This window comes from Salvelinus sp. IW2-2015, linkage group LG8, assembly GCF_002910315.2.
Source record: "Salvelinus sp. IW2-2015 linkage group LG8, ASM291031v2, whole genome shotgun sequence".
Taxonomy (NCBI): domain Eukaryota; kingdom Metazoa; phylum Chordata; class Actinopteri; order Salmoniformes; family Salmonidae; genus Salvelinus; species Salvelinus sp. IW2-2015.
In genome coordinates, this window is record NC_036848.1 from 39,102,404 (window position 1) to 39,209,522 (window position 107,119).

A 107,119-nucleotide genomic window follows, 5' to 3' on the forward strand; every position below is an offset into this window, starting at 1 on the left:
TCAGCGTGCACGCACGCACGCACGCACACACACACACACACACACACACACACACACACACAGTAGCAAATCCCCTTTGGTGACAGAGCCGGAGAAGGAACACTCAGACATCACAGAGGAGGAAGATAAACAGAGAGATGGAGAGAATAAGAAAGAGAGCGACTGCAGCTGTGTGTTTGGGTCCAGTGACACCTATGATCTGAAAGACCCGATGATGACTGTGACACTCAGACACAAACTGCACTCAGCAGAGGGACATAGCTAATGATGAATTGATATGGGTCCTATATGATAGGGTGAGAAACCAAGTCTTTCTCTTACTCCGACCAGTGTATTGTTTAATGAGAGGGTAATGTGGAGTATTTTCTGTGAGTATGATAATGACAATGAGTTATACCTTGTGGTAGAAATACACCATTCAACAGATTCAGCACTCACCTCATTGCACCCATCTGGCCCTGCAATGAAACATATGGGCAGACAACACAGACATGCATGCATGCACTGCAGCCAATGCAGGATTGTTTCAGGCACCTGAGATATTACCCTTTCCATAAAATAGAAAGAGTGATCCCCTCAGTGTTATTGGTTGGACCATAGACAGAGAGGCCTGGGCAGCGGGTGATGGTGTGTGCCGAGACATTCTAGTCATTTAGCAGACACGCTTATCCAGAGCGACTTACGGTAGTGAGTGCATTCATTTTCATACTGGTCCCCCGTGGGAATCGAACCCACAACCCTGGCGTTGCAAGCGTCATGGGGCCAAGGCCAAGCCAACCTCCCCTAGAGACACCAGCTGGCTCATTACATAACCGCTACACCCTGAGAGAGCAGGGAAGCAGGGAGAGGGAGGTGTGTATGTTCTACTGATATGGGTGGTGTAAATGTGTGGGCCAGGGGGGCAGCGCAGCAGGCCAGGCATGCGTGACCATTACTATCACTCCCTCCATGTGTCCTGTCCAAAGTCACCATCCATCCTCACACCCTAATACGCACTAACAGAAATGTTATGACATCCTTATTGTCTAGCGGCTAAGTGAAACAATTGTGGCTTTTGCGATAGAGGCACCAAATTTCACACATGGCTATAGTGCCATCGCAGATTTTGTACATTATTGGGATGGAATGGAACATTAAATCCATGAATAGAACAGTTAAAAGCCAATTAGAGCAAAGGGAGAGGTGTTTCTATTGGCTTCTAGTAATGTCCCCTTCCAGACGCCACCAGACTGTGGGGCAACACTGACACCTGGTGGCAAGGAAGAAAATTGAATGTGTTTTCTTCAGTGAAGGATTATCTCTTTTCAGGAGTTCAAATAGATTCTGTCCTATTTTGACCTTTATTTAAATAGGCAAGTCAGTTAAGAACAAATTCTTATTTTCAACGACAGCCTAGGAACAGGGGTAAAACGACAGATTTGTACCATGTCAGCTCGGAGATCCAACCTTTTGGTTACTAGTCCAACGCTCTAACCACTAGGCTACCTGCCACCCCTCTATTGCAGTAGGCTAGGCTACAGGTGAGATATTATGGTATGATGCTATATGTAAAAAGTCAATAGTTAAACACTGCATTGAAATCAAGGTGTTTCATTGATTACAGGCGCTCTGTCTGGCCTTGCAAGGTTATCATCTATCCAGTTAATGTAGACACACATACAGCAGAGAGATACTATTTCAGGGCAACATGAGACAGCGTTGTGCTAAATGTTGGTTTCTGCCTATCCAAAAGCAATCGATACTGTGGCAGAGCATTAGAGAGAAGAGAGAGCGAAATAGAGAGGGAGAGCGAGCGAGAACGAGAGAGGGTGTCTACCTTCACCAGGCAGCGCTCCACAGCCATAAAAGAAAACCAACCCTCTATCTCCCTGCAGAGTTAACCTCTGGTCAGTCATTCTCCAGGGTGCTGGCTACTGCTGAACATGGACAGCCATTGTGTTTGGTTTACACATATGTACGCTGAATGTTTGCTTATCTTTTAAGAGGTTGATTTTAAGTGCACCTCATGTATTGGAAAGAGCCATGTCTGGTAAAGTCAAGAGCACCTAGGAATGATTTCAATAAGTTGGAAAAAGCCAAATAACGAGAGGACACAAGAGTTTCCCCAAAAAAGTCAGTTTAATTGAATGCTAAAAGAACAAGGCTGAGACGCTGTATCAGTACATAGGTGATGCTTCACAGCAACACAAGTTTTTTATGGGGGGGGGGGGGGGGAGACACACGACTGTGACCTGTTCATCAACCTCCAGGTTAGAGAAAAAAGAAGCTGATCTTAGGCACTGATCTGTTTTACACATTTCACCTTAGCCGTAATGAAGGATTTTGTAAGGATAAGCTGTTGCTAGATCACTGCCCAATGACAACTCCTACCCAGAACACTCAACCTTCCCCTGTGGATGTAGTGCATAGCTCAGTAGTTTCTCTCTCTATTTCAACCACTCATGTATTGACCATTCCAATAACAATCCTTGTCAAAATAATATCTAATGTAAAAAACACCATTTCAAATTTGGCTACATAAGACCGAATCAAGTCGGTCGCTCACATATATGGTGATATTTCATATTGTACAAAGTTACATTCTGAACTGCAAATGCTCTTTCATAGAAATAAATACTGAAATGGCTAAACTGCAATATGAGGGATCTTCTCCTGGAGAGAAACACACACACACACACACACACACTTTCACCCCTCAGGACAGACACCAGCTAAATCTGTTGATGCACAGACCAGAGACACATGAAACCTTACCCCCTTTTTAGTGCACTTCTTTCAACTAGCCTGGCCAAAATAGTGTACTAGATGGGGAATCAATGTGTCATTTTAGATGCAACCAGAGTCTTAAAAGACAAAATGTACAAAAAGTTAATCAAAATAGGCTTAGAGTCTGAAAACTTCAGTATCATAGCAACCTATGGGGGGGAGCCACCTTGCCCTCTAGTGTACAAAAGGTAGGAGAAAGAAGTTGTTCCTAGACGCTGATCTAAGGTCAGTGTTGAGTTGTTCCCCTTAATGTTTCATGTTGGGATTTAGAGAAYATAAACTAATCCTAGATCTGTGCCTATGGGTAACATCTACTCTCAGCGTACAAAAGATTTCAGAAGCAGAGAAGCCGGCTATTATACACCAACATCTCTGCTCTCGGAGAGTGCTCTTAGTTTATTTGCAGAGATGACAGCTTAAAAATATATCTCTATTCTATACACCATGATCATTTTAACAAAGACGGTCTGGCAAAATGTTATTGTATTTACAGAGAGACGGGGCTGAACATGCTGCTACAAGGCCACACATTACACATTTTCTTTATTTGGTAACCGGCCATGTAACATTCTTTCACATAGGAATAAATAAATCTGTCACACTTAAAGTCCATAATGTAGTTTTCAATATATTTTTTCTCAACTTTCAAACATAAGGCAGCCGTTGATTTRCGTAAAGTGTCTGCAAGCTCTAGCTGGTGGGAGGGAGGGAAGGCGGGAGAGCAGCGGCCCAGAAACTAAAGACGGAAGCCCTGTTCCAACACTCTTGCAATGCAACACTGCCTTCCTTCCGTGAGGTAATAAATGATTAATCTATATGTATCCATCCTATTTAAATCCTGTCAATCATCACCCCTAGAAAGAAAAGGTGCATTTCGAAAGTATTGAAACAAGGCGATTCTCTGCCCCAGCAGCTACGGACATGATTGATCAGAGATCTATTAGGTTAGCCTAAACATAAGCCCAGTAATGGAGGACAACACTGATCCCAGGTCCAGAAAACTCTTACAATTGATTAAAAACTGTCTTTCATACAATCAAGAGCCATGTTCTCACAAAATAAAATCGATCACGCAAGAGTACGTCTGTGTCATTCAGGACACACAGGATTGGCTCACTTGCTGGATTGTCCTGTAATCCCTTCTTTCTTATTGGACGATGTGAGACATCATGGGGTTGATTTGGTTTTGCATTTCAAAACACATCATAACCAATAAACCATCATTATTCTCCTGTGAGCAGGTCTCTTATACAGTATTGTCTCCTCTCCGTCTATCTGAAAGAAAGCACAGAGGGGAGGCCAAAGACACACCCTGACCCTGCATTGATTCCACCAATCACCACACAGTATTTGGACAGAGGGGTTGGACCCTAATCATCCAATAGAAAATCAGGTGCAAAATATGATCTAAGAAAATTAAAATCAAAAAAAAAAAATTCACTAATAATCATTCTAGTAATAATAATAATAATAATAGTAGAAGCGCGACAGGCTTGTATCAGATTTAAAATACAATACAATCAGTAAAATAAAACATTTAATTAAAAAAATGTAAAACAAAACAAAGATACAAAACCAAAATTAGAAGAAAATAAATAAACAAAAATAAACATGCAAAAGAGTGAATCTGACTGGACAGCTTGTTCCTGCTTTAAATAGGCTCCTCATCGCCGTGGCATGGTCAGAGGTTAAAGTTCAGTCCTGGCTGTCCATGACCTGCCAGACGATCAGGTGACTCCTCTCAGCTTTGGCCAGGAACGGCTGCAGCTTCAGAGTGGGCTCGTCCAGTGGCTCTTCAGTCTCATCACCTACACACGCACAAAGACACGCGCACGCACACACACGCACAAAGACACGCACACACACNNNATTATTCTCCTGTGTGCAGGTGTCTCGTACAGTTTCATACAGTATTGTCTCCTCTGTCCAATCGGTCCTTTACTGAAAGGAAGCAAAGATGAGGACAGGGGTGTGGCCAAAGACACACCCTGAACCTACATTGATTCCAACCAATCACCACGCAGTATTTGGACAGAGGGGTTGGACACTAGGCATACAATATAAAACCAAGTGCGAAACATGACCTAAGAAAATTAAATAAAACAGAAATAATTTTGTTTTCAATAATAATAATAATAATAATAATAAAAGAGCAACAGGCTTGTATCAGATTTAAAATTCAATACAATCAATACAATTACAAATTAAATAAAAAATAACCGTAAAACAAAAAGAAACATGCAGAAGAGTGAATCTGATTGGCCAGCTTTGTTCCTGCTTCGAGCAGGCTCCTCCCATTCTTCATCTCTGTGGCAGGGTTAGAGATCAAGGGTTAAAAGTTCATGCCTGACTGCCCATGACCTGCCAGACGATCAGGTGACTCCTCTCAGCTTTGGCCAGGAACGGCTGCAGCTTCAGAGTGTGCTCATCCAGTGCCTCCTCAGTCTCCCCAGCCTCGTCACCTACACACAGACAAACATTAAGCCACTTCAATTTATACAAATCTGTATGTTTTCATGCCCTGCCATATACGGACAGTACTTGTCAATTGATTGTCTGATATGACGGTCCTAGCCAACTCACCCATCCTGAAGTCGATGTATCCCTCTCCTCCACTCATCACCAGAACAGACTTGCCCAACTGCTTTTGAGGGTTCTCCTCTGCCCCGTTGTCACCCCCCGCCTCCGCTGCTCCGCCTGCACCTGACGGGATCACCTGACCTGGGGGGACCTTCATCAGTTAAAAGGCAGGACGAGGAGTAGAAGAAGAGAGGGAAGAGAAGTYAAGTTACCTGGGACAGCGGTGAAGAACTTCACTGCGTCTCGGTGACCATGGAAACAGAGCTGAGCGTGCACCATGGAGCAGAAGGGTACGAAGGTTCCAGCCGTCACCTTGTCACTGTTCTCATCACCATACACACGGATCACTCCGCCAGGTTTACCTGGCCCTGCCATCACCTTATTGGCTAGAGAGAGAGATGAATCGTTAAATAGAGAGAGGGTGGATAGATGGAAGGATGGAGAGAGATTTTCATTAAATAGAGAATGGGAGGGGAAAGAGAAGGATGGAGAGAGAGATCTATCATTAAATAGAGATTGGGAGGGGAGAGAGAAGGATGGAGAGAGATGCATCATTAAATAGAGATTTGGGGAGAGAGTTGAGGGCATAGAGAGGGGGATGGAGAGTGGGAGAGATACATAACTTCCCCTTACTGTCAGTGAGAGGTATAGAGATGATGACTCCATTGCCAGTGCCGACCCAAAGACGGTTACAGGACACCGTGAGAGCTGTGATCCTGACAAAGGAGAAGCCCAGCTTCCCCGTACCTGAGGGAGACCAACATGACACATTAAGAAAAGAGGAATAATGGGTCTGTATTTCTTGTATGTCACTTGGGCTTGCTAATGCTGTGAACCCCTGTCCCATATCAGTCAAAACTAGCTAACAACGAGGACACAAACACCACAATCAAGTTGCGTTAGAAGCATAGAACGTAGAACACACAATAACTACATCAACTGCAACAGGTGTAAATGGCCTTGGTTCCTCACCCAGCATCTTGCTGACGTAGGGCTCTATGTCAACGTCCTGCAGGTGTTGGTGTGTGTGGGAATGGAACAGTCTCAGAGTAGAGTCCAGTCGGATGGACACCCAGATACCATCTCCTTCCCCTGCCAGCTGTCTCACCTGGCTCTCTTTYCGGGGGTGGGCATCAAATGACTTCTACAGTGGAGGAGAGGGGGAGGGATGGAAAAGGAGAGGAGGATTACAACTATAATCTGTGGACTGAGCCTGTGTGAGTCCGTGTGTGTGTGTGTGGGTTCTTGTGCGTGCGTGCATCCATGAACGGGTCAGACGTACCTCTATCTTCATGGCTTTGGGCTGGACCACGTAGATCTTGTTCCTGTAGCCACACCAGACCTTGTCGTGAACCACGGTCATACAGCGGACAGAGTGGTGGGGTCTGCCCAGGTCTAGTAGGTGGTAGTTAGTCAGGTCCCACTGACCATCTGGAGAGAGGGAGTGTAAGAGCGGTGTGTAAGCACCAATGTAGGAATCCTTTAATGGACACAGTCACATAAGAAACTAAGAAAACCAATTAAAAGTCACACAAACGTGTAAGAAAACATATCAGCCTTACCCACTCCTCTGTGGAAGATAGCCAGTGTTCCATCAGCCAGAGCCACCAACACTCTCCCCTTCACATGGACAATGCCCAGGACAGAGTCCTTCAGCTTTATAGAGTGGAGACACTTCCTCCACTGGGCCACTGACGAGTGCACGTACACACTGGAACACACACACATTTGACTGATGAGGTCAATATGAGATTGATAAACTGATCTGATTGATTGATTAAATCGATCGGCGTCTCACCATCCGTTCTGTGCCCCAAGCCACATGGTTGGTAAAACACTGCTCATCTTCTGGGCTTCTTCTCTCATCAGGTCCTGTTCCTCTGGGTTAGGGTTGGAGCTAACTCCATCCTTCACCAGATCAGACTCCCTGAGAACAGAAACAGGATGTTAGTGTATGTGTGTGTGTGTGTGTGTGTGTGTGGTGTGTGTGCATCCCTGTATCCCATACCTCTGTGTGTAGTTGGCTGGCGTCTCCCCAGGACTAGTGCTCTGTACTCCCAGAGGGTCAGTGAAGACATGTTCAGTGTAGACTCCCCTCTGACTTAAGTCATGCTCCGGGCCTGCAGGACCCGCACTGGCCTCTGTAGCTTCAGTAGCCTCCTCTGCAGCCTTGGCATCTACACAGAGAGGAGTGAAGGAGAAACTGTAGGTGTAAGATCAGAGAATTCAATAGATAATCACTTTTGACTTAGGGAAGGACAGGAGAAGCAAATATTATWGCTTTTTTGCCATAATCACTGATCTGGTCTATGAAACCACCCTTTTTGTTACACACTTAACCAGAACCATGCAAAATGCRCATTCACTAATAAATGACTAACTTCTGGTAGCAGGCGTTAACAATCTCTCAAGCACAGGCCCACCTGCTAGTGAGTAGCCAGCTAATCTTTATATTTAAAGTCTAGCTTTACATGGATCTAGTTGCTTGCTAACAAGGTAGAACAGTCGATCTGTTATGAATGCACCCTCCTGTCCGTCTCCAACTGTTTGAACAGTTCACTTTGTTTAGGATGTTGAAATCCAGTGGCCTACCTGGATAAGAAGATGCTTATTTCGCAGAATGAGAACGAGTTGCCAATTCCGTATTTAAATGCGTATTTTTATGCTCTTTGCACATTTATAAAACACAGGCTAGACAGCTAGCATACAGTCTGGATAATATGCTGCTAGCTGTACATGGTGCCGCGCACGACAGAAACTGAGCATTCATTTTCCACAATCACTTTAATGGATACTCCCATCTTAGTAGGGTCTGCTCTGTTCTACATTTTGGGAGTTGAGACATAAAAGGGCATCGTTGCAAAGGTTACGTTCTCCTCTATTACAGTAAAATAATGTCTCAATGTGTTTCGGTGTCATATGAGTTGACTGCTTGTTGTAAGAGGGAGATGATCTTTCCTCGTTGTGGTGGTGAGTGGCAGGGGGAGGGGCTTGGTGTCTGGAGCGAAGGATACGAGACCAAAAATACAAACACACAAACAAACAAAAGGATACATGTGTGTATGTATGTACAGTTGAAGTCAGAGGTTTACATACACCTTAGCCAAATATATTTAAACTCAGTTTCACAATTCCCGACATTTAATCCWAGTAAAKATTCCCTGTCTTAGGATCACCACTTTATTTAAAAAATTTGAAATGTCAGAATAATAACAGAGAGAATGATTTATTTCAGCTTTTATTTCTTTCCTCACATTGCCAGTGGGTCAGAAGTTTACATACACTCAATAAGTATTTGCTAGCATTGCCATTAAATTGTTTAACTTGGGTCAAACATTTTGGGTAGTCTTCCACAAGCTTCCCACAATAAGTTGGGTGAATTCTGGCCCATTGCTCCTGACAGAGCTGGTGTAACTGAGTCAGGTTTGTAGGCCTCCTTGCTCACACACGCTTTTTCAGTTCTGCCCACACATTTTCTATAGGACTGAGGTCAGGGCTTTGTGATGGCCACTCCAATACCTTGACTTTGTCCTTAAGCCATTTTGCCACAACTTTGGAAGAATGCTTGGGGTCATTGTCCATTTAAAAGACCCATTTGCTTCCAAGCTTTAACTTCCTGACTGATGTCTTGAGATGTTGCTTCAATATATCCACATACATTTTCCTACCTCATGATGCCATCTATTTTGTGAAGTGCACCAGTCCCTCCTGCAGCAAAGCACCCCCACAACATGATGCTGCCACCACCGTGCTTCACGGTTGAGATGGTGTTCTTCGGCTTGCAAGCATCCCCCTTTTTCCTCCAAACATAACGATGGTCATTATGGCCAAGCAGTTCTATTTGTGTTTCATCAGACCAGAGGACATTTCTCCAAAAAGTACGATCTTGTCCCCATGTGCAGTTGCAAAACGTAATCTGGCTTTTTAAAGGCGGTTTGGAGCAGTGGCTTCTTCCTTGCAGAGCGGCCTTTAAGGTTACGTCGATATAGGACTCGTTTTACTGTGGATATAGATACTTTTGTACCGTTTCCCCAGCATCTTCACAAGTCCTTTGCTGTTATTCTGGGATTGATTTGCACATTTCGCACCAAAGTACGCTCATCTCTAGGAGACAGAACGCGCTCTCCTTCCTGAGCGGTATGACGGCTGCGTGGTCCCATGTGTTTATACTTGTGTACTATTGTGTTGTACAGATGAACGTGGTACCTTCAGGCATTGGAAATTGCTCCAAGGATGAGCCAGACTTGTGGAGGTCTTGGCTGATCTCTTTTGATTTTCCCATGATGTCAAGCAAAGAGGCACTGAATTTGAAGGTAGGCCTTGAAATGCATCCACAGGTACACCTCCAATGACTCAAATGATGTCAATTAGCCTATCAGAAGCTTCTAAAGCCATGACATCATTTTCAGGAATTTTCCAAGCTGGTAACGGCACAGTCAACTTAGTGTATGTAAACTTCTGACCCACTGGAATTGCTGATACAGTGAATTATAAGTGAAATAATCTGTAATCTTGTTGGAAAAATTACTTGTGTCATGCACAAAGTAGATGTCCAAACCGACTTGCCAAAACTATAGTCTGTTAACAAGAAATTTGTGGAGTGGTTGAAAAACGAGTTTTAATGACTTCAACCTAAGTGTATGTAAACTTCCGACTTAGTTTACTTGTATGTAAACTTCCAACTGTATGCCTGCATGGGTGTACTAATCTTACCTGTGTACTAATCTTACCTGTGTCGGTGTCATTCTCTGCTCCTGCTGTCTGGGGGGTAGCCACTGCCCCCTCTGTAGAGCAGCCAACCACATTGATCCCTGCCAGCACTCCAGCTTCYCCCATTGAGCAACTACTGGTTGTGCTGGCTTGCAAAGTCCCGCCCTCAGCACCCGACCCCGACTCCGCGTCATGGGGCACCTCCTCCCCTGCCGGATAGTCTGTCTCTCTGGCACCTGACACACACACATGTCATATATAAACATGTATAAACAAACATGGTATGATTAGCTGCAATCAAAACAAAAACATTTTGCCTTGTCTTCAGTTTACATCACACAAACGAACACACGCAGACCTGGCACACTGGCGATGCAGAGAACATGGGAGTTGCAGACAAAGAAATTCTCCAGGACGTTCCCAGGCTGGTTGGCATCGATGACGATGACCTTAGTGGTGGCCTGAGTACTGGTACAGATCCACACCAGAGAGGACAGCTCCTCCTGGTGGAGCAGCTCCTTCTCCTGCTCCTACACACACACAACGGAAAAGGATGTATGAGTGTGTGTGTGTCTTTACTGTACYTACACACGTGTCTTATGAGCCCGTCTGTCTGTCTATTGTATGAGTGCAAGCATGTGTGTGCTGTATGACCATGTGACTGTGTGTGATGTATATGTACCTTTAGGTCCTGGTCCAGTTTGTCCAGACTGCTCTGTGATCCTGTCTTCCTGAGAGGGCTCTCAGGACCAGTGCTGGTCAGGTCATTGTAGAACACACTGGCACCTACTATAGACCCGCCGTCACGAGTCTTACCCCCCGACAGGTTCACACCCGCAGCACACCACAACTACAGGAGATAAATACACACAGTTACCAATACGCAACATATACAGTGCATTCAGAAAGTAGTCAGACCCCTTGACCTTTTCCACATTTTGTTACGTTACAACCTTATTCTAAAATTGATTAAATATGTTTTTTTCCTCAATCTACACACAATACCCTATAATGACAAAGCAAAAACAGGTTTAGAAATTTTGGCTAATTTATAAAAAATTAAATAAATGAAATATCAAAATGTACATATGTATTCAGACCCTCTACTCAGTACTTTGTTGAAGCACCTTTGGCAGAAATTACAGCCTTGAACCTTCTTGGGTATTTTTCTCATTCTTGGGTTTCTCCCATTATTTTCTGCAGATCCTGTCAAGCTCTGTCAGGTTACATGGGGAACATCGCTGCACGGCTATTTTCAGGTCTCTCCAGAGATGTTTGATCTGGTTCAAGTCTGGGCTCTGGCTGGGACACAAGGACATTCAGAGACTTGTCCCGAAGCCACTCCTGCGTTGTCTTGGCTGTGTGCTTAGGGTCGTTGTCCTTTTGGAAGGTGAACCTTTGCCCCAGTCTGAGGTGCTGAGCACTCTGGAGCAGGTTTTCATCAAGGATCTCTCTGTACTTTGCGCCATTCATCTTTCCCTCGATCCTGACTAGTCTTCCAGTCCCTGCCGCTGAAAAACATCCCCACAGCATGATGCTGCCACCCCCATACTTCACTGCAGGGATGGTGCCAGGTTTCCTCCAGACGTGAGGCTTGCCATTCAGGCAAAGGAGTTAAAGCTTGGTTTCATCAGACCAGAGAATCTTGTTTCTCATGGTCTGAGAGTCCTTTAGGTGCCTTTCGGCAAACTCCAAGTGGGCTGTCATGTGCATTTTACTGAGGAGTGGCTTCTGTCTGGCCACTCTACCATAAAGGCCTGATTGGTGGAGTGCTGCAGAATTGTTGTTCTTCTGGAAGGTCTCCCATCTTCACAGAGGAACTCTGGAGCTCTGTCAGAGTGACCATCGGGTTCTTGGTCACCTCCCTGACCAAGGCCCTTCTCCCACCGTTTGCTCAGTTTGGCCGGGCGGCCAGCTCTAGGAAGAGTCTTGGTGATTCCTAACTTCTTCCATTTAAGAATGATGTAGGCCACTGTGTTCTTGGGGACCTTCAAAGCTGCAGAAATGTTTGGGTACCCTTCCCCAGATCTGTGCCTCAACACAATCCTGTCTCGGAGCTCTACGGACAATTCCTTCAACCTCATGGCTTGGTTTTTGCTCCGACATGCACTGTCAACTGTGGGACCTTATATAGACAGGTGTGTGCCTTTCCAAATCATGTCCAATCAATTGAATTTACCACAGGTGGACTCTAATGAAGTTGTAGAAACATCTCAAGGATGATCAATGGAAACAGGATGCACCTGAGCTCAATTTTGAGTCTCATAGCAAAGGTTCTGAATACTTATGTAAATAAGGTATCTGTTTTATATACGTCAAGGGGTCTGAATACTTTCCGAATGTACTGCATGGAGAGAAATACAAGGTAAGGAAAGGTACACACACACACACACACACACACACACACACACACACACACACACACACACACACACACCTGTCTCTTATACACATCTAGATGTGTATAAGAGACAGGGTATACACACCTTCATGGTAGCATCATTCTCATCCAGTGGTCGGAGGTAGACCGGTACAGGTAGATTCTTCATCTTGTTCTCTGACGTCTGACCACCATTGGCCACCTGTAATATAACACAGTGGTCAGCATACCTGGAGTCACTGAACCTAACTTAACACGCAGCCCTCGTCTAGAAAAAGTCTAGTATAAAGTAATGCACTAAGACACTTGTCCTACCTTGAATTTCTGCGGCAGGCTCCACCCGTAGGCCTGTACCCTGCCGTCGTCCTCCTTCTGAACGTGGGCTTTCACCTGTCTGTACTGGGCTCTCTTCTGCTCCCTGCGAGACACCATGTTGCCTGACTCAGACCTGAATTGGGGGAGAAAAAAACCATCTAATCTATTTTGGACATACTGTCCAGTGTAGATGGGTAAATGAATTGAAGAATGGATGGTGGCATGGAGGTGGGGCCAAAGGACGATTGAATCCTTGATGTGTGAAAGACTGGTTGGATCATGAGTGAAATGGACAGATGGGTAGACGTCTCCAACACTCACTCCTCATTGAGGAAGTCGAAAGCCTTGCTCTTGTCGCTGGGTAGCTGTTGCAGAGCTGCGCTCCTCTTCTTCACAGAGGGCTGGACCTGGGAGGAGGGGGCGTTGTACTTCACATTCACTGGCGCAGCCTCCGCAGGCTTCTTAGCCGCTCCTCCACTCGAACTGAACAACCGACTGAAACTGGAGGACGGAGGGAGGGATGGAGGGAGAAGGAAGGAGGGAGAAGGATGGAGGGAGAAGGAAGGAGGAGGTGGAAAGAAAGAACACACAGACACATATAGAGGGGCAGACAAAGCAGCAGCAGCAGGGTTTAAGGGATAAATAATCTAATTAAAGGTTTGATTACCCCCCCGCCCCCCCAAATCACACCTTCAGTACCCATTTCAGTTCCAAAATCACGGCAAAAATCAGAACCATACAGAGCTTGGCAAACTTTCAAAAAGGTCAGAACAATGTTTGTTGTTCCAGTGCCATGATGCAAAGAGACCTTTCTCAATCAGATTGGTTAGATCACACTACACCGACCAAAAGCAGCGAGCGAGTCTCCACTCTGTGATTTTACAGGGGATGGGAGAGCAGGGAATGCATTGGTTAGTACTGTAACACGAACCAGGCAGTTAGTAATTCAACACAGAACACAACACAGTTACAAACTATTGCTGCTTATTCCGGCTCTAGAGACGATGCTTGTTTAGTAACAGAGTGAGATGAAAAGACTAGGTCCATAAATATCAGGATTCTTTCAGTTGAAGATCAAATAGCTACAGACCATCAGGTCAAAACGTATAGATGACTGTATGACCCTCTCCATATAGCAGAAAGTAGCCTCAAGACTAAACTCAGTGTATCAGTTTAGAAATCTGTCCAACCACAGATGACATTCTGATTACAGTATCTGACTCTAGAATACAACTATCCTTTCCACTAGTTATACCCTCTTTCTCCACGCCCATCACCCATCCCAACCACTCCCAACACACCTCCTGCATACAGATAGGACAACAACAACATCAGGCAGGATACAACAGAGAGAGGGACCAAAGGAGCAGAGGGTAACAGGAGACAGAGGATTTCTTCATAAATAAACATGCATTCAATACACACAACCCCTCTCCAACAGCTTAATGCTTTAACCCCTGCCCCAAATAAAAATTCAGCATTAGTCAGATGCATTACACACCATAACCATTCCTGCTGAAACCCAACAGGGGAGCCTAGATCAGGAAATGGCAATTTATAAGACATTTCAGTAAAATAGATGTAATATGTGTACTAAGCTGAAGCACACTGATACGCGTGCACGCTCACAAACACACTTCTGTCTTCCATTTGTAGGTGAATAGTTTTTGAAACGTTTTAAAGCAGATGAAAAGTGTTGGTTTCCCTTGGGAGATTTCACTCAATTTGAACTCACTCCGACTTACAACAAAAACAAAATGACACTTCAACTAAAAAGCCATTCCCTGATCAGGCAGACACTCCCTGGTTTGTTGATTTGTTTGTTAAGAACCAAAATCAAAAAGACCCATTAGCCTATCAAAGGTTTACCTACACACTGGAGATCAAAACGTGAAAAAAAATGAAAAAAAAGAGGGGAAATCAGATTAAATGATCATCAACAATCTTACAGTGGTTTTAGCTATAAGTGTGGTATGACAGCTCCTAGATGTGGAGTGTAAAGAGAAAAGGAGAGCACGCAAAAAAGGAGAGATGTGTGGTAAAGGGGAAGGATTGCATTGAAGGAGTGAAGAAAAGGAGTGATAAAAGGAGTGACTGTAGGAAAGGAGTGACGGTAGGAAAGGAGAGACGGTAGGAAAGGAGAGACGGTAGGAAAGGAGAGACGGTAGCAAAGGAGAGACGGTAGCAAAGGAGAGATGGTAGGAAAGGAGAGACGGTAGGAAAGGAGTGACGGTAGGTAGGAAAGGAGTGACGGTAGGAAAGGAGTGAAGCTTACAACTGCCAGATGCTGGATTTCTTCTTGTCTGCGGTGGCTGGATTCTCTCTCGATGCTCTGAGGGGAAGATTACAACACATTTAATGACTTATCACTATTCAGCTGAGACAAAAACGATCTTGTTACTCAACTAGCTAGAATCGCCCAGGAGAGAAAACACAAAAACACAAACTAGAAGGGGTGCATGTTTATCAGTAAGCACATTGTGTGGTTGGAATACAAAAAGACAAAAACTCTTCAATATGCATAATTTTGTTTTGGACTAGCTGAGCTTGTCACATGATTCCTCTCCCTACCGTATCATCTCTGTCCATCMTACAGCTTCCTGTAGCTCCATCAGTCTCTCTTTGTACTGGTTCCTCTCCATCAGGACTCTGGCCATCTCTACCCTGGTGAACCTCTTCCTCTGGGCCGTGGGAACATCCGCCTGCAAGAAATGGTATCAGCAACCTCAGACACACACACACACACACCTCAGAAAACACACACACCTACATACAGTTGAAGTCGGAAGTTTACATACACCTTAGCCAAATACATTTAAACTCAGTTTTCACAATTTAATCCTAGTAGAAATAACCCGTTTTAGGTCAGTTAGGATCACCACTTTATTTTAAGAATGTGAAATGTCAGAATAATAGTAGAGAAAATGAATTATTTCAGCTTTTATTCTTTCATCACATTCCCAGTGGGTCAGAAGTTTGCATACACATCAATTGTATTTGCTAGCATTCTTTAAATTGTTTAACTTGGGTCAAACATTTTGGGTAGCCTTCCACAAGCTTCCCACAATAAGTTGGGTGAATTGTGGTCGCATTCCTCCTGACAGGGCTGGTGTAACTGAGTCAGGTTTGGTAGGCCTCCTTGCTCACACACGTTTTTCAGTTCTGCCCACAAATTTTCTATGGGATTGAGGTCAGGGCTTTGTGATGGCCACTCCAAAACCTTGACTTTGTTGTCCTTAGCCATAACTTTGGAAGTATGCTTGGGTCATTGTCCATTTGGAAGACCCATTTGCATCCAAGCTTTTTAACTTCCTGACTGATGTCTTGAGATGTTGCTTCAATTTATCCACATAATTTTCCTACCTCATGATGCCATCTATTTGTGAAGTCACAGTCCCTCCTGCAGCAAAGCACCCCCACACATGATGCTTCCACCCCCGTGCTACAGGGTTGGGATGGTGTTCTTCGGCTTGCAAGCGTTCCCTTTTTCCTCCAAACATAACGATGGTCATTATGGCCAAGCAGTTCCATTTTTGTTTCATCAGACCAAGAGGACATTTCTCCAAAAAGTACGCATCTTTGTCCCATTGCAAGTTTCAAACCATAGTCTGGCTTTTTAATGGCAGGTTTTGGAGCAGTGGCTTCTTCCTGCTGAACGGCCTTTCAGGTTATGTCGATATAGGAACTCATTACTGTGGATATAGATACTTTTGTACCCGTTTCCTCAGCATCTTCACAAGTCCTTTGCTGTTGTTCTGGTATTGATTTGCACTTTTCGACCAAAGTAGTCATCATCTAGGAGACAGAATGCGTCTCTTTCCTGAGCGGTTATGACGACTGCGTGGTCCATGGTTGTATATACTGCGTATTATTGTTTGTACAGGAATGAACGTGGTACTTCAGGCGTTGGAATTGCGCCAAGGATGAACAGACTTGTGGAGGTCTACAATTGTTTTCTGGGCTCTTGGCTGATTTCTTTTAGATTTTCCCATGATGTCAAGCAAAGAGGCACTGAGTTTGAAGTAGGCATTGAAATGCATCCACAGGTACACCCCACATTGACTCAAATTATGTCCAATTAGCCTATCAGAAGCTTCTAAAGCCATGACATCAATTCAGGAATTTTCCAAGCTGTTTAACGCAGAGTCAACTTAGTGTATGTAAACTTCTGACCCACGGAATTTGTGATAGATCTATTCATTTATAAATTCAATGTTGTCTGTAAACAATTGTTGGAAAAATGACTTGTGTCATGCACAAAGTAGATGTCCTAACCGACTTGCCAAAACTATAGTTTGTTAACAAGAAATTTGTTGAGTGGTTGAAAAATTWGTTTATGACTCGAACCTAAGTGTATGTAAACTTCCGACTTCAACTGTATATCTCAGCAAACACATACACACACATACCTCAGCAAACACATGCACACACMCACAGAACTCACATCTTCCTCATTGTTCTCACTCTTCGTCTTTGTTTTGGCCTCCTCCGCCTCAGCCCGAACCCTACGAGAAACACAGACACACTAGAGATGCCTGGGGATCCTATATTCATCTAAACAGGGAAAGAAAACAGACAGAAGGGTAGAGTAGAGACTGACTTCTTGAGTTCCTCCTCCAGTTCCTTGCTCTTCTCCTCCAGTCTGGTCTTGGCCTGAGTCACAGCCTCCAGCTCTCCCTGCAGCACCTCCTTCTCACACGACAGCTCATCCACACGCGCCATCAGGTCATTCTTCACCAGGTTCAATGCATTTCTGACGAGACGGAGGACAAAGATTAGACGGCGTGATCATCAGGCCCTACACATACTTCCTCTGGGACCTGGGTGAACTCTCTCTGATGAAAGCTAAACCCCTCCGTGAACAACAGGTGGCAGTAGTGTGCTGTCTACTGCACAACGTGGAACATTGTTGCGCTTGATAAATTCATGTTTCGTTGATTTCGTGAGCATGGACGCAGGTGATTTGAAAACACAACTTACTTGGTCTCCAGCAGCTGAGTGTTCTCGTGGATGAGATGCTCCACTTCACGGCCCATACCTTAGGAGGAGAAAGGAGGGATGAAAAGGAAAAAGGAAAAAAAGAGAAGAAATGGAAATTCCTCCTGTCTAAAATGGAATGATATGACACACACACACTCCTTCAGTCTTACCCAGGAAGTTAAGGTCTGAGACCCATGCTGGCAATGTGAGGTGGAAAACAAAACAGATTATCTTGACGATCACCTAACAGTTTAGTTGATTTCGTGAGCATGGACGCATGCTCARAGAATCGCGGGGACTCCAACAGGTCTATACGCAGCCTAAAGAACACTGAACCTACAACCTCACCAAGAGGGAGATCCCACTGTATATTTTAGACATCATTTGGGAGTTTGGGAGCTAAAAGGGGAGAACTAGAGGGAGGGTGGGAGTGTCTTACCCAGCAGGTCAGCCCCCTCGTCCATGTCTGCTATGTCTATTTCCATGTCGGGTCCTGCCGAGGACAGCTCCGCAAACAGAGACTCAGTGTTCCTGTCGAACGCCATGTTCTCTATACCTACTCCTTCAGTAGGAGTACTGGAGAGGGATGTGAGGAGGGAGAAAGGGATGGGGGAGGAGGGGGGGAAGAGATGGATGTGAGGAGGGAGAAAGGGATGGGGGAGGAGGGGGGGAAGGAGAGAGGTCATCTGAGTGAACACAGCTACAATACATTCCATCATAAAATACAATTTGTATAGATTTTTTTTATATCCGGCTCAAAAGGAACCAAGCTGGAAGGGATTTTCTGTACAGTTTGACACAAATGGAGATTGAGTGTTCAGGATAGAGATGCAGAGATCGAGATAGAAACACTACTTCCTGTTGACCCTACCTGGCGTCTRTGTAGCCYCTYAGGTCCATGTCCAGTTCAGGAGTGGACTCTATGATGGCCTGCACCTCCAATGACTCAGTGTTATCATCTGCTGCGTGTGGAGAGGAAAGAGAACATGTTAGATTACTGTTCTTGTGGGATGCCAAACACATTTTTMGTAGGTTTTACAATACAACTAATCCAAGTCCCCAACATAGCCAATCCCCATGTTATCCCAGTTTATGCCCTGGAGCTGCAGTACTGACCTGTGCGAGGTCCTGACCCTCCTCTCAGTTCTAAGTTTTGTCTTTCTGGACCCTCCTGATCCTCTGGTACTGTGGTGTTCTTACTGCCGATGTTCTCTGGCTTCCTGTTGCTTCTGTCCAGGTTCCTGTTCTTGCCCACTTTCTCAAACTCTTCCTGGAGTGGCGTGCTCACCGATGCCATGGCAACGTCAGACTCGGAAGTAGACATGGGACTGGCCGACATAGACCCGCCCCCTTGAGAAGACAGTGGAATGACCAAATTAGAGCCACCGTTTTGCGTGGACAATGGGGTAAGCGACTTTGAGTCCCCTCCTTGAGATGATATGGGGGTACCCGATTTGGACCCTCGTTGAGAAGACATGGGGGTGCCTGATTTAGAGCCACCTTGTTGTGAGGACATTTTGGAACCTCCTTGAGCGGGAGCCCCAAATGAGGTCCCCGACTTGGAGCCCCCTTTAGGAGACATGGGCGTGTTGGACTTGGAGCCCCCTATAAAAGACATGGGGGTCCCCGACTTGGAGCCCCCTTTAGGAGACATGGGCATGTTGGACTTGGAGCCTCCACGGTTCGCATTAGACATCTCATCCTACAGAAGAGAAAGAAGAGGAAGAGGAAGAGGAGGAATATAAATGAGATCCTGACAGATGGTCAAGGACACAAGGGCCATATTCTAACAGTCTTAGCATCTTTCCCTCAAAAAGGAACAAGGATGTTTGAAAAAAGGTTAGCCAATCCAACACAACCATTAATACCCAGTCAAAATCATCCCTGAACACTCAAACATTCACAAGGCAATGGTATAAAGTGCATAAAACAAAATCAACAAAAACACAAAGTCCCCCCCAAACTCAGTAAATACAATATCTTCCACTGAAACAAAAGGCGAAGTGAAAACCAACCGGAAAAACCACCTCAATTCACATCAAAGTTGTTAGAGCACACAACAAATCAGTTTTAGTCAATTCTACAGCTAAGGTATTGTTTAGGTTGAGTTAGGGACTTCTACAGTAGGCTGTTTGATTTAGGTTGACGTAGAAGGCAATTCATAAGCTAAGGCTAGTTGTTTAGTTGACGTAGCGAGAATCTACAGGCCATAGCTGTTTGATTAGGTTGCTAATAGAGAGATTCTAAGTAGCAGTGATGAACATAGAGCTCCAGTATGATTAGGTTGAATAGAGAGAACCTCTATTGCGCTTTAGGATCCTAGCACCGACTAACCTCTGAAAGGCTAGGTGTCTGAATGGGCACTGCTCCTTTTGTGTATTTAGGTCGGCCAGGGCGAAGGTTGCACTTCTTGGAATAGGGGTCATATTTAGATTCAGCCCCACTCACGGTCGACAATTGGCCGTTCAGTGAGTAAGCGCTCTGGACAGTGGTGCATCAAGTGGCAGTGATGTGCTTCTTAATGGTAACAAAGGCAATGAATATTTTATGAGGACACATGGACAACCAGAACCCTACAGCGCTTCAACCAACACGCGGTTAGTTGGACCTGGTTCTGTTCACGCTGTGTATTGGCCGAAGAGCCTCTGCCCGTCTGCTCGCGTGGGAGTCGTGACGCCCGGGCCAAGTGGTTAGAGAAATTACGTGATGCGTTTAGCCGGTTCCACTTGGAAGAGGGGAGGAGGCGAGGGGGGCGTGGGGTGGGGCTGGGTGTAGGATTTTATGTGGTAAACTTATTAATAATGAATAAGTTATTAAGCATTGTCAAGTGAAAGGGCCGGTGGAGTCAGACGTGTTGGACTGAAGGTGACAAACGGGTTAGACGTTCTGATGAGCAGCCACTTCCAGAGGTCGTCTACCCAGGCTTTCTACTGCAGTCAACCATTCAACTGATTGCATTACATACTTTATATGGCTTTTTAGAATAGCCTCGGACAAGAGCATTGGCAAAACACTGGCTGACATCCACTACACCAGAGTTTCTCATGTTCTGTCCTTCACTCTCCCCGCCTCTCTTTTCCCTTCTACTTCTTCCTTTACCCTTGGGTGTACTCCCCCGCTTTCCCTCGCTGGCGTTATCCTCTCTGCCGTTGCCATAGTATCACCTGTCAGCCATTCAGAGCCTAGCTTCTCTTCTGTCCATCAGACTGATAAAGCTGACGCTTTCCATGACAAAAAACTCTAAGCTCTGCTGACACAGTGTGTGTCTGTATACAAACCTGAGATAGAGAGAGATATAATTGGCGGGGGTGAGAGAGAAAGAGAGAGAAAGTGGGAGGGGGGACTGTAACCGAAAACTATAAATCTTTGGGAAATGTCGAGTCAGAGGCTGTAACAAAGGCGTGCCTGTGAGTCTGAACTGTGTGTGTGTGTGTGTGTGTGTGTGTGTGTGTGTGTGTGTGTGTGTGTGTGTGTGTGTGTGTGTGTGTGTGTGTGTGTGTAAAAGTCAGCTTAAGAGATCCACCGTGAAAGTGAGAAAGGGATGGTTTAGTGGGATATGGGATAGAGAAAGAAAAGAGGTTTGATAGAGATGAGGATTAAGTAAAAAGATGATTTAGTAGTAGCCAGGGCTGAGCTGAAACGTCGGCAGTTGAGTTTCATCTACTGGTCTCATATCTTATGTCAAATGTTGTCTTGTAACTTCTGACATGAAGCCCCCTCTTCCTGGTATCTGAATCCTTTCTATCTGACCACGAGGAGTAAAATATCACAACAAATGAATACTTAAATCAGCRGATCACTCATTAATATTCATGACGGAACCTTGCTCGCGGCAACCATGGTGAGGTTCTCGTGTGGCCCCAGCAGAAAGCGTCCCTTTGGTCTGCTCAGACACTATGTCCTGTTCCTCTGTTCTCTCCTCTGTTCCCCTCTTCCCCTGCTCCCGGKCCCGAATGGTACCACTTCCATGGGCCCTCAGACAGACACACAAGCCCCCCTGCCCTCCCTCGATGCCTTCTTAGGCATTCTGGGCACACTGATCCAAGTTAACCTCTCAATCGTGCTTTGGTACACACTGAATCAAACTTCCTTCTCAATAAGCCTTCCCGTCCTCTGGCAGAGTGAACGGTTGAAAGTGTCTGTTTCCACACAAGACTATCTCCTCTGGGCCAAATGACCCATCTTATGTCGCCCTTCAGATTCCTGGGAAAAGCTAAGAGGCATGGGGGGTGGGGTCCAGATTCAAACCACCGAGTTCACTTTGTACTCACACAGTGAATTCCTGAAAAGTATGTCCAAAACAGTCAGCGAATGTTAGAATAACGTCTGCATCCGTTTAAAGTGACTGGCAGGTGAGGAGCATATTGATACCTTGAGGCTGGTGTTGGAGCGAGGGTGGCTCAGGTCCTTACATCTCCAGGCTTCAGACGGCGTTTCAACAGCTTCCCTCTGCGAGTCACTGGTCAAATCATATCCTGGTAATGGGAATAACCCCATTGAGATGGGACGCTCCTTCCTGGATTCAGAAAGATAAAAAGAGTGTGAGGTGAAATCCACAGAGAAAGGTGTGACAGTGTTGGATAGTGTAAGAGGGTGAGGTGAAATCCACAGAGAAAGGTGTGACAGTGTTGGATAGNGAGAAAGGTGTGACAGTGTTGGATAGTGTAAGAGGGTGAGGTGAAATCCACAGAGAAAGGTGTGACAGTGTTGGATAGTGTAAGAGGGTGAGGTGTGCCCTGTAATAAAGGAGTCACTGAGCTGATTTATAAGCCTTACAGAGGCTGGTCAATGTGTTGTGAGTCAATACTTCTGCTGCAGGCATGAAAGCTGAACATCATGAAGAAATTTCACACCCAAAACATGGCAACAAAAAACAAGACATTAATCATTTGAGACTTTGCAAGGAGGGACTACAGCCGTTTCTATTTGGTGCTTTAGTACGAGGGGTGACATCCCTCTGATCCATTGGTCTCTCAGTAACCTCTGCGTCTCTATATCAGGCCAGTGACTGAAGAGCTGGTAGATTCCCACAGTGGTGGTTCTTCTTTTCCACACATTGCGTCCTCTCTCTAGCTCCCCTCTAATGACAAAACTAATCCTTCATGCACAGCGTACACACTCACCTGCTAGCTTCCACACTTCCATGCTCTCTCTCAGCACCCACAGTTCTCTGATGACCCAATACATCACACACTTTCAAGGATTTTCAAAGTCACATGTTCCATAGACCRTATAGGTCTCTGAAGTGAACAAATATTCCCTTGCTTTAAGCATCAAACATGATCAGCCTCTGAACATCAATGGAAGTGGAGCACAATATCACCCCACCCACATCAATGAGGATCTATCAAAAAGGTACAGTAGGCAGAAACAAAGGCTTCCATGTTGAAAAGAGCAGGCTGTATGGAATGGTAGCAGTCCATAGACAACACACACCACTATAGGCTGATTCCCAAAGAGAGAGAATCAGAGAGTTTCCCATGCCAATAAAGCCCCTTAAATTTAACTGAGAGAAAGAGAGAATAACATTTTTGTTTATTTCACTTCTGTTTATTATCTACTTCACTTGCTTTGGCAATGTTAACATATGTTTCCCATGCCAATAAAGCCCTTAAATTGAAATTGAGGGACAGACAGAGAGCGAGAGAGGGACAGACAGTGAGCGAGATCAGCGAGCGGGACAGAGCACGCGTGAGCGAGACAGAGAGCGAGCGAGATCGAGCGGGACAGACAGCGAGCGGGACAGAGTGCGCGAGAGCGAGACAGAGAGCGAGCGAGATCGAGCGGGACAGACAGCGAGCGGGACAGAGTGCGCGAGAGCGGGACAGAGCACGTGTGAGCGGGACAGACAGCAAGCGCGACTCGAGTGGGACAGACAGCGAGCGCGAGACAGAGATGCCGCGAGCGGGACAAGACAGTGAGCGGAAGACGCAGGGATGAGAGCGCAGCGACCGAGAGCGCAGGACCGAGAGCGGCAGGACGCAGAGGGGGACAGAGAGCGGGGACAGAGAGCGAAGCAGAGAGCGCGGGACAGAGAGCGCGAGACAGAGAGTGGGGACGAGAGCGCGGGACAGACCGAGGACCGACAGGAGCGCAACAGACCAAGGGACCGACGCGAGCGACAGACAGACGGACCGAGCGAAACGACAGACGGACGAGAGCCAGACAGACGGACGAGCGGACCGAGGCGAGGCAGACAGGCAGCGACAAGCGACGGACGAAGGCTCAGCAGGCAGAGACAGACAGACCGAGCAGACAGACCGAAGCGACAGACAAGACAGACGAGCGAGCGACAGACGGGAGAGGACCGGGGAGAGAGACGAGAGCACAGACTGCGACAAGAGGGACAGTCAAACTTAGGCAACAATGTTCACTGTCAATGCCTGCCTTTTGACAAATTGGAGGGTAGCGGAACTAAAGTCAACTATTTTTTTTCAACTCTCAAAAAATATCCAACAATAATCAAAAAATAGCATACAACTTTGACAGGTCCCTCTGTATAGATATTTTCCCCTCATTGGGAACAACTGCATAAATAAAGGATAAATTAAAGAAAGTGAGATGTCATGTTATCATGGATATTGAGTATTGCTGTGATTTACTGGCTGAGAAGGCTCTTTCTCCTGACCTACTTTCAGCCGTGCAGAACCATACTGCCTGGCTGTTTATCTCCAACACAGCAACAGCATGGTAACCACATGTTAAAAGCCTGGCAACTGGGCTTTACCCCACCGGCAAGTAAACAAGCAAGGGAAGAGGGATGAGACGGAGTCAATCGGAGGGGTAAGCAACCATATAAAATAACAAGTGATTGAAGCAGAGATTGGAAAGTGAAGAAAGGAGGAAATGAGAGATGTAGGAGGAGAGAGAGAAAGAGAGAGACTGGAGAAGAGGACAGGACATGTAGGAGAGAGAAAGAGAAGAGACTGGAGAAGAGGACATGAGAAGAGAGAAGAAAGAGAGACTGGAGAAGAGGACATGGAGAAGAAAGAAAGAGAAGAGACTGGAGAAGAGACAAGACATGTAGGAGAGAGAAAGAGAAGAGACTGGAGAGAGGACAGGACATGTAGGAGAGAGAAAGAGAAGAGACTGGAAGAAGAGAAGGACAGTAGGAGAGAGAAAGAGAAAGAGACTGGAGAAGAGGACATGGAGAAGAGAGAAAGAGAAGAGACTGGAGAAGAGGACATGGAGAGAGAGAAAGAGAAGAGACTGGAGAAGAGGACATGGAAGAAGAGAGAAAGAGAAGAGACTGGAGAAGAGACAATAGGAGAGAGAAAGAGAAGAGACTGGAGAAGAGGACATGGAGAAGAGAGAAAGAGAAGAGACTGGAGAAAGAAAGGACATGTAGGAGAGAGAGAAAGAGAAGAGACTGGAGAAGAGACATGAGAGAGAGAAAGAGAAGAGACTGGAGAAGAGGACATTAGGAGAGAGAAAGAGAAGAGACTGGAGAAGAGGACAATGGAGAAGAGAGAAAGAGAAGAGACTGGAGAAGAGGACATGTGGAGAGAGAAAGAGAAGAGACTGGAGAAGAGGACAGACATGAGGAGAGAGAAAGAGAAAGACTGGAGAAGACAATAGGAGAGAGAAAGAGAAAGACTGGAGAAGAGGACATAGGAAGAGAAAGAGAAGAGACTGGAGAAGAGGACATGTAGGAGAGAGGAAAGAGAAGAAGACTGGAAAAGAGGACATATAGGAGAGAGAAAGAGAAGAGGACTGGAGAAGAGGACATGGAGAGAGAGAAAAGAAGAGACTGGAAAAGAGACATTAGGAGAGAGGAAAGAAAGAGACATGGAGAAGAGAACAGGAGAAGAGAGAAAGAGAAGAGACTGCGAGAACGAGGACATGACAGGAGAGAGAGAAAGAGAAGAGACTGGAGAAGAGGACATGGAGAAGAAGAGAAAGAGAGAGACTGGAGAAGAGGACATGATAGGAGAGAGAAGAGAAGAGACTGGAGAAGGGACATGTAGGAGAGAGAAAGAGAAGAAGACTGGAAAGAGGACATGGAGAAGAGAGAAAGAGAAGAGACTGGAGAAGAGGACAGGAGAAGAGAGAAAGAGAAGAGACTGGAGAAGAGACATGGAGAAGAGAGAAAGAAAAGACTGGAGAGAGACAATAGCGGAGAGAGAAAGAGATGAGACTGAAGAGGACATGCAAGAGGAGTAGAAGAAAGAGCAAGAGACTGGAGAAGAGGACATATAGCGAGAAGAGAGAAAGAGAAAGACTGGAGAAATGAGGAACATGAGAGGAGAAGAAAGAGAAGAGACTAGGTAAAAGAACATATAGGAGAAGAAGAAAGAAAGACTGAGAGAAGAGGGACATGGAGAAGAGAGAAAGAGAAGAGACTGAGAAGAGGACATGAGAGAGAGAGAGAAAGAGAGAAAGAGACTGAGAGAAGAAGAACTGAGGAGGAATAGGAGAGAAAAGAGAAAGACTGGAGAGGAGGACATTGAATGTAGGAAGAAGAAAGAGAAGAGACTGAAAAAAGAGGACATTTAGGAGAGAGGAAAGAGAAGAGACTGGAAAAGAGACATATAGAAGAGAGAGAAAGAGAAGAGATGAGAAGAGACAGACATGTAGGAGAGAGAAAGAGAAGAGACTGGAGAAGAGGACATGGCAGTAGGAGAGAGAAAGAGAAGAACTGGAGAAAGGACATGAGAGGAGAGAGAAAAGAGAAGAGGACATGGAGAGAGGAGACATGAGGAAAGAAAGAGAAGAGACTGGGAAAGAGACATGGAGTAGAGAGAGAAAGAGAAGAGGACTGGAGAAGAGGACATATAGGAGAGAGAAAGAAGAAGAGACTGGAGAAGAGACATGTAGGAGAGAGAAAGAGAAGAGACTGGAATAGAGGACATTAGGAGAGAGAAAGGAGGGTAAACAAACACACCCCATCCCTTTTCACAGAGAGTTACCTGCAGAAGTGGGGGTGACTTACAGTAGGCTGTTTTTCATTCTCTCTCACACACACACACACACACTACCTGCTGGGCCGTGGCAGGGTGGGCAGGGCAGGGAGGCCAGTGGAGACAGAGTAGTGCACCAGCAGCAGGACAGACAGAGAGACCAGCACGGCAGAGTTAATAACAACGGCTCCCCCAACGAAGCCAAAGACAAACAGCAGCATACACCTCGGGCTCATGACCCCCCCTGAACATGGCCCAGCGCCTCTCACTGCCGGGACCAGGGGAGGGGGGCGACCGCCAGGGGGCTAAAACACACGCCTCTGGGGCTTTTACAAACTGTCCCTTGGATGACGACGCGAACTAGAGTATACTCCTTCTCCCTCTGTCGTCAAAGTACTCCTCACATACACACTCTGTTGCCGTGTGTTGAAGAGAAGAATGCTCAGGTACAGGAGATCTGGAACTCAGGCTGGAGAGTAGAGTGTGTGGCGCGGTGTGTGTTCAGACCAGCGGGCCAACGAGCGACGYCCACAGAAACAACAACAGCAGTAATCCCATGAGCAGTAGCAGCYGAGGCAGAGAGAGACAGAGCAGCAGCTGCTACTGTAGAGTGTGGCCGGCTTGAGTTCAACACTGCTGTGACATCATCCAGTGAGAGAGAGAGAAAGAGGGTGGACACTGGCCTTGCAGCAGCCTTCTCCTCGCCTCACTTTTCTTGATGTATTTGTATCCTCTTTCTGGCAGACGATGCTCTTTCTTTACTAAACTGCGACACTGATGTCGCTGAGCAGTCTAGAATTGTCGCCGTCACTCTCACCCTCCCTTTCTCTCCCCTCCCCCTCGCCCTCTCTCCCCTCCCCCTATCGGATGCTGAGGCAGCATCAGAGCTGGTAACATATGCCTCCCCTCAGCTCGATGCTGATTGGCTGAGCCATGGAGAGACTGGGAGGAGGAAAACCCTGTGGGAACTGACAGCGTCTGCTGCTACTGAGAGACTGTAGAGGGCTGCTGACTGACACACACACACACACACACAGCTAATAATTTTACACACTTCTGTTAGGAAAAACACAGAAATCACTAATTAGTTCCTTGTGAACACAAACATAAATGCTGTTAAAATCTAAAAAGCTACACAAACTGCTTTGGTCTGATGTACTAGTCAAACTAACACCACTCTCTGATCTGCTCAACATGAAGGTTTGCCCAGCAGGAGACCATGGCCTCTTCTTACTGCTGTTTCATTAATCTGATCAGCTGACTAAAACACTACAGCTCTGAATCACTCATCTCCATCACACTGTGGGATTACTGCAGCTGACCAGCTGKCAAAACCTCTGCTTTATATTCAGCTGATTCCATGGCATAATCCCACTCAATATCTATCCCAATCTCCTCTTCATCCTCCTCCCCCCACTTCATCACATATCCCCTAAAAGTTCATCCCCTCCACCTACCACCGTCCCCTCTTTTTTCCATCCCTTTTGCCTCTCCTCCCATCCCCTCCTCCCCCCTTTCCCTTCCTTCTGCCCAGCCCCTCATGCCTACCTCACATCTCTCATCTTCTGTCAGGTTCTGACCTAAAAGGAAATCGTGCCCATGGAGAGCAGAGAGCGCAGTAGTGGCGCCTGCAGTGATGAAGCACGTCACAGCAACGTACTCTCTCACAAACACACTGAGTCAGGGTGAGGAGCCAACTAAGCCAATGAATGTTAGTGTGCAATACTGTATAATAAAATACAAAACACCTACACACGAGCCACTATTAATACACTATTAACACTGTTATATGAGAGTGTTTGTGTACAACTTCAGATACTGTCCACGCAGTGATCTCCGTATGGGACTTAGTTTTATGAATAATTGTAGAATAGTTGTATGATCTTACCGTGATCTGCTTGTGCTTGTGTCTGTAGGCGCCTCTTGCACCGCCACGTGCTGCTGGTGTTTGGTACGTTCCAAGTGCTCCATGTAGCTGTGGATCATCTGCATGGGACATACCACATAGGGAGATTAGGGGGTTAGCGTGGACAGGGAGTGGTCCTATTCAAATAATTATTTGAACATGGCCATGATGCCTGCTGTTTCTTAGATGAGTTTTTTTGTGTTGATGTACAGCTGGAACAGACAGCCTCCCAGCCTGTGGAGTATTTKGCTGTCACTGTGCGTTTGTGTGAGSTTCTAAAATCACGTTTCCGTCCATATTTAAAATGTCATGGTCTCTACGCAGGCTTGTTTGTTTTGGCGTCTGGGCCAATGTGTTAGTAATAGATTGGAGAACAGACTTTAGGCAGACTGAGTTGAGGCAACTTGACAACATACTTAATACTGGGAAAATTGCTCCAATCTCCTTAAACTGACCCAATTCTAACTCCCTCTTTCTCCTTCCCGCTCTCCTGCATCTTGCATCCTCCATCCCTCACCATCCTCATCCCTCCCTCCCCCTCCCTCCGTCCTCTGTTGTAGTGTGAATTCCCTGAATGCTGGAAATAGCATCTTGTCTTGGTTCACTGTCGGTTAAACATCAATGGGATCCACTAGTCTGCCGACCTATGTCTAAAACATATTATACATACATTCTAGCCATTTAGCAGACCCAACTCTCTTAACCGCTAGGCTACCTGCTGCATAGGCAACCTGCCATCCAGGTGCGTGTGTGTGTGTGTGTGTGTGTGTGTGTGTGTGTGTGTGTGTGTGTGTGTGTGTGTGTGTGTGTGTGTGTGTGTGTCTTCAAATCCCTGTTCACCCACGAATGCGTGGCAGCGCATGCCTCCAACAGCATCATTATGTTTGACAGATGTCAAACACTTACCAATACTAGAGTTTCACTTGTCTTTTTTACCTCCAATTTTGTGATATCCAATTGCGATCTTGTCTCATCACTGCAATTCCCCAACGGGCTCGGGAGGCGAAGGCCGAGTCATGATTCCTCTGAAACATGACTCCTCTGAACATGACTCGACAAACCGCGCTTCTTAACACCCGCCCGCTTAACCCAGAAGCCAGCTGCACCAATGTGTCGGAGGAAACAGCGTTCAACTGACGATCGAAGTCAGCCTGCAGGCGCCCGGTCCGCCACAAGGAGTCCGCCCGGGTCTGTAGTGACGCCTCAAGCACTGACCGCCTTAGACCGCTGCCCCACTCGGGAAGCCCTGAGTTTTACATGATTTCTACTAAACAAAAATATAAATGCAACATGAAACAATTTACTGAGTTACAGTGCATTTAAGGAAATCGGTCAATTGAAATATATTCATTAGGGCCTAATCTATGGATTTCACATGTCTGGTCAGGGGCACAGGTGCAGAAGCTGGATGTGGAGGTCCTGGGCTGGCGTGGTTACACGTGTTTCTGCGGTTGGACCTACTGTCAAATTCTCTAAAACAACGTTGGAGGTGGCTTATGGTAGAGAAATTAACATTAAATTCTCTGTCAACAGCTGTGGTGGACATTGATGCAGTTAGCATACCAATTGCACTCTCCCTCAAAACATCTGTGGCGTTGTGTTGTGTGACAACACAGCACATTTTAGAGAGGCCTTTTATTGTCCCCAGCACAAGTGTAATGATCATGCCGTTTAATCAGCTTCTTGATATGCCACACCTGTCAGGTGGATGGATTATCTTTACAAAGGAGAAATGATCACTAACAGAATTGTAAACAAATTTGTGCCCAGAATTTGATAGAAATAAGATTTTTGTGCGTATGGAACATTTCTGGGATTTTTTGTTTCAGCTCATGAAACCAATACTTTACATYTTGCGTTTATATTTTTGTTCAGTATAGTTTGCCCAGTAGACCTACAAAGGAACAGTCCCAACACGCACTTAAATAGACAAAACACTATCTTCCCCTCCCCCATACCTCTGTGTGTCTCTGGTGGAGGGCATTGTACTCTTTCTTCAGCTCGGCTTCTCGTTCCTCCAATCTGCCAACTGAAAGAGAAAACGGTTAGATGTGTGATCTCAGTCAAACAGAACTACATGGTTAATGAGGGAAAAGAACCCTAAAAAACTGTTATAGGGTCATTCCAAGGGTTGCAAAGCAACCGGTAATTTGGGTAATAAACAGAAAATCTATGGCAATCTATGGTAATTTAGGTCATTTATACTTTGAATAACTTTTTTTTAAATTATTTTCTTTTTTATCTCCATGTCCACGAATTTCTAGTAGATAGACTATATGGTTCAAGAGAAATTGCCTAATTAATGAAAAAAAGCATCTAAAATCAACAATGGCATTATTTTCACCTCAACTCATCCAACTATTGAATTTTGTTTCCACAACTGCCACCTGTTTAGACATAGACATAGTCAAATAAATTGTAATTTTGGTGGGGGAAATTTGATATTTCATGCTGAAAACCCTCATTAAAAACACCAATTGGTATTCACTAGGTTTATGGTTTATATTTAGGATAATGTTTTACAGCTTTGTCATTCAAATGTTTTTATTTTGAAATAATCTTATTTAATGATTTCAGATATTTTAAATGTGGTAAGGCCACATAGGGCCAGAGAACTGCAGACACCTGTGATCATCTGAAGTACCCAAATTTGGGTAGTTTACTGGTAAAATTTCCAGTAATATACCCTCCTTTTGCAACCCTAGTCATTCCATTTTGTTTCAACCACTTTTTGAGCGCACCCCTTTTTATTTGAACAAATACTTTTCATACATACAGTGGGGAGAACAAGTATTTGATACACTGCCGATTTTGCAGGTTTTCCTACTTACAAAGCATGTAGAGGTCTGTAATTTCTATCATGGGTACACTTCAAKTATGAGAGACGGAATCTAAAACAAAAATCCAGAAAATCACATTGTATGATTTTTAAGTAATTAATTTGCATTTTATTGCATGACATAAGTATTTGATACATCAGAAAAGCAGATCTTAATATTTGGTACAGAAACCTTTGTTTGCAATTACAGAGATCATACGTTTCTGTAGTTCTTGACCAGGTTTGCACACACTGCAGCAGGGATTTTGGCCCACTCCTCCATACAGATCTTCTCCAGATCCTTCAGGTTTCGGGGCTGTCGCTGGGCAATACGGACTTTCAGCTCCCTCCAAAGATTTTCTATTGGGTTCAGGTCTGGAGACTGGCTAGGCCACTCCAGGACCTTGAGAGCTTCTTACGGCGCCACTCCTTAGTTGCCCTGGCTGTGTGTTTCGGGTCGTTGTCATGCTGGAAGACCCAGCCACGACCCATCTTCAATGCTCTTACTGAGGAAGGAGGTTGTTGGCCAAGATCTCGCGATACATGGCCCCATCCATCCTCCCCTCAATACGGTGCAGTCATCCTGTACCCTTTGCAGAAAAGCATCCCCACAAGAATGATGTTTCCACCTCCATGCTTCACGGTTGGGTGGTGTTCTTGGGGTTGTACTCATCCTTCTTCTTCCTCCAAACACGGCGAGTGGAGTTTAGACAAAAAGCTCTATTTTTGTCTCATCAGACCACATGACCTTCTCCCATTCCTCCTCTGGATCATCCAGATGGTCATTGGCAAACTTCAGACGGGCCTGGACATGCGCTGGCTTGAGCAGGTGGACCTTGCGTGCGCTGCAGGATTTTAATCCATGACGGTGTAGTGTGTTACTAATGGTTTTCTTTGAGACTGTGGTCCCAGCTCTCCCAGGTCATTGACCAGGTCCTGCCGTGTAGTTCTGGGCTGATAACTCACCTTCCTCATGATCATTGATGCCCCACGAGGTGAGATCTTGCATGGAGCCCCAGACCGAGGGAGATTGACCGTCATCTTGAACTTCTTCATTTTCTTAATAATTGCGCCAAACAGTTGTTGCCTTCTCACCAAGCTGCTTGCCTATTGTCCTGTAGCCCACCAGCCTGTGCATGTCACAATTGTATCCCTGATGTCCTTATACAGCTCTCTGGTCTGGCCATTGTGGAGAGGTTGGAGTCTGTTTGATTGAGTGTGTGGACAGGTGTCTTTTATACAGGTAACGAGTTCAAACAGGTGCAGTTAATACAGGTAATGAGTGGAGAACAGGAGGGCTTCTTAAAGAAAAACTAACAGGTCTGTGAGAGCCGGAATCTTACTGGGTGGTAGGTGATCAAATACTTATGTCATGCAATAAATGCAAATTAATTACTTAAAAATCATACAATGTGATTTCTGTGGATTTTTGTTTTAGATTCCGTCTCTCACAGTTGAAGTGCTTACCTATGATAAAAATTACAGACCTCTACATGCTTTGTAAGTAGGAAAACCTGCAAAATCGGCAGTGTATCAAATACTTGTTCTCCCCACTGTACATACAGTGCCTTCAGAAAGTGGAGGCAGATAGCCTAGCAGTTCAAACCCCCCTATGGTCGATGTCCGTGCTCCAGCGTGAATCTAATTAGCATCATTTAAAAAATATCCATTAAAAACAAATGTCAGTTTAAGAGAGATGTTTTTATTTTATTTTTTCAATTGGATGCATCTCAATCCACCGCATCCACCTATGCAACACTTCCGCACCTGCGGTGAAAGGTGACAGAGCTAGAGCGGTGTTTGTCAGACCATGAGACATCCCGAAAATCAGTCTTCTCACAAAATCGRCTTTTGCGTCTGAACGGTTTGGCCTACAAAACTATGATGACCGCTCTGGAAAGATGAGACTCACGCACACGCTGGTGTTCTCCGACTCCCACATGCTTATTGGGATTCGTCTGAAGTCGGTACAGCAGATCTGCCAACTTCTGTCTGTAGTCTTCTGTGTAAAGGTGAGACTCTCACGAACATGTCGGTTGTTGTGCTCTCTAGGAATGCTCACAGGCCTTACAAGACTCGTCTGAAGGTCCCCAGTCAATCTGTTTTATGGAAGTATGTATATGGAGACTGTTTAGTGACAAAAATAAGGTGTTTAATACAAGTTTTAAAAAATGAGTATCTCAAATATAGGATAGAAACTTCAGAACAGACAGACTGTTGTTCCATATAGTGACTCTGTTATTCAATGTGTTTGTATGGGCTAATAGCAGTAAGGCCAAATATATATATATTTTTATACTTCAAGAGTCTTAACATTTCAAATCAAATAGCAACATGATCCTTGGTATGACCTTCTTAAAACAATTCCATWTYGCTTAGTAGAACCCCCCCCCTGGATGCAGAGACATACAAATGGTATCCATGAGTTCATCTGACTCTGGGGAAGTAGATGAAGGGCTTCATTGCCAAAATCCTGAAGTAATCCTTTAATGCAATCTGGGAACATTACTAATATCTGTCAGTGACCAAGTTTCAAGTTTTATTAGTCATATGTACGGGATACATCGTACAACGAAATGCTTACTTGCAGGTTCCTTTGACAAAGCAATAACAATACGAACAAAGCAAATAGCTCAGTAGAATAAACCTTTTTAGCATAACTAACACAGGATGGCACAATTTATAGGCCAATATTTATTTACAAGTGTATTGGGGAAGGGGGGGGGCAGTGTATAAACTGAGCAGTATAATAAGAGTCTGGTAGCAGCAGTTGTGGTGTGTGTAGCATGAATGTATATATGTATGTGTGTGTGTGCGCTAAGGTGCGGAGAATCAGAGCAGGTGATCACTCCAGTTCAACTGTTCAGCAGTCTGATGGCTTGTAGATAGAAACGGTCTCTGAGCCTTTTGGTATCAGACCTCATGCTCTGATATCGTCTGCTAGACGGTACGGGAGAGAACAGCTCGTGGCTGGGTTGTGTGGGGTCCTTGATGCTGCGTTCCTTCCTCAGGCACCGTTTCGAATATATGTCCTGGATGGGTGGCCGCACGGTCCAATTACTGATGCCAATCAGTAATATCTGTCCCAAACCAGGGCCATGTTTAGCAGGACACAACATTTGCCAACATTCAGATAGAAATGTATGATGTAGAACAGACATACCTCTTTGGTATTTGGAATAAGGAATCACGTCAGCTCTATTTTTAACAGTTCTTGCTTTGAATATTGAGGTTACAAAGGGTCTCTCTATAACTGTGATTGGCTGTTATAGATCCCCCTCTGCTCTTGGTGATGCATTGTCTTCTCTGATGCACCTTACTGCTAAACTTCTTTACAGTGAAATGATCTTGATTGGTGATCTCAACTGGTGTTGGTTAAAGCCGGTGTCTGATGATTTAAAAATGTTTTGTAATTCTATGAATCTTACCCTGTTGATTAACTAACCCACTCGCRCAAATCTCAAATGTCCAGAGGAATCTACTAAATAAATCATTACAAAAAAACAACAACCATAGAATATTTAAGAGACCYTTGTGCTGTTGTTGCTGTTAGAAATACTAAGACAAAACCACGCTTTACTCGTAAGAGAAATTTGAAGAGTTTTGATGAGCAGGCTCTCTTTCATGATTTGTTTTATTTTGACTGGAGCAAGATTGATCTTATTCCTGATGTGGAAACTGCCTGGAAATTCTTTCATTATGTTTTTTCCCAAATAGTAAACAAACATGCTCCATTCCACAGGTTCAGAGTTAAAGGGAGGGATAATCCATGGTTTTCTGAGCTGTCTTGTATTATTCACAACCGTAATCTATCCTGGGCTAAGGCAAAGAAATCATGTTATGATGCTGATTGGCAAATTTTTAGGCAGTTACGAAACAAGTGTTCTTTTCTTCTCAGGAAGGCCAAGTCTGAATATTTTATTTCTGTTATGACTGATAACCTGTATGACCCTAGAAAGTTTTAGAAGAATATTAAGTCTATGTCTGGTAACAGTAATGTTAATGAATTACCGTCATCTGTATTGAAGGACTTTGTTGCTGTATATGACAAAACTGAAATGTTGAATTGTTTCAATGAGCACTTTGTATCATCTGGTAGGCTGTTTGATTCAGTGTCCTCTGTCTCTGTACAACCCTGTGTGGATGAAGCAGTGAGAGCTGGTCAAACATTTAGCAGTTTGCCATTCTCAGTGAAGGAGATACATAAAGCCCTGAAATCCTTAGATCTGAGAAAGCCTGCAGGTCCTGATTTTCTTGATGCCTGCTTTTTAAATCTGGCAGCTGATTTCATAGCTGAACCACTTACATATTTTCTATCTAACTCTGGAATGTAATGAAATTCCAAAGATCTAGAAATCACCATTTGTCTACCACTTTTAAAAAGGGGGAGATCAAACTCTTAAATAATTATAGGTCCATCTCAAAGCTGTCACCCCTGGTGAAAATACTTGAAACCCGTGAGTGAACAGCTAAAAAAAAAGTTTTTATATACTAACTCTATTTTATCAATGTACGAATTGGGCTTCAGGAAGAAGCATACCACAATTACAGCAGCCATGAAGGTTTTAAATGATATCACTGAAGCCCTTGACAAAAAACAGCACTGTGTCTCACTTTTTATTGATCTCGCTAAGGCTTTTGATACAGTTGTTCATGCTATTCTGGAGGCAGAGATTGTTGAGTGTAGGTCCTGCGGAGCATGCAGTTGCATGGTTTGCTAACTATCTGTCTGATAGAACTCAGTGCACTCAATTTGATGGGCTTATGTCTGTTAAATTGTCTGTCTGTAATGGTATACCRCAGGGCTCTGTACTTGGTCCCCTCTTATTCACTCTTTATATTAAAAATGTAGACAAAAATGTGCAAAATGCACAACTTCACTTTTATGCTGATGATACTGTTATTTACTGTTGTACCTCGTCTCTCACAAAAGATTTCCAGAACTTGCTAACTGCTTTTTATACTGTTCAACATACCTTGTCAATTGAAGCTTATCCTCAATACTGACAAAACTAAACTAATGGTGTTTTCTAAAGCAAGAAATAGACCTCTGAACCTTTCACCTATTACTACCGGTCAGGGTAATGAGATTGAGATTGTAACCTCATAAAAATCTTGGAATTTTAATTGATGATGGCCTCTTTTAAAATGGCATATTCAACAACTTASAAAGAAATTGAAGCTGAAGTTATTTTAGGAATAAGGCCCATTTTTCTTTTGAAGCCAGAAGGAGGCTAGTATCAGCTACATTTATGCCCTTACTAGACTATGGGGATATTTTATATATGAACACTTCAGCTCAGTGTTTGAGATCAATTGACACCCTTTACCATTGCGTATTGAGATGTATTTTAAACTGCAAAACCCTTATGCACCACTGCACTTTATATACCAGGGTTGGTTGGTCTTCTCTAGTCACTCGTAGGCTCAGTCACTGGTACACTTTGATTTATAAAGCCATTTTGGGTTTACTACCATTTTATTTGGGCATTTTTATTGTTCATAAATGTGGTGGGTACTCTCTTCGTTCGCTGGACTTTATCCTGCTAACTGTTCCAAATGTCCGAACTGAATTTGGTAAAAGGGCTTTTATGTACTCTGCGCCATCGTCTTGGAACGCCTTACAAAATACTTTTAAACTGGAAGAACTTGTCCCGATTGGTGTTTTTAAATCACTGATGAAGGATTTTGAGGCTGATTCCCTGACCTGTCAATGTTTTTAAATTTGCTGTTTTATGATTTTGTTATACTCTTGTGAATCCTATGGTTTTTACTAGATTACTTGTAGTTTTTCATGTCTGTCTGAAATTGTGTAACGACTTGGTGCTGCCCATCTTGACCAGGACGCTCTTAAAAAAGAGATTTTAAATCTCAATGAGCCCTTCCTGGTTAAATAAAGGTTCAATTTAAAAAACATCTCTAGTCATGGTATTTCTATCCACAACATTCAAGGTTTTCCAACTGAACATGGCCGAGGCTTCAGATGAGAAACCAAGTAAGGTTTTAAACTGCTGTCAGTTGTAGTAGCAACGCATGACCACCAGGTGTCATTAGCACACTAGTAAAATACACTGGCTGGCTCAAACGCTCAAATATTTTGGGTTAAGGGTCACTGAGTAACCATAATCCTATGGAAAACATTAGGAATTCTAAGCCATTTCGTCCAGTCATCACACACACACACACACACTCGGAAGCCATGTTTAAACTTTAAGACTAAAAAGCACACGCAGGAAGCCAAACATACTAGAAACAGACTTAGAATCCACTCTATTTGAGTAAAGGATAGGGTCTTGAGCCATGTTACTTATTCCACTTTGTTGGCAACTTGGCTGGCATGGACTGTTTATAGTGAAAACACCCTGACAACGTTCTGTGTGTACGCGCAGATGATTGCCCAGCCTAACAATATCCTCTCACAAAGGCAGTGTGTGTGAGACTGAGACACTAACCCAAGCAGGCCTACCATCTGGTCATTGACAATGACCCRCCCAACACAGCATCAGGAGTTAATGTCACTAACTGCCAACACAGTTATCTAATATAATCTGCTACCTCCACACATCTCTATGGTAGCCTGGCTAACAACACCAGACTGTTGTCATTGGATTTTTGGAGTTGGCTTTTAGTAGAATGAGACATACGACAGGGATTTGATTCAGAACAACAGAAAAGAGACTTGTTAGGTCAGGCTTTTAACTCAGACCGTCGTAGGTGGTTAGGAGAATGCCTAGGAATTAGCTCAGCTGGCTATGTGATTTGTAAGTTATTTGTTACCATGACTAATGACTATCAGTAGACAATGAGGAACCAACTAGAGAATGTACAGACAGAAATAACCCTTTAGGAAACCACCTGATGTGTGTGTGTGGGCTTTTATTACTATCCTCGTTGGTACTATGCTAGAAAATTCTCCCTCGTGGGGACACTTCCCAGGACCTCATGAGGACAAAGGTTATTATTAGCTTAGGGAAAATAGGGTTTTGAATGGAAATTWATTTTAGGTCCCCACAAGGATAGTAAAACATATGTGTATTGGGAAGTGGAAGTACTGTATGTTTACGGCTTGCGGTCTATTATATGTCCAGTTCATCATCTACAGTCTACACACACATGCTGAGCAATCTGGACTATGAGCTAGCCTAGATTTCACATCTAAATGACTCAAGAGTATTACTGCTCTGCCTCTCCCTATCTAGTTTAAGGAGAGAGAAGTCCGAGAGTGAAAATTGTTCAAGTAGGAAAGAACTGAAAGTGAAAAAAAAAGAAAGATGTAGTGACAGTGGAAGAGAGAGAAAAACTGAATAGGAAAGAACAAGAACTATGGACTTGGCTGTGAGCACTAGTGAATATCAAGTCAGGTGATGCGTGCGTGTACTCAGTCAGGGTCAGCTGGCAGACACCCATAAAGTAGCTACTTAACCCAAACAGAGTCCTGATGGTTCACACCAACTCAGCAGATCAGAATAAACTGAGTTGAGATGTGATGCAAGGATTTAAAAACAAAATTAAAATCTCCAATCAAGACTCGCTTAGACTGCACTTACACAGACACCTCCAAACTGTCACCTCTTGAGTTTATTCCTTATGTAATGACCTTCCCACGGTTCGTGAGGGTGTGTTTGGCAGCATCGTGTGGGTTGTTTGTTTCTATGGCCTGCAGATACAGTATAACCCAGTAAACATATTGGTCTTRCAGCCCCAAGTGATGCGCACATTCCTGAGCCCTTCACTTGTAATGTCTTTCTCAGTATTCCTTCCATTAGGGTTCACCCCTCCAGTCCTAGAAGCCATAATGATTGACTCACTCTGGTCCGAGTAGTTCCTGGTCTTGAGCTCCATTTGACGTGTTTGTGACTCCAGCATGACCAGTCGACTCTGAAGGTCCTTCTTCTCTGTCTCCTGACTGTCCTCAAACACCATGTACCTCTACAGAGACAGAAACAGAAAGATATTAAAACACTGAATAACACAACGGCATGTGTCTGTGTGCGTTAAAGGCCCAGTCCTGTCAAAAATGTGATTGTCCTGTGTTTCATGTATAGGTAACTGCCAAAATAAATGGAAACACTTGAGTAAATGAGGGATACAAAGTATATTGAAAGCAGGTGCTTCCACACAGGTGTGGTTCCTGAGCTAATTAAGCAAATCACATCCCATCATGCATAGGGTCATGTATAAAAAATACTGGGCAGCTCATTATTGACTACCATGGCCCCATAAGATGACAATACCCCACCATCCACAGGGTACAAGTGGTCACTGAATGGTTTGATGAGAATGAAAACAATACAAACTATATGGCATGACCGTCTCAGGGACCAGACCTCAACCCAATACAACACTTATGGGAGATTCTAGAACGGCTCCTGAGACAGCATTTTCCACCACCATCAACAAAACCAGATAGTGAGACTAAGCGGAAACCAGATGGGATGGCGTATCGCTGTAGAATGCGGTGGTAACCATGCTGGTTAAGTGTGCCTTGAATTATAAATAAGTCACTGACAGTGTCACCAGCAAAGCACCCCTACACCATCACACCTTCTCCTCCATGCTTCACGGTGGGAATCACACATGCAGAGATCATCCATTCACCTACTCCGCGTCTCACAAAGACACAGTGGTTGGAACCAAAAATCTGAACTTTGGACCTCATCAGAGCAAAAGACAGATTTCCACCGGTCTAATGTCCATTGCTCGTGTTTCTTGGCCCAAGCAAGTGTCTTCTTATTGGTGTTCTTTAGTAGTGGTTTCTTTGCAACAATTCAACCGCGAAGGCCTGATTCCCGCAGTCTTCTCTGAACAGTTGATGTTGAGATGTGTCTGTTACTTGAACTCTGTGAGGTGCAATCTGAGGTGCAGTTCATTGCCGATTTCTGAGGCTGGTAAGTAATGAAATTATCCTCTGCAACAGTGGTAAGTCTGGGTTTTTCTTTCCTGTGGCAGTCCTCATGAGACAGTCTCATCATATCGCATGATGGTTTTAGCTACTGCACTTGAAGAAAATGTCAAAGTTCTTGAAATTTTCCGTATTGACTGACCTTCATGTCTTAAAGTTATGATGGACTGTAGTTTCTCTCTGTTTACACCATTCCATCAGGTTTGGGAATAGTGGGACCACCATCTGTTTTTCAACAGGACAATGACCCAAAACACACCTCCAGGCTGTGTAAGTGCTATTTGACCAAGGAGAGTGATGGAATGCTGCATCAGATGACCTGGTCTCCACAATCACCCAACCTCAACCCAATTGAGATGGTTTGGGATGAGTTGGACCGCAGAGTGAAGGGAAAGCTGTCAAGGCAAAAAGGTGGCTACTTTGAAGAATCAAAAATATTAAATATTGGTTACTACATGATTCCATATGTTAATTCATAGTGTATGTCTTAAATATTATTCTACACTGTAGAAAATAGTAAAAATAAAGAAAGACCTTGGAATGAGTAGGTGTCCAAACTTTGGACTGGGACTAATATACATATATATACACACACACACAGTTGAAGATGGAAGTTTCAATACATTTAGGTTGGAGTCATTAAAACTCGTTTTTCAACCACTCCACAAATTTCTTTTAAACCTTTTGTCAATATGGGGGCGCTGTTTTCACTTTGTAAAAAATCGTTCCCAAATTAAACTGCCTCGTACTCAATTCTTGCTTGTACAATATGCATATTATTATTACTATTGGATAGAAAACACTCTCTAGTTTCTAAAACCGTTTGAATTATATCTGTGAGTAAAACAGAACTCATTTTGCAGCAAACTTCCTGTCAGGAAGTGAAAAATCTGAAATCGAGGCTCTGTTCCAGGGCCATCCTATTAATTTGCCTGAAATCTATGGATCTACATGCACTGCATACGCCTTCCACTAGATGTCAATAGGCTGTGAGAGGTGGAATGGGGTGTATAGCTTGATCTGAGGTCAAATGAGAGCTCTTGGAATGACATGACCCCAAGTTTCCTTTGTTCAGCAAGGCGCYGGAAGGACCCCTGGATTGCATTCTGAAAAGCTTTCGTTATAGACGTTAGATATCTCCGGCTCTGATTTTATTTGATATATGTGTTAAAAACATCATAAAGTAGTTATTTTAAACCGAGTTATATCAGTTTATTGCGATTTTTGGCATTTTCTTTGTTTTGCGTTATGGTGAATTTGGACACTCCTGCGCCACATGGCTAGCTTTGGTTGCTAATTCGACAGATGAAGAGGACATTCTACAACCGAACAACGATTATTCTGGACAAAGGACACCTTGTACAAGATTCTGATGGAAGCTCATCAAATAGTAGGAACCATTTATGATTTTATTTCGTATTTCTGTCGAAAATGTGTAGTCGTATTTTCGCCCTGATTTTGGGCGCTGTCTCGCTAAACGTAAGCTGTATGTCGTACTAAAGTTATTTTTTTAAATCTAACACAGCGGTTGCATTAAGAACTAGTGTATCTTTCATTTGCTGTCCAACATGTATTTTTTAGTAAAGTTTATGATTAGTTATTTGATTAGATTAGGTGCCTCTCCAAGATTTCTCCGGACAATATTTTTGCATTTTGACTACGTATTCACATTGTAAAACCACGATTTGTGCCGCTAAATATGCACATTTTCGAACAAACCATATATGTATTGTGTAATATGATGTTATAGGACTGTCATCTGATGAAGATTGTGAAGGTTAGTGAATAAATGTATATATTTTGCTGGTTTTTTCGCTATCGCTACCGTTGCGTTGAATGAATGCGGTGTGTGGTTGGCTATTGTAGTAAGCTAATATAATGCTATATTGTGTTTTCGCTGTAAAACACTTAAAAATCTGAAATATTGTCTGGATTCACAAGATGTTTGTCTTTCATTTGCTGTACACCATGTATTTATCATAAATGTTTTATGATGAGTATTTAGGTATTCACGTTGGTCTCTGTAGTTATTCTAGCTGCTTTGGTGAGATTTGTGATGGTGGCTGCAATGTAAAACTATGATTTATACCTGAAATATGCAAATTTTTCGAACAAAACATATGCTATACAATAATCTGTTATAAGACTGTCATCTGATGAAGTGTTTCTTGGTTAGTGACTATTTTATATCTTTATTGGTCGATTTGTGATAAGCTTACCTATGCGGTAAACAATTGTGAAAATATGCGGTTGAGTTTTGCTATCGTGGTTAGCTAATAGAAATACATAGTGTTTTCGCTGTAAAACATTTTTAAAAATCGGAAATGATGGCTGGATTCACAAGATGTGTATCTTTCATCTGGTGTTTTGGACTTGTGATTTCATGATATTTAGATGCTAGTATTTACTTGTGGCGCTATGCTAGGCTATGCTAGTCAGCTTTTACTGTGAGGGTGCTCCCGGATCCGGGATGGTGACTCGTGAGAGTTATCAAACTATAGTTTTGGACGTCGGTTAGGACATCTACTTTGTGCATGACACAAGTAATTTTTTCAACAATTGTTAACAGACAGATATTTCACTGTATCACAATTCCAGTGGGTGAGAAGTTTACATAGACTAAGTTGACTGCCTTTAACCTTTCAGTGATACCCATCCCGGATCCGGGACATCCTCATCAAAAAGCTGACTAGCATAGCCTAGCCTAACGGGACAGGGATATCATATAATATAATTTTCATGAAATCACAAGTCCAATACAGCAAATGAAAGATAAACATCTAGTGAATCCAGCCATCATTTCCGATTTTTAAATGTTTTACAGCGAAACACAATATGTATTTATATTAGCTAACCACAATAGCCAAACACACAACGGCATATTTTCACCATGTTTCCACCGCATAGGTAGCCTTCACAAAACCCACAAATAGAGATAAAATTAATCACTAACCTTGAACAACTTCATCAGATGACAGTCTTATAACATCATGTTATACAATACATTTATGTTTTGTTCAAAAATGTGCATATTTATAGCTACAAATCCTGGTTTTACATTGCAGCCACCATCACAAATAGCACCAAAGCAGCCAGAATAATTACAGAGAGCAACGTGAAATACATAAATACTCATCATAAAACATTTATGAAAAATACATGGTGTACAGCAAATGAAAGATAAACATCTTGTGAATCAGGCCAATATTTCCGATTTTTTTAAGTGTTTTACAGCGAAAACACAATATAGAATTATATTAGCTCACTACAATAGGCAAACACATAACGCCATTTACTCCCCACCAAAATAGCTTTCACAAAACTGACAAATAGAGATAAAATTAATCACTAACCTTGAACAACTTCATCAGATGACAGTCTTATAACATCATGTTATACAATACATTTATGTTTTGTTCGAAAATGTGCATATTTAGAGCTGCAAATCGTGGTTATACATTGTGAATACGTAGCAACAATTCACCAGAATGTCCGGAGATATTTTGGACACTCACCTAATCTGACCAAAGAACTCATCATAAACTTTACATAAAAATACTTGTTGTATGGCAAATGAAAGATACACTGGTTCTTAATGCAACTGCTGTGTTAGATTTTTTAAAATAACTTTACCACAACGCTCACCTATTCTCCGCGGTGTTGGAGTCAACATATTACACAGAAAAACGAAATAACATCATAAATGTTGTCTTACTTTTGCTGTTCTTCCATCAGAATGTTGTGCAAGGAGTKCTAGGTCCAGAATAAATCGTTGTTTGGTTTTAGAATGTCCATTTCTTCTGTCGAATTAGCAACTTTGGCTAGCCATGTGGCYCGAACATGCCCATCATCTCTTGGCGCTTGGAACGAAAAATTCCCAAATTCCCAATAAACTTAGAATAAACTGGTCAAACTCGGTTGAAAATCCTACTTTATGATGTTCTTCTCATATGTATCCAATAAAATGAGAGCCGGAGCAATTGGTGGTGTATACCAAACGCTTTTCAGAAGACAATGTGGAGCTCCCTCGCGCGCCGTTGAAAACAGACAAAAGGGCAGACCTGTCACTACAAAAGCTCTTATTCGGCCTCAGATCAAGCTAGACACCCCATTCAACCTTCCACTGCCTGTTGACATCTAGTGGAAGGCGTATGAAGTGCATACATATCGATAAATAAAAGCCAATTGAATAGGCAAGCCCTGACACAGAGCCTCGTTTTCAGATTTTTCACTTCCTCTATGGAAGTTTGCTGCCAAATGAGTTCTGTTTTACTCACAGATATAATTCAAACAGTTTTAGAAACTTCTGAGTGTTTTCTATCCAATAGTAATAATAATATGCATATTGTATGATCTAGAACAGAGTACGAGGCCGTTTAATTTGGGCACGATTTTTTCCAAAGTGAAAACAGCGTCCCCCTATTCACAAGAAGTTTTAAACAGCTTGGAAAATTCCAGAAAATGATGTCATGGCTTTAGAAGCTTCTGATAAAATTATGGCAATTAGCCTGAGTCAGTTGGAGGTGTACCTGTGGATGTATTTCAAGGCCTACCTTCAAACTCAGTGCCTCCTCGCTTGACATCCATGGGAAAATCAAAAGACATCAGCCAAGACCTCAAAAAAAAATAGTAGACCTCCACAAGTCTGTTTCATCCTTGGGAGCAATTTCCAAATGCCTGAAGATACCACGTTCATTTGTACAAACAATAGCACGCAAGTATAAACACCATGAGACCACCCAGCCGTCATACTGCTCAGGAAGGAAACGCGTTCTGTCTCCTAGAGATGAACGTAATTTGGTACAAAAAGTGCAAATCAATCCCAGAACACCAGCAAAGGACCTTGTGAAAATGCTGGAGGAAACAGGTACAAAAGTATCTATATCCACAGCAAAAACTAGTCATATATCGACGTAACCTGAAAGGCCGTTCAGCAAGGAAGAAGCCACTGCTCCAAAACCGCCATAAAAAAGCCAGACTACGGTTTGCAACTGCACATGGGGACAAAGATCGCACTTTTTGGAGAAATGTCCTCTGGTGTGATCAAACAAAAATAGAACTCTTTGGCCATAATGACCATCGTTATGTTTGGAGGAAAAAGGGGGAGGCTTGCAAGCCGAAGAACACCATCCCAACCGTTAAGCATGGGGCTGGCAGCATCATGTTGTGGGGGTGCTTTGCTACAGGAGGGACTGGTGCTCTTCACAAAATAGATGGCATCATGAGGTAGGAAAATTATGTGGATATATTGAAGCAKCATCTCAAGACATCAGTCAGGAAGTTAAAGCTTGGTCGCAAATGGGTCTTCCAAATGGACAATGACCCCAAGCATACTTCCAAAGTTGTGGCCAAATGGCTTAAGGAAAACGAAGTCAAGGTATTGGAGTGGCCATCACAAAGCCCTGACCTCAGTCCTATAGAAAATGTGTGGGCAGAACTGAAAAAGCGTGTGCGAGCAAGGAGGCCTACAAACCTGACTCAGTTACANTGTGGGCAGAACTGAAAAAGCGTGTGCGAGCAAGGAGGCCTACAAACCTGACTCAGTTACACCAGCTCTGTCAGGAGGAATGGGCCAAAATTCACCCAACTTATTGTGGGAAGCTTGTGGAAGGCTACCCGAAACGTTTGACCCAAGTTAAACAATTTAAAGGCAATGCTACCAAATACTAATTGAGTGTATGTAAACTTCTGACCCACTGGGAATGTGATGAAAGAAAGAAATGCTGAAATAAATAATTATACTGACATTTCACATCCTTAAAATAAAGTGGTGATCCTAACTGACCTAAGATAGGGATTTTTTTTATATATTTTTTTAAACAGACAATTATTTATTTATTTATTTAAAAACAAGGACATTTCTAAGTGACCCCAAACTTATATATCTATATATATATAAATACATACTTTATGTTGCTCTTTCCTTTATTTAGGCAGTTACTTGTATATTTCCACACTATGAGGTTGGAATAATACTGTGAAATTGTAAAATTATGATAATGTCCTTTTTGTGAAAGAGCTGTTTGAAAATACCGCCTGAAATTTCAGCCTGTTTTGGTAGGATGGCATTTTGGCCTGCCTGGTGACATCACCAGGTGGTAAATGAGTTAATATACCAATAAGAAAGCGTTTCAAACATCTCTCCCAATACCAGCTAGTTTTCACCTCACCACTGAGACAGTCCTAGCAAAATTATTGCTTGATTTTTGACCATTTTAATTGAAAATGGTCACAGTAAGGTACTTGTTACCCAGAAATGATTTGATATCGAGATTAAAAGACCTGCATTGGACCTTTAAGTACATGTAAGAAAAGGTCATTGACCACTAGCCAACAGACAGGAGGGTGAGCTGTTTGCATCATGTTCATGTGAGATTCCTCCTGTCACCACTTCCTGCGATCCTTAGTGTCACTCACTACTACACAGTGCAAGAACGAGAGAAGAGACTAATGGGGAGAGACTCTAGGGATAGCTCTAAGGTCTCGCTAACTCATAAATATGGACTGAGATCAATGGGACAAAACCCACCCGTCTGCCTGTGTGGCTTTCTGCTGCTCCATTGAGCGTGTGTGTATCAGGTCTGAGATCATCATGACGAGTCAGTCGGTCTTCAGTTCCATTCACTGGGTGTCAGACAACAGGTGCAGAGCGCTAACCCCTTGGCGCACATGTGCACACACCCACAGCTTTTGAGTGCGTTTATGCGTTATACCGACATATCAGTGTCAGGCAGTGAGTCTTATTCTTGTTGTCCGTTAGATCTCAGTAACTTCTTTCAGATCAAAACTCACAACAATTTTCCATGGGAATGAGAGAGAAACACACACACAGACAGAACTGCATATCACCTAGCTTATTAGCAACATACAGTAAGAGCTGAACCAGCAGCTTTGGCTGAACCAGCCTGTGACTGTTAATAGAGACCTGTTAGAGCAGTGTTGCAGGCTTTCGTCCTAGCCCGGCACTAACACACATGACACTAGACTGAGTTGAATCTTGTGTTATAACACTAGGCTGGAACTAAAGTTTGCGCTCATTAGTCCGACACACGTAAAACAGTCTTGAGTCTTGTGATCATGGAGCTCAGCCAGCCCATCGGCTGGGATGAACAGTCATCTGCTGGTGGAGACCATCACCCGAGACCCTTGCTCTGCCGGAGGCCTACTGGAACTAATAGGCTCTTCTCTACATGAACGCCACTTTGTGTCAAAGAGCAGACGTAAGCTAGGCCAAATGCGCTCGGAGAATGTCTGTGACCTGCTTAATTGCCTACACTGATATAAAGCAACTCGTTTTGGCTGTAGGCGTAGTCAAGGCCCTGTTCAAATGGTTCTGAAAGCATAAGCCTAGCGAGCGAGAGAGAGAAAGGGATAAAAAAAACTATGTGGGAATGTGGGAAGGTATGAGAAAGGGTCTGAAAGGCAGTAAGGCACAGACTTCACAGTAAATCTAATAAGAGCATTAGGCTACATGAAGCCTGGACTGAACAAGGGTCTGGGAGAGGGAGGGAGGGGGTATTGGGACTTAAATCTGTCAACAGCACTAAACACAAGGCTGCAAGTCACACAGAAATATACTATCARAAAAGCATAATGCCCAACATCCCTCCATAGAACCTAACCGCCTTCTCCTATTGACTTACACACACACACACACACTTTCTCCGTGCTGCTGATCATGACCCATAGTTGGGTGTTCATATGATAACGAGTCGAACTCTTTCTCTGCTGTGCTATCTGCCTCTTTCTCTTCCCTCTCTCCTCTCCTCCTGAACACGCATAATGCTCCCTTTGTCCCTTCACACACACAGTGCCCCAGTGTATGAACATTCTATTGCCAGGGAGTTTTATTAAGTGCACTGCGTCTTCTTTGGGTCTCGCCTGGGCATAACTGGGCCGCTGGGATAGCAAGATGGTTCTGACAAAAAGGGTAGGAGATTGATTGGCCAAGATCAGATATCACATACTGAAAGTCACTAAAAAAAGGGCCATGCATCTGTGGTTAGCAAGATCGTAAGGTTGTCAGTCAGGGTTAGATTTCAAATCAAATGATACAGTGGTGCAAAAAAGTATTTAGTCAMGACAGAGGAGCCTCTTAAAGAAGAAGTTACAGGTCTGTGAGAGCCAGAAATCTTGCTTGTTTGTAGGTGACCAAATACTTATTCTCCACCATAATTTGCAAATTAATTCATTTAAAATTCTTTCAATGTGAATTTCTGGATTTTTTTCCCTAATTTTGTCTGTCATAGTTGAAGTGTACCTATGATGAAAATTACAGGCCTCTCTCATCTTTTTAAGTGGGAGAACTTGCACAATTGGTGGCTGACTAAATACTTTTTTGCCCCACTGTATTTGTCACGGGCCGAATACAACAGGTGTAGACTTTACCGTGAAAAGCTTACTTACAAGGCCTTAACCAACAATGCAGTTCAATAAATAAATCAACTAAAGTTTTCAAAAATGTAATCAATCAAAAAGTAACAATACATTTACGAGGCTATATACAGGGGGTACCGGTACCAAGTGAATGTGCGGGGGTACAGGTTAATCAAGGTAATTGGTAAAGTGACTATGCATAGATAATAAACAGCAAGTAGCAGCAGTGTAAAAACAAAGGGGGGGTATTCAACCAGAGAAAGGCAGAAAAGTTTGTGTGTGTGTGTCTTCAAATCCCAAATCCCTGTTCACTCACGACTGCATGGCTGTGCACGACTCCAGCACCATCATTATGTTTACAGACYACACAAAGGTGGTAGGCCTGATCACAGACGACGATGAGACAGCCTATAGGGAGGAGGTCAGAGACCTGGGAGTGTAGTGCCAGGACAACAACCTCTCCCTCAACGTCCACAAGACAAAGGAGCTGATCCTGGACTACAGAAAATAGAGGGCCGAGCACACCCCCATCCTCATCAATGGGGCTGTAGTGGAGCGGGTCGAGAGCTTCAAGTTCCTCAGTATCCACATCACTAAGGAATTATCATAGTCCACACACACACACACACACACAGAGTCGTGAAGAGGGTACGACAATGCCTCTTCTCCCTCAGGAGGCTGAAAAGATTTTCCAATGGCCCGCAGATCCTCAAAAAGTTCTACAGCTGCACCATTGAGAGCATGTTGACTGCCTGCATCACCACTTGGTATGGCAAATGCTTGGCAGCCAACTGCAAGGCGCTGCAGACATTAATACGTGCAGCCCAGTACGTCACTGGGGCCGATCTCTGTGCCATCCAGGACCTCTGTGCCAGGTGGTGTCAGAGGAAGGCCCTAAAAATTGTCAAAGACTTGAGCCACCCAAATCAGACTGTTCGCGCTGCTACTGCAGGGCAAGCGGTACCGGTGCAACAAGCCTGAAGTCTGGAACCAACAGGACCCTGAACAGCTTCTACCCCCAAGCCATAAGACTGCTAAATAGTTAGTTAAACAGTTAACTACCAGCTACCCGGACTATGTGCATTGACCCATTTTGCACTAACTGTTTTAACTCATCACATACGCTGCAGTTACTGTTTATTAGGGATGCACAATATATCGGAAGATATTAGCTAAAAATGCCAACATCGGCTCTATGTATAGTTTAAACACCGATGTGCAAAACCGAAGTCAAAGCTGACGTGCATACCTGTATAACGTAGGTAGATGACGCAATGACGCCACGAAAAATACAGCGCTACACGTGCAACACAGCATTCCTAACCTAGCCCACAATGTCTTCTGTGTGGATCTATTTTGATGTTTCAAAGGAAGATGACAYAAAGGCCATATGCAACGTTCGTGCTGCTATTATTTCCAGAGGGGAGAAAGTGAAATCTTTCAATACCACAAACCTAATTACTAATTTGAAACTTCATCACCCCCAGACGTTCAGCGACTAAAACTAAGCTCACACTTCCAACAACTAAACAAGTTCAAGTCGAGCAGTCATTTGAAAGAGTAAGACCATTTCAGCGAGACAACTCAAAAGGCAAAATGCATTAACGSCAAGATAATGGAATTCATTGCCCTTGACAATCAACCGTTCTCTGTCGTGGATGATGTTGGCTTTTGCCGACTGGTCGAGCACCTCGAGCCCCGGCACACACTACCAAGTAGGCGCTATTTTTCAGATGTTGCCCTACCGGAGTTACACAGAATTGTTGAAACGCACATCCATGAGCTACTTGCTATGGGCGTCACAGCTATTAGCTTCACGACTGACATTTGGACCAGCGATGTCAGCCCCATGAGCATGCTGAGTCTGACAACACAGTGGGTCGACAAAGACTTCGTACTGAGGAAAGATGTATTGCACGCTCAAGAATGTGCTGCTTGTCATACCGCCTGCTGCCACTTCAATGGCTTTTGAGAACATGTTTGAAACTTGGAAAATCCCCAAGAACAAAGTACACGCTGTGCTAAGTGATAATCCACAGAACATGACAAAGGCTTTGGAAGAATGCGGAGTCGCCAGTTTGCCATGCATGGCACACACGCTGCAACTGGCTGTGAACGAAGGTGTTTTGACCCAACGCAGCATATCTGACACAGTGGCAACAGGTAGGAAGATAGTGGGTCATTTGAAACACTCACWGCTAGCATACAGCCACTTTCAAGCAATACAGGGGCAGCTTGGAGTGAAAACAAAAAGGCTTAAGCTAGACGTTTCCACCAGATGGAATAGTACTTTTTACATGACGGAGAGCCTGCTGGAACAAAAACGAATGCTTGGCGTGTACGCAACCGACTATGAGTTACCTGCAACAATCACTACAAATCAGTGGACTCTCATTGAAAACATGAACACATATTCCTAGCTCCGTTTCAACAACTGACTGGAGAAATAAGCTCATCAACTGTGCCTGCAGAAGACGTGATAACCTGTCATGGCATTGAAACGCCTGCTCAACAAAACTGCCGACAGAACGTGGGGTTAAAACTTACAAAAGTACTCTACTAGAGGCTGTGAACAAGTAATCCGGTGGCATTCTCTCTGAGCCTCTTTACGGTGTCGCCACCATGCTCGATGCTAGGTACAAGGACAGCTACTTCGATGCAGACAAGAAACAGGGTTTACATGAAATGTTAGACACAGCTGGACAAGATGGAAACGGACACAGCGACAGTCCACACCGAGAAAGAGGACCCACGACAGAAAAGGCCACAGARAGAGCTGAAACATCACTGCTTGACATGTATGATGAAAACCTGGTTGAGAATGAAACGACTGAACAAATGAACAACGAAACAGCAGAGCAAGTAAGTGAAAGAAATAGGTTTTGATTATGTTTTACTGGTAATGGGGACATACGTAAATGCCAACAAAATTACTTTTTGGTCAGTGTGTGTGTGTGTGTGTGTCAACTATTTAAACTGTACTAGAATAGTTGAAAGGCCTCTAAAATTGTAAATATCGGTCATCGGTATTTGTTTTTTTGGCGAGGAAAAGATCGGTATCGGCCAAAAATGTCATATCGGTGCATCCCTACTATTTATTATCCATCCTGTTGCCTAGTCACTTTATCCCTACATATGTAAATATCTACCGCAATGCCCTTGTTTACCTACACATTGACCCGGTACTGGTACCACATGTACACAGACAAGATATGCTTACTCATTGTTTATTTAGTCCTTGTGTTATTATTTTTTCGATTATTTGTCTTTGCATTGTTAGGAAAGGCCCGTATGTAACCATTTCACTGTTAGTCTACACCTGTTGTTTACGAAGCATGTGACAAATAAACATTTGATTGATTTAATATTAAATCATAACTTAGATCAACATCAAACATCCGGATAAATTGTCCTAATCAACAAACCATACAAATGGTCTGGGCCGTGACATCCAATTATGGGGCTAACAGGTTCGGTCTTGATTTAAAATAATGAACCGGGTTCAATAGAGGGCTGTGACAATACCAGTATCGCAATATTTTTTCCTTGGCGAAAATGAAAACATGAAGCAYACTGTACTCTTTGTTCCTTTAAAAACCTGCTGTATGTAAAATATTGTGTGCTATAGCTTTGAAAATAAATCAAGAGGCGCTTTGTTTTCTGGGACAAGGAATGGGGATGTAGCCTATTACAGTTGACTCTTGAACCATGCACTTTAGATAAACACCCCCGACCTCTGTTTTCCAGCCCCAAATCAATGACATGCTTTTACGCTTTCAAATTGCTCCTGATAAATGCTGTGTGATAACAGATACCTGGCACAAGAAACAGGGGCTTTTTGGTTAGAGCCTGACTGACATTGGCAGGAATGACACGACTCTCTGACGTCGCCTTCTAAGTTCTGACATCACCCTGTGACATTATCATTATGAACCGTGACCCTATGATGTCAGGGGTCAGGGGGAATGGGTGGGAGGAGCATCCTGGCCGCAGAGAGGGACTCACTAAGTCTTGTTTTCCCAGCAATTTCCTGCCTGGCCCTGCCCTCTTCCTGTCTTTAGTGTAGAGTCACAGTCCGTCTAGGAAGAGTTACACTGGACTTACTAGGACTGTTTGTGTCTGGCAGTTGAGTCACAACAGCATTGAATGGGTTGTCCCAAGAAGTACTTGGGGCGTCTGTCTGCAGTGTTGTTCACTGGCTGAGAAATATTGTCTTTACTTATAGTCTAGTAGGCAGGTGTTTGGGTTTTTACAGCCATGAGCATGTGGATTGGATAGTTTTCTAGAGCCTAATGACCAACATGACTGATGTCATTGAGTTAGCCAGGCGTGTGTAAAGCCAATTAAGCATAGTGTTTTTCAACCTCATGGTAAACACCTAGGCCTAACACTGGTGAAGAATCTAACACAGGACAACTGGTTTCTCAACTCTTCTGAACTGTAGAGTGTAGAAAATCATTGTACCATCTAAACCGCTGTGAAATATATTTTCCAGAATCAAAAATCTAGTATTTTCAGCTGTTTGAAGCTGGTGTACACAAAAAAAGCAACAAAAAAAACAAACCTTAATAATGGGAAGCATAGAAAGTGCATATAGAACAGATCAACCGCTTCTTGTACTTGTTTTCAATGAGAATGACAGATCTAACACATTTCTATGTGAATTTTGTCAGGTCGTCTAAAAAGTGACATATATATTGCAGCTTTAAACTACTTATGAAGCTTTATGACCAGACTCTGAGCTCGTCTTTCCAAACTCCACTGAACTGCAGCTCTGAGGAGAAAGTCAAGCCTGAGCAGTGCAAAGCAAATTACTTCAGGGAGACACAAACGCGTTAATCAGTCCCCACCCAGCCCCACCCTAGTTTTCAAATCATGACATGTCGAATCAAAACTAGGCCTTGTACTCAATGTACTACATAAGCTCTCATTCTGGTGGCAAGGAAAGCAGTTAGCGCTAGCAATGCCCTTTGACAGGACAAAGTGAAGGATCAGACAGATTTGTAACATTACCACTGTGACCTTCAATTGTTGTCTAAGTGGTGTTATAATGTCCTAGTTAACACTAATCCATTATTTTTTTTAATGCACACCTCGCTGATGTAAAGGAAGTTGAAAGGGCAGACCACCTGACACACACAAGCCATAACCAACACTACAACAGAGGTCTCCTAAACCGTGTTCATGTACAGTACTGTCTGGCAGGCTGAGAGAAAGCTAAACATGGCTAAATTACAGCTTAAAAACACAGATGCAGGACAAGCCTACAGCACTGCTGCTGCTAACAAAGGATCACTTGACCTGTTAACCCATCTTTAGGAGAGGATAGGAGCTTTCACTTTGGCAGTTATGGGAATAAAGAGATTAACGACATGGGGGGGGGGGCGAATCACAACAGCACTAGAAAAGTGTGATGAGACAGAGAGACAGACATGCAGATAGCCTAGTGCAGCCAAACTCAACGGGCGGAAAGCGGGTCAATACGGACCAGACAACACATTTTGTTACATAAAAAAAATATTTAAATTATTTTCGGACAGCTTTATAAAAAATAAAAAATAAATCAACCGGGCGCTGCGGCTTCTCTAACTCAGCAACCTCTCTCTCTCTCGAAGCAACGCCCACATTTACTAGTGCCACGTCTAATCCAAACATGTGGTTATATGCAAATAAAAGAGGACACTTCTTACCCAATCACATCAATCCAAATATCCTCTGCAGAAGCTTGGGACAAGCAAGCAGAAAGAAACAGAAAGATTTGACTGAGTCCACAGCCCTCATGAAAAGTGCCAATGTTAAGCGCCATTATGACAGCAGGCATAGTAATTTCGATCAAACGTATCCCCTGAACACGGAAGTGAGAACAAACAAGATTAACCAACTCCAATATGAGAGGTCCACCAAAGTCCTTGTCAATTCCCTGACAGTCCAACAACGTGCAATGAGTGTTTACTGAGGATAGCTTGGGTTTTGGGAAAACATTTTCAGACACTGAGATGGTAAAATAATATTTGTGAAGGTGCTGACACCTTGCTTGAAGGTAAACAAAAAGATGAGCTCTGGGAAAAGATCAAACAGATCCCACTGTCAGATTCCACAGCAATGAGGAGAAGTGAAATACTAGCTGAATATTTAACTTCACAACGTTCAGGCCATTCAGAAATTCAGCATGCATTTCATTAGCTGTGGACAAACAGATAACACTGACAAACAAACACTGACAATAACCAGCTTCTGGTGTTTGTCAGATTTTATAACAAAACAAAGAAGGAATTCTGTGAGGAGCTGTTGGGCTTAACAAATCTAGAAGCACACACATGGGGAGAGGATATCCATGATGCCATCAAAGGGATGCCGACAAAAAGGTGGATAGATCTGAAGTCAGTGGTCCCATCACCACAGATGGAGCTCCAGCCATGATAGGAAGAGGGWGGGGACTGGTTGCACGTTTGAAAGAGGACCACCCTGACCTGACATCATAACACTGCATTATCCATCAATCTGTCCTGTGTGCCAGTCTGGGAAAAGAGTATTCTGAAGTCATGACAACGATGATGAAACTGATCAACTTTTTGAGAGCTACAGCATCCCAACCAAACTGCCTGATACGAGGCATTCTGAGAGYCCAATGCCAGTTGATGACTTACTACTGCACAACAATATCAAATGGCTCAGCAAAGGCAGGGTTTTGGAATGCTTTTGGGCCATTAGGGAGGGAATCAAAGCTTTCTTATCAGAGCAAAAGAGTGACAAGGCAACTCAGTTTTTGGAAGATGAGAAGACGAAAACAGTTGCATTTTTGACAGACATTACATCACACCTTAATCAACTGAATGTTAAGCTGCAGGAACAGGACAACACCGTGCGTGATATGATAACAGCAGTCCGGACTTTCCAGAAGAAATTTGAGCTTTTCAAGAATGATCTCTAGGGAACATTTGTCCACTTCCCAATCTTCTCGTATAAATGCAGGGAGACAAAGACGTTACCAACCATGTTGATTTCATCCAGAAGCTGATGGATAACTTCAAGGCTCGCTTTGATGACATCACTGTTGGACGAGAGCTGCTGCTGCTCATCCCCAGAACCCTTTATTGGTCACAAATGTGACAAAGTTATCAGAAGAAACAAAAACAGATCTTCAGATGGGTAGATGCTGCATCACTGCAAAAGGGAGTTGATTGAGTTGCAAGAAAATGTGTCTTTGAAGGAGTAGGCTGGTGATTGTGACCCTGTCACTTTCTGGGAAATGATGGTGCCTGCAGCCGATGTCCCTGTTCTCAAGAAACTGGCACTATACATCCTGACCATGTTTGGCTCCACATACAGCTGTGAATCAGCCTTCCCCACAATTGTTTTAATTTAACTAGGCAAGTTAGTTAAGAACAAATTCTTATTTACAATGACGGCCTACCCCGGCCAAGCCCTAACGGCGCTGGGCCAATTGTGCGCTGCCCTATGGGACTCCCAATCACGGCCGGTTGTGATACAGCCTGGAATCAAACCAGGGTCTGTAGTGACACCTCTAGCACTGAGATGCAGGGCCTTAGACCGCTGTGCCTAACTTTTTGAACTTTATTCAAAACAAATACCGCACCAGGCTCACCAATGAACACCTGCACCAGTGTCTCAGAGTTGCTTTCACACCATTTGTGGCAAAGTTCAAAGTATTGGCAAGAGACAAAGTGTAATTTCTCTCATTGATGCAAGGGCAAGGCTCAGAGTGACACATGAATATTGCATGGCCCACAGTGACATTTTGTGCATTCAGATTATTATTTTCGGTTGAACTCTCCTTTGTTCTCCAGAAAACATGCACTTTATTTAATTTATATATATTTTTATTCAAGGYCCATGTGCAATGGTTCACAGTGAACTTTTTGCATAGACAATTATGCATCCGCCTTTATTCTTCAGCAATGTTGCACATGTTTACATTCAAAATAAAGTTGTAATAAATTCAAATTCTTAGTCTCATTTAATATACATTTTATATAACAACATGTTCGCTAAGTCGTAGACGACTACGTTTGTTACTACGTSGTAACACAGCGCCAATAACGGATGAAATTCATCCGGACTTTTGCCACCTAGGAAATGTCACTGGACCTTCTCAAATAGTAGTTGAGTACCCCTGGCCTAGTGGGTGAAAGGCAGGGGGATGGGGGAGAAAGAGAGAGGGGGGAGCGAGAGAGAACGAAAGAGAGGGACAGAAAGAGAGTAGTCTCATTGTCTGGAGTGACTGCAGTGTGTGGTGGCAGAACAAACAAACAGGAGAGAGAGAGAAAAGAGACAAGGTGGCGCTCAAACTTCCAATGACACTCCTGTTTTGGATTTGGACGTTATGGCCAAATCTCATTTGGCAACTGCTCTTATGGTCGATCTGACTCTACCAAGTCAACCAGAAATGTTTTTAGCCAGAAAGCTGTACGGCTAGGTTCAAACTATCTAGAGCAGTGACCTAAAGGGACCCACCACTGGGTCCTGACCCATCATCTGAGAAACACTGACAGGTTTGGAATATACTGTCAGCGTAATTCCCTTTGGGTGTAGCTCCATGTGTATGCTGACTAGTGCATGGCTGCAAGAGTTTGCATCCAGTTTGGACCGCGGGCATGAAATTAAGCAAATTAGTCTACAAAAAGAAATGTGCATACAAAACCACCCATGAAGCAAATTACTTTAGTGTCACCAGCCACAATATTAGCAACAGTGTCAAATGAGTAATATGTAACCTTGTCATCAGCTGTTGCTACCAGATGACATATCCTGCTAGCTTCAGAATGCTATAGCTTTATAAGATTAGCCTGTGCAGCTTACCAACATTGACTTTCGGGGTTTAAAGCTAGCAAGCAATCTAGTCCATACATAACTGTTTGCAAGTTCTCACAGGCAATAGGCCCTGCTATGTGCAAATTAACCTCATGGGAATAGTAGCTACAGTATTGGGTACAGTCTGTGCTTGTTGTTGAACATTACTTGCGCTTGAACTGTCAAAGCTATCTTGAGTGGCCTAGCAGTAGCAAGCAGTTTTTCGATCAGTTTCGTGGTCTGTCTGCGAAAGTTGTCTTTCTCTCCCCCTTTCTTTGACAGTCGAAGACTCAAACCCACCTCTTCTGCAGATTTTCTGAGCGATTTCTCCCGTTCATACTGGGTAACAAGTTGTTCGTTGTCTTCTTTTAGGAGCTCCAACTCAACTTCGTGCTCCTGGTTCTCCGCGAACACCGCGTCCAAGTTCTCCAACACCGCGACGACGAGCGGCATGAGTTCTTTCACAACGTCCTCGTCGTACTGACCGATCAACCGTTCAAACTCCCGGTAAATGGAGCTCGCCAGACCAGACACCCGTTCGGACATCATCGCCGAACTACCAGCGTCGTCCTGGTAGAGAACTCCATCGTCCAACTCCATGTTCTTGCCTCCTTTTCTTCTCGCAAACTAAGGTTAGCAGGTTAGCCGAGGAAAAAGCTACTTGAGAAAGCCTGCCAGCAGCAACCTGCCTTATCCTTATTTGTGAAGCGAGACCAAATAGTGTCCCTTAAATATAGCTAACTGAGCTACCGTTGGCTACTTTTTTTAAAGAGAAAAGGAAACGACGTTAAACAAGTTGCAGTCCCTATCTCCTATGGACGGTTGACTTATAAGGGGGTTAAATAGAAAAGTCTCTACTTGGCTCCGGGTTTCTACAGTTAGTTCTCCTCCCGACTTCCCAACAGATGAGCTTCTGTGTTCTTGTTGACGACTGGCTCGTCACGCTGACGTCACATGCTKTAAGAGGGCTGGGAGGGATCTAGGGAAGAAAATGTACCGGTAATCCGTTTGAAGTGTTTTTCATTCAATAGCACTGTCCACATCAATATTGTTAACTCTAATTTGCCAACTTTATTCAATGTGCCTCATCACTGTACTGTTGCTTTATTAACTCAACAGGTAGTCTCTAAGCAAGTCTCTTGCTTGGGGACTTTGCAAATGTTTCGTAAATAATGTACACTACCAGTCAAAAGTTTTAGGACACCTACTCATTCAAGGGTTTTCCTTTATTTTTTACAATTTTCTACATTGTAGAATAATAGTGAATACATTTAAACTATGAAATTACACATATGGAATCATGTAGTAGCCAAAAGTGTTCAACAAATCAAAATATATTTTATATTTGAGTTTCTTCAAAGAGCCACCCTTTGCCTTGATGACAGCTTTGCACACTCTTGGCATTCTTAACCAGCTTCATGAGGTAGTCACCTGGAATGTATTTCAATTAACAGGTGTGCCTTCTTAAAAGTTAATTTGTGGAATTTCTTTCCTTCTTAATGCGTTTGAGCCAATCAATTGTGTTGTGACAAGGTGGGGGGTGGGTATACAGAAGATAGAGCTATTTGGTAAAAGACCAAGTCCATATTATGGCAAGAACAACTCAAATAAGCAACGAGAAACGACAGTCCATCATAACTTTAAGACATGAAGGTCAATCAATAAGGAGAATTAAGAACTTTGAATGTTTCTTCAAGTGCAGTTGCAAAAACCATCAAGCGCAATGATGAAACTGGCTCTGATGAGGACCGCCACAGGAATGGAAGACCCAGAGTTACCTCTGCTGCAGAAGATAAGTTCATTAGTTACCAGCCTCAGAAATTGCGGCCCAAATGCTTTACAGAGTTCAAGTAACAGACGCATCTAAACATCAACTGTTCAGAGGAGACTGTGTGAATCAGGCCGTCATGGTCGGTGTGTTGCAAAGAAACCACTACTAAAGGACACCAATAAGAAGATACTTGCTTGGACCAAGAAACACGACCAATGGACATTAGACCGGTGGAAATTTGTCCTTTGGTCTGATGAGTCCAAATTTGTGATTTTTGGTTCTAACCGCCGTGTCTTTGTGAGACACGGTGTGGGTGAAGGTGATCTCCGCATGTGTATTTCCCACCGTAAAGCATGGCAGAGGTGTTATGGTGTGGGGYTGCTTTGCTGGTGATACTGTCAGCATGGCTACCACAGCATTCTGCAGCGATACGCCATCCCATTTGGTTTGGGCTTAGTGGGACTATCATTTGTTTTTCAACAGGACATTGAACCAACACACCTCCAGGCTGTGTAAGGGCTATTTGACCAATGAGAGTGATGGTGTGCTGCATCAGATGACCTGGCCTCCACAATCCCCTGACCTCAACCAAATTGAGACGGTTTGGAATGAGTTGGACCGCAGAGTGAAGGAAAAGCAGCCAGCAAGTGCTCAGCATATGTGGGAACTCCTTCAAGACTGTTGGAAAAGCATTCCAGGTGAAGCTGGTTGAGAGAATGCCAAGAGTGTGCAAAGCTGTCATCAAGGCAAAGGGTGGCTATTTGAAGAATCTGAAATATAAAATATTTTGATTTGTTTAACACTTTTTGGTTACAACATGATTCCATGTGTTATTTCATAGTTGTCTTCACTATTATTCTACAATGTAGAAAATAGTAAAAAAAATAAAGAAAAACCCTTGAATGAGTAGGTGTGTACAAACTTTTGACTGGTAGTGTAAGTAAACCAGCCTCCAAATACACAAATAACTGCAGTGACTATTGACAAGTTTATTTGTATGATGAGTCTCATCACAAATACAGGATTCAAGACGTAAACCATTACTTTGACTTTCGTTTTTCAATGTTTAATTACCTTATAAAGTATGRATATGGCATGTTAACAGAACATGTGTCATGAAACTGGAGTCATTTAGGCTACCTGATATCACCTAGAAGTTGTTTTCATGCCAATTAACTCATTTGTTTGCATATATGGGGCAAAACAAACTGGTCAAGCATTGGTGAGACTTGTTGATCTGCGATGCATAGGCCAATAAGGCCCTGATTTTTGAGTAGCTAGAAATGTCCCCTTAACACTGATACAAGGTCAGATATTGCTCTTCACCCACCCTAAGGAGTGTGGGGGGGGGTCATCTGATCTTAGATCTGTGGTCCAGGACAACTTCTACCTCAAGCAATTTCAAAGTCTTAGACATTCAACACAAGACAAAGCACAGTTACATAATCAAAAAATAATCTCAAAACCAGCAGCCAAAAAAACCAACTAAATAAAATAAAATCTGAATGTACACTTTTGAAATTACAGTAACACTGCAATGCTATCTAAGTATGTGCACAGAGCACAATGGATGATAAGGACAGTTCATGGAATTACTCAAAAGATAGCAATAACCAATGAAATGGCAACAAATGTTTACTACATAAATAAATAATCAAATAACAACCCCCTTTCCAAAGGCCTAATGAGAAAGACAGTCCTGCACAGTCCTTTAATCGAGGAGTCCAATTGTCTTGTTCCTTTGTCTTCGCTGTTGAGTATCCTGGTCATGGACTAGGGACAAAACAGGGACAGAAACTGTGGGGGGGGGGGAATTGAGACGGGGTGGGAAGAGATGAAACTGGAACCAAAGGACTGGGGACAGCCTTGCAACAGACAGTCAGGCTCGCCCTGTCCAGGTGTGTGTATGTGTGTAGCAGTGTGACTCAGATGACGTTGAGGTGGCTGTTYCTAAGCGACGAGGGGCAGAGGTTGAAGGGCCTGTCCTGTGTCATACTGTGGAGAGATCGGAGTACAGCATCAGGCATGTGGTCGGCGATCATCCTAGGACTGATGAGAACACTCCGGAACGCTGTCTCACTGGACCACTCCGCCCGGTAACGCACCTGGGAAAAACAGGACCTGGAGAAGCGATGAAGGAGGGAAGGGAAAGAAAAAGTGGAAAACAAAAACTTTGGTCAATGACAAAGGCAGACATGGGTGTAATGTATTTTGTGTGTGTGTGTGTGTGTGTGTGTGTCTGTGTCGTCTGTGTGTGTGTGTGCCATACACACCTCCGTGATGGGCCGTCCTCTGTAATGTGCAGTATACGTCCCGGTAAATAAAGTGGCAGGTGGGCGCAGTGTACCGGAGAGTCCTCGGAAGCCAGGCTGTGATAGGATGAGGAGCCACGAATCAGTGTCTCCTCCCCCAGGAGCGGCTGGCTTAGTTCCTCCTCCCTTCTGTCCATCTCAGTAGGGAAGTCATCAGGATCTCCCCCAAACAACTCATACCAACAGCCCTGGAGTAGGATACGGTACTGAGGGAGAGGGAGAGAAAGAGAAGTCATCAGGGTCCCTCTCCAAAGTTAGGATTCTGCCCAACTTATTTGATTCATAAACTCAATTTTGGATTAGAATTTTAWTGTTCTCACCTTGGGCTTATTGCAATTAGAAACCATTTTTAATATTCTCCTTTTCAAGTCCTCCATGTTGGGATAACTCAACCTGAGAGATGGAAGTGGAGGAGAGAAAGGAAAAATGAATGAAATCTGTGCTTTCAACAAAACACAGAACAAGCACTTGAACTCCAACTCAGAGAGGAGAGCGAGAGGGAGAGAGAAAAGAGTGAGAGGGCGGGAGAGTTGCTCTCATTTTSTATGTGCCTGTAATAAGGGGGCAGATCCTAAATATAGCGTCTCCATCGTTCAGAGTCAGGAATAGCCTCTACACCACAGCACTTTCACATTCAGACTCAGAAACCAGGACTTTCCACTTGAGTTGACACACTGACACATGAATATAACGAGAGTTTCCGAATCCCTATCCTGGTCCACTGTGTGTACTAGTATAATAATGTGTAATAGTGAGAAACTCATTAATAGAACACAGTTTGTTTCGGGGGAACCTTTTGTCTGAGATAAACATGGGAGTACAGAGCACATGACAGGAGGAGGGGGGCATCTCAGTCTAAAGTGGCTCCTCACCTTGGCACCAAGTCCTTGCCCAACACCACAGACACCACAAAGTCTTTGGAATATTCCGCCAGGGCTTTACTGCAGAGGGAGCACAAAGGGAAATTAATTTGAATAATACTAAGTACATTACACAAACTTAAATCCTCACTTGATGTAATGCCAGGCATTAATTATTTGAATGTGTGTGTTGGTACCTCATAAGTCCCCCTGGTGGAGAGAAAGCATAACACTGTAGGGTGGGGAAGGAGCTACGTAATAGTATGGCCAGGAGAGAGGCTGTACCCCCTCCAAGACTGTGGCCTGTGATGACTAGCTTGTACTCCTGAAAACACACACACAGTTAGGGCTTCTAAGGTTACAAGAAATGTACTTTTTCGGAGAGAGGACAGGTAAGGAGACTTACAGGTGCGATGGTGAAAGCCTGGTTTAGAATGCCATCGTTGAGGAGCTTCTTATAGATGTAGCCGGCTGCCTGAGACATGCCCTGTGAAACACAGAGGTTACAACTCCTATCTACAAATAAATAATGCTCTGATAGAAATTCATAGAAATGTAAATTCAATAGATGAAGTAATGTGACTATTCTATCCACCTTGTGAGCATAGCATGTTCCTGACACTCCCTCTACTGGGAGGTTCTCACAGTCTGCAGACAGGTCAGTCAGCAAATCCTACARAGAAATGTACAAGAGTGAGAGAGAGAGAGCAATAGATAGATAGGTGGAACGGAGTGATGGAGGAGTCTCACCCGGAGTGACAGTGTTCCTCTGATAGCCACCAATACTGCCTCTCTCTTATGYTCCAGAGCCACAAAGAATGGAATTTCATAGATCTGGAACACACAGGGTTACATTTCATCAGTAGAGAATTCAGTACTGGCCAAAGGTAGCAAACTAATTTGGGAATAGGATCTCACTTGAGATTTGCCCTGAGTCGAAGTACCTGGTTGTGAAAGCTAACGTAGATGAAGTCTCTGTACTGTAGGCCGGTGCTGTGGAGGATGGAGGAGAAATGGCAGCCCATGTTGTCTCCTCCGACAATGTCATACTCAGCAGACTGGGTCTTACAGCTGAAACACACAGTAGACGGGCATATAAGTATTTACAGTGCCTATGTAGGTATGCTTGTGTTTTTGTTTATGTAGTTATTTAATACACTGGTGTCCACTCCTCTAGATATTGCTGTTAACAAATAGAGGCCAAATTAGTTTCACTCCCCAGCTCAAAAATCGAGAAGGATGAGCACGTTAAATTAGAGGTGTAACAGTCTTACCAGTTCCCACTGAGTTTGCAGGCTCCAGTGAGTGGGTTGGAGTAGACATACATGGGCCAGCCATACGCTGCTATAGCAAATTGCATACAGTGGGCTGCCTTCTCCAGCTCTGCCTCAAGATCCTCCGCCTGCAGAGCACACACACAAATAGTAATTGATTAATTTAATGACTCACTGATTATTTTTGGACGGATTGACAGACTTATTGACTGACTCCAGTACTTACGATAGGTGATGAGGGGCTGTGAGGCAGGACTTCGTCTAGATCCCTACACTGCTCCTTCTTATCCTGCTCCTGATGTAGCAGAGCCAGACCCACTGCGATGTCACTGGGAACCAGGTCTGTATCCTAACACAATGAAAACATGATTAGTTAAAAAAAACTTTAGTCTCACACTGACCGACAAGATGTACACAGACACACCCTGTTTCCCTTACTCACCGAGAAGAATCCGCTGACTAGCTGAGCTATGCTGGAGAAGGCAGCTCTGTGGCTCTCATCCTGAGGCAGGCAGCAGCAGAGGAGCCTCAGCCTGCTCTCCCACACCCTGACAGCCAGGGAGCGGGCGGTGGACAGGAGCTGGGAGCCCTCACTGCTCTCCAGGTCCCTTACCCCTAGCTGCTCCTGGGACGGAGGCCCAGGAAGGCGGCTGCCCAGCGGGTCGAACACAAACAGCACTCCCACCCCTGTGGACAGCAGCAGGATCCAACTGCCAGGGAGGGAGATGAATGTTTCACACAATGTAAACTGCCAATGTACTGTATATTCAGGTAGGATGTAGGCCTATATGGGCGATTCCTCACGAAACTAGAACAAAACAGGACCGTGATGTTTTGGATTTTCACAAAATGTAATCTATAGAAGGGTCCTTTGGAGGAAGGATTGTTGACATACACTGAGTGTTCTTTCCATGACAAAGACTGACCAGGTGAATCCAGGTGAAAGCAGTGCTTGTAGTCCATGCCCGGACGAATTCAGACTGTTCTGGAGGGCAAAAGGACGTGCAACTAAATATTAGGAAGTGTATTAGAGCGGCTCACAATAGGCTCAGCGTCGTCCGGTCTAGATTAAAGTTTGGCCGGGGTAGGCCGTCATTCTAAAATAATAATTTGTTCTTAACTGACTTGCCTAATTAAATAAAGGTTAAATAAAAAAAATATTTAGAGAAGTCAAATTAATAGGCTGCTGCACAGTCACTATGGGAGCTCTTTCTAGAGCGCCAGGTTAAGTTGTGCATAAAATACTCGTTCAACCATTTAGAGATTTTAAAAAGTAAGAAATCTGTGATTATTGAACAAATCTGTGAGTTTTCATTTGAATTATCTTGCCATATCTAATTAATGTATACAACGCTACTTTCCATGATGTGTTACTATACTGAACAAAAATTAGAAARGCAACCATTTCAAATATTTTACTGTGTTACAGTTCATATAAGGAAATCAGTCAAGTGAAATAAAATCATTATGTCCTAATCTATGGATTGAACATGACTGGGAATACAGACATGCATCCGTTGGCCACAGATAACAGATACGGTAGGGGCGTGGATCAGAAAACCAGTCAGTATCTGGTGTGACCACCATTTGCCTTATTTATCTCCTTCACATAGAGTTTATCAGGCTGTTGATTGTGGCCTGTGGAATGTTGTTCCACTCCTCTTCAATGGCTGTGAGAAGTTGCTGGATATTTGTGGAAACTCGAACATGCAGTTATACACGCCAATCCAGAGCATCCCAAACATGCTCAATGAGTGACATGTCTGGTGAGTATGCAGGCCACGGAAGAACAGACTTTTTCAGCTTCCAGGAAGTGTGTACAGATCCTTCCGACATGGGGCCCGTGCATTATCATGCTGAAACATGAGGTGATGGCGGCGGATGAATGGCACGACAATGGGTCTCGTCACGGTATCACTGTGCATTCAAATTGCCATCGATAAAATGCAATTGTGTTCGTTGTACATAGCTTAAGCCTGCCCACACCATAACCCCATCGCCACCATGGGTCACTCTGTTCACAACCTTGACATCAGCAAAGTGCTCGCCCCCACACGACACAATACATGTGGTCTGCGGTTGTGAGGTCGGTTGGACGTACTGCCAAATTCTCAAAAACAACATTGGAGGCAGTTTATGGTAGAGAAACGAACATTACACTCCTGCAGTCAGCATGCCAATTGCACAATCAATCAAAACTGGAGACATTGTGGCATTGTGTTGTGTGACAAAACTGCACATTTTAAAGTGATCTTTTATTGTCCCCAGCAGTAGGTGCACCTCTGTAATCTTCATGCTGTTTAATCAGCTCATTGATATGCCACACCTGTCAGGTGGATGGATAATCTTGGCAAAGGAGAAATGCTCACTAACAGGGATGTAAACAAATTTGTGCACAATATTTGAGAGAAATACACTTTTTGTTTGTATGGAAAATGTCAGGGATATTTTAATTCAGCTCATGAAACATGGGACCAACACTTTACATGATGTGTTTGTATTTTGTTTCAGTGTACACAAGCTGACGTTTGGACCACATCGAATTGGGGCGAATTACACATCCCTTAAACCTCAGATTGGTGATGTTAGTGTAAAAGTTTATAGTCAACATGGTGACACCAGATCGATTGCTTAAAACAGATCAATATCTTTGGTTTTGTACTGTTGATTTTGTCATATGCACTGGGGGTCGCAGGATATAGAACGCAGATATCAATTTATTTCTCAAATGGCACGAATAACTCAGGGCGGTCTCTTTATAAAAGCTGCTGGTCACACACACCAATAAACAAATGTAACAGTCCAACTATCCCTTAAATAACAGCCAACCGTTGTCACTGTTGATATACTATGGCGGGTCGTGATTCGTTGAAGTTAACAGAAGTGGTTTGTTCCCTTTTCAGTGATGGCAGCCTCCCGAAATCAACATCCTCCATTCCAAAATATAAATAGAAGCCTTCTACAAATTCTAATCTAACCAAACATGTATAGGTTACTCCGTGTGGCCTTTGAATAGTGTTAGTTTAAACAGCGCTACACCAAACGATTGCCTGATTTCAGAGTGATATCGATGGAAGTGATTCACTTTTATTTTTAAGTGTAACACCAAAAATTATCCTCTAACCAGTGATGTACAAATTATTCCCAGATTCTGTGTGTGTTTTTCAGCTGTGTTAGTTAACAGGACGTGCAACCTCATATCCCCCCTCTCGCACAATTGATTTCAAAGTGATAATGGATAGGATTAATTGACAAAACAGTGTTGCGTTTCCCTTTCTGTTTTGGTGACCCCGTATCCAGAGGTGGAATTTATTTATTTAACTAGGCAAGTCAGTTAAGAACAAATTCTTATTTACAATGACGGCCTAGGAACAGTGGGTTAAACTGTCTTGTTCAAGAGCAGAACGACAGATTTTAACCGTGTCAGCTTGGGGATTCAATCTAGCAACCTTTCGGTTACTGGCCCAACGCTCTAACCAAAAGCAGAAAGAGTACCCAATTGTCATACTTGAGTAAAAGTAATGATAGCTTAATAAAAAATTACTCAAGTAAAAGTGAAAGTCACCCAGTAAAATACTACTTCAGTAAAAGTCTGAAAGTATTTAGTTTTAAATATACTTAAGTACCAAAAGTAAATCTAAATGCTAAAATATACTTAAGTATTGAAAGTAAAAGTATAAATAACTTCCAATTCCCTATATTAAGCAGACCTGACGGCACCATGTTCTTATTTTTTTATGTACGGAGAACTAGGGGCACAACACAATTTACAAATGAAGCATTTGTGTTCAGTGAGTCCGCCAGATCAGAGGCAGTGTTCAGATCAGTAGTGTTCTCTTGATAAGGGTGTAAATTGGACCATTTTCCTGTCCTGCTAGCCATTCAAAATGTAACGAGTACTTTTGGGTGTCAGGGAAAATGTATGGAGTAAAAGGTTTATTATTTTCTTTAGGAATGTAGTGAAGTAAAAGTTGTCAAAAATATAAATAGTAAAGTACAGATACCCAAAAAAAACTACTTAAGTAGTACTTTAAAGTATTTTTACACCACTGCCCGTATCAAAATACAACATTTCAAAATGTAACTGACTGTTCTGCAGGTTGTCCTCTAACTAGTGATGTATTTTTTCTTATTCTTTTTTTCGTTGTGGTAGTTTCAACAGCGCATCCCCCCTAATTGATGAGTGATTTTCGCCATTTGTCAAAACAAAATGATTGTGTCCAGTTGATATGGTGCTCGTTAGAAATAAATACAAGTAATATGATTACATGTGTAGATAAAATACTTTAGGTTTTCAATATAGTACAAACTCTTTCTGAATATCGTTTATTGATTTGGACACAAACTGTGTTTTGACATTGGGCTATTATCAATATGTCTTGTTAACAGGAAGCAGCGAAAGCATCATTTTCAACTTAAGTTATAGGTATATAAATAAAACTTTCAACATACATTTCCAATGGTATTGTACTTAATCTGGTAAAAACTGCTGAATGAGTAAAAACGTCCTTGATGATATACCATAAAAATCACCAAAACAGGTTTACCCTGCCTTAAAATATGACGTTTGTATCTTAAAGCATAATTGAGAAATAATTCATTTAATTTACCCAGGCCTACTTTAAGACAGCATAATGTTTCATCTGTATGTGCTACAAAGCAAAAATGTGTGTCATGAAGCTTTACCGCTTGCTCTGTAATATGAGTAGTATTTTGAAGAATATAAACATGAATATTCAAATARACCATTCTTAGATTGTCACATTTTAAAATATATTGTTTAACATAACATACTCTACAGGCATATCAAAGTTCCAGAGTGGGATCTCTACTAGATGTAGAGTTATGATCCAATTTATAAGCGTTACCATAGCGAATTTTTAAATGGATTCAAATTGGTCGCCCTCTGCTGGTGTTTTTGTTTTTTTTAAGTAAAAAAAACTAAAAAACTTAGGGGGTGGAGCCGCTTTAATATTGCGGATAGATTGTTGCTTCCATCAATGTAATTGTCTGCATCAATTCCAATCCCCCAAAATATATGGCATTGTTAATGTTGTAAATGACTATTGTAGCTGGAAACGGCAGATTTTTTATGAAATATCTACATAGGTGTACAGAGGCCCATTATCAGCAACCATCACTCCTGTGTTCCAATGGCACGTTGAGTTTGCTAATCCAAGTTGATCATTTTAAAAGGCTAATTGATAATTAGAAAACCCTTTTGCAATTATGTTAGCACAGCTGAAAACTGTGGTCCTGATTAAAGAAGCAATAAAACTGGCCTTCTTTAGACTAGTTGAGTAACTGGAGCGTCAGCATTTCTGGGTTTGATTACAGGCTCAAAATGTCCAGAAACAAAGAACTTTCTTCTGAAACTCGTCAGTCTATTCTTGTTCTGAGAAACGGCTATTCCATGCGAGAAAAAACTGAAGATCTAGTACAACGCTGTGTACTACTCCCTTCACAGAACAGTGCAAACTGGCTTTAACCAGAATAGAAAGAGTGGGAGGCCCCGATGCACAACTGAGCAAGAGGACAAGTACATTAGTGTCTAGTTTGAGAAACAGACACCTCACAAGTCCTCAACTGGCAGCTTCATTAAATTGTACCCGCAAAACACCAGACTCCATTTTGCTCCTGCCTTCCTATAGGCAGAGACTCAAACAGGATGTACCCGGGATAAGGACTATTCAACGCTGGTCTGACCAATCGGAATCCACACTTCAAGATTGTTTTGATCACGCGGACTGGGACATGTTCCGGGTAGCCTCAGAGAATAATATCGACGTATACGCCGATTCGGTGGGTGAGTTGATAAGGAAGTGCACAGGAGATGTTGTACCCACTGACTATTACAACCTACCCTAACCAGAAATCGTGGATAGATGACGGCATACGCACAAAATTGAAAGCGCGAACCACCGCATTTAACCATGGAAAGGTGACTGGGAATATGGCAAATACAAAACAGTGTAGTTATTCCCTCCGCAAGGCAATCAAACAAGCGAAATGTCAGTATAGAGGCTAAAGTGAGCTGAGCATGCACCCTTGTGGGGCCCCAGTGTTGAGGATCAGCAAAGTGGAGATGTTGTTTCCTAGCGTCATAGGGCGGCGCACAGGGTTTGGCCGGGGTAGGCCATCATTATAAATGAGAATTTGTTCTTACTAACTTGCCTAGTTATAGGTTAAATATTTTTATTTTTTTTAAATATAATTCAACCTCAGGAGGCTGAAGAAATTTGGCTTGTCACCTAGAACCCTCAAACTTCTACAGATGCCAAATTGAGAGCATCCTGTCAGGCTGTATCACCGCCTGGTACGGCACTGCAATGACCACAACCGCAAGGCTCTCCAGAGGGTGGTGCGGTCTGCACAACGCATCACGGGAGCAAATTACCTGCCCTCCAGGACACCTACAGCACCCAACGTCACAGGAAGGCTAAAAAGATCATTAAGGACAACAACCCGAGCCACTGCCTGTTACGCTACCATCCAGAAGGCGAGGTCAGTACAGGTGCATCAAAGTGGGGACCGAGAGACTGAAAAAAAGCTTCTATCTCAAGCCATCAGACTGTTAAACAGCAACCACTACACAGAGGCTGCTGCTACATACAGACTTGAAATCATTGACCACTTTAAAAACATTTACATACAGTTGAAGTCAGAAGTTTACATACACCTTAACCAAATACATTTAAACTCAGTTTTTCAATTCTGACATTTAATCCTATAAGAATTCCCTGTCTTAGGTCAGTTAGGATCACCACTTTATTTTAAGGATGTGAAATGTCAGAATATAGAGAGAAAATTTATTTAAGCTTTTATTTCTTTCACAATTCACAGTGGGTCAGAAGTTTACATACACTCAATTAGTATTTGGTAGCATTGCCTTTAAATTGTTTAACTTGGGTCAAACATTTTGGGTAGCCTTCCACAAGCTTCCCACATAAGTTGGGTGAATTTTGGCCCATTCCTCCTGACAGAGCTGGTGTAACCGAGTCAGGTTTGTAGGTGCCTTACTCGCACATGCTTTTTCAGTTCTGCCCATAAATTTTCCATGGTATTGAGGTCAGGGCTTTGTGATGGCCCATCCAATCCTTGACTTGGTTGTCCTTAAGCCATTTTGCCACAACTTTGGAGTATGCTTGGGTCATTGTCCATTTGGAAGACCAATTTGCGACCAAGCTTTAACTTCCTGACTGATGTCTTGAGATGTTGCTTCAATAAATCCACATAATTTTCCTTCCTCATGACACCATCTATTTTGTGAAGTGACCAGTCCCTCCTGCAGCAAAGCACCCCACAACATGATGCTGCCACCCCCGTGCTTCACGGTTGGGATGGTGTTCTTTGCTTGCAGGCCTCCCCCTTTTTCCTCCAAACATAACGATGGTCATTTTGGCCAAACAGTTCTATTTGTTTTTCATCAGAGCCAGAGGACATTTCTCAAAGTACGATCTTTGTCCCATGTGCAGTTGCAAACCGTAGTCTGGCTTTTTATGGCGTTTTGGAGCAGTGGTTCTTCCTTGCTGAGCGCCTTTCACGACTCGTTTACTGTGGATATAGATACTTTTTGTACCTGTTTCCTCCAGCATTTTCACACAGGGCCTTGCTGTTGTTGAATTGATTTGCACTTTTCGCACCAAAGTACATTCATTCTCTAGGAGACAGAACACGTCTCCTTCCTGAGCGGTATGACGATTGCTGGGTACCATGGAGTTTATACTTGCGTACTACTGTTTGTACAGATGAACGTGGTCACTTCAGGCGTTTGGAAATTTGCTCCAAGGATGAGCCAGACTTGGAGTCTACTATTTTTTTTCCTGAGTCTTGGCTGATTTCTTTTGATTTTCCCATGTCAAGCAAAGAGGCACTGAGTTTGAAGGTAGGCTTAAAATACATCCACAGTTACACCCTCCAATTAACTCAAATGACGTCAATTAGCCTATCAGAAGCTTCTAAGCCATGACATATTTTCTGGAATTTCCAAGCTGTTTAAGGTCACGTCAACTTAGTGTATGTAACTTCTGACCCTGGAATTGTGATACAGTGAATTATAGTGAATACTCTGTCTGTTAAACAATTGTTGGACAAAATGACTTGTGTCATGCACAAAGTAGATGTCCTAACCGACTTGCCAAAACTATAGTTTGTTGACAAGAAATTTGTGGAGTGGTTGAAAAACGAGTTTTAATGACTCCAACCTAAGTGTATGTAAACTTCCGACTTCAACTGTATCTTGCATTACTCATCTCATATGTATATACTGTATTTTATACCATCTACTGCATCTTGCCTATGCTGCTCGGTCATTGCTCATCCATACATTTATAAACTTAGCAAAAAAAGAAACATCCTGTGTCAACTGCTTTTATTTTCAGCAAACTTAACATGTGTAAATATTTCTATGAACATAAGATTCAACAACTGAGACAAACTGAACAAGTTCCACAGACATGTGACTAACAGAAATTGAATAATGTGTCCCTGGACAAGGGGGGGGGGGGTGTCAAAATCAAAAGTAAGACAGTTTCTGGTTTCCGGCCACCCGCTGCATTTAGTACTGCAGTGCATCTCCTCCTCATGGACTGCACCAAATTTGCCAGTTCTTGCTGTGAGATGTTACCCCACTCTTCCACCAACATTTCTGGGGGGAATGGCCCTAGCTTTCAATCTCCGATCCAACAGGTCCCAGACGTGCTCAATGTGATTGAGATCCGGCTCTTTGCTGGCCATGGCAGAACACTGACATTCCTGTCTTGCAGGAAATCACGCACAGAACGAACAGTATGGCTGGTGGCATTGTCATGCTGGAGGGTCATGTCAGGATGAGCCTGCAGGAAGGGTACCACATGAGGGAGGAGGATGTCTTCCCTGTAACGCACAGCATTGAGATTGCCTGCAATGACAACAAGCTCAGTCCGAGGATGCTATGACACACCGCCCCAGACCATGACGGATCCTCCCCCTTTAAAAATCGATCCCGCTCCAGAGTACAGGCCTCGGTGTTCCGCACATTCCTTCGACAATAAACGCAAATACGACGATCAACACTGGTGAGACAAACCCGCGACTCGTCAGTGAAGAGCACTTTTGCCAGTCCTGTCTGGTCCAGTGACGGTGGGTTTGTGCCCATAGGCGATGCTGTTGCCAGTGATGTCTGGTGAGGACCTGCCTTACAACAGGCCTACCAAGCCCTCAGTCTAGCCTCTCTCAGCCTATTGCGGACAGTCTGAGCACTAATGAGGGATTGTGCGTTCCTGGTGTAACTCGGGCAGTTGTTGTTGCCATCCTGTACTTGTCCCGCAGGTGTGATGTTCYAATGTACCGATCCTGTGCAGGTGTTGTTACACGTGGTCTGCCACTGCGAGGACGATTAGCTGTCCATCCTGTCTCCCTGTAGCGCTGTCTTAGGCGTCTCACAGTACGGCCATTGCAATTTATTGCCCTGGCTATATCTGCAGTCCTCATGCCTCCTTGCAGCATGCCTAAGGCACGTTCACGCAGATGAGCAGGGACCCTGGGCATCTTTCTTTTGGTGTTTTTCAGAGTCYGTAGAAAGGCCTCTTTAGTGTCCTAAGTTTTCATAACTGTGACCTTAATTGCCTTAATTGCCTTACCTGTACATAGCCCATCTATAATTTAGCTCAAACAACTACCTCTTTACCTACTGTATTTATTTATTTATTTTGCTCCTTTGCACCCCATTATTTCTATCTCTACTTTACACTTTCTTCCACTGCAAACCAACCATTCCAGTGTTTTTTTTAAAAATTTTACTTGCTATATTGTATTTACTTCGCCACCATGGCCTTTTTATATATTTATTTATTTATACATATATTTGTTTGCCGCCTTCACCTCCCTTATCTCACCTCACTTGCTCACATTGTATATAGACTTATTTTTCACTGTATTATTGACTGTATGTTTGTTTTACTCCATGTGTAACTATGTGTTGTTGTATGTGTCGAACTGCTTTGCTTTATCTTGGCCAGGTCGCAATTGTAAATGAGAACGTGTTCTCAATTTGCCTACCTGGTTAAATAAAGGTTAAATAAAAAATAAAATAAATAAAGCTGTTAGTGTCTTAACGACCGTTCCACAGGTGCATGTTCATTAATTGTTTATGGTTCATTGAACAAGCATGGGAAACAGTGTTAAAAACCCTTTACAATGAAGATCTGTGAAGTTATTTGGATTTTTACGAATTATCTTTGAAAAACAGGGTCCTGAAAATGGGGCGTTTCTTTTTTTGCTGAGTTGATGTATATATTCTTATTCCATTCCTTAGATTTGTGTGTATTAGGTAGTTGTTGTGGAATTGTTAGATTACTTGTTAGATATTGCTTCACTGTTGGAACTAGAAGCACAAGCATTTCGCAACACTCGCAATAACATCTGCTGTGTGTTGGTGACCAATGAAAATATGATTTGATACATGTAAAAGGAAGGCTGTGATTTCCTACTATACAAATGTCTCTGTATAAAATGGGCCATAAAAATTTGCAGAAATCGCACTTTGATATGCTCGTAGAGTATATTATGTTCAACAATATGAAATATGTTCCTAATCAAAAATGGTATATTATCAATATTTATGTTTAGATTTTTCAATATCCATATATTAATGTAAGGACATTGTTATTGAAATCAAAATATTACTCATAATACAGAGAAAGTGGTAAAGCTTCATATGACACCAATTTTCATTTGTAGCACATACAGATGAAACATTATGGAGTCAAAAAAGGTCCCTTCTATGGATTAAATTTCATGAAAATCCCCAAAATCATACCACAGTATACGTACAGGACAAAACATTCTTCCCACCCACCTGGCGACCACTGCAGCAATGACGGCCCCCACCTCAGCAGGCTCACAGCCCCGGCTGTCATCAGACACCCAGATCGCACCCAGGATGGCCCAGATCAGCTCAGGGACGTACAGCATCGCCCGCACATACACCAGCACCGGGATGGAGCGTCGCGGGCCCGGGTTTGTGATGGTCCCTGGGGAAACAGAGACAATCAGAGATGTTGACAACGTAAAACTCTGAGTCATGCTGAAGAGGATTATGTCATGATAACCAGACCTATTTATTGCACTGAATATATTACTATAAGTGGTAAACAAAAATAATTACTCAAATATATCACACCAATTCTAAACCCAATGTATAATACAGTAAATTAATGTAAATTCCTTTCATCACGTCATAGCAGTAAAAGTGTGCAAGATTCACCTTGAGCGCTGACGTAGACGATGGCACATAAAGACAGGATGATGAAAGCCAACAGGACCAGTAAAACCACCAGGTAGCTGTGTAGAACTCTCCCACCAGAACAGTCAAACTTCCCCTTATGGAGAGTGTACAGAGCCAGCGTCCCGATCCACCTGTAGGGCAGTGAAGAGATACAGCATGATTGATTCTAWTTTTTTTTAGATCATTAAAACACATCAAAGCAATACCTGGGGTGTAATCATTAGTCCAAACACTTACAAAACAGAACAAGAGTTTCTATTGTACAAATTCCGTTGGGACCCTCCCGTTTCTCTCCTTTTGCTTAACGTTTTGCAACATAACCGGCATAATGAATACACCCCAATAGAGGTCAGTGCAGCAACCTTTACCAGGTTGTGGGTTGGGCACAGCAGGGAGGATAACGTTGTGTATTTCATGCTTGTATAATAAATAAAAGTGAAATACAAACAATGAGAGAATACTGAGTGTGGGATCTATGTAGCTACGACTACTGACAGCTACGTTTACAGCTGTCATTTACTGAACGTGGTATGATATAACAACAGTTATGCATCATCCCTCCCTTTGCTTTGAATATCGTTCCATTAATGTTGAGCTCACTTACCATAGAACCCTGACGAACAGCTCAAAAGAGCCGGAGAAGACCAGATCGTCGCTTGCGATGCCCCATCGCCGACCAAACGCTATCATTCCAGGCATGACAAATAGCTACAATACAATCAGTCAGTAACGAGAGAAATAACCTTTCCTATTTAGCTAACTTGACAACGTTCTGATTTGTTATCTTTCGGAGAAGCAATACTGCTTTTTTAAGATGGGCATTTCGCAACACCTTCGATCGTGAAATTACTGTTATTGCCGTAAAAGGGAAGGTAGTTACTTTGTTGCCATTTGCTTTCGTCGAATATATGCTAACGCGCTTTGCTAGCTATTAGATAGAACCTCTTGGCTAGCTAGCATGTCCCCTCAATAAGAGCCCGTGTATAACTAAATGACCGCACACTTGTTCACAATCTAATTGTAATGTCACAGATTTGTAAAAATAAACAATTATTTATTTTGCTTCGTTGAATTCGATTTGCTACGTTAGCTAGTAAGGAGTGGGCTGACGATACCATTGCTATTGCGCACCATCTTCACCCGTCATTTAATTTCTGGTATATTCCTGGAAGCCATCGTCAACAACATGGGTTTACATATTTATCTGAGGAAAATAAAAAAAACTCCCCAATATAATGAATATAGGTAGCAGGCTGGCAGTACAGTACAGAAGCAAACAAAGCTGCTCGAAGTGTTTTGTTTTCTTCCAGTGATTGTGTCTATTTAAAAAAAACCTGTCGAACCATGTGCTGTGAAAATAAAGTTCCGCTTCTCGTTTCGTTATCAGTTGCTTCCACTGTTTTGTGGTCTAGGCCAAGACAATTCAAAAAATACTTGATTGTAACATGAATATTGTTTTAATTATTAAAAAGCCATAATAATATAGAATCAGATCATTGAATATGTTGATTAATCCCATGAACATCTGTATGTGGAAAAATTCCAATCTGTTTTTTCGCCTGCAATACACCAGCACCGGGGTGGAGCGCTGGGCCCGGATTATTGATGGATGGTCCCTAAGGAAACGAAGACAATCAGAGATGGGTTACATGTTGACGATGTAAAACTCTTTAAATACATGGTGAAGAAGAGGGTTGTTATTATGTTATGATAACCAGACCTTTTTAATCGCACTGAATATATTACTATGAGTAGGGGCGCAACTTTCACTGGGAACATGTCCCCCCCACATTCTGAAATTGCATTTTTGTCCCCCCCAGTTGTATAATTTGAATGTGATACAAAACGAGGCAACGATGTACTGTAGGACCATGCGGACGCCTCCGAGCGGTCAGGTAGGCTGTTTGGAGTGTTTATCCGATTGAATAAAAATATATAATAATGTATGCCCCCCCACCCCACTTCTAAAACCAAAGTTGCACCCCTGACTATGAGTGGTAAACAACAAAATGTGGTAAATGATTTTAGAGCCATTGCAGATGCCAAACAGTTCTCTGTCCTTGTACTCTTGTCTTTAAGTGCTGTATTCGACACTGTTGACCATGATGTTCTTCTGGACAGATTGGAGAGGTGGGTTGGCCTCTCCAGTCCAGTTCTAAATTGTTTTAGGAACTATTTAACCAGTTGAGATTTTGTCAACCTTGGTGAACACAACTCAAACAAAATGCATATCACAGGTGGCGTTCCACAAGGTTCGATTTTTGGTCCGGTACTGTTCAGTTTATATATGTTACCCCTTGGCAGCGTTATTAGAAAGCACAGCATTGATTTTCACTGCTACGCAGACGATACACGACTTTACATTTCTGTGTCACCAGAGGATTTATCTCCACGTATAAATAAGACTGTATTAGTGATTTAAATATTTGGATTGCTCACAACTTCCTCCAGCTAAATCAAGACAAGATAAAAGGTACTTAATTGTTGGAGCCTAAGCACAGGGAGAGAATCTGTGTGACTTTGAGTGAGCAGAACTGCATTTCCACACGCAGGAAATTTATAAAAGCAGAGATTTTTGTTTGCCTAAAGAAATACTTACATGTCAAGACTCAGAAATGACTGCACACTTAAATACGCCACGTCCACACACTGATGTCTTTTCTCCCTCTCACACCAATTAACCAGTTTGGTCTCCAAAATCCATTTGCTCTCGCAACTACTTACTCTAATTTTATAATAGGGGGAAATTCTAGCCAAAGAACATTGCCTGTAGCAGTCTACTATAACACAATTGGTTAGGTTTTTGGACCAATTACAGCTTCACAGCTCTCTAACCAGATTTTTTACCAGAGAGATGAAGGAGTACGGTGAAAGGTGAACAATGGCTGACAATAAAGAAGTCAGCCTAAGATGGATAGTTTTTCAGTAGAGAAACTAGCTAACCAACTAGCTAGCTAATCAACTATGATTTCGACATTAAAATAGGTAGTTATTTGAACTTCTGCTATTAAAGCCGCTATTGATGGGGCAATATAGGTTAACGGCAGCTCACTAGAAAGCTAACGTTAGCTAACTAAGCTAGCTAACTAACCACAGAGTTTTTGTACTGTCTTTGAAACTAACTTTAGCTAGTTCGCGAATGTTTAACCAAAGTCAATGTGGTTTTGTTTTCTATACTATCTCTGGTTTAACTAAGAACATTGTAGTGAAGTCAAGGATGCCAGGGTTTAGTAAAGGAGGAGGACTTTGAAGACCAGCATGACTGAGTGGCAGAAAAGGGTGAGAACAGACAGGAAAGGGAGGTCAGTGATTGTCTATGACTAGGGTGGCTGGAGTCTTGATAATGTTTAGGGCCTTCCTCTGACACCGCCTGGTATAGAGGTCCTGGATGGCAGGAAGCTTGGCCCCAGTGACGTACTGGGCCGTACGCACTACCCCCTGTAGTGCCTTGCAGTTGGAGGCCAAGCAGTTGCCATACCAGGCAGTGATGCAACCAGTCAAGATGCTCTCGATGGTGCAGCTGTAGAACTTTGAGGATCTGAGGGCCCATGAGGAACTTGAAGCTCTCGACCTACTCCACTACAGCCCCGCCGATGATAATGGGGGCGTGCTCGGCCCTCATTTTCCAGTAGTCCACAATCATCTCCTTTGTCTTGATCACGTTGAGGAAGAGATTGTTGTCCTGGCACCACACGGCCAGGTCTCGGACCTCCTCCCTATAGGCTGTCTCATCGTTGTCGGTGATCAGGTGTTGTGTCATCGGCAAATGTAATGATGGTGTTGGAGTCATGCCTGGCCATGCAGTCATGAGTGAACAGGGAGTACAGGAGGGGACTGAGCACGCACCCCCGAGGTGCCCTCGTGTTGAGGATTAGCATGGCGGATGTGTTACCTACCTTACCACCTGGGGGCGGCACATCAGGAAGTCCAGAATACAGTTGCAGAGGGAGGTGTTTTGTCCCAGGGTCCTTAGCTTGGTGATGAGCTTTGGGGGGGCAAAATGGTGTAGAACACTGAGTTGTAGTCAATGAATAGCATTCTCACATTAGGTGTTCCGTTTGTCCAGGTGGGAAAGAGCAGTGTGGAGTGCAATAGAGATTGTACCATCTGTGGATCTGTTGGGGCAGTATGCAAATTGGAGTGGGTCTAGGGTTTCTGGGATAATGGTGTTGCTGTGGGCCATGACCAGCCTTTCAAAGSACTTCATGGCTACAGAAGTGAGTGCTACGGGTCAGTAGTCATTTAGGCAGGATACCTTAGTTCCTGTGCACAAGAACACTATGGTGGTCTGCTTGAAACATGTTGGTATTACAGACTGGGACAGGGAGAGGTTGAAAATGTCAGTGAATACACTTGCCAGTTGGTCAGCGCATGCTCAGAGTACACGTCCTGGTAATCCGTCTGGCCCTGTGAATGTTGACCTGTTTGAAGGTCTTTCATCAGCTGCGGAGAGCGTGATCACAGTCGTCCGGAACAGCTGATGCTCTCATGCATTTTTCAGTGTTACTTGCCTCAAAGCAAGCATAGAAGTAATTTAGCTCGTCTGGTAGGCTCGTGTCACCAGGCAGCTTGCKGCTGTGCTTCCATTTGTGGTCTATAATAGTTTGCAAGCTTTGTCACATCCCAACGAGCATCAGAGTCGGTGTAGTACAATTCGATCTTAGTCCTGTATTGACGCTTTGCCTGTTTGATGGTTCGTCGGAGGGAATACCGAGATTTCTTATAAGCCTCCAGGTTAGAGTCCCGCTCCTTGAAAGCGGCAGCTCTAGCGTTTAGCTCAGTATGGATGTTGCCTGTAATCCATGGTTTCTGGTTGAGGTATGTACGTACGGTCACTGTGGGACGATGTCATCGATGCACTTATTGATGAAGCCAGTGACTGATGTGGTGTACTCCTCAATGCCATCGGAAGAATCCCGGAACATATTCCAGTCTGTGCTAGCAAAACAGTCCTGTAGCTTAGCATCTGCTTCATCTGACCACTTTTTTATTGACCGAGTCACTAGTGCTTCCTGCTTTAGTTTTTGCTTGTAAGCTGGAATCATGATAGAATTATGGTCAGATTTGCCAAAATGGAGGGCGAGAGAGAGCTTTGTATGCCTCTCTGTGTGTAGAGTAAAGGTGGTTTTGTTTTTTTTACCCCCTCTGATTGCACATTTAACATGCTGGTAGAAATTAGGTAAAACGCCTCTGGATGAGCGTTTTCCTGTTTGCTTACGGCTGTATACAGGTCATTGAGTGTGGTCTTAATACCTGCATCGATTTGTGGTGGTAAATAGACAGCTACGAAGAATATAGATGACAACTCTTGGTAAATAGTGTGGTCTACAGCTTATTGTGAGATACTCTACCTCAGGCGAGCAAAACCTCGAGACTTCCTTAGATATCGTGCACCAGCTGTTGTTTACAAATATACATAGACCGCCACTCCTTGTCTTAGAGGCTACTGTTCTATCCTGCCGATACAGTGTATAACCCGCCAGCTGTATGTTATTCATGTTGTAGTTCAGCCATGACTCGGTGAAACACAAGATACTACAGTTAATGTCCCGTTGGTAGGATATACGTGCTTGTAGTTCGTCTATTTTATTATTCAATTATTGTACGTTGGCTAATAGTATAACAACACAGGGCGAGACAGATGCAGACACCGGAGGCAGATGGTTCGAGCCTCTGCTATTTATTGAAAAACTAGGGGTGGGCAAGAGGCAGGCAGAAGTTCACAAACCAGGTCAGAGTCCAGAAGGTACAGGGTGGCATCCAGGCTCGAGATCAGGGCAGGCTGAATGGTCAGGCAGGCAGGTACAGTGTCAGGACAGGCAAAGGGTCAGAACCGGGAGGACTAGAAAAACAGACTATGGAAAACCAGGAACACAGAAAAACACGCTGGTTGACTTGACAAAACGAACTGGCAACAGACAGAGGACACCGGTATAAATACACAGGGAATAACAGGAACAAATGGGAGACACCTGGTGGGGAGAGGAGACAAGCAAAAGACAGGTGAAACAGATCAGGGTGTGACAATTAGGACCAATGGTAAAGGCAAATTATCCACTCGCTGACAGATCCTTACAAGGCATCCCGACCTTTGTCCTCGATATCTCCGTCTTTGTCTCCTGTGAATGACGGGGATGAAGGCCAGCATTTCGGAGTCGCTTCTAAACTGTTGACGTTGAGACTGGTGTTTTGCGGGTACTATTTAATGAAGCTGCCAGTTGAGGACTTGTGAGGCGTCTGTTCCTCACACTAGACACTCCTCTTTCTATTCTGGTTAGAGACAGTTTGCGCTGTTCTGAAGGGAGTAGTACACAGCGTTGTACGAGATCTTCAGTTTCTTGGCAATTTCTCACATGGAATAGCCTTCATTTCTCAGAGCAAGAATAGATTGACGAGTTTCAGAAGAAAGGTCTTTGTTTCTGGCCATTTTGAGCCTGTAATCGAACCCCCAAATGCTGATGCTACAGATACTCAACTAGTCTAAAGGCCAGTTGTATTGCTTCTTTAAATCAGTACAACAGTTTTCAGCTGTGCTAACATAATTACAAAAGGGTTTTCTAATGATCAATTAGTCTTTTAAAAATGATAAACTTGGATTAGCTAACACAACGTGCCATTGGAAAACAGGAGTGATGGTTGCTGATAATGGGCCTTTGTACGCCTATGTAGATATTTCATAAAAAATCTGCCGTTTCCAGCTACAATAGTCATTTACAACATTAACAATGTCTACACTGTATTTCTGATCAATTTGATGTTATTTTAATGTACAAAAAAAWAWWWTCTTTCAAAAACAAGGACATTTCTCAGTGACCCCAAACTTTTGAACACTAGTATACGTTTTGTCAACAACAGGTTATGGTCAATAATATCAAAGGGTGCACTGAAATCTAACAGTACAGCTCCCACAATCTTTTWATAATTTTTTTTCAACTAATCAGTCATTTGTATCAGTGCAGTACCTCACAGGCTACTTTGACACAGAATCTGAGCTCAATTAAAAACAACCTTGACTTGAATCCATCAAGTCAATGCTGTGTGGCGACACGCATTGTAGGATACAATGAGGAAATTATAATCCTAAAAATGCTTTTGTTTCACTGACTCAATGTGCAGCTCACTCTCCAGTGATGGCCGATGCGTTCGTGCCAAAAGCCTCTCCCTCTGTTGTTTTACTTTGTATCAGAGCAGAGAGAGATCATGGAAAGTATTTCTGTGAGAGATACAGGGGAGTGGGGTGGGGGTTGTTTGACAGATTTTAAAGAAAGTAAATTCTGAGTTTCAGCATCTGTTATCATGGAATTGCCCTACAGCTCGGCTCAATCCAGTCCCACATCGTATGTTATCATTTATTTGGTTAAATTATTATCCATAGTTGCCTCTTGACAGTCTTGGACTGTTACCTTGAATGCAACATTAAGTAGTTAAAACATGTAAACTCCAATTGAACTCGGTCTGTGACATTTCCTGACATCTTGTTTTCCACCCGCTCACTCCAGTTGTTTTCAGGAGACCGGTCATTGTGTTCTCCAGTTGTTTTCAGGAGACCGGTCATTGTGTTCTCCAGTTGTTTTCAGGAGACCGGTCATTGTGTTCTCCAGTTYTTTAGTTGTTTTCAGGAGACCGGTCATTGTGTTCTCCAGTTGTTTTCAGGAGACCGGTCATTGTGTTCTCCAGTTGTTTTCAGGAGACCGGTCATTGTGTTCTCCAGTTGTTTTCAGGAGACCGGTCATTGTGTTGAGAGAACAATGTTTGACCAGGTGGAGTCAGGCTTCTACTTCATCGCCCCGGACCACACCAATGAGGCAGAGAACACCAAGTTTGGACCAGTGAGTCAGTCACCAACTCATCTTATGCCTTATACAACTTAGCACATATTGCTCCACCTTCCTCAAAATCGTGCCCTACTTTTGTTGACCTTTTGACCAATATCTATGGATTGTACAAGGACTCTAAATTTGGATTTCAACTCCATATTAAATCTAATTCCATCTCCTGTATTGTTCTGCCCTCTATAGATTACGCAGATTCACCACTTGAAGAACCTGGAGATCTTCACTGGATCTGAGGGATGGGGCTGGAGAAATGTAAGCACTCAAATTCAGACAGAGCTATGGATACAAGGACTGACCATTGCGTTTCCTTCTAAAACCCCATTGGAGACGACCCTAGGTTCCTCGCCTCAGACCTCCTCCAATGAGTTTTGAGGAGGATGTGAGTAGTGAGGAGTTGAGCYGAGATTAATTGGGACAGTGCTCATGTCATTGTTTAAGGTGGAATTTAACTCTTTTTTTTGTTGATCTGTGACAATGTTCTGCTCACTCAGTCACACTTGCAAGCTCTCAAGTTTAATTTGTACTCTCGACTGGCTTGCGCACTCGCAGGACGCCTCTGCCTGCTTGATCATACACTGCTCAAAAAAATAAAGGGAACACTTAAATAACACAATGTAACTCCAAGTCAATCACACTTCTGTGAAATCAAACTGTCCACTTAGGAAGCAACACTGATTGACAATAAATTTCACATGCTGTTGTGCAAATGGAATAGACAAAAGGTGGAAATTATAAGCAATTAGCAAGACACCCCCAATAAAGCAGTGGTTCTGCAGGTGGTGACCACAGACCACTTCTCAGTTCCTATGCTTCCTGGCTGATGTTTTGGTCACTTTTGAATGCTGGCGGTGCTTTCACTCTAGTGGTAGCATGAGACGGAGTCTACAACCCACACAAGTGGCTCAGGTAGTGCAGCTCATCCAGGATGYCACATCAATGCGAGCTGTGGCAAGAAGGTTTGCTGTGTCTGTCAGCGTAGTGTCCAGAGCATGGAGGCGCTACCAGGAACAGACCAGTACATAGGAGACGTGGAGGAGCGTGGGAGGGCAACAACCCAGCAGCAGGACCGCTACCTCCGCCTTTGTGCAAGGAGGAGCAGGTGGAGCATTGCCAGAGCCCTGCAAAATGACCTCCAGCAGGCCACAATGTGCATGTGTCTGCTCAAACGGTCAGAAACAGACTCCATGAGGGTGATATGAGGGCCCGACATCCACAGATGGGGGTTGTGCTTACACCCCAACACCGTGCAGGACGTTTGGCATTTGCCAGAGAACACCAAGATTGGCAAATTCGCACTGGCGCCCTGTGCTCTTCACAGATGAAAGCAGGTCCACACTGAGCACATGACAGAGTCTGGAGACGCCGTGGAGAACGTTCTGCTGCCTGCAACATCCTCCAGCATGACCGGTTTGGCGGTGGGTCAGTCATGGTGTGGGGTGGCATTTCTTTGGGGGCCGCACAGCCCTCCATGTGCTCACCAGAGTAGCCTGACTGCCATTAGGTACCGAGAGGAGATCCTCAGACCCCTTGTGAGACTATATGCTGTGCGGTTGGCCCTGGGTTCCTCCTAATGCAAGACAATGCTAGACCTCTGTGGCTGGAGTGTGTCAGCAGTTCCTGCAAGAGGAAGGCATTGATGCTAATGGACTGCCGCCCTCCCCAGACCTGAATCCAATTGAGCACATCCTGTCTCGCTCCATCCACCAACGCCACGTTGCACCACAGACTGTCCAGGAGTTGGCGGATGCTTTAGTCCAGGTCTGGGAGGAGATCCCTCAGGAGACCATCCGCCACCTCATCAGGAGCATGCCCAGGCGTTGTAGGGAGGTCATGCAGGCACGTGGAGGCCACACACACTACTGAGCCTCATTTTGACTTGTTTTAAGGACATTACATCAAAGTTGGATCAGCCTGTAGTGTGGTTTTCCACTTTAATTTTGAGTGTGACTCCAAATCCAGACCTCCATGGGTTGATAAATTAGATTTACATTGATCATTTTTGTGTGATTTTGTTGTCAGCACATTCAACTACGTAAAGAAAAAAGTATTTAATAAGAATATTTCATTCATTCAGATCTAGGATGTTATTTTAGTGTTCCCTTTATTTTTTTGAGCAGTGTATTTCTTCTCTCTCGATGGTCGGGCAATGTTGTTTCATCTGGCTCACGCGCCATTTTGTGCGTGTTCAACTTTTGAATTGGATTTGACACCATACATGTGATTACTACAAACCTAGACAGGGATGTGTGCGCATATGTAGCCATAGACGTGTTGGTTGTTTAGCAACAAGACCGACTCATGCGCAACTATGGAGCAAAACAGACGGGGTTGGCTTAGAATGTTGACATGTAATCTGCATTTCATCTCCAATGTTTATTGAAAGCATTTGCACAATAAGCACTTCTCTCATATCACTACAGTTGTTGATAATATGGCTAAAATTAGCTAGCTAAGCATTGATATGAAATCAGTCCGATACCCCACATGGCAGTTTGTCATTCTTGCTAGCAATCTAGCCATCCAGAATCACAACATGCTGACTTCTGCCCCATGGAAGCACACACATGGTTTAGCTAACATCGTCACGAAAACAATCCAAAGGCCGGCAGATAGCGATTGAGTCTTTTCACCTTATCATCCAGAGAATTTATGCAGCCGGTACACTCATATCCCGTGGACTTGTTTGTACATAAAACATTCTCCATTCAGGCTGCAACGGTATGGATTTCCTCATTTACCCGATCTAATGGCGAGAAGGTGAAAAAATAGAAAATATGCACTCATTACGAAACTCAATTTCCCACCTGCTAATGCTACTTCCTGACATTGTGTACAGCGTTCAGACCTAGTGTAAACCGAGTGCTGCAACCTGATTGGCTGAATGTGATACACAACATCTGGGACTAGCATTTAGCCACTCTAGCATGGTGGTGGAAAATGGTGTTTCATCAAGTCTCCATATTTTCACCATTAAATCGAGTTAAGGAAATCTACACCTTTGCAGCCTAWATGGAGAATGTTTTACGTACGAACCAGTCCGTGGGGATAGGTGTAGAGCCGGCTGCATAGATTCCTTTTGGACGGTAAGATGAAACAACTCAATATCGCCATCTGCCAGCCTTTCGGGCAACAGTAGCCGATGTGAAATGACTAACCAGGTTGAGACAAGGAGAGGGCCTGAAAGAACAGTGTTATACATACACAAAACCATAACACCAACTATTTTATTCTACTTTTATTTAGTTTCACTTATACTTTTCTCTCATAACTGTAGTTATAWGAAAAGGGGAAACATTTTATTGACTGGCCACAACAAAAAATTACAAAAATAAAGTGTGAGATGCACTCAGGCCACAATCTTATCAAATGTACATCTTGTTACATTAAAGCACAATTGTGGGGCAGGAGGGATTAACATTTCAATAGTGATGTACATGATCGTTTATGTACATTCAACAGAGTTTTACGTTCGAAAGCTTTTCCACAGTCCAAGCATTTATAAGGCTTCTCGTTTGAGTGTGTAGACATGTGTCTCTTCAGGGAGTCATGGTAGTTAAAGCTTTTGTCACAGAGGGAACATGAATACGGCTTTTCCCCTGTATGAGTCCGGTAGTGCGTAGTGAGATAATTGGCTTGAACAAAGCCCTTTCCACAGACGTTGCACTTGAACGGCCGCTCTCCAGTATGGTATCTCGTGTGTATCCTCAGTTCAGCTCTCGACCTGAAAGCCTTATCACAACTCTTATGATTGCATTTAAAAGGTCTCTCCCCCGTGTGAATCAGATCATGCCTTTTCAATGCATTTGCACAAACAAACTGCTTGCCACAGTACGTACACGGGTAACGCACCCCGCCATGCTTAGTCTTCTCGTGGTTCGCACGGGAATTACTAAGCCTGAAGGGTTTCCCACAATGGCGACACGGGAAACGACACTCTGTGGATTTTTCACCATGGCTATTCTGCATGTGTTGTTTCAGGTCAATGTTGGTACAGAAGGCCTTACCACACTCCCAGCAGAGACAAGGCCTGTCGTCAGAGTGCCTTTTCTCATGTTCGACTAGGTCGTAATTGTAGATGAATCTCTTTGGACACTGGGAGCACTGTAAGGGGAGGTTCCCGGTGTGAACCATCTCGTGTTTGATGAGTGAATGGAACTTCTTGTAGCTTTTCGGACAGTGGGTGCAGACGAACGGTCCGCTGAACTTATGGACATCCAGATAGTGTGTTCTGAGGTTTGTAAGCATGAAGCTCTCCTCACACATGCTGCACTGAACGGGCCTGTGCCAAAGCTTGTGTCTGGTTAAAGTTTCTAAGTCAGGCAATACCTTCCTGCACCCTGTGCAGTAGAGCGGGCCGTGGATAAGTTTGTGTTTCCTCAGTTTTGATTGGATCGTGAATGTCTTCTCACATTTGTCACACTCAAAACGTATGTTGAAGCTGTCGAGCTCAGCAGCGTCAACTGTCCGAACCTTGCAATAGCGTCTGAGATGGACCCTCAAACCTCCGCTGTGTATGAACTTCATCCCACACTGAGGATGAGGGCAGGAGAAAGGGCGCTCGCCTGAGTGAGTTCTCATGTGATACTCAAAGGCTCCAGCAGTCACGTATTTACCACAAATYCGGCACATATGTTTTGGTTTTTGGAAGGTTTTTCGGTTTGACTTCTTTGCTGTGCTGGAGCACTTTGGTCTTTTGATCTGGCTGAGTTCTGGGTCGTAAGATGGGTCCTGGGGAGCACTGGTGGAGGATGAGTCACTGTCCTCAAGTCTTGCCTCAAGAGTAACACCACTGGACGGCTCTGTGTCTTCTCCCTCAGCTGACGGTTTCTGGACTGCTTTCGCTTCTTCGAGTGAATAGTGACGATTCGCAGAGTGAATCTTCATGTGAGTACTCAAGTATCCAATGCGATGCACAATCTTGCCGCACACCTTGCACGTTCTACGGTCTATTGAGGATTGTGCGAATTCTGCCTCACACATAGTAAACGGAGCACTACTGCCCTCTCCAGAGGGAACCTCCTCTTGTTGCCCAGTTCCAAACAGACATGACTTTCTGTGAGTTTGCAAAGTGTACAAGTGCTTGAAAGTCTTCTGACAATTGCGACACTGATAGGTGCGACCGTTCTTATGGGTTTGCATGTGCTTTTTCATGTCTGAAAAGCGGGATAAGACACGTCCACACACTGTGCACATATTGGGGTTTTGGGGTGTTTTAACTCTCTTGCAGACACGTTTTTTCTGTTCTGAAAATTCAGTTTTGGTTTGTTTCAATTCTCGTGCTAGCAATGTCTTCATCTTACGCCCCCTGTTTCTTCTCACTGGTTTTAAGGGCAATGTCAGGTTAGCGGTGTCAATCCTTTGTAGCTCCACTGAGGGCTTGTGAAGCATGGACGATATGATCGTATCAGACAGGTCTATGCTATTCATTTGTGGAGGGCTAGGTGTTCGGTGTTTTTTCCCATCAGGTATGCCACTGGCGTCATTTCTTTCTCTTTTGAGCCCTTTGAGTTTATTGGTTTTGACTAAAGGCGCCATCTTCCCATCTTCCCCTAAAACCAACACTGTTTCATACACTGGTTCCACCTGTTCAGTCTCAGCAAACTCTGAATGATCTTCTTCCTCATCATCATTAATAACTGAGGATGCTTTTTCCTTTCTCTTACATTCCACCCTCTCCTCTTCTATTACATCCATACTTGTCCCGGGTTCCATCTCTGTGTACTTTGCCAGTGTTGCTGAGTCCACCTCCAACTCTTTGGTGAATGTATCCATAAAGACGTTCAAGGATGATACGTGCGTTTCTGAATCTGTCTGTTCGGTTGCAATCACCACCCTTTCTACTGGAGGGAGACAGAGAGCTGAGAGAATGCAGTCCCCATCGGAAGAAGACAGAGTATCTAGAAAGGGAAGAGGATAAATAACTTTGTATAGTGAAAATGTTTTTGTCCCTACAGAAGAAACGCCAACATATACATGGGTCCTGTGAAATTGCCTACCGTGGTTGTCCAGCTGGCCGAGGTCTCTGTGGTACTGAAGCAGGGTTTTCAGCTGCTGAGGGTGAGACACTGACTCAACACATTCCTCAAGAAGAGAGGGGGCGTCGCTGAGCAGCAAGGCAGCCTGACACAATGAGGAATACAGAGTTAGAAGGAATATAGGTAGAATTCACAATTGCGTAAGTGTCAAGTCCATGGTTCCTCTATATAATTGTATTTCTACTAGTACCTGTTGGAAGTTTGACACAGGAAGTAGCTTCTCCAGTCTCGAAAGGAATTGCCACATGAGTTTCTGTATGGCTGCATCATAACTGGGACCAAATTCTACAGGAAAAACATCCTAAAAGAGAGTTTWAAAAAATTGTATTATTTCACCTTTATTTAACCAGGTAGGCCAGTTGAGAACAAGTTCTCATTTACAATTGCGACCTGGTCAAGATAAAGCAAAGCAGTGCGACKAAAAACAGAGTTACACATGGGATAAACAAACACAGTCAATAACACAATAGAAAGTATATATACAGTGTGTGCAAATGTAGTAAGATTAGGGCGGTATGGCAATAAATAGAGATAATGGGGTGCAAAGGAGCAAAAAATAAATAACATGGGGATGAGGTAGTTGGGTGGGTTATTTACAGATGGCTGTGAACAGGTGCAATGATCGGTWAGCTGCTCTGACYGCTGATGCTTAAAGTTAGTGAGGGAGATGAGTCTCCAACGTCAGTGATTTTTGCATTTAATTCCAGTCACTGGCAGCAGAGAACTGGAAAGAAAGGCAGCCAAAGGAGTTGGCTTTGGGGATGACCAGTGAAACAAACCTGCTGGAGCGCGTGCTGCTATGGTGACCAGTGAGCTGAGATAAGGCGGGGCTTTACCGTGCAAAGACTTAGATGACCTGGAGCCAGTGGGTTTGGCAACGAATATGAAGCGAGGGCCAGCCAACGAGAGCATACAAGTTGCAGTGGTGGGTAGTATATGGGGCTTTGGTGACGAAACGGATGGCACTGTGATAGAAAATTGGATGTAGTCTGAGTAAAGAGTTGGAGGCTATTTTGTAAATGACATCACCAAAGTCAAGGATCGGTAGGATAGTCAGTTTTACGAGGGTATGTTTGGCAGCATGAGTGAAGGATGCTTTGTTGCGAAATAGGAAGCCGATTCTAGATTTAATTTTGGATTGGAGATGCTTAATATGAGTCTGGAAGGAGAGTTTACAGTTTAACCAGACACTTAGAATATGTGGACAACTACAAATACCTAAGTCAGAACCATCCAGAGTAGTGATGCTAGACTGTGTTTCCTAGCCTCAGTGCAGTGGGCAGCTGGGAGGAGGTGCTCTTATTCTCAAATGGACTTTACAGTGTCTGAGAACTTTTTGGAGTTTGTGCTACAGGATGCAAATTTCTGTTTGAAAAAGCTAGCCTTAGCTTTCCTAACTGCCTGTGTATATTGGTTCCTAACTTCCCTGAAAAGTTGCATAGCGCGGGGGCTATTCGATGCTAATGCAGTAGGCCACAGGATGTTTTTGTGCTGGTCAAGGGCAGTCAAGTCTGAAGTGAACCAAGGGCTATATCTGTTCTTAGTTTTACATTTTTTGAATGGGGCATGCTTATTTAAGATGGTGAGGAAAGCACTTTTAAAGAATAACCAGGCATCCTCTACTGACGGAATGAGGTCAATATTCTTCCAGGATACCCATGCCAGGTCGATTAGAAAGGCCTTCTCGCTGAAGTGTTTTAGGGAGCGTTTGACAGTGATGAGGGGTGGTCGTTTGACCGCGGACCCATTACGGACACAGGCAARGAGGCAGTGATCGCTGAGATCCTGGTTGAAGACAGCAGAGGTGTATTTAGAGYGCAGGTTGGTCAGGATGATATCTTTACTCATATTCCTATGAGTAAAGGAATATGAGCTATCTCATGAGATTTTTCATTTGTGGAAACACACAGCAGTCACATGGAAATGACCCACAACTATTCCATACCCACTGACCTGGAAGAAATGTTCCCTCTCATCTGGGTCTTTCAGAAGGGTTTGAACCAGCCCCAGGAAGTTGGATTCAGATAATCCTACCTCTGCATCAGTCGCCTTAAACACAGAATATAAATGTTTCCTTAAATCAGGACATCCTAAATGATAGCTTTTCATTTAGGCTGCATATGTTTTTGACATAATGGATCAGTCATATCAGAAATATTTATGACTGACAGACATTAGCGGATTCTCTGCCCGTGAGGAACTCACTTGTGTCCTCCAGAGAGGTGTAAGGGTCTGTATCCTGTCCAGGTGTGGCTGAATGGTCTGGAGGTCTGTGAACGGCTTCGAGAGACACAACTCCAGGACCAGCTGAAAGCAGAGCAAACCAGTCAGAAAATGTAGAGGGGAAGACATACATGACTAAAAATGTTCATCTCATCTTTCCCCACATGAGCACTAGTTCCGTCCCTCCCTCTCACCCGTGCTCGAAGACCCAGAATAAGTTGGGCCCTCTGACTGTCATTCAGAAGCTCTGGAACCATCTCTGTAACCATGGTAACAAACTCCTCCAGCATCCCATAATCCATCACGTGTCTCTGCTGGACCGTTTGCCAGATGGCTGCTGAGACCAGCCGCAGTGGTGGGACCATGAGGCGCAGAGCGGGGAGAGGAAGAGGTGGAACTGAAATAGAGAATTTGGTTTTGATGAGGACAGCAATGCATTTTGTTACAACTGATTCAGTTACGTTCAGGGTTGAACAATGCAAAAATGGGTGCTAGTGGTAAAAATAATATGTGTTTGAGCCAATACTAGCCAGATCGTTCTGACCTGAATTTCAGGCAGTAAATAGAAACTTTCAGGTCGGAATGCTCGGCTGACTAAATAAGGGAAGTGTGGATGGACGGGATATGGCTGAGAAAACGTACCTCATCCAGAGATGAAAGATGTCGCTGTACTCCTAATTATCCAAAATGATATTTCAAGAAGATTGAAATACTGCTAGTTCTTAATTAAAACTGCCTTTGTCCTCATGCTAGGTAGCAGAAGCCACAACAGCTATTTTGGAATGACACGTTGCGTTGAGTAACAAAGGATAGTCAGACAATCAGGCTCCTTTGTTGTTCAGCACAACATTATGTGCCATTCCAAAATGGCTGCTGTGGCTTCTGCTACKTAGCATGCGGATGAAAATGGCAGTTTAATTACAAACTAGCAATATTTCAATATTCAATTTAGGATAATTAGGAGGACAGCGACATCTTCGATCTCTGGATTGAGGTAAGTTTTCCCAGCCATATCCCGCCCTGCACTGTCCACCTTAACCCTGAGACCCAACATTGGAAAAACAAGTTTCCTAAATTGCATCCTGTATAGGTCCTAATTTTTTTTTTTTAAGTCAAACATTACATAGTGCATCTCCTTAGACCCAGATGTATCCATTAGTAGTATTTGTTATGTGTCAGTATATTTGTGGCATCATCCCCCAGTCGGGGAAAAGCCCACTCAGTTTTTCCCGAGTTCCAGTTGTTTTGAACACTGCAATTGTTATCTTGGTGCTGTTGAAAATTGTGTTTTACCGGAATAAAAAGTCAGCTACCTGAGACAATTCTCATCTGGCTATAACCTACCTGCTGAAAAGGAGCTTACAATAGATTTGATTTCGACTGTTCAGGTTCACTATTGACAAGTTTTGCTTTATACAAAAGTGTATACGGTCATTTTTAGATGAACAGGGTAAAGTTGATCATTTCATGACGAGGAATCACTTTTTCAAGGTGCACTGCATGGCCAAAGCGGGAGGTGAAAAGAAGCTCAACTTCCAAACGGTCAAAACCATTTGATTTCAAGATGGGGAGGTGAAATCCAAAGTTGTACTAAACATTGGGGGGGGTGTAGAGCAACATTAATAGCACAGACAGATTTTAGCTCCCATCAATGTAATTGCATCATTTCCAATCCCCAATATATTTTGTTATAATACACACACACACACCACCAGTCGTAAGTTTGGACACACCAACTCATTCAAGGGTTTTTCTTTTTTTATTACAATTTTATACATTGTAGAATAATAGTGAAGACATCAAAACTATGAAATAACACATAAGGAATCATGTAGTAACCAAAACAGTCTTACACAAATAAAAAATCTTATATTTGAGATTCTTCAAAGTAGCCACCCTTTGCCTTGACATCTTTGCCCACTCTTGGCACTCTCTCAACCAGCTTCACCTGGATTGCTTTTCCAACAGTTTTGAAGGAGTTCCCACATATGCTGAGCACTTGCTGGCTGCTTTTCCGTCACTCTTCGGTCCAAATCATCCCAAACCATCTCAATTGGGTTGAGGTCGGGTGATTGTGGAGGCCAGGTCATCTGATGCAGCACTCCATCACTCTACTTCTTGGTCAAATAGCCCTTACACGGAGGTGTGTTTTGGGTCATTGTCCCGTTGAAAAACAAATGAATGTACCACTAAGCCTAAACTAGATGGGATGGCGTATTGCTGCAGAATACTGTGGTAGCCATGCTGGTTAAGTGTGCCTTGAATTCTAAATAAATCACAGACAGCATCACCAGCAAAGCATCCCCACACCATAACACCACCTCCTCCATGCTTCACGGTGGGAACCACACATGCAGAGATCATCTGTTAACCTAGTCTGCGTCACACAAACACATGGCGGTTGGAACCAAYAATCTCAAATTTGGACTCATCAGACCAAAAGGACAAAATTCCACCGGTCCTAAGTCCATTGCTCGTGTTTCTTGGCCCAAGCAAGTCTCTTCTTATTGGTGTCCTTTAGTAGTGGTTTCTTTGCAACAATTCGACCATGAAGGTCTGATTCACGAAGTCTCCTTTGAACAGTTGATGTTGAGATGTGCCTGTTACTTGAACTCTGAAGAATTTGTATGTGCTGTAATTTCTGAGGCTGGTAACTCTAATGAACCTGTCCTCTGCAGAAGTAACTCTGGGTCTTCCTTTCCTATCTTGGAATTTATATGGCACAGCTGTCAATTTTTTGGTCCTTAAAATGAAGCTGGTATACTTTATTAAATACATTTTTTAAAACCAATTTTGGTCTTTAATGCAGGGCCGACAGACAAGTTCTTTACTTTCTCCCCCTTCCATTTTTGCGTGAATGCTGCAATTAGTTGGCTGTAATTTTGGTAAACATGTCCACATATTTCTTGTTAGCTGCATGTGTGACAACACTACCAGTCCTATTTATGATATCCCTTAAAAATTACACTTTTTTTGTGAAAAACGTTTTTGTATATTCATTTGTATTTTTGAGTTTAACCACAATATTTGTTGTATTTGTTCTGTCTTTTCTGGTGGATTAAACTGAAATTGCAACCAACTTTCTATGGCTTGTTTTAAAAATAGAGATATTTTGGGAGATTATTTCCTTTTCAAATAACTGAAAGAGAGAGGTTGTAATCTGAATAAAGGGAAAAAGGCCTTTCTTGAACATGGGGTGAGACATTCTTACTAATTTTCTAGAGAATCAGTTTGGATTTAAGAATAGCTTTTGTATGACTGAAACCGTCAGTGAGAGGTCTAATGCTTTAATATTTAATCATTTCTGCCCACCGAATTCACATTAATTATATAAAATGTCCTGTTTAATTGTCTGGCCTGCCGTTCCAAATAAGTGAATATTCTTTGCTCATAAAATCATTTAAAAAACAAGTCGCTATGTGTAGGCAAGACCATAAGCAAATAGGTAAACTGGGATATGACTATAGAGTTAATCAGAGTGATTTTTCCACAAATACAGGTATTTTCCTTTTCATGGTAGCAAAATCTTACCTATTTTTGTTGTAAGATCATTTCTTTCGGGATATGTAGAATACCAATAAAATGGTCTGACTCATGTGGTTAACTACACAGTAATGTCAATTTTTTAGTGGTCCAATACGTAATATGGGTGTAAAAAGTATCTAGATAACTCTATTAGAGTTGTGGAGGGATCCAAATTGTGGATTTAAAAGAAAGCATGAATCAGCGTACAATGACCTTTGTTTTTAAGCCGTTGATATTAATTGTTGGTTCTGATTTTAATAGCTAACATTGATGGCCATAATAAATAGATATGCTGATAGTGAACAACCTCGTTTTGCTCCTCTTGACAGTTTAATACTTTGAGAAGTAGCCATGAATTACTATTTTACACCTAGGGTTACTAGACGTATGTTTGTTGTTGAACGCTGAAACCTGAACTAAAAGACCTCTGTTTAAAAGCTGACAGTGTTTTTATATTATTTTATTTTATTTTGAATCCTGCGTCTGTTGGGCTAAATTGCTGTGAGCACTGCTATCGGTCCCGGGATCCTGCCAGATTCCATATAGGGGGAGAGGCACGAAAGCCCAGCTAGCCTAGCTGGCTCGGCGGTCTCAAACGGAGGCCGCTATTGAACGTTTCCAACATTGCAGGAGCTGCGTTTACTTTGTTTTGTTCCGAGACAATGTGGACCGCGTTGACTTTCAATGTAGCAACTGCTTGCMGAGGACTACAGGAGCGAAGTAGCTACTCTTAGCAAGCAAGTAGKAAACCTACATAAGCTACTGGGGAACCCACACCCACCTACTTTTTCTTTCACCCCAGTTTATTGAATCAGATGGCTCATTCATCACAAAGCCCACTGATATTGCAAACTACTTTAATGACTTTTTCATTGTCAAGATAAGCAAACATAGGGATGGCAAACATAGGGATGCCAGCAACAAAACGCTGACACTACACATCCAAGTATACCGGATCAAATTATGAAAGACAAGAATTGTACTTTTGAATTCCGTAAAGTCAGTGTGGAAGAGGTGAATTTTTTTTGTTGTCTATCAAGAATGACAATCAAGATGAAAAATTACTGAGGATAATAGCAGACGACATTGCCACTCCTATTTGCCACATCTTCAATTTGTGCCTACTAGAGAACGTGTGCCCTCAGGCCTGGAGGGAAGCTAAAGTCATTCCGCTACCCAAGAATAGTAAAGCCCCCTTTACTGGCTCAAATAGCCGACCAATCAGCCGGTTACCAACCCACAGTACACTTCTGGGGGGGGGGGGGAATGGTGTTTGACCAGATACAATGCTATTTTACAGTAAGCACATTGACAACAGAATTTCAGCATGCTTATAGGGAAGGACACTCAACAAGCACAGCACTTACACAAATGACTGAGGGGACTGTGAAGCAACAAACATTGGCACACACACACAGATTTAGTAATGTAGATATGTGGTAGTGATGTAGTAGGGGCCTGAGTGCACACAGTGTGTTGTGAAATCTGAATGTATTGTAATGTTTTAAATTTGTATAAACTGCCTTAAATTTTGCTGGACCCCAGGAAGAGTAGCCGATGGGGATCCATAATAAATACAAAATACATAACTTTAACCCATTTCATAAGAGATGCACCAAAATTGAAATATTCCAGACATTTATAAATAAATTCCAGTCATACTTTATCAACAGCCTTTTCAGCTATGAATACAAAGCCAGGTTTCCCAGATTTTTCATAGTGTTCTATTGTTTGCAGTACTCGTCTTATATTATCTCCAATGTATCATCCATGTAAAAAACCTGTCCGATTAGGATGAATAATATCCAACAATAGCTTTTTAATTCTATGCGCTATGCATTTTGCTCAAATTTGTAAGAGGCCTCCAATTTTTTCAATGGACTAGATTTTTATATTTACAATTATCTTCAGTTAGTGGAGATAGGGATATACAAAAAATGTGCTTAAAGTACGTTGCCTCTCAAAATATATTTGGTGACTATTTGAAACAAGTTTCAGTAAATTCTTTTTGGTAGCATTTCTAGGTTGATGGAGAAAAAAAAATTCATGCATTTTCCCCACATTCCATCGAGTTTGCTTTATTTTTATAATATATATTACACGTGATCTTTCTTGAATAAGTTTCCATTTATTTTTCATCCAACTCACTCTGTGCCTCTATGGTACAGTTTATTGCTATCTGTACCATGAGTCCTTCCATTTCCTTTTTAAAATATGGACTTTTTCTACCTGAATTGCTTTTGTTTTAGTACTGAATTGCATAGCCTCTAAAGACATTTAAAAAGTGTCCTATACAGTAAGGTGATCTGCTGTACCTATGTCTGAAAAAGTCTGTTATAAATTCTTTCCTAATGAACTTGTTTTTAATCATCCAATAGGCTTTGATGATAACATTTCCAATATCCTCACCCATGTGGAAATTCTGTAAGAGTAATATATGCCAATTATTTGATGGTCTGACCGCATTCTGTCCCCAATCAACACTGTATACACACACACACATATCTCACTAGGTCAGGATATTAAGCCTCCATATATCTACGAGTTCCAATATAGCCATGACATTCGTGATTTCCTTAAGTGCATGAGGGTGATAGTTTGTAGAGTGATTTCCTTTATTGTCCATTTCATGCATTTAAAACCGTATTATAATCTCCCACCATAATAGTCTTGTATTGATTGTAGGTTTGATAAGATATATTTTCAAAGAAGCATGGATTTCAGTTGTACAACTGACTAGGTATCCTCCTTTCCCTTTCATCATTATTTGGACCGTATAGATGTATTTATTAGGGATCCCATTAGCTAATGCCAAGGGGTCCAAACACACCAAAGCACCCACATAACATATAAAACAAAACACAGTGACCTGTGTTTGTCCTGAATGAGCTAAAGATAACAGTACATCATATAACATCCCTACACCACCACATATTCACACCACCACCATACAACAATGTGTCTCTTCACAGTCCCCGTTGTTCCATAAGGTGTATTTTTTCCTGCTTTTTAAACCTGGTATTCTCCTGCTTGCATCAGTTACATGATGTGGAATAGAGTTCCATGTAGTCATGGCTCTATGTAGTACTGTGCGCCTCCCATAGTCTGTTCTGGACTTGGTGACTGTAAAGAGACCTCTGGTGGCATGTCTTGTGGGGTATGCATGGGTGTCCGAGCTGTGTGCCAGTACTTTAAAAAACAGACAGCTCGGTATATTCAGCATGTCAACACCTCTTACGAAAACAAGTAATGAAGTCAATCTTTTCCACTTTGAGCCATTAAGAGATTGACATGCATGTCATTAATGTTAGCTCTCCGTATACTTTTAAGGGCCAGCTGTGCTGCCCTGTACTGAGCCAACTGCAACTTTCCCAAGTCCCTCTTTGTGGCACCTGACCACACGACTGAACAGTAGTCTAGGTGCGACAAAACCAGGGCRTGGAGGACCTGCCTTGTTGATAGTGTTGTTAAGGCATAGCAGAGCTTTATTATGGACAGACTTCTCTCCATCTTAACTATTTTTGTAAACTCATGGTCAAAATACATTGATACAATCCAGGATTACTCCAAGCAGTTTAGTCACCTCAACTTGCTCAATTTCCACATTATTCATTAGGAGACATCACGCCTGTAAACAAATTAGTGTTCAAAAACCATATTAATAGATAGATTTTTATAAATAATGTTTTGTTGTTGCATTTAACTGCTGAAAATGCTGTTATCAAGGTAATTTCCTTAATAGGTGAAGTCAAAGGTCACCATGTGGGAGACGTCAGAGCTCAGAAATGATAATTAGTAGTAATTACCAGCTGGAGGGGCGTTCAGGTGGATTTTCCCTGTTTGTGTTAAATACCTCCTTCCCACTTCACTTGGTTATGCACGCAGGTTTAAAGTTAAATAAATACAATTAAAAAWGCTATGTTTCCCTGCTCAGGCATTACATGCGTCAACCAATGGTTGCATGCTACGTCATCGACTGCGCAGTCAGGCAACAGATTGCTATAACATAATGGTTAGCTGATACGTAAAATACAATTACGGGCGTTGTAAGATCTGGCATGCGTCCGTAACGCCGGGCAAAGGATCGCGGCCTAACTCTGAGGTTCAGATGTATTTGCTGCCTAAATCAGGTCGGAAAAGTCTGGTTCAGCCAATAATATAATATTGCCAATACATGACTAGCTTGTTGTATTTATTAGGTAAGAGAATAAGCTAATAAAAAAAAGCTATTTGACCCGCACTGTTCCCTAAACTTAGCAAATAGAAAAGGAAGTGAACTTAACTGATAACGTTAGCTAAATAGCTACTATAGCTAGCTTGTCTGTACTAACTAGCTAGGATCAGAATGATTACAAATTGTACTGCATTTTACCATTTTTTACTGAAATGTGTCCTCTCATCGTGCGATCCAAGCTGCAGTCACGTCTATACTTAAGAACTGGGGTGACGTAAGGTTTATCAAAGTTCTTGAATGTGAAGCGCCAAATATTTTCCTCTTCCTCTCTGGAAGCGGGTCATTGCTAGAAGGGATACAATTTATGTCGACGTGATGTCAAATTCCCGCGAGAGTTTGAAATTTGCCTGCAAAAATTGGGACTTCGAAATGTTAAGAATCATTCGGTATACTGAACAAAAATACAAACGTAACATGTAAAGTGTTGGTTTCATGAGCTGAAATAGAATATCCCAGACATTTTCCATACGCACAAAAAGCTTATTTTCTCTCAAATTCTATGCACAAATGTGTTTACATCCCTGCTAGTGAGCATTTCTCCTTTGCCAAAATAATCCATCCACCTGACAGGTGTGGAAAATCAAGAAGCTGATTTCAACAGCATGATCATTACACAGGTACACCTTGCGCTTGGGACAATAAAAGGCCACTCTAAAATGTGCAACACAATGCCACAGATGTGCCCAATAATGTTTGTACCCTGTTTTGTGTTGCTACCATGCTATGTTGTTGTCTTAGGTCTCTCATTATGTACTGTTGTATGTTTTGTCCTATATTTTTATTTAATTTATTTGTATTTTTAATCCCAGGCCCCCATCACCGCAGGAGGCCTTTTGCCTTTTGGTAGGCCATCATTGTAAATAAGAATTTGTTCTTAACTGACTTGCCTAGTGAAATAAAGGTTAAATAAAATAAATAAATAAAGATGTCTCAAGTTTTGAGGGGGTGTGCAATTGGCATGCTGACTACAGGAATGTCCACCAGAGCTGTTGCCAGATCATTGAATGTTAATTTCTCTACCATAAACTGCCTCCAACATCGTTTTAGAGAATTTGGCAGTACGTCCAACTGGCCTCACAACTGCAGACTGCGTATATTTCTGTCTGTAATAAAACCRTTTTGTGGGGAAAAACTCATTCTGATTGGCTGGGCCTGGCTCCACAGTGGGTAGCCTTGCTACCAGTTGATAACCATTGCTATGAATGCTAAGAAGCCAACCTTACTGAAGCATATATCACTCGTTGGCCTATCCCTCTGTGCTGGCACACAATCCCCACTAACATGGACAACCCTAGAGTTGACACACACAACTTTATCCATTGAAACTACACAATCCTCTAGCCCATGCATCTCCAGCACACTTCCCACATTTTGGAATCTCCCTCCTACAAACTGCTGCCGCATGGCCATAAACGTTGCACCTGAAACAGCGCAGTGGATTCGGCATAAAAGCTCTAACAGGATGATATATCCTAACATGACTTTGTCTGGTAAAGACTCTGACTCAAAACTTAAAAGGACTGTTAGTGACTCCTCTGTTTCACCACGTTCAACACCGGGTCTGCGTCGCACAAAACGGCAGGCATCACAAACACCAGGAATCTTCAACTTCAATTGCTCCACCTCCACACTTAACACTACCCCAGAAATCACTCATTTTAATGGCACACTCTTCCTAAGAGGAAAGCAAGAAACAGATATTAACCCAAGTTGCGTAACACAGAGCACCTGCTCCCTCTGGTCAGAAGAAACACAAAATAAATACAGTATCACAACAGGTTACCTTCACTGATTCAACTGCACCCAAGTCCTTTCCCGCCCACCCTGAAACCACAAATGTATCTGCCAAAAGGCAAGGATACGCTTTGTCCAAAAATGTCACTCCTACTGGACCAGATTCTTCTATATCATGTCCATTGATGCCAGGCTCAGGTTCTGAGCTCTTCACCACACCTTCACTTAACTTGCCTTCATTCACTTCCATTTCACCTCCAGAACTCGGTCTGGTGCACGGCTCACTCTGTTTGCACTTGACACCAATTTTCTTCAACAGTCCATCTCCATTTTTTAGCGCTGTCTTCCTCAAATTCAAATCCAACCTCTGCTTTCCTCATTCTCTTCWACCTCTTTTCCCTTCCATTCTTCCTCAGAAATCCACCTTTATTTGTCCCTGTCCCAATACTCCTCTTCTCCCGACTTTGCTTGCGGCCCGGTTGCATCCCGATGTAATTTAATCTCATAATCGTCTTGCTCACCTCGAAAACGTGTTTCCTCCAGGCGCCAACATTTTGAGAGCATGAGCAGTGGCCACACAGAAAAACGAGACCCAAACTCAACTCTGTTCTACTGCCATTGCGGCGGAAAACCTTTAGCTCTCCCCAATGGGATGCTACCGAGAGGATCCCGAGTTATGCCAGAGACAATTAGGACCCAACCAAATTTCATCAGAGAACCAAAGACAGACTTTCATGGTGAAAATCACTACAGTCACGGTTGTCCACAAAAATCGGATGTTCTGGTTTTCAGGGGAAATGGAAAGAAAGCCTGTGACGCATCTTCTTCTTTTGGACATTAACAAGGGATAAGGACACGCCTGACGCCGAAACCGATATTTAATTTCAGAATTTATTAAAATTAGGTAAGGGTTTGGTTAAAGTTAGGTTTGAGGTAAGGGTCAGTTTTAGGTTTTGGCTAGGCGATTTAAGCTTCAGCTGTGTCCTTATAGTGTCTCAGTTAACAAGGCAACACTCCATCTTAACTCCTCCTCCACATTTACTGGATTGGTTGAACAGTGCAGAAGAGAACCTCTTCCAACATTTTTTATTTTCTTGTCAAGACCAGTTTGTAAGGGATCTAGTTTGAGGCGTTTCTTTTATGCCTTAGGTTACCCAGGCTCAGGTTCCGAGCTTCTTCACACTGGCTACACTAGCTAACGTTAGCTAGTACTTCCCTCACCGTACTGTGGGACAGCAGGGAAGAGCGAAGGACACTGTGCCCGGACAGCCCGGTTGTTGTGTTGCTGGCATAATATTACCTTTTGCATTGCACTATTACATTAATATTACCTTTTGTCCTCTGCATTGGCCGTGCAGCATTGATGGTGATACGGCCTCTGCAGAAGTCAGGGCATTCATACTTCTGCTTCGCGGAACATTGCAGCAGTGGCGATTTCAGCATGTAAATCTTGGTGAGGCAAACTCCCAAAATATTTTGAGGATGCATGCTAGCAAAGCCACTATACAACACAACGCTAAACAATACATTAATAGCACTATAACGGTGACAAACGGTGCCCACAAACTGTTAGGACCTACATGAAGCTGTCCCAACAGCAGAGCTTTCTTTCAGCGCTATGGAGTGGATCGTTACCACCTCTACACCTGGCTATCAGCGGAGCCTTGTCTGGCAGCGAAACAGTTCACTCAGCCTCATTTACTGCCTTTAAAAAAAACATAGCTGATATGGCTGACTTGTTTAAACAAATGTGGATTCTACTGACAATTGAGATGTACAAACTATGGCATAAGGGAACGGCGAGCGGATAAGAGGCAATCCGTAATTTCGATTAAGAAATTAATGAGCGAGCTAGAACGGACATAGTCAATATAACTATTTGTTCAGCACTTTCGAAATGTACAGCGACAGAATTCAGAACATGGGCCGTTCTTACAGTGTTCTCCCTGTACACCAGTCAGAACCATAGGATAAATTAAAGGGGCATATAAACAGACAATGAAAGCTCTTACAATATTCGATGATGGCATTTCTCTAAAACAGGCTATAGGCTACATGTGCACCACCAAGTCAGAACAGTATGCTAAGTTATGAGGGGGAAAGGGACCAAATTATTAGGGTGAGGCTCATGGGCTACTAACAGCTTACCTCACAATATACAGTTAGTGTTACTTTCTTAGCTACACTATACATATCACCCTGGCATATTACATAATTTATGTAGCAGCTTACAATACTTGTTGTGCTGTGCTCACTTGAACAGGAAGGTGGCGCGGCGGTCCTTCTTGTGGGCAAATTTGTCATCAAACTTTGTCATCAAAGTCTGGCATTCTATGGATTAACTGGGAACTCAGAAAAAAACAAGGTTGCCTCATGACGTCAGTGATCTCCGGTTGGAGCTCTAGAAAGAGGCCAGAGTTTCCGACTTGGAATTCCGAGTTGGATGATCGTTCAAAACGTGTTATAACAGTATTATAACAGTCAGAGCTAGTTTTTTTTCCAGAGTTCCCAGTTGTCTTGAACTCACGGAAGTCTGAGGTTTCCCTGTTCAGAGTTTCTAGTTGTTTTGAACGCGGCAGAAGTCATGCTGGATTGACAGCATGGCTGTCAATCTTTTCTGGTCCATGGCATGTGAATGTTTATCCTTTAAAGCTTGGAAAAGAGATCCTTAAACCCAGACTTGGACCACGCACCCACTCCACTGACTTGCTTTGCAACGCTTGCAGTTAGCCAATGATTCCTTCCAAACCACTCATTGTTGAATTTGCGATTTCCAAATTGTTGTGTAATGTTTATGTCCAAGGATTTGCCAGTAGATTGTCGACTTGATTCCTGATGATGACTGCTTGTCTTGCTTGCTAGCTAAGATTTTGAAAGTATAATGTTGACACGATCAGTCCAATCAAAGCAATTTGACATTATTTTATCTGTGGCAAATGACCTTGATGGAAATGGAAATCTATGGCTTGAATTTTTGAGCTCTTCCGGTAGATTTTGCTGTGATGTCATGTCCCAATGAGTGAAAGAACACTGAGAAACTAGAGAACATTAGCAACCCCTATGCTCCGTATTTTCCGCTGGCTGCCACAGAAAGCACTGAGCTAGGCTGAAACACCTGCATTTTGGAGCTGCCTTACTCAAGAAAGAGCACATGTTTGTGGCTTTATTAATTCAATTATATATATATTTTTTTTTACATTGTTTGCAAACTGTTTTTTGTTTTTAACTAAGCAAGTCAGTTAAGAACAAATTATTGAATTTGTGGGTTAACTGCCTTGTTCAGGGGCAGAACGAGAGATGTTTACCTTGTCAACTCGGGGATTTGATCTAGCAACCTTTTGGTTACTGGCACAACGCTCTAACCACTAGGCTACCTGCCGCCCCATGACATGTGGCAGGTATTAATGCCACATTTTTTAAATATTTTTTTTTAGCTAAATGGGTGGGACTCAGAACAGGTGGAGCCCTTCCCAATCGGGTCGCCACTGCAGCGCAGAGATGTTTTCAAGGAAGTGAGTTGGTGTTTACACACCTATCGACGATAGTATCGTCATTCAATCATGTCGATGCGGAGCCCTCCACATTCCTACAACATTTGTGAGACGCACAGCGATGCGGTACGGAGCTCAATTTGGCATCTGTATGCATACGGAGCCTCCGAACACATTTTCATATCAAGCATAAATTGGCTTTTAAGGTTAGGGTTTAGGGAACCTACCAGGTACAACCCCAAATCCGTAAACACGGGCACCCTCATAGATATCATCCTAACTAAATCGCCCTCCAAATACACCTCTGCTGTTTTCAACCAAGATCTCAGCGATCACTGCCTCATTGCCTGCATCCGTAATGGGTCTGCAGTCAAACGACCACCCCTCATCACTGGCAAAAGCTCCCTAAAACACTTCTGCGAACAGGCCTTTCTAATTGACCTGGCCGGGGTATCCTGGAATGACATTGACTTCATCCCGCCAGAAGAGGATGCCTGGTTATTCTTTAAAAGTGCCTTCCTCACCATCTTAAATAAGCATGCTCCTTTCCAAAAAAATTGAACTAGGAATAGATATAGCCCTTGGTTCACTCCAGACCTGTCTGCCCTTGACCAGCACAAAAACATCCTGTGGCGTTCTGCATTAGCATTGAATAGCCCCCGTGATATGCAACTTTTTAGGGAAGTTAGGAACCAATATACACATGCAGTTAGATAAGCTAAGGCTAGCTTTTTCAAACAGAAATTTGCATCCGGTAGTACAAACTCCAAAAAATTCTGGGACACTGTAAAGTCTATGGAGAATAAGAGCACCTCCTCCCAGCTGCCCACTGCACTGAGGCTAGGAAACACTGTCACTACCAATAAATCCACAAGAATTGAGAATTTCAATAAGTATTTTTCTACGGCTGGCCATGCTTTCCACCTGGCTACCCCTACCCCGGTCAACAGCCCTGCGCTCCCCACAGCAACTCGCCCAAACCTCCACAACTTCTCCTTCACCCAAATCCAGATAGCTGATGTTCTGAAAGAGCTGCAAAATCTGGACCCCTACAAATCACCCGGGCTAGACAATCTGGACCCTCTCTTTCTAAAATTATCTGCCAAAATTATTAAAACCCCTATTACTAGCCTGTTCAACCTCTCTTTCGTATCGTCTGAAATTCCCATAGATTGGAAAGCTGCCGCGGTCATCCCCCTCTTCAAAGGGGGAGACACTCTAGACCCAAACTGCTACAGACCTATATCTATTCTACCCTGCCTTTCTAAGGTCTTTGAAAGCCAAGTTAACAAACAGATTACCGACCATTTCGAATCTCACCGTACCTTCTCCGCAATGCAATCTGGTTTCAGAGCTGGTCATGGGTGCACCTCAGCCACGCTCAAGGTCCTAAACGATATCATAACCGCCATCGATAAGAGACATCACTGTGCAGCCGTATTCATCGACCTGGCTATGGCTTTCGACTCTGTCAATCACAACATTCTTATTGGCAGACTCAACAGCCTTTGTTTCTCAAACGATTGCCTTGCTTGGTTCACCAACTACTTCTCCGATAGAGTTCAGTATGTCAAATCGGAGGACCTGTTGTCCGGACCTCTGGCAGTCTCTATGGGGATGCCACAGGGTTAAATTCTCGGGCCAACTCTCTTCTCTGTATACATCAATGATGTCGCTCTTGCTACTGGTGATTCTTTGATCCACCTCTACGCAGACGACACCATTCTGTATACCTCTGGCCCTTCGTTGGACACTGTGTTAACGAACCTCCAGATGAGCTTCAATGCCATACAGCTCTCCTCCCATGGCCTCCAACTGCTCTTAAATGCAAGTAAAACTAAATGCATGCTCTTCAACCGATCGCTGCCCGCACCTGCCTGCCCGTCCAGTATCACTACTCTGGATGGTTCTGACTTAGAATATGTGGACAACTACAAATATCTAGGTGTCTGGTTAGACTGTAAACTCTCCTTCCAGACTCACATTAAACACCTCCAGTCCAAAATTAAATCTAGAATCGGCTTCCTATTTCGCAACAATGCATCCTTCACTCATGCTGCCAAACATACCCTCGTAAAACTGACCATCCTACCTGATCCTCGACTTCTGCAATGTCATTTACAAAATAGCCTGCAACACTCTACTCAACAACTTGGATGCAGTCTATCACAGTGCCATCCGTTTTGTCACCAAAGCCCCATATACTACCCACCACTGCAACCTGTATGATCTCGTTGGCTGGCACTCGCTTCATACTCGTCGCCAAACCCACTGGCTCAAGGTCACCTACAAGTCTCTGCTAGGTAAAGCCCCGCCTTATCTCAGCTCACTGGTCACCATAGCAGCAACCACCCGTAGCATGCGCTCCAGCAGGTATATCTCACTGGTCACCCCCAAAGCCAATTCCGCCTCTCCTTCCAGTTCTCTGCTGACAATGACTGGAACGAACTGCAAAAATCTCTGAAGCTGGAGACTCTTACCTCCCTCACTAGCTTTAGGCACCAGCTGTCAGAGCAGCTCACAGATCACTGCACCTGTACATAGCTCATCTGTAAATAGCCCATCCAATCTACCTCATCCCCATACTGTATTTATTTATTTATTTTGCTCCTATGCACCCCAGTATCTCAACTTGCACATTCATCTTCTGCACATCCTACCATTCCAGTGTTTAATTGCTATTGTAACAGATGTATAATGTACTCTCCATGCGTTGTGTTTTCTCAAAATAAATCACTTCGGCCAGTGGTCCCAGTTGAGCATCATTTATTTCTGTTAAATAGGAAACAGCACGTTAGTTGTGCAGGGCTTAACAGTATTGATGGCTGTCGATGGCAAAATCCCTTGCATCACATTTTCCTACTGGGCGAACAAAATACAAAAATACAATAAAAAATATAACATGTGTAAATACCTTTTGTTAAATAGGAAACAGCACGTTAGTTGTCCAGGGCTTAACAGTATTGATGGCTGTCGATGGCAAAATCTGTAGCATGAAGACAACTGTGTTAGCAGTGGCTTATGTGACCATGACATCGGTGTATGCTAGCTAACACACTTATTTACAGCAATCATATGCCAAAGCACATCCCAGAAAGCCCCTCAATCCCTAACA

At 43.2% G+C, this 107,119-nt stretch overlaps 3 protein-coding genes across 9 annotated transcripts; all 3 read right to left on the reverse strand.

Annotated features, from left to right (window-relative positions):
* Nucleotides 1-2,099: 2,099 nt before the first annotated feature.
* On the reverse strand, nucleotides 2,100-58,375 carry LOC111968244 (C-Jun-amino-terminal kinase-interacting protein 4). Of its 7 annotated transcripts, none has more exons than XM_070444928.1 (28): nucleotides 57,745-58,375; nucleotides 39,164-39,284; nucleotides 30,496-30,566; nucleotides 28,520-28,617; nucleotides 22,103-22,247; nucleotides 18,848-19,433; nucleotides 18,603-18,690; nucleotides 18,171-18,307; nucleotides 17,732-17,789; nucleotides 17,352-17,504; nucleotides 17,187-17,256; nucleotides 15,323-15,453; nucleotides 15,026-15,083; nucleotides 13,073-13,254; nucleotides 12,752-12,884; nucleotides 12,543-12,638; nucleotides 10,739-10,906; nucleotides 10,415-10,586; nucleotides 10,077-10,292; nucleotides 7,355-7,523; nucleotides 7,145-7,273; nucleotides 6,909-7,057; nucleotides 6,629-6,777; nucleotides 6,319-6,490; nucleotides 5,980-6,093; nucleotides 5,559-5,732; nucleotides 5,350-5,487; nucleotides 2,100-4,574 (listed from the first exon to the last, which is right to left on the reverse strand). In XM_070444928.1, exons 1-28 carry the CDS (start codon nucleotides 58,042-58,044, stop codon nucleotides 4,462-4,464), a joined length of 4,290 nt encoding a protein of 1,429 aa, XP_070301029.1. In that variant the 5' UTR covers nucleotides 58,045-58,375; the 3' UTR covers nucleotides 2,100-4,461. The 7 variants fall into 7 exon arrangements, 6 of the variants coding, with proteins under 6 accessions (XP_070301029.1, XP_023849559.1, XP_070301028.1 ...); XM_023993791.2 differs by having other exon boundaries at nucleotides 13,073-13,252; nucleotides 15,027-15,083; nucleotides 17,196-17,256; nucleotides 18,603-18,693; XM_070444927.1 differs by having other exon boundaries at nucleotides 13,073-13,252; nucleotides 15,027-15,083; nucleotides 18,603-18,693.
* Nucleotides 58,376-60,189: 1,814 nt separating this feature from the next.
* On the reverse strand, nucleotides 60,190-76,283 carry LOC111967874 (diacylglycerol lipase-beta). The gene is made up of 15 exons (XM_023993299.2): nucleotides 75,532-76,283; nucleotides 74,907-75,058; nucleotides 74,499-74,673; nucleotides 64,104-64,371; nucleotides 63,888-64,010; nucleotides 63,662-63,789; nucleotides 63,332-63,458; nucleotides 63,138-63,221; nucleotides 62,983-63,060; nucleotides 62,794-62,874; nucleotides 62,585-62,712; nucleotides 62,400-62,468; nucleotides 61,848-61,920; nucleotides 61,489-61,733; nucleotides 60,190-61,336 (listed from the first exon to the last, which is right to left on the reverse strand). The coding sequence occupies exons 1-15, from the start codon at nucleotides 75,624-75,626 to the stop codon at nucleotides 61,141-61,143; spliced, it is 2,022 nt and encodes a 673-aa protein (XP_023849067.1). The 5' UTR covers nucleotides 75,627-76,283; the 3' UTR covers nucleotides 60,190-61,140.
* A 9,699-nt stretch (nucleotides 76,284-85,982) lies between these two features.
* Nucleotides 85,983-99,088, reverse strand: LOC111967870 (zinc finger protein 709). The gene is made up of 7 exons (XM_023993296.2): nucleotides 98,918-99,088; nucleotides 91,215-91,417; nucleotides 91,003-91,104; nucleotides 90,751-90,846; nucleotides 88,988-89,098; nucleotides 88,759-88,882; nucleotides 85,983-88,659 (listed from the first exon to the last, which is right to left on the reverse strand). The coding sequence occupies exons 1-7, from the start codon at nucleotides 98,943-98,945 to the stop codon at nucleotides 86,174-86,176; spliced, it is 3,150 nt and encodes a 1,049-aa protein (XP_023849064.1). The 5' UTR covers nucleotides 98,946-99,088; the 3' UTR covers nucleotides 85,983-86,173.
* Between the last annotated feature and the right edge of the window lie 8,031 nt (nucleotides 99,089-107,119).